This window comes from Ranitomeya imitator, chromosome 2, assembly GCF_032444005.1.
Source record: "Ranitomeya imitator isolate aRanImi1 chromosome 2, aRanImi1.pri, whole genome shotgun sequence".
NCBI lineage: Eukaryota > Metazoa > Chordata > Amphibia > Anura > Dendrobatidae > Ranitomeya > Ranitomeya imitator.
The window spans coordinates 280,111,287-280,222,499 of NC_091283.1; the positions used below are offsets into that span (position 1 = coordinate 280,111,287).

General features: G+C 44.8%; 1 protein-coding gene across 1 annotated transcript; it reads left to right on the forward strand.

Annotated features, from left to right (window-relative positions):
- Positions 1-4,188: 4,188 nt before the first annotated feature.
- LOC138663165 (zinc finger protein 665-like) lies at positions 4,189-71,847 on the forward strand. Its single transcript, XM_069749314.1, has 9 exons — positions 4,189-6,061; positions 8,030-8,209; positions 8,293-8,416; positions 8,500-8,597; positions 8,796-8,886; positions 10,315-11,379; positions 12,890-12,904; positions 30,485-30,492; positions 68,630-71,847. Exons 1-9 carry the CDS (start codon positions 5,984-5,986, stop codon positions 69,386-69,388), a joined length of 2,418 nt encoding a protein of 805 aa, XP_069605415.1. The 5' UTR covers positions 4,189-5,983; the 3' UTR covers positions 69,389-71,847.
- The last annotated feature ends 39,366 nt before the right edge of the window (positions 71,848-111,213 follow it).

Sequence of the window (111,213 nt, forward strand, 5' to 3'; positions counted from 1 at the left end):
CTGACGGCAGTCCACCTAAAAGGGTCCTCCAACCTCTAGGCAGATTTCCTGAGTCACCAGGATATACCGTACAGCCAGGAGAATGGCGCTTGAACCAGGGAATTTTCCAGATGCTGGTAGGAAGATGGGATCTGTAAGAGATTGACTTATTTGCTTCAAGCCAAAGTACACAGGTCGAAACTTATTTCTCCCTGAACCCCAGGGACAAGTCCAGAGGAGTGAATGCCTTCGGTCAGCAGTGAAACTTCAGTTAGCCTATGCGTTTCCTCCAATTCCGATGCTGGCAAAGACTCTTCGGAAGATCAGGTACCAACCATCCTAGTGGCTCCTATGTGGCCAAAAAGGAGGTGGTTCAACCTTATCATCGATCTCCAGGTTGACGGTCCAGTTCAGTTACCACTGGAGGCCGACCTCTCACAAGGACCTCTGCATCATCTGAATTCTCAAAAACTGAAATTAGCTGCTTGGTTACTGAGGCCCAGGTACTACGCGCACAGGGGCTTTCGGACAAAGTAATCGTTACCTTACAAAAGTCCAGGAAACCAGTCATCAATGCCATCTATAACAGTGTGGAAAAATTTTTCATCCTAGTGCATTCCTAATGTACCAGATCCATTTCACCCCAACATTTCACAAATATTGGACTTCTTACAGAAAGAGTTAGAATTAGGCCTCAAACCTAGTACCTTTTTGAACGTTCAGGTCTCTGTCGTGAGCTCTGTATTTGATCGGGACTTAGCCAGCCATCCTTGGATTAAAAGGTTCATGGTGTCAGCCCTTAGAATGCATCCCAGGAAACAGTCTGTTATCCCCCCATGGGATCTAAATGTGTAGTCCTAAAATGTCTAACACAACCTCCATTTGAACCTCTATCCTCCTGTATCTCTCGGCTTCTTTTGTTCAAAGCAGCCTTCCTAATCGCAAGACAAATAGAGAAATTATAGACATTGTCTATAAGCGAGCCTTAGTTTATAATCAGAGATAATTGTATAGTTTCTCATCCTGATCCATCCTTTCTGCCCAAGGTAGTGTCCGATTTCTACCATTCACAAGACATCATCCTCCCCTCATTTTGCCAGAATCCAACAAATCCAAAGGAGGAGGAATTCCATACTCTCGATGTTCGGCGTACGATTTTGCACTACCTATAGCAAACCAAATCGTGGAGAATTGATCAGAATTTGTTTGTTTATCCATCGGGTCAAAATACAGGAAAGAAGGTAGCGAAGAGTACTATCTTGAATTGGATCAAGAGGGCTATATCTGAAGCATATTTAGCCCAAAATATGACAGACCCTCCAGGGTAAGGGCCTACTCTAGAAGGTCTACCTCAGCCTCCTGGCCTGAAAGAGCAGGCCCATCCACAGAGCAGATTTGCAGGGCGCTACATGGTTTCCAATTCATACTTTTACCAGACACTATAGATTGGGCTTACTGTCCAATAGGGATTTAGTTTTTGTCCGAAAAGTCCTTCAGGCTGAGCACTATTTCCCTCACTATGTTCCTTGGATAATTCCTGGGAATCTAAAGGTAACCAGTGCTATGGTGTTGGTTGTAAGTCGCTGGCGAGTGGGAGGGTCTTTTACCCTCTTGTGCTTCCTGTCCCCAGTTAGGGTGTGGAGATAACCTCCTATGTTGTCCTGGAAGGTTACTAGAAACCGAATTACCGGTAAGACTAATTCTATATACAGTACAGACCAAACGTTTGGACACACCTTCTCATTTAAAGATTTTTTTTCTGTATTTTCATGACTATGAAAATTGTAAATTCACACTGAAGGCATCAAAACTATGAATTAACATATACTTAACAAAAAAGTGTGAAACTGAAAATATGTCTTATATTCTAGGTTCTTCAAAGTAGCCACCTTTTGCTTGGATGACTGCTTTGCACACTCTTGGCATTCTCTTGATGAGCTTCAAGAGGTAGTCAACCGGAAATGGTCTTCCAACAAGTTTGAAGGAGTTCCCAGAGATGCTTAGCACTTGTTGGCCCCTTTTGCCTTCACTCTGCGGTTCAGCTCACCCCAAACCATCTCGATTGGGTTGTGTGGAGTCCAGGTCATCTGGCATAGCACCCCATCACTCTCCTTTTTGGTCAAATAGCCCTTACATAGCCTGGAGGTGTGTTTGGGGTCATTGTCCTGTTGAAAAATAAATGATGGTTCAGCTAAAAGCAAACCGGATGGAATAGTATGCCGCTGCAAGATGCTGTGGTAGCCATGCTGGTTCAGTATGCCTTCAATTTTGAATAAATCATTAACAGTGTCACCAGCAAAGCACCCCCACACCATCACACCTCCTGCTTCATGCTTCACGGTGGGAACCAGGCATGTAGAGTCCATCCTTTCACCTTTTCTGCGTCACACAAAGACACGGTTGTTGGAACCAAATATCACAAATTTTGGACTTATCAGACCAAAGCACAGATTTTCCACTGGTCTAATGTCCATTCCTTGTGTTGCTTTAGCGTTTGTGACCATTAGCCAGTCAGGATCTGAGGTTACAAGATGGCGAAATGGGACTGAAGCAGAGCCGAAAAGAACAGAACTTGGCAGATGGTAAGTACAGTTAAGTCCATATATATTTGGACAGAGACAACATTTTTCTAATTTTGGTTGTAGACATTACCACAATGAGTTTTAAACAACACAATTCAGATGCAGTTGAAGTTCAGACTTTCAGGTTTCATTTGAGGGTATCCACATTAAAATTGGATGAAGGGTTTAGGAGTTTCAGCTCCTTAACATGTGCCACCCTGTTTTTAAAGGGACCAAAAGTAATTGGACAGATTATATAATTTTAAATAAAATGTTCATTTCTGGTACTTGGTTGAAAACCCTTTGTTGGCAATGACTGCCTGAGGTCTTGAACTCATGGACATCATCAGACGCTGTGTTTCCTCCTTTTTGATGCTCTGCCAGGCCTTCATTGCAGTGGTTTTCAGTTGCTGTTTGTTTGTGGGCCTTTCTGTCTGAAGTTTAGTCTTTAACAAGTGAAATGCATGCTCATTTGGGTTGAGATCAGGTGACTGACTTGGCCATTCAAGAATATTTCACTTCTTTGCTTTAATAAACTCATGAGTTGCTTTGGCTTTATGTTTTGGGTCATTGTCCATCTGTAGTATGAAACGACGACCAATCCGTTTGGCTGCATTTGGCTGGATCTGAACACACAGTATGTCTCTGAATACCCCAGAATTCATTCGGCTGCATCTGTCCTGTGTCACATCATCAATAAACACTAGTGACCCAGTGCCACTGGCAGCCATGCATGCCCAAGCCATCACACTGCCTCCGCCGTGTTTTACAGATGATGTGGTATGCTTTGGATCATGAGCTGTACCACACCTTCGCCATACTTTTCTCTGTCCATTATTCTGGTAGAGGTAGATCTTGGTTTCATCTGTCCAAAGAATGTTCTTCCAGAACTGTGCTGTTTTTTTTAGATGTTTTTTTAGCAAAGTCCAGTCTAGCCTTTTTATTCTTGATGCTTATGAGTGACTTGCACCGTGCAGTGAACCCTCTGTATTTACTTTCATGCAGTCTTCTCTTTATGGTAGATTTGGATATTGATACGCCTACCTCCTGGAGAGTGTTGTTCACTTGGTTGGCTGTTGTGAAGGTGTTTCTCTTCATCATGGAGATTATTCTGCGATCATCCACCACTGTTGTCTTCTGTGGGCGCCCAGGTCTTTTTGCATTGATGAGTTCACCAGTGCTTTCTTTCTTTCTCAGGATGTACCAAACTGTAGATTTTGCCACTCCTAATATTGTAGCAATTTCTCGGATGGGTTTTTTCTGTTTTCGCAGCTTAAGGATGGCTTGTTTCACCTGCATGGAGAGCTCCTTTGACCGCATGTTTACTTCACAGCAAAACTTTCCAAATGCAAGCACCACACCTCAAATCAACTCCAGGCCTTTTATCTGCTTAATTGAGAATGACATAATGAAGGGATTGTCCACACCTGTCCATGAAATAGCCTTGGAGTCAAAAGTCCAATTACTTTTGGTCCCTTTAAAAACAGGGTGGCACATGTTAAGGAGCTGAAACTCCTAAACCCTTCATCCAATTTTAATGTGGATACCCTCAAATGAAAGCTGAAATTCTGAGCTTCAACTGCATCTGAATTGTTTTGTTTAAAATTCATTGTGGTAATGTCTATAACCAAAATTAGAAAAATGTTGTCTCTGTCCAAATATATATGGACCTAACTGTATATTACTTGGGGCATGGAACAGATATTAGAGATACCACGTCGGTGGTGATCTGTGTTAATTTTTAACTCTTGTGATTTCAGATTAAGGCCACATGCACACATTGAGTATTTGGTGAGTTTTTTACCCCAGTATTTGTAAGCCAAATCCAGGAGTGGAACTGTCAGAGCAAAAGCATAATAGAAACATTTGCACAACGTTTGCATTTTTCATCCACTCCTGGTTTTGGCTTACAAATACTGGGGTAAACAACTCACCAAATACTGAATGTGTGCATGTGGCCTTAGGAAGCTCCTCACCAGATTATTGCTCTATACAATCAGCATCATCACATACAGGGCCGGCTCCAGGTTTTTGAGGGCCCCGGGCGAACGAGTCTCAGTGGGCCCCCCCTTTAACACATACCACAATTCATGATCGCATATAAACACAGCTATGTAGTATATAACACACAGCCCACGCAGACGCAGTATATAACACACATCCGGTGAGTCTGTGACGCAGTATATAACACACAGCCCACGCAGACGCAGTATATAACGCACAGCCGGTGAGTCTGTGACGCAGTATATAACACACAGCCCACACAGTATATAACGCACAGCCCACGCAGGATATAACGCACAGCCCGTGAGTCTGTGACGCAGTATATAACACACAGCCCACACAGTATATAACGCACAGCCCACGCAGGATATAGCGCACAGCCCACGCAGTATATAGCGCACAGCCTGTGAGTCTACACTGTCAGCGAACCATGATGTATATGTGCACAGATGTGACTTTCAGACTTTCAGTTCACGATTTAAATCTGTTACAAAAAAAAACAAACATGAAAGCTGCAGACTGTACGAGTATCACAGGTGGCTGAATACATTAGATTCACTGCTTAGCCATAACTTCCACCACTGACTCAGTAGTTATAGCGCTTACTCCCCCCCCCCCCTTTCCCCCGCAAAGTGCAGCCTTGGGAGTTGGGAGTGGACGGACCCTCACCCTCTTTTAACCTCACCGAAGATGATTCACTGACACTGACAGACTCACACAGAGACAGTACTCACTGCTTCGCCGGCCCCCTCGTTGTGGACACAGCAGGAGAGGGTGCACCGTCCTCACTGTAGGCTGCAGCTGCTGCTCGTCCTCTTCTCCTCCTGCTTGGCGCTGCTAGTCCCGATCTGTCCTCTCCTGTGCTGGATCATCTGGACTCGGATGGTGGACGCAGCCTGGAGGCTGGACGGATAGATTCTGGACCAGTGCCTGGAATGGGAAGGCTTCAGGCGGCGTGGTCCAACTCCGAACCGCAGCTCTCTCTCTTTCTGTCCTCTCTGCCCGCCGACCAGATGTAAGGAGAGATGACCCAGCGTCACGACCCGGAAGTGTCTTCTCTCTTCTGTATCCATGGTGAGGGCCGGGCGGCGGTGAGTATTGCTGCTATTGCAGCTGCGCAGCGCCAGGCGCCAGCGAAATGGCCTCAGAGACACAGCTGACTGTGCCCCCTGCAGCCAAGGCGCCGCCGGGGGACGTGTGGATGTAGTGAGTGACGCGCGCTGGCGGCTGACATGTACTACCAAATGGGGCCCCCCCGTCTTGCCAGGGCCCCGGCATTTGCCCGGGTGCGCCGGGTGCTGACACCGGCCCTGATCACATACATTATATTTTCATGGTATTTTGTGTGATTTTACATCGACTCATCTTCTTTCGATTTAGGTTTCTATTGAATTGTTTTAATTGATATCTTCAACAAAATTTACCTTGACCCGTCAAGGATGCATAGAGAGAGGGACAAGATGGCGGAGAGGAAAATACACCTCACCCTAGAGATCCTCTTTCGGCTTACTGGAGAGGTGAGAGAATCTGATGACGTCACATTACATTATTCTTATCTATGGGAATAACAAGAAGTTCTGAAAAGTTTGTGAACCCCTTAGAATTTTCTAAGTTTTTATTATTTATTTTTAGAGCACCATTCATTTCATGGTGCTGTGCATAAGAAAGTGTTACATACAAGTATAAAATACGGTGAACAAACAAAGAAGGACAGACTGGTGCAGAAAGGAGAGGGCCCTGCCATTGTGGGTTTATAGTCTATAAGGTTAATGGGAGAAAGTAGGGTAGGGGGTTACGGCAGCTTTGGTGGTGAGGTGGCAAAGGGTCATTGCAGGCTCTAAGCTAACTTGAAGAGATGCGTTTTCAGGTTCTGTCTGGTTCCAAGTTTGGCAGATAATCAAATATGTTGAGGAACAAAATTCCAGAAGCGGTGGACACTTGGGAGATATACCGTACTGTAAGCTATTGGGTGAGGAACGTATGAGTGTGGAGGAGAAAAGGGGGTCTTGGGAGGACCTTAGGTTGCGTGTTGGAAGACATTGTGAGATTGGTTAAAAGATATATGGAGGAGAAAGATTATGGGTGGCTTTATAGGTCAATGTTAGTAGTTTGAACTGGATATGTTGAGGAATTGGGAGTTAGTGAAGGGATTTGCAGAGGGGATAAGCAAAGGAATAGCATAGAGAGAAGTGGAATATCTGAAACTACATCAGATTTTCACTAAAAGTAGGTAAAGAACCAAATAAAATAAATGAGTCAAAAATATTAAACTTTGTTATTTTTTATTCAGTAAAATTATCCAATATCACATCTATGAGTGGCAAAAGTACCGTATGTAAATATTTGCTTTCAGTGGATGGTGTAAACCTCTTGTGCAGCAATAACTGCATCTAAAGGTTTCCAATAATTGTTGATTTAGTCTTGAATATCAGATGGAGGAATTTTAGCCCATTTCTCCCTACAAAACAGCTACATCTCTATTATGTTGGTGTTTTCTCCCATAAAAGGCTCACTTCAGGCCCTTCCACAATATTTCTATAGGATTAATGTCAGGACTCTGACTTCCCCATTCCAAAACGTTACCTTTTTTGTCTTCTTTTACCATTCTTTTATTATAAAGCAATTTGTGGCTTTGGGTCATTGTCTTGCTATAAGCAATGTTCTCTTGAGATTCAGCTCATGTACAGATATCTTGACATATTTCTTTAGTATTTGCTGATAACATTCTGAAATGATTGTCCCATCAATGATGGCAGCAAAACAGTCCAAACGATGAAACCTCTATCACCACCCTGCTTCACAGATGGTATGAGGTTTTTCTGTTGTAATGCAGTGGGTTATTTTTTTAAATCCAAAGATGCCTTTTCTCATTTATACCCAAACACAAAACATTTTTCCGGTCTCCTTGTCCAGGTGATCTTTGGGAAGCTGGAGATGGGGTGCAATTACTTTTTAAAAAGTACGGTACCTTTTTCCATATAATTGTGCCATGCACACAATTGCTTTTCAGTGTCTTCTTGATGGAGGACTCATGAACATTAACATTATCTAATGTGAGAAGCCTTTAGTTGCTAGGGATCACTTTGGGTTCCTTTTGTGACCTCACAAGCTATTATACGACTTTCTCTCTGAGAGATCTTTGTTGGTCGACCACTCCTGGAGAGAGTAACAATGTTCTTATATTTCCTCCATATGTCCTGGATCTGTCTGACTGTGACTTGGTCCAGTCCAAACTCCTTAGAGATAGGTTTAGAAACCTATCCAGCCTGATCAATATAAACATTGGGTAATATTTTTAACTCATTTGTTGTTTATTTTTTTCTTGATCTACTTTTAGGATTGTGATGTAGTTGTAGGTCAGACTTATGCAGAAATATGGAAAATTCTGAAGGGTTCATCTACTTTTAAGCACCCCTGTAACTGGAGAGGTGAGGACTCTGGAAATATCTGTAGTGAGATTTATTAATGTGCCTCTCTGTAACCAGGATTACACAGTAGTGAAGAAGACCTCTAGTGAGTGCTGTCAGGACCCTGTGTCTGAGGGATTGGGAGATCCCCTGAGCCCAATCACTGGGCCTCCACCTCATCCCCTGATACATGAGGACATCAATGACCAAAAGATCCTAGAACTTCTCTACAAGATGGTTGAGCTGCTGACTGGAGAGGTGACACTGCTGGGAATGCTGGGACATTACACTGTAACGCTATGAAGTGATCGGTATGATTATGCTATCATTGTATGTGTCAGGTTCCTATAAGGTGTCAGGATGTCACCGTCTATTTCTCCATGGAGGAGTGGGAGTATTTAGAAGGACACAAAGATCTGTACAAGGATGTAATGATGGAGGTTCCCCAGCCCCTCATATCATCAGGTACTAGATAGGACTAAATACACACGGCCTATAATTATCTGTATATAAAGAATGAATTCAGTCCCTGTATGTGTTTCCTCCAGACTTACCCAGAGAGAGGAAGACACCAGAGAGATGTCCCCATCCTCTTGTTCCACAGGACTGTAAACAAGAAGATCCCAATGTTCCTCAGGATAATCAGGTAGATGGAGAGAAGGAGTCATGAGATCTCCCCTATGATGTGTAGACGACTGTGAAGGTCTTGTGCTCAGTCTTGTTTTATCTACCAGTATTATATTTTTTATGCTTGTATAATGAGAACGGTGGAGATGGCAGGATTAGAGCTGATCATAGATGTGACTTCTCCATCTGTCTGTGACTTTTACAATATTTGTTTCAGGGTGAAGATCTGACCCATATTAATACTACAAAGACACATGTGAGGGGTGATGAGTGGTGTAAAGAGAAGATTCCTACACCTAACTACCCAGGTGAGGAGAGTCATCATAGATTATATTTGCATTATATGTTGAGTTTTTCAGGGTTTGTTCATACATGGATTTTACTCACAGACAGATTTGACGTATAACATAATAAACACTTTTCACTTCTTTTTTATACTAACGTATTATGGCCTCAAAGTTTCAACGCTCAAGTAGATATAAAGCTTTTTTCGCTGCAGGAAGTCATCAGGTCATACATTTTAATGTAGTTGTGGACTTCCAGTTTACAGTGGAAGATTAAAAAGTAATGATGGACTAACCCGGGGCATACACATACATCAGGCAGATGGACATTCATAAGGCTTTTTACTGGCTTGGAACAAAATTTTACATTGGCTGTATTTGACTGCAGACTGCTTTAATCGTGGCAGCCTGCTTTAGTGTCTCTTGTTGCCACCACTGTCTTATACAGCGCTTGTATAGAGAAACATTTGAGGCCAAATAAAAATTAAAAATACGGCTGTGATGGTGTAATATGCTATGTGGGTATCATTTTTGTGTATATTTCTATCTTACTTATTTTTATGCTGTTCTCTTGTAGAATGAGTTATTTGCTAATTGATGAATGGCTGTTGCTGCCATCTGATATCAACCCCACAGCACTGTATTGTTTGCTAATATGCTAATGACGTGTTGACCTAGCATGTTGAAACAATGAGCCCCTGAGACCTTCCCCCTCCTGACCTGTGAATGAGGAGGGAGACTTAACATATCAGGGAGGTGAGACACAGATGAGTCCTGTGTGGAATGGTTATGTGAACACAGCAGATGAGAGAGAAAGAAGAGAATATGGACTATCCTATCCTCTGCTGGATTGTTGGACTTTTATCCTTTTACTGAACTGCATTCGTGTTCTAGACTATTTTATCCTTTGTGTGGTGGATTGTATATGGACCTTTCGTATTTTTGCCTAAATAAAGGTCTTGGAATTGTTTACTATACTCTAGCGCTGTTGATTGTGTGATACCGGAGAAGGACCCCGTGACAACACTTAATTAGATCATAATTGAAAACCAAAATATTAAAAAAATACAAACCAGAAAAACCATGTAAGAACGATAAAAGTATTTAGAAAAAGACAAAGGATAGGACACCTGAATAAATCCATAGCATAAAGCTTTAAGCATCTTACGTGGTTCATAATGTTTTTATTTCATGGTGCAGATTTGTGTCTGTTGCTTTAACTTCTAATTTTATTTTAATCCTCACTATATTTCATTGCACTTCTCTGCATACTTTTATTATACCGATTGTATATTAGATGTTTAATACCAAGGGTTTTGTGAACAGGTAGCTCACCTTGGTGTTACTCAGGTTGTGGTTGAGTTACACTACAATTTTTGCATTTAGAAATTGTCTAAAATATGATGCACTGTGACTGAATAATGATGATAAAATCAATTTTATTCTTGGCAGATGATGACTGTGCTACCAGGAGCTCAGAGGGACATCTAATATTTTCAGATTTGAATGCACATGATTGTGGTTTCCAGCAAGATGCATATGAAGAGTATGCCATTACTCCAGATCTACCTCCAGCCCTTCAGAGTAAAAATCAATCATCTGATCCTTTTCAACACATTCTCTCGTGTTCTGATTCATTACAGACTGTTATTGAAAATGAAAACCACAGAAGGGATGTTGATCATCAAATTCCCACAAAGGAGAAGACATTCTCATGTTCAGATTGTGGGAGATGTTTTAACATTGAAGCAGGACTTGCTAGACATCAGAGAATTCACACAGGGGAGAAACCATTTTCATGTTCAGAATGTGGGAAATGTTACGGCATTAAATCAAATCTTGTTAGACATCAAAAAAGTCACACAGGGGAGAAACCATTTTCATGTTCTGACTGTGGGAAATTTTTTAACCATAGATCAGATCTTGTTGCACATCAGAGAACTCACACAGGGGAGAAACCATTTTCATGTTCAGAGTGTGGGAAATTGTTTAGGTGGAAATCCGTTTTAGTTAGACATGTGAGAGTTCACACTGGAGAAAAGCCATATTCATGTTTAGAGTGTGGGAAGTGTTTTAACCATAAATCATATTTCCTTGCACACCAGAGAATTCATACAGGAGAGAGACCATTTTCTTGTTTAGAATGTGGGAAATGTTTTAACCATAAATCATATCTCCTTACGCATCAGAGAATTCACACTGGGGAGAAGCCATTCTCATGTTTAGAATGTGGGAAATGCTTTACAGAGAAATACCATCTTATGAGACACCAGAGAATTCACACAGGGGAAAAGCCATTTTCATGTCCAGAATGTGGGAAATGTTATAGGGTGAAATCAAAACTTGTTACACATCAGAGAACTCACACAGGTGAGAAACCATTTTCATGTTCAGAATGTGGGAAATGTTTTATAGATAAATCAAGTCTCGTTGCACATCAGACAAGTCACGCAGGGAAGAAGCCATTCTTGTGTTCCGAATGTGGAAAATGTTATTCTCGGAAATCACATCTTCTTCATCATTTAAAAATGCACTTGGGGATATAGCAATATCCTTTTTTTTTTTAACTTATATTGTTTTTGGCAAATTGTAAAAAAATCAAGTCCCATTAAACTCGCACGTTTAGAAGAGAAAAAGAAACCGATTTTCAGAGATGAGCAAATGTCTTATTCGTCCAAATCATCCAAATAACTACTTCCAGACTGAATATATTTGTCACAAATTGAATGTACTTGAAACCCTTCAACTGCCCCGAAAAGAGGTGAATGACACTGTGAAATCTTCCGTTTTGTAATTTCATCTACCTGTATTCTGCGTATTATGTCTCTATGACTGAGCTCAATGTCCAATCTCCTATGCAATCCACCACACAATGGTAGCAGCATTTGCTTGTGCTTTTTTAGTGGCTACAATCATTGACCTCTTCCCCACGTGCCTCCTGAATGGTTATACTATAAGTTGCGATGCTGAAGTGTTAGGAGGAAGTCCGCCAGGTTGTCAGAATCAAATCTAGAATTATTTGGATTTGTAGACTTCAATGAATTAAACCAGCTTAGAATGGTTGCTTCGACAATTGCCTGGGTGTAAGGGTACCGTCACACTGAAACGACGCTGCAGCGATACGACAACGATGTCGATCGCTGCAGCGTCGCTGTGTGGTCGCTGGAGAGCTGTTACACAGACAGCTCTCCAGCGACCAACGATCCCGAAGTCCCCGGTAACCAGGGTAAACATCGGGTTACTAAGCGCAGGGCCGCGCTTAGTAATCCGATGTTTACCCTGGTTACCATCGTAAAAGTAAAAAAAAAAAACAGTACATACTTACCTACCGCTGTCTGTCCCTGGCGCTCTGCTTCCTGCACTGACTGTGAGCACAGCGGCTGGAAAGCAGAGCTTTCCGGCTGGCTGGCGCTGACACAGGATGCAGGAGGAGTGCAGAGAAGCAGAGCGCCAGGGACAAACAGCAGAAGGTAAGGCTAGGGTCACATTGCGTTAGTGCAATCCGTTTAGCGCTAGCAGATTGCGCTAACGCAATGTTTTTACCGGGCCGCGTTCCGGGGTCGCGGTAACGTCCCCGCTCTCGCAGATCCCCGATCTGCAAGAGCGGGGAACGGACCGCGGGCGCGCCTCGGACGCTGCTTGCACCACAAAACACCGGCGCGTCGCTAGCGCATGCCGAACATGCGTTAATTTCGCCATGCAACGCTGTCCGTTAGCTCGTTCCCATTAACACAATGGGAACCTAGCCTAAGTATGTAGTGTTTGTTTTTTTTACGTTTACGCTGGTAACCAGGGTAAACATCGGGTTACTAAGCGCGGCCCTGCGCTTAGTAACCCGATGTTTACCCTGGTTACCAGTGAAGACATCGCTGAATCGGCGTCACACACGTCGATTCAGCGATGTCAGCGGGAGATCCAGCGGCGAAAGAAAGTTTCAAACGATCTGCTACGACGTACGATTCTCAGCGGGGTCCCTGATCGCAGGAGCGTGTCAGACACAGCGAGATCGTAAGGATATCGCTGGAACGTCACGAATCGTGCCGTCATAGCGATCAAAATGCCACTGTGTGACGGTACCCTAAGAGAAAGGCATGGGACAATGCTTTGAAAATAAAAGCTATATTTCAAGTACAAATGAAAAATAAGGGGTCAGCAATCTGATCTAAAATGGCTAAGAAATCATACTAAGTACAAGTAATCGCCAAAGCCTTTTTTGAAGCCATTGACTACAGTATGGTAAAGAAGTTTTTTCTACTCTGGAGATTGATTTTTCTTTCCCAGACAGAGGGAATTACCCCAGTTTAATGAGTGAGTTTTGCATGGAACAGTTTTTACCATATTCATTTATGGCCGATTTATGTACTTGTAAAAGTTAATAATGTACCCCCTTAGAAGTCTATTGTCGAGCCTAAATAAAATGTATTTCTTTTAGTCTTTACTAATAAGATCCTCCATGCACCTCATTAGTTTTGTGATTCTTCTTTGTACTTTTTCTAACTCCAGTACATGCTTCCATGAAATGGTGCCCAGAAATGAACTGTATATTCCAGATGATACCGCACATACGCTTTGTAAAGCAGTAGTATGACATTGCTGTGTCCATGCCTCTTTATTTGACAGTATCCTGCTGGCTTTAGAAGCAGCTGATTGACATTACATGCTGTTATTAAGTCTATGATCTACAAGTTCACCCAGATCCTTCTCTGCAAATGACTCTCCTAGTTTGGATCCCCAAGAACATATTCCTGCAGATTATTATTGGGGCAATGTTAAAACATGGTTCCTACCTTTAATGTGGTTTTTACATGGGATTTTTTGTAGCTTATTTTTACCAAAATCCTCCTCAAAATTATATAAAACAATTCTTATTAATTTCTATTTGAAAGACATTATTACTAGGAGAATTTCTGAGCTTTTTTGTCCTCAAGTTTTGAAAAATGCATCTTGGGGGAAAAAAAGTGTATGTCACTTCTCTTCTTTGAAGCGGAACTCTCCTAAGTATTCACTGTCAAAAAGGTTGCAAAAATTCTATGAGGAGGACAGTTCCAGACCTTGACCAGGGAAATGCAGTGTATATTATCTATATTGACGTTTCAATGGCATTTCATATGGTGCCATACAAAAGGTTGGTACAAGTGATGAGCGCAAGTGTTTGCGTAGGGTGCTCGGGTATGCCCTTAGTATCGCGGGTGCTTGTGTGACCTGTTCGAGTCCCAGCGCCAGTATGTTTCACGGCTGTTGTACAGTCTAGCAAACTCAAGTATCGAGCACTGGTTGGTACACTGAGAGTAATAGTGCTCGGGTAAAATATGTGTAACTGGGTTAACAACTGGCTCAGTGACTGAAAAAAGAGGGTAGAACACACTCAGATTGTGTAACCATGGGTTACCACAGGGGTAAGTAATGGGCCCTCTTTTTAATATATTTCTTAATGATCTTGCAGGGAGTGTACAGAGTAGAATTGCAATATTTGCAGATGATACTAGACAATACAAGGTAATCAACATAGAGGAGGATAATTTAATGTTACCGAGGGGTTTAAATAAGCTGGAGGCTTGAGCTGAGAAATGGCAATTGGAGTTTAATGTAGATAAATGTATAGTCATGATCTTGGGCAGAGGAAATAAAATATAAATGGGTAAAACTGTCATTAAAAAGACTTGGGTATATGAGTGGATGGCAAACTCAACTTTAGTGACCAGTGTCAAGCAGCTGCTGGAAGGGCAAATAAAATAATTTGATGCATGAAAAGAGGCATAGATTCTGAAGCTGAGAACCTAGTTTTGCCTCTATACAAATGAGTCAGAATACTGTGAACTGTTTTGATTCCTAGGATATAAGAAGGATCTAGCTGAATTTGAGTAGGTGGAGAAAAAAGCAACCAAGGTTATTATGGGAAAAAAACCAACTGAATAGTCCAAGATCATGAAAAAGTATAAAATTTTATTCATGAGTAAAAGTATTACAGGACAAAAAGGGGGGATGGGACACGTGTTGTGAAGAAGGGGGGCACAGTAGGAACAATTGCAGTAATACTGGTATATTTGATGTCATGTTTATTGGTGTAGAACAGAATATGAGGGATGTCACATCATACAATTCTTGCCATGGTGCCAATAAAAAAAATGTATCATGCAGAATAACCTGTAATATTACCAATACAATACAATATGATGCCAAGGTATGTATATGAAATGTATCAATATGCATCAGTGTCAGTGTGCATTATATGAACTTAGAAGCATTATAGAGAACCTGGGACATAATACTGTGTAAAGGTTCCTGGAGATTGCACGTCCACCCCGACGCGCGTTTCGGTCCTACCTTTAACAGGGGCCTGTCAGGATATTCTTCATGATATTTTGTTTTGTATTGTATTGGTACCATGGCAAGAATTCTTGTATGATTTAACATCCCTCTTATATCCTGTTCTATGTCAGTAAAAATCATATACAATATACTTATATTGTAATTGTTCCTATTGCGTGCCCCTTCTTCACAGGGTGTCATAGCACGTATATTTGTGTCCCATCCCCCCTTTGTTCTGTAATATTTTTACTCCTGAATAAAATGTTATACGTTTTTACTATCTTGGACTATTCTTTTTTGTTTATGCGTCTCATGACGAGTTGTCCTGTCAAGTCCGTATTCATAATAGCATATTGTGATATTACCTTGATCTACTTGCATTGCACTTAACATGCTTTCGTTTTCTATGGGTTACCTTCGAAGTTAAGGGAATGGGTGGACTACAATGCAAAGATAGGTTATTTAACTTGGGGTCATTCAGTTTGAGAAAACGATGGCTAAGGGGTGAGCTTATTACAATGTATAAATATATGAGGGGACAGTATGTTATGACCTGGTGGTCAGGACAATAATGGACCTGGTGGTTAAGAGCACACGGAATGACCTGATAGTTACTGATAATAAAGGACGAGCTCTGGGACGTGGGAACTCTGCTGACCGCAATCCCTAATCCTATCAAACACACTAGAAATAGCCGTGGATTGCGCCTAACGCTCCCTATGCAACTTGGCACAGCCTAAGGAACTAGCTAGCCCTGAAGATAGAAAAATAAAGCCTACCTTGCCTCAGAGAAAATCCCCAAAGGAAAAGGCAGCCCCCCACATGTAATGACTGTGAGTAAAGATGAAAATACAAACACAGAGATGAAATAGATTTAGCAAAGTGAGGCCCGACTTACTGAAAAGACTGAGGATAGGAAAGGTAACTTTGCGGTCAGCACAAAAACCTACAAAAAGACCATGCAGAGGGCGCAAAAAAGACCCTCCGCACCGACTCACAGTGCGGAGGCGCTCCCTCTGCGTCCCAGAGCTTCCAGCAAGCAAGACAACAATAAAAATAGCAAGCTGGACAGAAAAATAGCAAACCAAAGAAATACAAGCTGGAACTTAGCTTCTGCTGGGAAGACAGGTCACAAGAACGATCCAGGAGTAAACTGGACCAATACTGGAACATTGACAGGTGGCGTGGAGCAAAGATCTAAGTGGAGTTAAATAGAGCAGCCAGCTAACGAATTAACCTCGTCACCTGTGGAAGGAAACTCAGAAACACCCACCAGAGGAAGTCCATGGACAGAACCAGCCGAAGTACCATTCATGACCACAGGAGGGAGCCCGACAACAGAATTCACAACAGTACCCCCCCTTCCCTTGAGGAGGGGTCACCGAACCCTCACCAGAGCCCCCAGGCCGACCAGGATGAGCCAAATGAAAGGCACGAACCAGATAGGCAGCATGAACGTCAGAGGCAAAAACCCAGGAATTATCTTCCTGACCATAACCCTTCCACTTGACCAGGTACTGGAGTTTCCGTCTCGAAACACGAGAATCCAAAATCTTCTCCACCACATACTCCAACTCCCCCTCAACCAACACCGGGGCAGGAGGATCAACGGATGGAACCAGAGGCGCCACGTATCTCCGCAATAACGACCTATGGAACACATTATGGATGGCAAAAGAAGCAGGAAGGGCCAAACGAAATGACACAGGATTGATAACCTCAGAAATCTTATACAGACCAATGAAACGAGGCTTAAACTTAGGAGAGGAAACCTTCATAGGAACATAACGAGACGACAACCAAACCAAATCCCCAACACGTAGTCGGGGACCCACACAGCGCTGGCGGTTAGCGAAACGTTGAGCCTTCTCCTGGGACAATGTCAAATTGTCCACCACATGAGTCCAAATCTGCTGCAACCTATCCACCACAGTATCTACACCAGGACAGTCCGAAGACTCAACCTGCCCTGAAGAGAAACGAGGATGGAAACCAGAATTGCAGAAAAACGGCGAAACCAAAGTAGCCGAGCTGGCCCGATTATTAAGGGCGAACTCAGCCAATGGCAAAAAGGACACCCAATCATCCTGATCAGCAGAAACAAAGCATCTCAGATATGTTTCCAAAGTTTGATTAATTCGTTCGGTTTGGCCATTTGTCTGAGGATGGAAAGCCGAGGAAAAAGACAAATCAATACCCATCCTTGCACAAAAGGTTCGCCAAAACCTCGAAACAAACTGGGAACCTCTGTCAGAAACGATGTTCTCCGGGATACCATGTAAACGAACCACATGCTGGAAAAATAATGGCACCAAATCAGAGGAGGAAGGCAATTTAGACAAAGGTACCAAATGGACCATCTTAGAAAAGCGATCACAAACCACCCAAATGACCGACATCTTTTGAGAGACGGGGAGATACGAAATAAAATCCATAGAAATATGCGTCCAGGGCCTCTTCGGGACCGGCAAGGGCAAAAGCAACCCACTGGCACGAGAACAGCAGGGCTTAGCCCGAGCACAAGTCCCACAGGACTGCACAAAAGAACGCACATCCCGTGACAAAGACGGCCACCAAAAGGATCTAGCCACCAAATCTCTGGTACCAAAGATTCCAGGATGCCCAGCCAACACTGAACAATGAATCTCAGAGATAACTCTACTAGTCCATCTATCAGGGACAAACAGTTTCTCCGCTGGGCAACGGTCAGGTCTATCAGCCTGAAATTTTTGCAGCACCCGCCGCAAATCAGGGGAGATGGCAGACAAAATTACCCCCTCTTTGAGAATACCCGCCGGCTCAGGAACACCCGGAGAGTCAGGCACAAAACTCCTTGACAGGGCATCAGCCTTCACATTCTTAGGGCCTGGAAGGTACGAAACCACAAAATCAAAACGGGAGAAAAATAACGACCATCGAGCCTGTCTCGGATTCAACCGTTTGGCAGACTCAAGATAAGTCAAATTCTTGTGATCTGTCAAGACCACCACGCGATGCTTGGCTCCTTCAAGCCAATGACGCCACTCCTCGAATGCCCACTTCATGGCCAACAACTCACGATTACCAACATCATAATTACGCTCAGCAGGCGAAAACTTTCTAGAAAAGAAAGCACATGGCTTCATCACCGAGCCATCAGAACTTCTTTGCGACAAAACAGCCCCTGCTCCAATCTCAGAAGCATCAACCTCAACCTGAAACGGGAGCGAAACATCTGGCTGGCACAACACAGGGGCAGAAGAAAAACGACGCTTCAACTCCTGAAAAGCCTCTACAGCTGCAGAAGACCAATTGACCACATCAGCACCCTTCTTGGTCAAATCAGTCAACGGTTTAGCAACAGTAGAAAAATTAGCGATGAAGCGCCGATAAAAATTAGCAAAGCCCAGGAACTTTTGCAGGCTCTTCACAGATGTCGGCTGAGTCCAATCGTAAATGGCCTGGACTTTAACAGGGTCCATCTCGATAGTAGAAGGGGAAAAAATGAACCCCAAAAATGAAACCTTCTGAACTCCAAAGAGACACTTTGACCCCTTCACAAACAAGGAATTCGCACGAATGACCTGGAACACCATTCTGACCTGCTTCACATGAGACTCCCAATCATCCGAAAAGAACAAAATATCATCCAAATACACAATCAGGAATTTATCCAGGTACTCTCGGAAGATGTCATGCATAAAGGACTGAAATACTGATGGAGCATTGGAAAGCCCGAATGGCATAACCAGGTACTCAAAATGGCCCTCGGGCGTATTAAATGCTGTTTTCCATTCATCGCCTTGTTTAATACGTACAAGATTATACGCACCATGAAGATCTATCTTGGTGAACCAACTAGCCCCTTTAATACGAGCAAACAAATCAGACAGCAACGGCAAAGGATACTGAAATTTGACTGTAATTTTATTAAGAAGGTGGTAATCAATACAAGGTCTCAAAGAACCATCCTTCTTGGCCACAAAAAAGAACCCTGCTCCTAACGGTGATGACGACGGGCGAATATGGCCTTTCTCCAAGGATTTCTTTATATAACTCCGCATAGCGGCGTGTTCTGGCACAGATAAATTGAACAATCGGCCCTTAGGAAACTTACTACCAGGAATCAAATTAATTGCACAATCGCAATCCCTATGAGGAGGTAGGGCACTGGCTTTGGGCTCATCAAATACATCCCGATAATCCGACAAAAACTCTGGAACTTCAGAAGGAGTGGAAGTGTACCCCCTGGCAACCCCAGCTGGACACAGACATAGATTTCCAGTCCAATACTGGATTATGAACCTGTAGCCATGGCAACCCCAAAACGACCACATCATGCAGATTATGCAACACCAAAAAGCGAATATCCTCCTGATGTGCAGGAGCCATGCACATGGTCAATTGGGTCCAGTACTGAGGCTTATTCTTGGCCAAAGGCGTAGCATCAATTCCTCTCAATGGAATAGGATACTGCAAGGGCTCCAAGAAAAAACCACAGCGCCTAGCATACTCCAAGTCCATCAAATTCAGGGCAGCGCCTGAATCCACAAATGCCATAACAGAATAGGATGACAAAGAGCAAATCAGAGTAACAGACAATAGAAATTTAGACTGTACCGTACCAATGGTGGCAGACCTAGCGAACCGCTTAGTGCACTTAGGACAATCGGAGATAGCATGAGTGGATTCACCACAGTAAAAACATAGCCCATTCCGACGTCTGTGTTCTTGCCGTTCAGCTCTGGTCAAAGTCCTATCACGTTGCATAGGCTCAGGCCCATGCTCAGATAGTACCGCCAAATGGTGCACAGCTTTACGCTCACGCAAGCGTCGATCGATCTGAATGGCCAAGGACATAGACTCATTCAGACCAGCAGGCATGGGAAATCCCACCATGACATCCTTAAGGGCTTCAGAGAGACCCTTTCTGAAGATTGCTGCCAGGGCACATTCATTCCACTGAGTGAGCACAGACCACTTTCTAAACTTCTGACAATATATCTCCGCTTCATCCTGACCCTGACACAGAGCCAGCAAGATTTTCTCTGCCTGATCCACTGAATTAGGTTCGTCATAAAGCAATCCAAGCTCCAGGAAAAATGCATCAACATCACGCAATGCCGGATCTCCTGGCGCAAGGGAAAATGCCCAGTCTTGAGGGTCACCACGTAACAAAGAAATAATGATCTTTAATTGTTGAACAGGGTCACCTGAGGAGCGAGGTTTCAAGGCAGGAAACAATTTACAATTATTTTTGAAATTCAAGAACTTAGATCTATCACCAAAAAACAAATCAGGAAATGGAATCCTAGGCTCAGACATCGGATTCTGAACCACAAAATCTTGAATGTTTTGTACCCTTGTAGTGAGATTATCCATCTAAGAGGACAGACCTTGAATGTCCATGTTTACACTTGTGTCCTGAACCACCCAGAGGTAAAGGGGAAAAGAGAGACAAAACACACTGCAAAGAAAAAAAATGGTCTCAGAACTTCTCTTATCCCTCTATTGAGATGCATTAGTACTTCAGGCCACCTGTACTGTTATTTCAAAAAACCTGATCTGCACATCCAAACATAGACACAGTGTGAACAGGTGCTGAACCCAGAGTCGCCAACTCGTATATATTTAAGTAAATAGGGCAGCACACTGCAGCGCCAAAACATGCAAACTTGAAAACACAAAATTTGAACTGCATTACTGCACTGAAAATATGAAAAATGAGAGCTTTTAGCGCATAAAAATGGCCAATTTTATGTGTACCTCGTAGCCACGATAAGGCATCTCTCTTATACGAGGCCCTACGCTTGACCTACCTCTCTGAGAATAAACGTCTCCATCTGAATGGGTACATGTGAAACCTCTCCTTGGACTCAAATTCTCTCTCACTGTGGAGGGGTATTGGACCTATTATAATTAAAACACCTGAAGCTAGGAGGCGGGGAGTGCACGATCAGAAGGCTAGAGAATACATTTCAAAAAACCTGATCTGCACATCCAAACATAGACACAGTGTGAACAGGTGCTGAACCCAGAGTCGCCAACTCGTATATATTTAAGTAAATAGGGCAGCACACTGCAGCGCCAAAACATGCAAACTTGAAAACACAAAATTTGAACTGCATTACTGCACTGAAAATATGAAAAATGAGAGCTTTTAGCGCATAAAAATGGCCAATTTTATGTGTACCTCGTAGCCACGATAAGGCATCTCTCTTATACGAGGCCCTACGCTTGACCTACCTCTCTGAGAATAAACGTCTCCATCTGAATGGGTACATGTGAAACCTCTCCTTGGACTCAAATTCTCTCTCACTGTGGAGGGGTATTGGACCTATTATAATTAAAACACCTGAAGCTAGGAGGCGGGGAGTGCACGATCAGAAGGCTAGAGAATACATTTCAAAAAACCTGATCTGCACATCCAAACATAGACACAGTGTGAACAGGTGCTGAACCCAGAGTCGCCAACTCGTATATATTTAAGTAAATAGGGCAGCACACTGCAGCGCCAAAACATGCAAACTTGAAAACACAAAATTTGAACTGCATTACTGCACTGAAAATATGAAAAATGAGAGCTTTTAGCGCATAAAAATGGCCAATTTTATGTGTACCTCGTAGCCACGATAAGGCATCTCTCTTATACGAGGCCCTACGCTTGACCTACCTCTCTGAGAATAAACGTCTCCATCTGAATGGGTACATGTGAAACCTCTCCTTGGACTCAAATTCTCTCTCACTGTGGAGGGGTATTGGACCTATTATAATTAAAACACCTGAAGCTAGGAGGCGGGGAGTGCACGATCAGAAGGCTAGAGAATACATTTCAAAAACCTGACCTGCACATCCAAACATAGACACAGTGTGAACAGGTGCTGAACCCAGAGTCGCCAACTCGTATATATTTAAGTAAATAGGGCAGCACACTGCAGCGCCAAAACATTAAATTAAATATATACGAGTTGGCGACTCTGGGTTCAGCACCTGTTCACACTGTGTCTATGTTTGGATGTGCAGATCAGGTTTTTTTAAATGTATTCTCTAGCCTTCTGATCGTGCACTCCCCGCCTCCTAGCTTCAGGTGTTTTAATTATAATAGGTCCAATACCCCTCCACAGTGAGAGAGAATTTGAGTCCAAGGAGAGGTTTCACATGTACCCATTCAGATGGAGACGTTTATTCTCAGAGAGGTAGGTCAAGCGTAGGGCCTCGTATAAGAGAGATGCCTTATCGTGGCTACGAGGTACACATAAAATTGGCCATTTTTATGCGCTAAAAGCTCTCATTTTTCATATTTTCAGTGCAGTAATGCAGTTCAAATTTTGTGTTTTCAAGTTTGCATGTTTTGGCGCTGCAGTGTGCTGCCCTATTTACTTAAATATATACGAGTTGGCGACTCTGGGTTCAGCACCTGTTCACACTGTGTCTATGTTTGGATGTGCAGATCAGGTTTTTTGAAATGTATTCTCTAGCCTTCTGATCGTGCACTCCCCGCCTCCTAGCTTCAGGTGTTTTAATTATAATAGGTCCAATACCCCTCCACAGTGAGAGAGAATTTGAGTCCAAGGAGAGGTTTCACATGTACCCATTCAGATGGAGACGTTTATTCTCAGAGAGGTAGGTCAAGCGTAGGGCCTCGTATAAGAGAGATGCCTTATCGTGGCTACGAGGTACACATAAAATTGGCCATTTTTATGCGCTAAAAGCTCTCATTTTTCATATTTTCAGTGCAGTAATGCAGTTCAAATTTTGTGTTTTCAAGTTTGCATGTTTTGGCGCTGCAGTGTGCTGCCCTATTTACTTAAATATATACGAGTTGGCGACTCTGGGTTCAGCACCTGTTCACACTGTGTCTATGTTTGGATGTGCAGATCAGGTTTTTTGAAATGTATTCTCTAGCCTTCTGATCGTGCACTCCCCGCCTCCTAGCTTCAGGTGTTTTAATTATAATAGGTCCAATACCCCTCCACAGTGAGAGAGAATTTGAGTCCAAGGAGAGGTTTCACATGTACCCATTCAGATGGAGACGTTTATTCTCAGAGAGGTAGGTCAAGCGTAGGGCCTCGTATAAGAGAGATGCCTTATCGTGGCTACGAGGTACACATAAAATTGGCCATTTTTATGCGCTAAAAGCTCTCATTTTTCATATTTTCAGTGCAGTAATGCAGTTCAAATTTTGTGTTTTCAAGTTTGCATGTTTTGGCGCTGCAGTGTGCTGCCCTATTTACTTAAATATATACGAGTTGGCGACTCTGGGTTCAGCACCTGTTCACACTGTGTCTATGTTTGGATGTGCAGATCAGGTTTTTTGAAATGTATTCTCTAGCCTTCTGATCGTGCACTCCCCGCCTCCTAGCTTCAGGTGTTTTAATTATAATAGGTCCAATACCCCTCCACAGTGAGAGAGAATTTGAGTCCAAGGAGAGGTTTCACATGTACCCATTCAGATGGAGACGTTTATTCTCAGAGAGGTAGGTCAAGCGTAGCGCCTCGTATAAGAGAGATGCCTTATCGTGGCTACGAGGTACACATAAAATTGGCCATTTTTATGCGCTAAAAGCTCTCATTTTTCATATTTTCAGTGCAGTAATGCAGTTCAAATTTTGTGTTTTCAAGTTTGCATGTTTTGGCGCTGCAGTGTGCTGCCCTATTTACTTAAATATATACGAGTTGGCGACTCTGGGTTCAGCACCTGTTCACACTGTGTCTATGTTTGGATGTGCAGATCAGGTTTTTTGAAATGCATTCTCTAGCCCAGAGGTCCCCAACTCCAGTCCTCAAGGCCCACCAACAGGTCATGTTTTCAGGATTTCCTTTGCATTGCACAGGTGATGCAATTATTACCTGGGCAAAACTAAGGAAATCCTGAAAACATGACATGTTGGTGGGCCTTGAGGACTGGAGTTGGGGACCTCTGCTCTAGCCTTCTGATCGTGCACTCCCCGCCTCCTAGCTTCAGGTGTTTTAATTATAATAGGTCCAATACCCCTCCACAGTGAGAGAGAATTTGAGTCCAAGGAGAGGTTTCACATGTACCCATTCAGATGGAGACGTTTATTCTCAGAGAGGTAGGTCAAGCGTAGGGCCTCGTATAAGAGAGATGCCTTATCGTGGCTACGAGGTACACATAAAATTGGCCATTTTTATGCGCTAAAAGCTCTCATTTTTCATATTTTCAGTGCAGTAATGCAGTTCAAATTTTGTGTTTTCAAGTTTGCATGTTTTGGCGCTGCAGTGTGCTGCCCTATTTACTTAAATATATACGAGTTGGCGACTCTGGGTTCAGCACCTGTTCACACTGTGTCTATGTTTGGATGTGCAGATCAGGTTTTTTGAAATGTATTCTCTAGCCTTCTGATCGTGCACTCCCCGCCTCCTAGCTTCAGGTGTTTTAATTATAATAGGTCCAATACCCCTCCACAGTGAGAGAGAATTTGAGTCCAAGGAGAGGTTTCACATGTACCCATTCAGATGGAGACGTTTATTCTCAGAGAGGTAGGTCAAGCGTAGGGCCTCGTATGAGAGAGATGCCTTATCGTGGCTACGAGGTACACATAAAATTGGCCATTTTTATGCGCTAAAAGCTCTCATTTTTCATATTTTCAGTGCAGTAATGCAGTTCAAATTTTGTGTTTTCAAGTTTGCATGTTTTGGCGCTGCAGTGTGCTGCCCTATTTACTTAAATATATACGAGTTGGCGACTCTGGGTTCAGCACCTGTTCACACTGTGTCTATGTTTGGATGTGCAGATCAGGTTTTTTGAAATGTATTCTCTAGCCTTCTGATCGTGCACTCCCCGCCTCCTAGCTTCAGGTGTTTTAATTATAATAGGTCCAATACCCCTCCACAGTGAGAGAGAATTTGAGTCCAAGGAGAGGTTTCACATGTACCCATTCAGATGGAGACGTTTATTCTCAGAGAGGTAGGTCAAGCGTAGGGCCTCGTATAAGAGAGATGCCTTATCGTGGCTACGAGGTACACATAAAATTGGCCATTTTTATGCGCTAAAAGCTCTCATTTTTCATATTTTCAGTGCAGTAATGCAGTTCAAATTTTGTGTTTTCAAGTTTGCATGTTTTGGCGCTGCAGTGTGCTGCCCTATTTACTTAAATATATACGAGTTGGCGACTCTGGGTTCAGCACCTGTTCACACTGTGTCTATGTTTGGATGTGCAGATCAGGTTTTTTGAAATGTATTCTCTAGCCTTCTGATCGTGCACTCCCCGCCTCCTAGCTTCAGGTGTTTTAATTATAATAGGTCCAATACCCCTCCACAGTGAGAGAGAATTTGAGTCCAAGGAGAGGTTTCACATGTACCCATTCAGATGGAGACGTTTATTCTCAGAGAGGTAGGTCAAGCGTAGGGCCTCGTATAAGAGAGATGCCTTATCGTGGCTACGAGGTACACATAAAATTGGCCATTTTTATGCGCTAAAAGCTCTCATTTTTCATATTTTCAGTGCAGTAATGCAGTTCAAATTTTGTGTTTTCAAGTTTGCATGTTTTGGCGCTGCAGTGTGCTGCCCTATTTACTTAAATTAAACCTGTACTGTTATGACCTGGTGGTCAGGACAATAATGGACCTGGTGGTTAAGAGCACACGGCATGACCTGATAGTTACTGATAATAAAGGACGAGCTCTGGGACGTGGGAACTCTGCTGACCGCAATCCCTAATCCTATCAAACACACTAGAAATAGCCGTGGATTGCGCCTAACGCTCCCTATGCAACTCGGCACAGCCTAAGGAACTAGCTAGCCCTGAAGATAGAAAAATAAAGCCTACCTTGCCTCAGAGAAATTCCCCAAAGGAAAAGGCAGCCCCCCACATATAATGACTGTGAGTAAATTATGTTTTTACACCTATGATTGAGATGGCCGACGGGGTATTCTCTACGTCTAGAAGAGAGCAAGTTTAATCATAATCACAGATGTAGATTCTTTCCTATGAGAACAGTGAGACTCTGGATTCTTTACTGTAAGAGCAGTGAGACTATGGAACTCTCTGCCACAAGATTTTGTAGTGGTTCATTCAATACTAAATTTTAAAAAAGGCCTTGATGCCTTTCTTGCAAAATATTATATTACAGATTCTCTGATGGGGTGTTGATCCAGGGAACTATTCTAATTGTTTGTAGAATTTTTCCCCTAATATGGAGCTAGTAGTATATGCCCCATGAAGTTTTTGCCTTCATCTGGATTAGCATGTTAGGCTACAAGTTAAACTCGATGGATTTAAGTCTACCTTCAACCTTAAAAACTGTGAAACGAGCGAGGAAATTTTTGCATAAATGATTGAAAGGCTAAATGGCTGTAAAATATGATTTTATTTTTAAATCAATAAAATATATGAAAAAAACTAAAACTTTTTAGGAAAAAAAAATCCCAAAATTATCCAAAAAGGATGGATTTCTGGAGTGTCTAAAAACTAATAATGTTTTTGAAATACTCAAAAACATGTGAACCAAGCCTAAGAATTAGATAAATGTTTCTAGAAACATTGCAATTTGTAATAAATCCGATCTAGCTTACCAATAAAGGATGACCAGAACTCTCCATTTATCTAGGCCAGTGTTCCCCAAGTCCGGTCCTCAAGAGACACCAACAGTGTTGTGAATTCAGCTTTTGGGCTCCCTCCGGTGGTTGTAGAGGGTAATGCAGTTGTGCCTGGACTGCAGGATTGGACAGGTGTATCTACTAATTGCAAAACTGACTGGGGTATATAGCTTTGCAGGACTCTTTAGTCCCTGCCAGTTGTCCATTGTTTTTGGAGGATTCAGTTCCCTGCTGATCTTTCCAGTTTGCTGTGCTTTTCTACAAAGATAAGTCCTGGCTTTGTTTTTGCTGTCCACCTGCTGTGGACCTTATAGTTCTGTGCATATTCATGTTCTTGTCTTGTCCAGCTTTGTCTGTGAAGGATTTTTTGCAGCCAAACTGTGTCTCTGGAGATGCAGATATACCCTCCATGTCTTTAGTCAGATGTGGCGATCTGTATTTTCTGTGGTGGATATTTTCTAGTGTTTTAATACTGACCGCATAGTACTCTGTTCTATTCTTTCTTTTTAGCTAGTATGGCCTCCTATGCTAAAATCTGATTTCATATCTGCGTATGTTATTTCCCTCTCCTCTCACCGTCAATAATTGTGGGGGGCTATCTATCCTTTGGGGATTTTCTCTGAGGCAAGATAGGTTTCCTGTTTCTGCCTTTAGGGGAAGTTAGTTCTGAGGCTGTGCTGAGGGGTCTAGGGAGTGTTAGGTACCCCCCACGGCTACTTCTAGTTGCGCTGCTAGGTTCAGGGTTTGCGGTCAGTACAGGGACCACCTTCTCCAGAGTCTGTCTCATGCTGCTCCTAGGCCACCAGATCATAACACAACAGGTCATGTTTTCAGGATTTCCTTAGTATTGCCCAGGTGATGGAATTATTGCCTGTGCAGGTGATGCAATTATCACCTGTGCAATACTAAGGAAATCCTGAAAACATGACCTGTTGGTGGCTCTTGAGGACTGGACTTGGGGAACACTGATCTAGGCCAATATGATAGGAAAATGCTCGAGCGCTCGTTACGCAAATCAAGCAGGTCGGACAGGCTTGACTTGAATAATGAGTATAATGGAAGTCAATGGGAAACTTGAGCATTTTTCCAGAAGACACTCCCAAGAGGTCTGGAGGGGGCAGGAAAATTGGATGGAAACCGCACTCAAATGGAATGGAAACAGTATAGGAAAGACGCCGGGAGAAAGCTCTGATTCCCAGGTCCCTGCTGGGAACAATGTTGTCAGAGTATTATGCCACTTTTAAAGAGAAAATGTCCAGAGTCTGTTACCTTGGGATGTAGAAATAGCATACTAATAAACGAAAGAAACAGGTGGGTGCCGTGTACTAAAAGAGAAGATCCCTTTTAAGTCTTACTTCAATGGTGCAATACTAAAAAGGCACAAGATTAAGGTTGCGCCATGGTGACCACACTTTCACAAAATGCAGATGTGCCTGCGACGGCCAACTTGAGAGCTCCTCGAGCCTATAAATTGTTCAACCCTTGGTTTCCACAGCTGTAGTATAGGGGGAATCTTATCGTTCCACAAAGTGAGGATTGAAATTCTAGCGGAAGCTAATAGATGCCTGAGAAGGGTTAGCTTAATTTTAGGGATTTGTTCTAGAAAGATGTAAAAGACAAATTTTTTGGGAAGTGGTAATTGTGTTTTATGGATATTATATTAGTTATTTTCTATAGCCAATATGGTTTCATTATTCGGCAAGTCCACCACATCTGAAAGAATGTGCCCAGATCTGAAGAACATCTCCAGCAGTGGGGATCAAATTCTTTCTTAAGTTTATGAATCAGTCATCCAACTCAGACCAAATATAGATGACTGAGTACTGAAGAGATCCATTAATGAATAATTTTTATTGAAATAAAATATTTATAAAGCATTTAAAAAAAAAAAAAGCAGAATGTCCAACAGGGGACGCTAGTGTGACCAAACTAGGTAGGAGAGCGAGGTACAGAGCTGCAAACGCTATCCAGGCACTAATAGAGTACGTAGAGTCCAATTCAAAGGCTGGGTGGGTGCTCTATCTGCTGGCAAGCACAGCAAAATTAGAAAGGAAAAAGGAAGTGAAGGCACTCCAACCCAGAAATAAAAGGGTTCGAGTGCCTTCACTTCCTTTTTCCTTTCTAATTTTTGCTGTGACCAAACTAGTATGTGCAATCAAAATGCTAGAGAATATATAAGAAGGGATTTTGAAAATGTTCAGGTACTGTGCCCCCTCCCCTACAAAATTTAGACACAGGGTGTAATACACATGATATCAAGCATTTGAGATCAGAAATCCAATATATGCCAGGATGATGTAAATAGGCATCAAGCAAAGTGGAGGTATAACGTTAATGCTAATCCCAAAATAGCAGAAAGGTCCTATAGTTCCTATGTAGCATTCAAATAAGAATGAATCAAAATTGAAATCAATGTCAGACCAACATTTGAATGGTTGTATGCAATAGGAACAGGGAAAAATACTACCTATTCAAACTCACGAGACCTCCTCTAAAAGCTGACATCCCTATAATGATGAAAGATATCTGTGTAAAATGATGTAGACAACTGCCCTGGTATAAACATGGTCACCACTTTCATCCCCTCACCCCAACACGCGTTGTGCCTAGTAGGGGCAAAGTGGCTTCTTGCCAGAACGTTATAACCAAGTTCCTCCATTCGTATACATTTTGAAGAGAGCATTGGAGCCAGATGTATTTTATTTGCTTTTAAGGGCAAAAATGGTCTGTCTAAATCTGGACAAAAAAAAGTAATTTATTTCGTTCTTGTAAAGAAATAATTTGTTTATACAAAATTGCCACAGTTTTGTTCCGTGGATTTAGTTGAGCCATTAAAATTTCAAATTTGTTTAGTTGTCTCCTGTTATGCTGTGCTATCAGGCAACACAGTGTGCAGTAATCAGCGCACATACAGTGATATGGCAATAACCCAAAAACAATAGAACAAGCTCTGAGACGTGGAATCTCTGCAGACTGCAATACCTGAACCTATCCTCACACAACTAAAAGCAGCAGTGGATTGCGCCTAACACTACCTATGCAACTCGGCACTGCCTGAGGAGCTGACTAGCCTGAAGATAGAAATACAAGCCTGACTTGCCTCAGAGAAATCCCCCAAAGGAATAGGCAGCCCCCCACATATAATGACTGTTAGCAAGATGAAAAGACAAAACGTAGGAATGAAATAGATTCAGCAAAGTGAGGCCTGATATTCTAGACAGAGTGAGGATAGCAAAGAGAACTATGCAGTCTACAAAAAACCCTAAAGCAGAACCACGCAAAGGGGGGCAAAAAGACCCACCGTGCCGAACTAACGGCACGGCGGTGCACCCTTTGCGTCTCAGAGCTTCCAGCAAAAGAGAATAGCACAGCTGGACAGAAAAAACGGAAACAAAAACAAAGTAACACTTATCTAGCAGAGCAGCAGGCCACAGGAAAGATGCAGTAGCTCAGATCCAACACTGGAACATTGACAAGGAGCAAGGAAGACAGACTCAGGTGGAGTTAAATAGCAAGGCAGCCAACGAGCTCACCAAAACACCTGAGGGAGGAAGCCCAGAGGCTGCAATACCACTTGTGACCACAGGAGTGAATTCAGCCACAGAATTCACAACAGTACCCCCCCCTTGAGGAGGGGTCACTGAACCCTCACCAGAACCCCCAGGCCGACCAGGATGAGCCACATGAAAGGCACGAACAAGATCTGGGGCATGGACATCAGAGGCAAAAACCCAGGAATTATCCTCCTGAGCATAACCCTTCCATTTGACCAGATACTGGAGTTTCCGTCTAGAGACACGAGAATCCAAAATTTTCTCCACAATATACTCCAATTCCCCCTCCACCAAAACAGGGGCAGGAGGCTCCACAGATGGAACCATAGGTGCCACGTATCTTCTCAACAACGACCTATGGAATACATTATGTATGGAAAAGGAGTCTGGGAGGGTCAGACGAAAAGACACCGGATTGAGAATCTCAGAAATCCTATACGGACCAATAAAACGAGGTTTAAATTTAGGAGAAGAAACCTTCATAGGAATATGACGAGAAGATAACCAAACCAGATCCCCAACACGAAGTCGGGGACCCACACGGCGTCTACGATTAGCGAAAAGCTGAGCCTTCTCCTGGGACAAGGTCAAATTGTCCACTACCTGAGTCCAGATCTGCTGCAACCTGTCCACCACAGAATCCACACCAGGACAGTCCGAAGACTCAACCTGTCCTGAAGAGAAACGAGGATGGAACCCAGAATTGCAGAAAAATGGAGAGACCAAGGTAGCCGAGCTGGCCCGATTATTAAGGGCGAACTCAGCCAACGGCAAAAATGACACCCAATCATCCTGGTCAGCAGAAACAAAACATCTCAGATATGTTTCCAAGGTCTGATTGGTTCGTTCGGTCTGGCCATTAGTCTGAGGATGGAAGGCCGAGGAAAAGGATAGGTCAATGCCCATCCTACCACAAAAGGCTCGCCAGAACCTCGAGACAAACTGGGAACCTCTGTCAGAAACAATATTCTCAGGAATGCCATGCAAACGAACCACATGCTGGAAGAACAAAGGCACCAAATCAGAGGAGGAAGGCAATTTAACCAAGGGCACCAGATGGACCATTTTAGAAAAGCGATCACAGACCACCCAAATGACCGACATCTTTTGAGAAACGGGAAGGTCAGAAATGAAATCCATCGAAATATGTGTCCAAGGCCTCTTCGGGACCGGCAAGGGCAAAAGCAACCCACTGGCACGTGAACAGCAGGGCTTAGCCCTAGCACAAATCCCACAGGACTGCACAAAAGCACGCACATCCCGTGACAGAGATGGCCACCAGAAGGATCTAGCCACTAACTCTCTGGTACCAAAGATTCCTGGATGACCAGCCAGCACCGAACAATGAAGTTCAGAGATAACTTTACTAGTCCACCTATCAGGGACGAACAGTTTCTCGGCCGGACAACGATCAGGTTTATTAGCCTGAAATTTCTGCAACACTCTCCGCAAATCAGGAGAGATGGCAGACACAATGACTCCTTCCTTGAGGATACTCGCCGGCTCAGATAACCCCGGAGAGTCGGGCACAAAACTCCTAGACAGAGCATCCGCCTTCACATTTTTAGAGCCCGGAAGGTACGAAATCACAAAATCAAAACGAGCAAAAAATAACGACCAACGGGCCTGTCTAGGATTCAAGCGCTTGGCAGACTCGAGATAAGTAAGATTCTTATGATCAGTCAATACCACCACGCGATGCTTAGCTCCCTCAAGCCAATGACGCCACTCCTCGAATGCCCACTTCATGGCCAGCAACTCTCGGTTGCCCACATCATAATTACGCTCAGCAGCAGAAAATTTCCTGGAAAAGAAAGCACATGGTTTCAACACTGAGCAACCAGAACCTCTCTGTGACAAAACCGCCCCTGCTCCAATCTCAGAAGCATCAACCTCGACCTGGAACGGAAGAGAAACATCTGGTTGACACAACACAGGGGCACAGCAAAAACGACGCTTCAACTCCTGAAAAGCTTCCACGGCAGCAGAAGACCAATTAACCAAATCAGCACCCTTCTTGGTCAAATCGGTCAATGGTCTGGCAATGCTAGAAAAATTACAGATGAAGCGACGATAAAAATTAGCAAAGCCCAGGAATTTCTGCAGACTTTTCAGAGATGTCGGCTGAGTCCAATCCTGGATGGCCTGGACCTTAACCGGATCCATCTCGATAGTAGAAGGGGAAAAGATGAACCCCAAAAATGAAACTTTCTGCACACCGAAGAGACACTTTGATCCCTTCACGAACAAGGAATTAGCACGCAATACCTGGAAAACCATTCTGACTTGCTTCACATGAGACTCCCAATCATCAGAGAAGATCAAAATGTCATCAAAGTAAACAATCAGGAATTTATCCAGATACTCACGGAAAATGTCATGCATAAAAGACTGAAAAACAGATGGAGCATTGGCAAGTCCGAACGGCATCACCAGATACTCAAAATGACCCTCGGGCGTATTAAATGCCGTTTTCCATTCATCTCCCTGCCTGATTCTCACCAGATTATACGCACCACGAAGATCAATCTTAGTAAACCAACTAGCCCCCTTAATCCGAGCAAACAAGTCAGATATCAATGGCAAGGGATACTGAAACTTAACAGTGATCTTATTAAGAAGGCGGTAATCAATACACGGTCTTAGCGAACCATCCTTTTTGGCTACAAAAAAGAACCCTGCTCCCAATGGTGATGACGATGGGCGAATATGTCCCTTCTCCAGGGAGTCTTTCACATAACTGCGCATAGCGGTGTGTTCAGGCACGGACAAATTAAATAAACGACCCTTAGGGAATTTACTACCAGGAATCAAATTGATAGCACAATCACAATTCCTATGCGGAGGTAGGGCATCAGACTTGGGCTCTTCAAATACATCCTGAAAGTCAGACAAGAACTCTGGGATGTCAGAAGGAATGGATGACGAAATAGACAAAAATGGAACATCACCATGTACTCCCTGACAACCCCAGCTGGTTACCGACATAGAGTTCCAATCTAATACTGGATTATGGGTTTGTAGCCATGGCAACCCCAACACGACCACATCATGCAGATTATGCAGTACCAGAAAGCGAATAACTTCCTGATGTGCAGGAGCCATGCACATGGTCAGCTGGGCCCAGTACTGAGGTTTATTCTTGGCCAAAGGTGTAGCATCAATTCCTCTCAACGGAATAGGACACCGCAAAGGCTCCAAGAAAAATCCACAACGTTTAGCATAATCCAAATCCATCAGATTCAGGGCAGCGCCTGAATCCACAAACGCCATGACAGAATACGATGACAAAGAGCATATCAAGGTAATGGACAGAAGGAATTTGGACTGTACAGTACCAATGACGGCAGAGCTATCGAACCGCCTAGTGCGCTTAGGACAATTAGAAATAGCATGAGTGGAATCACCACAGTAGAAACACAGCCTGTTCAGACGTCTGTGTTCTTGCCGTTCAACTTTAGTCATAGTCCTGTCGCACTGCATAGGCTCAGGTTTACTCTCAGACAATACGGCCAGATGGTGCACAGATTTACGCTCGCGCAAGCGACGACCGATCTGAATGGCCAAGGACATAGACTCATTCAAACCAGCAGGCATAGGAAATCCCACCATGACATCCTTAAGAGCTTCAGAGAGACCCTTTCTGAACCAAGCCGCCAGTGCAGATTCATTCCACAGAGTGAGTACTGACCACTTCCTAAATTTCTGACAATATACTTCTACATCATCCTGACCCTGGCATAAAGCCAGCAAATTTTTCTCAGCCTGATCCACTGAATTAGGCTCATCGTAAAGCAATCCAAGCGCCTGGAAAAACGCATCAACATTACTCAATGCAGGGTCTCCTGGCGCAAGAGAAAACGCCCAGTCCTGTGGGTCGCCGCGCAAAAAAGAAATAATAATCAAAACCTGTTGAATAGGATTACCAGAAGAATGAGGTTTCAAGGCCAGAAATAGCTTACAATTATTTTTGAAGCTCAGGAACTTAGTTCTGTCACCAAAAAACAAATCAGGAATAGGAATTCTTGGTTCTAGCATAGATTTCTGATCAATTGTATCTTGAATCTTTTGTACATTTATAACGAGATTATCCATTGAGGAGCACAGACCCTGAATATCCATGTCCACAGCTGTGTCCTGAAGCACTCTAATGTCTAGGGGAAAAAAAAAAAAAAAACTGAAGACAGAGCTGAGGAAAAAAAAATGATGTCAGGACTTCTTTTTTTCCTCTATTGAGAATCATTGGTTTGGGCTCCTTGTACTGTTATGCTGTGCTATCAGGCAACACAGTGTGCAGTAATCAGCGCACATACAGTGATATGGCAATAACCCAAAAACAATAGAACAAGCTCTGAGACGTGGAATCTCTGCAGACTGCAATACCTGAACCTATCCTCACACAACTAAAAGCAGCAGTGGATTGCGCCTAACACTACCTATGCAACTCGGCACTGCCTGAGGAGCTGACTAGCCTGAAGATAGAAATACAAGCCTGACTTGCCTCAGAGAAATCCCCCAAAGGAATAGGCAGCCCCCCACATATAATGACTGTTAGCAAGATGAAAAGACAAAACGTAGGAATGAAATAGATTCAGCAAAGTGAGGCCCGATATTCTAGACAGAGCGAGGATAGCAAAGAGAACTATGCAGTCTACAAAAAACCCTAAAGCAGAACCACGCAAAGGGGGGCAAAAAGACCCACCGTGCCGAACTAACGGCACGGCGGTGCACCCTTTGCGTCTCAGAGCTTCCAGCAAAAGAGAATAGCACAGCTGGACAGAAAAAACGGAAACAAAAACAAAGTAACACTTATCTAGCAGAGCAGCAGGCCACAGGAAAGATGCAGTAACTCAGATCCAACACTGGAACATTGACAAGGAGCAAGGAAGACAGACTCAGGTGGAGTTAAATAGCAAGGCAGCCAACGAGCTCACCAAAACACCTGAGGGAGGAAGCCCAGAGGCTGCAATACCACTTGTGACCACAGGAGTGAATTCAGCCACAGAATTCACAACAGTCTCCCAAATTTCGGGTCTTTTGCGATATGTTAGAATACATTTCTGAAAATGGAGTAGGTTTAATGCTGTGATATTTAATAACTCCTCCAAATCTTCTTTGGAGGGAATTAAACCCCTTTCCAACAAATTGTAAAGGGATCTTTAAAAAGGGGAGCAGCACTTCGTAATATGAGGCAAAGACCAAGTCTTGTAAGTTGTAGTGATGAGCGAGTGTACTTGTTGCTCGGGTTTTCCCCGAGCACGCTCGGGTGACCTCCGAGTATTTATGACTGCTCGGAGATTTAGTTTTCATCACGGCAGTTGAATGATTTACAGCTATTAGCCAGGCTGAGTACATGTTGGGATTGCCTGGTTGCTAGGGAATCCCCAAATGTAATCAAGCTGTCTGGTAGCTGTAAATCATTCAGCTGCCGTGATGAAAACTACATCTCCGAGCAGTCACCCGGTCATGCTCAGGAAAACCCAAGCAACGAGTACACTAGCTCATCACTAGTAAGTTGTTGTTGCAAATGTGTTTTTAATATGTGATGGTCTGTATCCATTAGAGGGTGGGAAGACGAGCTGTCGGAGGGGAAATTTAAGGTTGTCTTTCATTTGAATCCAAGTTTTATGTGGAAAGCGCTTAACCCAGTCTAATATTTTCTGGTGGTGTATAGCCTGTTGGAAAACATTAGGAGAAGAGAAGTCTATTCCCAATTTGTTGTGGGGGAGGGTAAGTATATGTTGAGCTATTCTGGGTTTCTTAGGACCCCATAGAAAGGGCAATGCATAGGGAGTGCTGGTAGCAAATATGTTATTTTGGGCCAAATAATACTCTTCAGTAAGTATTTCCTGCCAAACCAAGAGACATATGGAATATTCCAAGTCCACGTAAGTTTGTCAATACTAGAGAGCCGAGGAGGAAAATTATGCTTATATAGTTCTCCTAGAGATGTTAACTCCTAAGGACAGGATAAAAGGAGACAACCAATAAGACGAGGAGTTGATGGACGATTGTTTTTTTTAATATTGCTTGGGAGATTGATATTTAGAACCTTTGATTTATTCAGATTAGCTTTAAAATTAGAGAGGGACCCGAATTATTCCAATATCTCCAGAATCTCAGGGATCGCAGACAAGGGATTAGATGTAAGTACCAACAAGTCATCCGCGTACACAGTAACTTTATGTTCTCCCCCTCCACATTTGATACTCTATCCTCCCATCCAGTCTCAGTTTCTGCAGTAGAGTTTTCATTGCTAGCACTAAGAGGAGAGTCGAGAGGGGGCACCCTTGTCTGGTACCATTGTTGATAACAAAGGAGAGAGATATGTAATCGTTCTCTAGTACACTCGCAGCAGTATAACTTTACATGGAGAAGACTGCATCTATAAACCCATTAGGAATGCTAAACGCAGTCAGTACCTCCCTCATGTACAGCCAATCCATGCGGTCGATGGTTTTCTCTGCGTCCATCCCACCAGAGGCGTGGATGACTCACAGGCCTGATGAATAATTTGAATAACTCTGTAAATATTATCTTTTCTGTTATGACCTGGTGGTCAGGACAATAATGGACCTGGTGGTTAAGAGCACACGGAATGACCTGATAGTTACTGATAATAAAGGACTAGCTCTGGGACGTGGGAACTCTGCTGACCGCAATCCCTAATCCTATCACACACACTAGAAATAGCCGTGGATTGCTCCTAACGCTCCCTATGCAACTCGGCACAGCCTAAAGATCTAGCTAGCCCTGAAGATAGAAAAATAAAGCCTACCTTGCCTCAGAGAAATTCCCCAAAGGAAAAGGCAGCCCCCCACATATAATGACTGTGAGTAAAGATGAAAATACAAACACAGAGATGAAATAGATTTAGCAAAGTGAGGCCCGACTTACTGAACAGACTGAGGATAGGAAACGTTGCTTTGCGGTCAGCACAAAAACCTACAAAAAGACCACGCAGAGGGCGCAAAAAGACCCTCCGCACCGACTCACGGTGCGGAGGCGCTCCCTCTGCGTCCCAGAGCTTCCAGCAAGCAAGACAACAATAAAAATAGCAAGCTGGACAGAAAAATAGCAAACCAAAGAAAATACAAGCAGGAACTTAGCTTCTGCTGGGAAGACAGGTCACAAGAACGATCCAGGAGTGAACTAGACCAATACTGGAACATTGACAGGTGGCATGGAGCAAAGATCTAAGTGGAGTTAAATAGAGCAGCCAGCTAACGAATTAACCTCGTCACCTGTGGAAGGAAACTCAGAAACACCCACCAGAGGAAGTCCATGGACAGAACCAGCCGAAGTACCATTCATGACCACAGGAGGGAGCCCGACAACAGAATTCACAACAGTACCCCCCCCCCTTGAGGAGGGGTCACCGAACCCTCACCAGAGCCCCCAGGCCGACCAGGATGAGCCAAATGAAAGGCACGAACCAGATCGGCAGCATGAACATCAGAGGCAAAAACCCAGGAATTATCTTCCTGACCATAACCCTTCCACTTGACCAGGTACTGGAGTTTCCGTCTCGAAACACGAGAATCCAAAATCTTCTCCACCACATACTCCAACTCCCCCTCAACCAACACCGGGGCAGGAGGATCAACGGATGGAACCACAGGCGCCACGTATCTCCGCAATAACGACCTATGGAACACATTATGGATGGCAAAAGAAGCAGGAAGGGCCAAACGAAATGACACAGGATTGATAACCTCAGAAATCTTATACGGACCAATGAAACGAGGCTTAAACTTAGGAGAGGAAACCTTCATAGGAACATAACGAGACGACAACCAAACCAAATCCCCAACACGAAGTCGGGGACCCACACAGCGCCAGCGGTTAGCGAAACGTTGAGCCTTCTCTTGGGACAATGTCAAATTATCCACCACATGAGTCCAAATCTGCTGCAACCTATCCACCACAGTATCTACGCCAGGACAGTCCGAAGACTCAACCTGCCCTGAAGAGAAACGAGGATGGAAACCAGAATTGCAGAAAAACGGCGAAACCAAAGTAGCCGAGCTGGCCCGATTATTAAGGGCGAACTCAGCCAATGGCAAAAAGGACACCCAATCATCCTGATCAGCAGAAACAAAGCATCTCAGATATGTTTCCAAAGTTTGATTAGTTTGTTCGGTTTGGCCATTTGTCTGAGGATGGAAAGCCGAGGAAAAAGACAAATCAATGCCCATCCTAGCACAAAAGGATCGCCAAAACCTCAAAACAAACTGGGAACCTCTGTCAGAAACGATATTCTCCGGGATACCATGTAAACGAACCACATGCTGGAAAAATAATGGCACCAAATCAGAGGAGGAAGGCAATTTAGACAAAGGTACCAAATGGACCATCTTAGAAAAGCGATCACAACCACCCAAATGACCGACATCTTTTGAGAGACGGGGAGATCCGAAATAAAATCCATAGAAATATGCGTCCAGGGCCTCTTCGGGACCGGCAAGGGCAAAAGCAACCCACTGGCACGAGAACAGCAGTGCTTAGCCCGAGCACAAGTCCCACAGGACTGCACAAAAGAACGCACATCCCGTGACAAAGACGGCCAACAAAAGGATCTAGCCACCAAATCTCTGGTACCAAAGATTCCAGGATGCCCAGCCAACACTGAACAATGAATCTCAGAGATAACTCTACTAGTCCATCTATCAGGGACAAACAGTTTCTCCGCTGGGCAACGGTCAGGTCTATCAGCCTGAAATTTTTGCAGCACCCGCCGCAAATCAGGGGAGATGGCAGACAAAATTACCCCCTCTTTGAGAATACCCGCCGGCTCAGGAACACCCGGAGAGTCAGGCACAAAACTCCTTGACAGGGCATCAGCCTTCACATTCTTAGAGCCCGGAAGGTGCGAAACCACAAAATCAAAACGGGAGAAAAATAATGACCATCGAGCCTGTCTCAGATTCAACCGTTTGGCAGACTCAAGATAAGTCAAATTCTTGTGATCTGTCAAGACCACCACGCGATGCTTGGCTTCTTCAAGCCAATGACGCCACTCCTCGAATGTCCACTTCATGGCCAACAACTCTCGATTACCAACATCATAATTACGCTCAGCAGGCGAAAACTTTCTAGAAAAGAAAGCACATGGCTTCATCACCGAGCCATCAGAACTTCTTTGCGACAAAACAGCCCCTGCTCCAATCTCAGAAGCATCAACCTCAACCTGAAACAGGAGCGAAACATCTGGCTGGCACAACACAGGGGCAGAAGAAAAACGACGCTTCAACTCCTGAAAAGCTTCCACAGCCGCAGAGGACCAATTGACCACATCAGCACCCTTCTTGGTCAAATCAGTCAACGGTTTAGCAACACTAGAAAAATTAGCGATGAAGCGCCGATAAAAATTAGCAAAGCCCAGGAACTTTTGCAGGCTCTTCACAGATGTCGGCTGAGTCCAATCGTAAATGGTGGCCTGGACTTTAACAGGGTCCATCTCGATAGTAGAAGGGGAAAAAATGAACCCCAAAAATGAAACCTTCTGAACTCCAAAGAGACACTTTGACCCCTTCACAAACAAGGAATTCGCACGAAGGACCTGGAACACCATTCTGACCTGCTTCACATGAGACTCCCAATCATCCGAAAAGACCAAAATATCATCCAAATACACAATCAGGAATTTATCCAGGTACTCTCGGAAGATGTCATGCATAAAGGACTGAAATACTGATGGAGCATTGGAAAGCCTGAATGACATAACCAGGTACTCAAAATGGCCCCCAGACTGAGGATAGGAAAGGTTGCTTTGCGGTCAGCACAAAAACCTACAAAAAGACCACGCAGAGGGCACAAAAAGACCCTCCGCACCGACTCACGGTGCGGAGGCGCTCCCTCTGCGTCCCAGAGCTTCCAGCAAGCAAGACAACAATAAAAATAGCAAGCTGGACAGAAAAATAGCAAACCAAAGAAAATACAAGCAGGAACTTAGCTTCTGCTGGGAAGACAGGTCACAAGAACGATCCAGGAGTAAACTAGACCAATACTGGAACATTGACAGGTGGCATGGAGCAAAGATCTAAGTGGAGTTAAATATAGCAGCCAGCTAATGAATTAACCTCGTCACCTGTGGAAGGAAACTCAGAAACACCCACCAGAGGAAGTCCATGGACAGAACCAGCCGAAGTACCATTCATGACCACAGGAGGGAGCCCGACAACAGAATTCACAACACTTTTCCCTCCCTGTGTGGGACAAAACCGACTTGTTATCGATAATAGAAGGCAGAACCTCTCGCAATCTATTGGCTATAATTTTTGCAAATAATTTAAGGTCTGTATTCAAAAGTTAGATCGGTCTGTAACTACTACACAAAGTAAGATCCCTGCTCTCTTTTGGGATCATTGAGATTTGAGCGGCTGACTTCTGTTTATGTAGGTGCTTTCCATTTAGAGCATTGATAAAATGTTTGGATAAATATGGGTGTAGGACAGAGCTACAAGCCTCATCGTAGTAAATGGAGAACCCATCAGGGCCTGTTGATTTTTTTTTTTGGAGAAGGAATCCATGATCTCTTTCTCCGTAAGAGGGGCACTAAAGGAAACTGACTGTACTTGGGTAGAGGTATGTTTTTCAGAAAGGTTCTTATTCTTTGGTATGAATTATGTGGGGCTGAATAATGATTAAAATCTTTAGCAGATGGGTTAGTAAGTCTCCAAATGTCTATTAAAGGGACTCTGTCACCTGAATTTGGCGGGCTCTCTGTCCGGTCCGATGGGCGGTGTTTTCTCTCATTCACCCCTTCCTTTCCCGCTGGTCGCAATATTATCTTGAATATGAGTCTGTTTCCTCCGTAGTTCACACGTGCGCAATCACTTGCATATCCTTCTTACTCCAACAGAGTTCATATTTATCTGGGTGTTGCCTCACAGGCACCATGGTTATTTGCTTCAGACAAGTTGTGGGGATGCCCTCATTTTGTCTTCAAATATAGGATTCAATCCTTCAATTGACCACATACAGGCTTCTGGGTTTTACCTACTATTATCTGATATATATGTATATAGGTTGCTGTGTCTTGTATTATAACATATTGATGCAATTTTCTTGCCTGTAGTAGTCTTTTATGGGCCCAGACTTACAGTGTTATATATAGAGGAGTATATTTGATTACACCTGATGGGGAAGGGTGTTTTGGTGTTATGTTTTTAATTGGTTTTATGTGATATATGTGTCCTTGCATGTTTACAATAAAATGTTGATATTTCCTTCATCTTGTAGCAGGTGTGCACACATTTATGCATTGGCTTTTCTCCTTTTTTTGATATTAAAGGGACTCTGTCACCTGAATTTGGCGGGCTCTCTGTCCGGTCCGATGGGCGATGTTTTCTCTCCTTTCATTCACCCCTTCCTTTCCCGCTGGTCGCAATATTATCTTGAATATGAGTCTGTTTCCTCCGTAGTTCACACGTGCGCAATGCAATCTTGCCTTCGCATGCGCAGTATGCTTTGCCCAACTGCGGGCAAAGCGAAAAAGCATTAGTGCGCATGCATCACTGCACTATGTCCCGGAACACAGCTAAATACTTCCGGGACTTAGTGCGGCTGCGCATGCGCACTAATGCTTTTCGGCTTTGCCCGCAGTTGGGCAAAGCATACTACGCAAGCGCAAGGCAAGATTGCATTTTGCACGTGTGAACTACGGAGGAAACAGACTCATTCAAGATAATATTGCGGCCAGCGGGAAAGGAAGGGGTGAATGAAAGGAGAGAAAACACCGCCCATCGGACCGGACAGAGAGCCCGCCACATTCAGGTGACAGAGTCCCTTTAACATTAAGTTGTGAAGTTTAGATCTAAATCTAGCTAGAGCTTTTTTTGCAATATTAACGATTTCCCTGATGATGTATCCAGAGGCGGCTCCACAGCCGTGGTAAAATCTCCTCCATGAAACAATATACCTGCTGCGAAATCTTGTAGAACAGTAGATTGAGTGCTTTTCTATCTGGTTATTATTAGCTGCATATAAATTGTCTATTGTTATGGGCGTAGGGCCAAGAAGCTCCTTGATGAAAATAATTCTCCCTTTATCATCCGTCAATTGATCAAGGAAGGTGAAAGCGGGTTTAATTATTTATGCCTATACTCCTCTAGAGTAACCTAATTGCGATGGACTGTGAAAGCAGTTAGAAAAATGTAATTTTGATATTGAGGTTATGTGATTTTTCCTGAAACGTGTCTCCTGTAATAAAAGGATATCTACTCTTTCCTTTTTAAAGTATTTGATAATCTGACCTATTTTGGTTTTAGAGTTAAGCCCTCTTACATTGTACGAAGTTATTTTAAAATTAGCGATACTTTAAAATTAGGAGCTTGGTGCAGGCCATGGGCCCAGGATTTGCCCCTTTTGTGTATTGGCAAGGGTTCCCCAGACCTTGGTAGAGAAGGAGGGGACTCAGAACTCAGCTGGCAAGTGAGCATCAGATGAAGAAGTCTGGAGGCACCATCCAGTAGGACATGGACAGATTTTTAAACATTAAAGGTAGGGAGAAGAGTAAGAGACAGGCAACGAGAAAAAAAAGACAAATGTAAATTAAAAATATACATTAGACATGTCAAAATATACAGTGTTTCTATTAGGTCGGGGCACCACCAATGTCCCACGCGGCGGTAGAAATCAGATATATGTATTCACAAAATCAAAGAACAATGGAACTTTGCTAATTAACTTTAGAATATAACGACAGCAAAGAAAAGTACTCTGCAATATCATGGTAGGAACTACTAGTTTAAAGGAACTTGTGTAGAAAACTTAGCGAAGGACCAAATCTCCTTGAAATATGGGAGAGAGAAAACCCATCCATCTGCAAGAACATCAATCAGGAATCAGACGTTTGGGTACCAAGGCAAACAGGATCATGGGGTGCATTAAAAGAGGTCTGGATACACATGATAAGAACATTATACTGCCTCTTTACAAATCCCTGGTTAGACCGCACCTGTACTGGGTACACTTTTGGGCACCGGTGCTCAGGAAGGATACAATGTAACTAGAGCAAGTACAAAGGAGGGCCACAAAATTAATAAAGGGGTTGGGGGAACTACAATACCCAGAGAGATTAGCAAAATTAGTATTATTTAGTCTAGAAAAACACGACTGAGAGGCGATCTAATAACCATGTATAAGTATATAAGGGGACAATACAAATATCTCTCCAAGGATCTGATTATACCAAGGAAGGTGACTGTCACAAGGGGGCATTCTCTGCGTCTGGAGGAGAAGTTTTTCCACCAACATAGAAGAGTATTCTTTACTGTTAGGGCAGTGAGAATCTGGAATTCCTTGCCTGAGGAGGTGGTGATGGCGAACTCAGTCGAGGGGGTTCAAGAGAGGCCTGGATGTCTTCCTGGAGTAACAATATTGTATCTTACAGTTTTTAGGTGCCATGATCCAGTCCTGGTTTTGAGTCCTGTCTGCACTTTTCCCAAGCTTATCATGTCAAGACTCAAGAGTTAACTTTGCCTCATTCTGGGTTCAGGTTTGCTATTTAGCTCTGCTGCATCCTGCAGGTGGCGTCCGTTATAGTTTCTGCCTACAGCGTGTGTAGATGACTGCGTACCCTGATTCGTCCTGCTGCTTTGCTGACCATACCCTTATCTGTTTATTCCCCTCTTCCCGTCCTTACTCTGTGTTCCCCATTCGTGTTTGGATTCCCTAGTACTTGACCTGGCTTGGATTCTGACCTGCTGTTTTGTTTCTTGTCTTTGGCATATCTGCTCCTGACTGGTATTGACCCATTTGGCTTGTTTCTGACTCTGTGCTTGGTTATTCCTTTGGTACTGCGCTACAGACTAATATCGACCTGGATTGTTTTACCATTCCGCTGCCACCTGGTGGTGGCCTAGCTGCTGCTCTGCAGGTCTGCTCCTGCTGTGTGCAGTCCTCCCTCCACTCTATTGCCATCTAGTGGAGCTGCATCTACCTGCATAGCAGCAGCGTGACATTAGGTTCTTTAGAAGGACATAGATCTGGGGATTTATTCTGACAGAATATAGGCTGAACTAGATGGACAAATATCTTTTTTCAGCCTTGCTAACCATGAGTTTTCCCAATTTTTTCCTTTGCTTAGCTGAGCAGCTAGTAGGGGTGGATTCCCCCGCTGAGGGTGGAAGTATCGGAAGGTGCTGTACTATACCCCAATTGTCGATGTGGAGGTCCAAGAGGTTCATAAGAGCTAATGCTTTGTTGAGGTTCTCCTTCAAGTGAATAATCTTTCTCTTCCCATTGATCGTGAAGGAGATGCCGAATGGGAACATCCAAGTATAAAAGATCTTCTTACTTCGCAGGACCTCCATTAGTGGCTTTAAGATTCTCCTCTTTGTAGGGTCTGAGGAGAAATATTCTTGTATATGGAGATTTGAGCACCTTCATAGGTTATGTGTTCCATCTTTCTAGACTTCCTTAAAATATCCTCCTTGACTTTAAAGTTCAGAAGACGACAAATTACGTCTCTTGGAAGATCAGGACCTTTTTTTGGTCGCTGATCACCCGCTGTCATCGCTGGATCGGCGTGTGTGACGCCGATCCAGCGATGTGTTCACTTGTAACCAGGGTAAACATCGGGTTAATAAGTGCAGGGCCGCGCTTAGTAACCCGATATTTACCCTGGTTACCATTGTAAAAGTAAAAAAAAAAAACAGTACATATTCACATTCCGATGTCTGTCACGTCCCCCGCCGTTAGCTTCCCGCACTGACTGTGTCAGCGGCGGCTGTAATACAGAGCACAGCAGTGACGTCACCACTGTGCTCTGCCTTACGGCCAGCGGTGACAGTAAGTGCAGGGAAGCTGACGGCGGGGGACGTGACAGACATCGGAATGTGAGTATGTACTTTTTTTTTTTTTTTTACTTTTACAATGGTAACCAGGGTAAATATCGGGTTACTAAGCGCGGCCCTGCGCTTAGTAACCCAATGTTTACCCTGGTTACAAGTGAACACATCGCTAGATCGGCGTCACGCACGCCGATCCAGCGATGACAGCGGGTGATCAGCGACCAAAAAAAGGTCCTGATCATTCCCCAGCGACCAACGATCTCCCAGCAGGGGCCTGATCGTTGGTCGCTGTCACACATAACGAGATCGTTAGCGGGATCGTTGCTACGTCACAAAAAGCGTGACGTTGCAACGATATCGTTAAAGAAATCGTTATGTGTAAAGGTACCTTTAGGCGTAGTCATGTCAGCAGTTCTAATCAAAGGTCAGAATGACATAGCAAAGCTGGACATGTCTTGAACATGTCTTGTTAGAGAAAGAAATATATATGTATATATGTGAATTAAAGAATATATCAAGGTGGTTCCTGATTTCCCCATCAGTTTCATGGGACCAGAATTCCAGAAGACACCTTGAGTACCTATTCCTCCATGTGCAAGGTGCAGAGGTGTTCATTGACTTTGTATAATAGGCTCGCCCACGACTACCACCCTGTGCCACCTTGTAGCTTCCTGGCTCTATGTTCCACATGGAAGACGAAATCCTAGTGGCTAGAAACCATTGGGTAATGCAAGCATTTTTCCACTTTTTCATCCACCTGAGTAGGGCCCTAGCAGATAGTATTGTAATGTGTCCACTGCCTACTTTATGGCTAAGCATTCCTTTTCTACGATGGAATAATTCCTCTAACATGCCGACAACATCCTACTCAGTTATCACCTGAGAAAGGACTACTCCAGAACCAACTTCTGAGGCGTTATTCTGGAGTACAAACTCTTTTTTAAAGAGCACCACCGTAGAGTAATTCTCAATGACCTTCTGGAATGTGTCCGGGGCTCCCTGTAAACCAAACAGCACCCAGACATTTTGGACTCATCCGTCAGGCATAGAGAAAGTAGTGTTCTCCTAGGCTTCTTTTGACATGCTGATTTGCCAATAATCCTTCTTTAAATCCAAGGTGGTTATATACCTTGCCGGCCCAAGTCTCTTTTTTCAGGTCATTGACACACCGCATGAGCTGTGCATCGAACGTGGGGACTTCATTCAGAGATTCGGCATATGCTTTTCTTCCTTGTAAATCAGCTCTAGCCGGCCCTCGGGAATTCGTTAGGGCTTCAAGTTCACCCGCACATGGGATTCCGTTAGAACCTCGTGTTCCATGACCTTTGTATACCCTGGAAAATCTGGAAACAGGTTCATGTTCTGCTGCAGCAACTCCCGACACTGCTGTTTTTCAACCGTCAACAGTGTCTTCGCTACTGTGACTTCTTCAACATCTGCTTCTGGCTTGACCAGTAAACATGGAGTTTTAATGGGCTCCATGTCATGCCATGGCTTGATAAGTTTGACGTGGTACACGTGGTACGATTTTCGTATTCCTGGTCAGTGAATCTTGTAGTTCACTTCACCAAGCTTCTCCACCACCTCTTAGGGGCCTTGCCATTTGGCCAAGGACTTACCTCCACTGTGGGAATTAGTACGAGGGCTCGGTCCCCAGATCTGAACTTCTGAACCCTGGCTGACCAGTTGTAGACACTATATTGAGCCTCTAGAGATGTCCTTTTACGATGGGCATCACCTTCACAATCCTCTTCTGCATCTGAGTGTGGTGCTCGATGAAGCTCGGCTGGGAGGGTGATTTTGGCTTCCCAGGTTTCCTTTGCTATATCAAGGAGAGCCTGCGGATGTTAGCCATACAGAAGTACAAACAAAGAAACTCCAGTAGAGCTTTGTGGAACCTCCTGGATAGAACGTAAGAGATGAGGCAGGAGACGGTCCCAGTCTCGACCGTCCTTCTCTATGACCATCTTAAGCATACTCTTCAATGTTTTATTGAACCTTTCCACCAGGCCCTCCATCTGAGGATGGTACATGGACGTCTTCAGTTGTGTAATTTGCAGGGCCTTACAGTTACCTCATCACCTTACTCATAAAGAGTGTTCCTTGGTCGGTCAGGATCTCCCTCTATAATCCTGTCCATTGAAAAAGGTCTATCAACTTGCGGACTATACTTTTCGCAAAGAAGTTTCTCAGGGGAATTGCTTCAGGGTACTGCATATTCATGGATGACCAATATATATTGATGCCCACTAGCATATTTGACCAGGGGACATACCAAGTCCAGGACAATTTGCTCAAATGGCACTTGTATCATCATACAATGTTAATGGTACAAGGGGACTTCGAAAGTGAGAGGAGGGGGCAGATACCTGGCAGATGGGACAGGACCTGCAAAAGAACAGTCACATAACCCGTTCTTGAGTTTTGTCCACGCCCAGATGACCACCTAAGATATTTGAATGGGCCATATCATCCACACACGGCTCCACTTCGTCCACACAATGCTCCTCTCCTTACACATCGTATACACACATCGCTCTGCTCCGTACACCTTGTACACACGCGGCTCCGCTCTGTACACCTCATACACACACGGCTCTGCTACATCCACACTGTAAACCCCTCCTGACCCCACACAGAAACTTCCCTCATCCAGCACCATGACAACCAGCACAGCAGAGTCCTGCATACACTGAGGCCCCTGATCATGTGACCCCTGACTCCTCCCCTCCTGTGACCTCATCACAGGTCCTGTGCACACAGAGCAGCCAATATGTGGAGTGCAGCTCTGCAGGTGGAGGTCGGTGCTGGAGGCTCCATTATACTCTATGTGGAGTGCGGCTCTGCGGGTGGAGGTCGGTGCTGGAGGCTCCATTATTCTCTGTGGAGTGCGGCTCTGCGGGTGGAGGTCGGTGGTGGAGGCTCCATTATTCTCTGTGGAGTGCGGCTCTGCGGGTGGATGTCGGTGCTGGAGGCTCCATTATTCTCTATGTGGAGTGCGGCTCTGCGGGTGGAGGTCGGTGCTGGAGGCTCCATTATTCTCTGTGGAGTGCGGCTCTGCGGGTGGAGGTCGGTGCTGGAGACTCCATTATTCTCTATGTGGAGTGCGGCTCTGCGGGTGGAGGTCGGTGCTGGAGGCTCCATTATTCTCTGTGGAGTGCGGCTCTGCGGGTGGAGGTCGGTGCTGGAGGCTCCATTATTCTCTGTGGAGTGCGGCTCTGCGGGTGGAGGTCGGTGGTGGAGGCTCCATTATTCTCTGTGGAGTGCGGCTCTGCGGGTGGATGTCGGTGCTGGAGGCTCCATTATTCTCTATGTGGAGTGCGGCTCTGCGGGTGGAGGTCGGTGCTGGAGACTCCATTATTCTCTATGTGGAGTGCGGCTCTGCGGGTGGAGGTCGGTGCTGGAGGCTCCATTATTCTCTATGTGGAGTGCGGCTCTGCGGGTGGATGTCGGTGCTGGAGGCTCCATTATTCTCTATCTGGAGTGCTGCTCTGTGGGTGGAGGTCGGTGGTGGAGGCTCCATTATTCTCTATGTGGAGTGCGGCTCTGAGGGTGGAGGTCGGTGCTGGAGGCCCCATTATTCTCTGTGGAGTGGAGGTCGGTGGTGGAGGCAGCTGACAGTCTGCGTGATTTCAGTAGTAACGTCCCATTAATAAAGTAGAACCAAAGAGAAGCCGCAGAATCACTGGAAAGAGCAAATCCGTGACCGCTCTGTTCCGGCAGACTTCGGCACATACAGGACGTTCTGTTTCTTGGACGTGTTCACTTGAAAGAGCGAATTTAGTCCTCAAATCACCTTCTAGTAGGATAAGAGAATATCCCTAAATAATCTAATATGTCCGTGTTCACACCACGAGAGCAGCATTCAGGCCAAACCTCCTCCAGTCCTCAGACTGGAGCTCAATAATGGCCACAAGAAAAAGACACTACTCACTAGTAGAGGTGAATGAATTTTTCAAAATTCGGTTCCATTTATGATCGGTGTCGTATATTGTTTTTGCAATATTCACCGAACACAGCTGGAAGTCATTGGAGTAGAAATTACCGCATATGTTCGGAATATATTCACTCAACTCTACTCACTAGTGTCTTTTTCCAGCGTCATACAGGATCAGATCCACAGATTACGGCTTCTACCGGAATAACGGCTCCAGTCATTATTTATCATGTTCCATCATCTTCTCATTCAGATCTCTACAATATCGGATCCTCTCAGTGAAGATCTTCTATAGAAGAGAATTTTCCTGATTTACCCATCAAGGATGGATATGGACAGAGACAAGATGGCGGAGAGGATATTATACCTCACCCTAGAGATCCTCTTCCGGCTTACTGGAGAGGTGAGAGATTCTGATGACGTCACATTACATCATTCTTATCTATAGGAATAACAGATGGACAGAACTGGAGAGGTGAGGACTCTGGAAATGTCTGTAGTGAGATTTATTAATGTGTCTCTCCATAACCAGGATTACACAGTAGTGAAGAAGTCCTCTAGTGATCGCTGTCAGGACCCTGTGTCTGAGGGATGGGGAAGACCCCTGAGCCCAATCATGGGGCCTCCACCTCACCCCCTGATACATGTGGACGTCAATGACCAGAAGATCCTAGAACTCACCTACACGATGATTGAGCTGCTGACTGGAGAGGTGACACTGCTGGGAATGCTGGGACATTATACAGTAACTCTATGAAGGAATCGGGGGGATGACGGTATCATTGTATGTATCAGGTTCCTATAAGGTGTCAGGATGTTGCTGTCTATTTCTCCATGGAGGAGTGGGAGTATTTAGAAGAACACAAAGATGTGTACAAGGACGTCATGATAGAGGTTCCCCAGCCCCTCACATCACCAGGTAATAGACAGGACTAAATACACACGGCCTATAATTATCTGTATGTAAAGAATGAATTCAGTCCCTGTATGTGTTTCCTCCAGATCTATCCAGTAAGAGGACAACACCAGAGAGATGTCCCCGTCCTCTTCTTCCACAGGACTGTAAACAGGAAGATCCCAATGTTCCTCAGGATTATCAGGTAGATGGAGAGAAGGTGTCATGAGATCTCCCCTATGATGTGTAGACGGCTGTGAAGGTCTTGTCCTCAGTCTTGTTTTATCCCCCAGTATTATATGTTTTATACTTGTGTAATGAGAACGGTGGAGATGGCAGGATTAGAGCTGATCATAGATGTGACTTCTCCATTTGTCTGTGACTTTTACAATATTTGTTTTAGGGTGAAGATCTGACCCATATTAATACTACAGAGACATATGTGAGGGGTGATGAGTGGTGTAAAGAGGAGATTCCTACATATGGCTACCCAGGTGAGTAGTAACCACTAAATGCAGAGAAGTCACAGATTCTACTGTTATTGTATGTTGAATTTCTAGTGGTCGTTCAGGTCCTGGAAGAACAGTAAAGTAAGAAGCCAAACCGTTTTGAGGTCAACAAGAAATACAGTTATGCTCAAAACATTATATACCCCAGCAGAATTTTTGCTTTCTTGGCCTTTTTTTAAGAGAATACCCCATTTCTTAATACCGTGTGTTGCCCCTCTAACATCAATGACAGCTTGAAGTCTTTTGTGGATGTGAATGAGGTTCTTTATTTTCTCAGATGGTAAAGCTGTTCTGCTGTAGCCAAGGACAGGTCGACTTGGCCTTGTGTTTTGGATCATTGTCATGTTGGAACGTCCAAGTACGTCCCATGCGCAACTTCCGGGCTGATGATTGCAAATTTGCCTCCAGTATTTGCTGATAACATGCTGCATTCATCTGTCCTTCAACTTTGACCAAGTTTCCTGTGCCTTTGTAGCTCAAACATCCCGAAAACATCAGTAGGGTTTGTTGACCTCTCTCCAAATGTAACGTTTATGGTTGTGGCCAGAAAGTTCAATTTTGGTCTCATCACTCCAAATTACCTTGTTCAAGAAGTTTTGAGGCTTGTCTCTGAGTTATTTTGCGTATTTTAGGCGAGATACTTTGTGGCAATTGCACAGTAATCGCTTATTTATGGCGCCTCGACCATGTTGCCCATTTTTCTTCAGGTATCTCCTTATTGTGCATCTTGAAACAGCCACACCACTAGTTTTCAGATAGTTCAGTATTTCAGCTGATGTGTTTTGTGGGTTTTTCTTTTCATCCCGAACAATTTTCCTGGCAGTTGTGGACGACACTTTTTTTTTTGGTCTACCTAACCGTGGTTTTGTTTTTAGAGCCCCTGATTTTCTATTTGTTAATCATAGTTTGAATGCTGCTGACTGACATTATCAATTCCTTGGATATCTTTTTGTATCCCTTTCCTGTTTTATACAGTTCAACTACCTTTTTCTCGTAGATGCGCTGACAATTCTTTTGCTTTCCCATAACTCACAAACTTCAGTGGCTGGATGAAAGATGCAAGAGTCTGTTTGGATCCCAGAAACTCACTCAGCTTATATGCACACACACTGATTACAAGCAAACAGGTCACAGGTGAGGATGTTATCTTAAGTAGCCATTCAAACCCATTTGTGTCAACCTCTGTGCATGTTATCAGGCCAAAATCACCAGGGTATGTGAACTTTTGATCAGGGTCATTTGGATGTTTTGGGTTGTCATTATGATTTAAAGAGAGAAAACACAGTAGTTTTGACAATAAATGGCTTCAGCCAACTACCAACCATGAGTGGAGAAAACACCAAAACTTTATCATTCATATTCTCTGAAAAAAAGGACAAGAAAGCAAAAATTTTGCCAGGGTATGTAAACTTTTGAGGACAACTGTATGTTTATGTGTCTATATACACAAAGCAGTATCACTTTATATATAACGTGTATACAGCATTTGCAGTATTATTACTATTTATTTATATAGCACCATTAATTCCATAGTGCTGCACATGGAAAAAAAAGGGGTTACATACAGAGTTATAGATATCATTTACCGTAAACAAATTTACAATGACAGACTGGTACAGAGGGGAGAGGACCCTGTCCTTTCGGACTTGCATTCTACAAGATAATGGGGAAGGGACAGAAGGTCAGCACGGGGCAGCACGGTGGCGCAGTGGTTAGCACAGCAGCCTTGCAGCGCTGGAGTCCTGGGTTCAAACCCCACCAAGGACAACATCTGCAAAGAGTTTGTATGTTCTCTCCGTGTTTGCGTGGGTTTCCTCCGGGTACTCCGGTTTCCTCCCACATTCCAAAGACATACTGATAGGGAGTTTAGAATGTGAGCCCCAACGGGGACAGTGATGATAATCTGTGCAACTTGTAAAGCGCTGCGGAATATGTTAGCGCTATATAAAAATAAAAAAGAAGAAGAAAAGAAGGTCGGGGGTGCGGCAGCTCGGATGGTTGGTGAGGGGGCAGCTCTGGTGGTGGTGAGGCGGCAGCTCGGGTGTTTGTGGGGCAGCCGAATGGTTATTGTAGGCTTTCCTGAAGAAATGGGTTTTCATGTCCCGTCTGAAGGATCCAAGTATGGTAGATAACCGGACGTGTTGAGGCATGGAATTCCAGAGGATGTGGGATATTCGGGAGAAATCTTGGAGGCGGTTGTGTGAGGAACAAGTAAGTGTGGAGGAGAGTAGGAGGTAATCTTCGATCCTCCCAAGACGTGAGGGAAGACAGTGGGAGTTTAGTTCAGAGATATAGGGAGGGGACAGGTTGTGGATGGCTTTGTAGATCAGTGTTAGTAGTTTGAACTGGATTCGTTGGGAATTGGGAGCCAGTGGAGGGATTTTCAGAGGGGAGAAGCAGGGGAGTAGCGAGGAGAGAGGTGGATTAGCCGGGCAGCAGAGTTGAGGACAGACTTGAGTGGTGCCAGTATCACCTATGTAATGTACTGTATATAGACTGCTGTATATACGTTATGTAGGTGATACTGATATATATATATATATATATATATATATATATATATTATACACACACACACACACACACACACACACACACACACACACACACACACACACACACACACACCTATATAATTTATATACATCATATAGGCGATACTGGTGTGTGTGTGTGTCTGTTATATGGGTGACACTGCTGTGTATAGTCCCAGTATATATAATATATTTATTATAGATCGATATATCAGTTTCCCCTATATCATGTGTATACAAGCAGTCCCAGTATCGACTATATATTGTGTGTATATACAGTAGTTTCAATGTGATCTATATTCAGAAGTCGTGGTGCCTCCTATGTTATCCTATGTACATCAGCCTCAGTGTCTCCTATGTGATGTATGCATCATAATATAGTATAATGCTGTCTTAATTATATTGAAGAGTTTTGTGTGTGTGTGTGTGTATATATAGTGTATACAACCCCTGGCAAAAATGTTGGAATCGCCGGCTTTGGAGGATGTTCATTCAGTTGTTTAATTTTGTAGAAAAAAGCAGATCACAGACATGGCACAAAACTAAAGTCATTTCAGATGGCAACTTTCTGGCTTTAAGAAACACTAAAAGAAATCAAGAACAAAAAATGTGGTAGTCAGTAATGGTTACTTTTTTTTTAACCAAGCATAGGGGAAAAATTATGGAATCATGAAAAACAAACAAAAAACACTCCAAAACATCACTTATTTTGTTGCTTGTTTGTTATAACAGCTTGCAGTCTCTGAGGTATGGAATTAACCAGTGTCAAGCATTACTCTTCATCAATCTGGCTCCAACTTTCTCTGATTGCTGTTGCCAGATCAGCTTTGCAGGTTGGAGCCTTGTCATGGACCATTTTCTTCAACTTCCACCAAAGATTTTCAATTCGATTGAGATCCGGACTATTTGCAGGCCATGACATTTGGCCTTATGTGTCTTTTTTTTCAAGGAATGTTTTTGCTCTATGGCAGGATGCATTTGGAGCACCCCCAAGGGCTAGGGGATACTCGGTACCGGGCCCTTCGGTTCTCGGTAGGGATGTCACGGTGGCTGACCCGGTCCGTGGCCCTAGGGGACATCCGTTGATAGATTGGGGGAAAGGTCTTTAAAGAGATTCTGCTTAGGGGTCCGCTGGGGTGATGTTATGGCAGCTAGATGGTATACCTTCCCACAGGTGAAGTATGTCCCCAGGGCTTCCCAGAGTGTAGATAGTGGATGTTGTAAGGCGCAGTGAATAACCAGGACACAAGGTTGCAGTCTCTTTACCTTTACTGAAGGCTTCAACATCCACAGTCCAGGGTAGGGACCACAGGGTAGGCAGAGTCCGGCCGGTCTGAAGGCAAATCCAGAGTCCTCTTATCCAGGTGGAAGTCAGTAGCCTTCCTCTAGCGCCTGAGTGTTGTAGTACCTCCCTGCTGAGCTCCTCGGTGAGGTCCTCACAACTATCGTAGGTGTTAAGTGTCTTTCTCTCTGTCCCCCTGACGGATAGGACAAACCCGTATGACTGATGGCCTGAGACTTTTTATAGGGACCCCAGAGACTCCTCGGCCCCTCACGTTGCCACCGTGCCTCCTGGGTGTAAGGTCGGGCAGCTAACGTGGAATTAACTGTCCTGCCAGTCTCTGAAGTAAAGCATAGAGTTCCTTACTCCCTCTGTGTGCGGGCTACCGGTTACTGCGCTTCAGAAGGAGGCAGCCTGCTTCTAGCTGGTCTCCCCCTGATATTCCTCTCCTTTTGCTATGACTTCGTTTCTCACTCACTGCAACACAATTCCTTTCAATGTCTCTTACTTTGGATGCCTCGTTCTCCCACAGACCTTCCGTCTGCTCTCCTCTCCTCCTTCTAACGTTCTGTCTAGACTACCAGTTTTACCTAATTGTGAGGAGTGCCCTAATAGATAGAAGCATGGCTCCCCCTGGCGGCCTGGAGTGTGAAGTGTGTGTTGTGGTTGTGATACCTGGACAGAAGATCTCCTTCATTGCCCTCAGACGTAACATCACTCCCCCTGGTGGAAAAATAAAATTACTGCAACAATCAGGACTCTGGGGCGCCGCACATTATCTTGAAAAATGATTTCATCACCCCCAAACATCCTTTCAATTGATAGGATAAGAAAAGTGTCCAAAATATCAACATAAACTTGTGCATTTATTGAAGATGTAATGACAGCCATCTCCTCAGTGTCTTTACCTGACATGCATACCCATATCATCAATGACTGTGGAAATTTGCATGTTCTCTTCAGGCAGTCATCTTCACAAATCTCTTTGGAACAGCACCAAACAAAAGTTCCAGCATCATCACCTTGCCCAATGCAGATTCGCGATTCATCACTGAATATGACTTTCATCCAGTCATCCACAGTCCACGATTGCTTTTCCTTAGCCCATTGTAACCTTGTTTTTTTCTGTTTAGGTGTTAATGATGGCTTTCGTTTAGCTTTTCTGTATGTAAATCCCATTTCCTTTAGGCGTTTTCTTACAGTTTGGTCACAGACATTGACTCCAGTTTCCACCCATTCGTTACTCATTTGTTTTGTTGTGCATTTCCTGTTTTGGAGCATATTGCTTAAAATACCAGTATGTTTGAGTTTAACAACCTTCCCATGTTGTTTCTATTTGGTCCAGATTTTAGACACAGCTGACTGATGATTTACCCTCTTTTAAGAGTTTGATAATCCTCTCCTTTGTTTCAATTGACATCTCTCGTGTTGGAGCCATGATTCATGTCAGTCCGCTTGGTGCAACAGCTCTCCAAGGTGTGATCACTCCTTTTTAGATGCAGACTGACGATCAGATCTAATTTGATGCAGGTGTTTTTTGGGTATGAAAATTTACAGAGTGATTCCATAATTTTTCCCCTATGCTTGGTTACAAAAAGTAACCATTACTGATTACCACATTTTTTGTTCTAGATTTTCTTTTAGTGTTTCTTAAAGCCAGAAAGTTGCCATTTGAAATGATTTTAGTTTTGGGCCATGTCTGTGATCTGCTTTTTTTTTCTACAAAATTAAACAACTGAATGAACATCCTCAAAGGCCGGTGATTCCATAATTTTTGCCAGAGGTTGTAGTGTAGAGATGTGTATATAGTATGGAATTCACTCTATATACACTGTGAAATTTTCACTTTTTTGCTGTTGGAGTAGGACTGGCAAGAGTGAGGACCCTTGACGTGGGTTGCCAGCTTATGTATTGTGGCCATAATATTAACTAATACCTTGCTGAAGCATCCTCAGATAATCACCGATCCTCGACCAAATTTCACAGTGGGTGCAAGACACTGTGGCTTGTACGCCTCTCCAGGTCTCAGTCTAACCAATAGATGACCAGGTGTTGATCTGGGGATTAGGGTTGAGCGACCTTGACTTTTTAAGGGTCGAGCCGGGTTTCGCGAAACCCGACTATCTCAAAAGTCGAGTCGAGTGAAACCGGCCGATTATGGCGAAAAGTCGAGGATCGACCGAAACCCAATGCAAAGCCAATGGGAATTTTTTTTTTTTTCTCTCTCTCTCTCTCTCTAATGGCGCCAAGCGCGTCATACGAAACGCGACTTTGGCGCGAAAGTCGCGTACCGCATGGCCGACCCCACACAGGGATCGGGTCGGGTTTCATGAAACCCGACTTTGCCAAAAGTCGGCGACTTTTGAAAATGAATGATCCGTTTCACTCAACCCTACTGGGGATGCTTCAGCAAGGCTGGAATTGGGCAGGTTAATCTTTGCAAAGGACGTAAGAATCAAGCCGAATACAAGGCTATCCTAGTTGTATATTGTGGAGCTGTGTATACTTCTCCTGCCCTGTATAAATGGGGTCATTCTCTTCTCAGTATCTTATATATATATATACACACACACACACACACACACACACACACACACACACACACACACACACACACACACACACACACACACACACACACACACACACTGCACAGTACCGCTCCTCCTGTCCTGTATTTATATACTGCACAGTATCGCTCCTCCTGTCCTGTGTATATATATATACACTGCACAGTACCGCTCCTCCTGTCCTGTGTATATATACACTGCACAGTACCGCTCCTCCTCCTATATATAAACTGCACAGACTCACCTAGGTTTTAGAGGAGGAAATTAGGGAAAAAAAACTGAAAAAAGTTAGCAAAAAATGTGGTCACTTTGTGGTCACTTCTATACTTAATGTCCCCTATCCTGGTATGCATGAAAAGATTTTTAATAAAAAACGATTACTCTTACCTTCCTCCGTTCCCTAGCAGTGTACTCGCATGGCAGGGATGTCATGTGCTGCTCACAAGCTGAGCACAGCTGCCGGAATACTCACCGGGACTGTGCGCACATAGAGCAGTGAGTATTCATTGCTCTGTAGTAGCGCGCAGTGTCAGCCACCGGCTTCCTGCTGCTGCCGGCGGTCACTTGTGTCGATACTTTAGAGAAATGAATATTCAGGACGCGCTCAGAAGTTTATTAGACCCACTGGAGTGCCTTGTGGTCATAGTAGGTTGCCTGGGAGTCACAAGGCAAAGTAAAAGTACCGTATATACTCGAGTATAAGTCGACCCGAGTATAAGCCGACCCCCCTAATTTTGCCACAAAAAACTGGGAAAACTTATTGACTCGAGTATAAGCCTAGGGTGGAAATGCAGCATTTACCGGTGAATTTCAAAAATAAAAATAGATCATTATTTCCCCATTGCTGTGCCATATAGTGCTCTGCACCGTTCATATTTCCCCATAGGTGTGAACCATATAGTGCTCTGCACCGTTCATTGTGCCCCCTAGCTGTGCCATATACGGTGCTCTGCACCGTTCATTGTGCCCCATAGATGTGCCATATACGGTGCTCTGCACCGTTCACTGTGCCCCATAGCTGTGCCATATACGGTGCTCTGCACCGTTCACTGTGCCCCATAGCTGTGCTGTGCCATATACGGTGCTCTGCACCGTTCACTGTGCCCCATAGCTGTGCCATATACGGTGCTCTGCACCGTTCACTGTGCCCCATAGCTGTGCCATATACGGTGCTCTGCACCGTTCACTGTGCCCCATACATAGCTGTGCTGTGCCATATACGGTGCTCTGCACCGTTCACTGTGCCCCATAGCTGTGCTGTGCCATATACGGTGCTCTGCACCGTTCACTGTGCCCCATAGCTGTGCTGTGCCATATACGGTGCTCTGCACCGTTCACTGTGCCCCATAGCTGTGCTGTGCCATATACGGTGCTCTGCACCGTTCACTGTGCCCCATAGCTGTGCTGTGCCATATACGGTGCTCTGCACCGTTCACTGTGCCCCATAGCTGTGCTGTGCCATATACGGTGCTCTGCACCGTTCACTGTGCCCCATAGATGTTCCACATAAATTTGTGCCGCCGCTGCCGCAATAAAGAAAAAAAACCACATACTCGCCTCCCTTGATTGCAGCTCCCGGCGTCTCGTTCCGGCGCCTCCATCTTCCCGGCGTCTCTGCTCTGACTGATCAGGCAGAGGGCGCCGCGCACACTATATGCGTCATCGCGCCCTCTGCCTGAACAGTCAGAGAGCAGAGACGCCGGGAAGATGGAGGCGCCGGCCGGGAAGATGGATCGGCGCCCGGCGGCTGGAACGAGGACAGGTGAATATGACATACTCACCTAGTCCTGGCGATCCTCGCGCTGTCCCCTCCTGTCTTCGGTGCCGCAGCTTCTTTCTCTATCAGCGGTCACCGGCACCGCTGATTAGAGAAATGAATAAGCGGCTCCGCCCCTATGGGAGGTGGAGCCGCTTATTCATTTCTGTAATGAGCGGTCCCACGTGACCGCTGAAGAGAGGAAGAAACTGCAGCGCCGAAGCCCGTGGGACGGCAGGGACAGCGCGAGGATCGCTGGGACTAGGTAAGTATACCTCAGCGCCCTCTCCCCCTCACCCGCCGACCCCACCGCTACCGTGACTCGAGTATAAGCCGAGGGGGGCACTTTCAGCCCAAAAATTTGGGCTGAAAATCTCGGCTTATACTCGAGTATATACGGTAAGTGTGGACCTGGACAAGCTATTTGACCAAGTCATTGTTCAGGAAAACCTGTTATGGGCTTTTATTTTTGGGATGAACTGCAGGAAGGTATTGATGCTGGCCGGTTCCTCCAGGCCCAGTCTTATAAGTGACCCATGGACACAGATGTCACTTTAGAAAAAACCTGCAGGAAGGGTTTGGGTATGTCAGTTTGGAGTGTGCAACTAGCGGAGCAAGATGGCTCTGCAGAAGCTCAGCCTGTGTGAGTTAACACAGAGCCAGCAGAGCAAACTCCTGGCACCCCGCAGTGTTATGCGGTGGTGCCGTCGCCCTCAGCAACCGGACTCCCAGTGACTAAATTGTTTCCTGTGCTGTACTCTGTGTGTGTGGACATTAAAAACACGTTTGCTATGAACTTTTCCTGTGGTCACTGTCTGTCACACTGAACCAGCCCCGCTGCACTACAATATATACAAACAAACAAGGAAAAAACCATAATCGCTCCTACTCACCTTTTCCCCGCTCCTCTGCAGCGCGTAGTCTGTGTTAAATATTTAAGTAAAATAGCGCCGGTGATCGCACCATGTGCAGGTGCTGAGTCCAGCCCAAAACTCCTCCAGCCTCACCGGAGCTCGCGGTAAGTCCTCACATATTCAGTCAACACCTACGTGTACCGCAATCACCGGCGCTACACTCCTCCTCCATCCTCGTCACCTCTGTTAACCCTGGATGCGTCCTCTGATTCTAACCACAGAAGGCGTTTTTCTCAGTATTTTTTTTTTTTTATTCCAATACACACAAAGTAAACAATTTCAATTGTGCCGACAATTTCGTCCATGACTGTATATAGAGAAATGTGAGACAATATAGAGATTAAAAATACACTTTATTAGATCGCAATTGAAAACAGATAAAAATACAAAAAGCCATTTAAGAAAGATAAATGTAATCACAAAAAGACAATGGAATGGGGCATCTGGATGAGCAGTGGATATGTCCTCAGCATGCAGCCTTATGGATCTTTCACACATCTTGATATTTCCAGTACTGGAAAAACCAGAATCGGAGATATCGTGTCCATTTGTATGTGTTTAATACATGTAACAACCATGTGCCACATCAGTCTCATAAGTACAGGCGCCTGGTAATCAGCGGTACTGTAAACGATGATCCCCGGCACCAGACATTGAAGACGGCTCACATCATTGACCCCTGCTCTGCCTGCGATCAGCACTAGCACGAGACAATGTTGAGGGATGTTTTGAGCCCCCGCTTAAAAATAAAATAAAAAAATCACATTATACTAACCTTAAGGGCTCAGATTCCCTCACAGAGGAGTATAACAAGTGCAATCCGATAAAAAGTCGGACTGCACTCTGACCAATGTTAATCTATGAGTATTCTATGGTTGTCCTCGTATCTCGGACGAGACTCGCCAATGCAAGTCAATTGGTGTGACAATTTATTGACCAGCAGACGGAAAGCGGACATCTGGGGGCAGATATTTATAGCCTGGGAAGGTGGTAATACACATGGAGCTTGCCAGGATATTAATGTCAGCTCACAGCTGTATACCTAGTCTTTACTGGTTATTAAAATAGGGGCCCCCTCCAAAAAAAATGACAAAAGGTCCTCCTTTAATTAATAACCAGCAAAGGCTAGGCAGAGAGCTGAGGGGTGATATTAATAGCCTACGAAGGGACCATGGACATTGACCCTATTCCAGACTAAAAACCTCAGCTCTCAGCCGCCCCAGAAATAGCGCATATATAAGATGCACCAATTATGGCATTTAGCCTCGCTCTTCCTACTTGCCCTGGTGCGGTGGCAAGTGGGGTGATAGTTGGGGGGGGGGGGGATTGATGTCACCTTTGTATTGTCAGGTGACATCAAGCCCAAAGATTAGTAATAGAGAGGCGTCTTTAAGACGTCCCCATTACTAACCATATAGTCAAATTGTATAAAAAAAACACACAGAATAAAGTCTTCAATTGGAAAAATGACAGACTCCTTTAATGAATCTAAATTAAACTATACTCACGTCATCTCCCAGTACATTGAAGCCAATGTCTCCTGTAACAGAATTTAAAATAATAATAAACAACAATATTCCTCAACTGTCCGCCGAAAAGATAATTATCCATTTGTCCCACAATAGGTCAAATATAAAGGTGCCATCAACCCCCCCCAACAATCAACCCACTTGACACCGCACCAGGGCAAGTGAGAAAAGCGAGGTTAAGTGCCAGATTTGGTGCATTCTGTGGATGGCTGATAGCTGATCTTTTTAGTCTAGGATGGGCCCAATATACATGGGGAGGTACCCCATTGCAATAACCAGTCAAGGCTAAGTTTACAACTGAGAGCTGTTATTAATAGCCTGGGAAGCTCCTTGGATATTACCCCCTTCCCAGGCTATAAACATCTGCCCCCAGCCATTTGCTTTCCTTCTGGTTATGAAAAATTAAGCCCATGCCATTTTTTTTTTCCGAAAAATAATCGTTTAATTAAATACATGTACAGTAAGCTGCACACACTGTACTAATTATGTGTGTGAATGACTTTATATCTGTCTATTCTATGTGAATATACCGTTTGTATCTATTCTGTCATTCTGTCGCCTCATGCTGTGATTTTATTGTACACAGAAGATGAATTGCTGGATAGATATATATATATTTGTATTTCTATAGCGCCAACATATTCCGCAGCACTTTAGATTTTAGAGGGGAGTTGTACAGACAATAGACCTTACAGCATAACAATGAACACCATAGATCAAAACAGATACCAAGAGGATTGAGGGCCTTGTTCGCAAGCTTACAGTCTATGAGGAAAAAGGGGAGACACAAAGGTGGATGGTAAGAATTGCTTTCGTTGTTCGGACCAGCCATAGTGTAAGAATTGGGTGTTCATGTAATACTGCATGAACCGGTTATTGGCCTAAGTATGTAACAGTACAGACACAGAGGGCTATAAACTGCTTAAAGCATGTGAGAACATGATGCGAGGAACCTGGTTATGGTAAAATTTTTGAATGGGCAACACAGGGATAGTTAGGTTAATGCGTTGAGGTGGTAGGTCAGTCAGAATGCGTTTTTAGGGCACGCAAAAACTGTGGATTGGGGATTAATCGTATTATCCTGGGTAGTGCATTCCAAAGAATTGGCGCAGCATGTGAAAAGTCTTGGAGACGGGAGTGGGAGGTTCTGATTATTGAGGATGTTAACCTCCAGGTCATTAGCAGAACGGAGGGCACGGGTAGGGTGGTAGGCTGAGATGAGGAAGGAGATGTAGGTTGGTGCTGAGCCATGGAGTGCTTTGTGGGTGAGGGTAAAAAAGTTTGTACTGGATTCTGAAGTGGATGGGTAACCAGTGTAATGACTGCCACAAGGAGTGGTCAGAGAGATAGGAGGAAAACCAGCAGAGAACGGTGTCCTTGAGACCAATGGAGCTGAACATACTGAGGAGGAGCTGGTGATCCACAGTGTTGAATGCTGCAGAGAGATCTAAGAGAATTCGCATGGAGTAGTGACCATTAGATTTAGCTGTTAGTAAATCATTAGAGACTTTAGTGAGGGCAGTTTCAGTAGAGTGTAAAGAGCTGAAACCAGATTGTAGAGGGTCGAGAAGAGAGTTATCTGAGAGAGAGTGCACCAGGCGTTCCAGGAGTTTAGAGACGAAGGGAACAATAGAGACAGGTCTATAGTTAGCTGCACAGTTTTGGTCGAGGGATGGCTTTTTAAGTAATGGATGTATAATGGCATGCTTAAATGAGGAGGGAAAAATACTAGAAGAGAGAGAGAGAGAGGTTGAATATTTTTGTTAGGTGAGTGGTGACAGCAGTGTAAAGGGACTGGAGGAAATGTGACGGAATGGGCTCACTGGTGCAAGTGGTAGGGCGAGAAGATGCAAGGAGCCTGATTACTTCTTCTGTGACTGACTCAAAACCAGAGAGTGAGCGAGATGTACTAGGGGAGGGAGGACAGTGCATGGTATGAGTGGACTGGGAGATAATTTCCTGTCTGATAAGGTCCTTTTTTTCTTTGAAATAATTGTCCAGATCGTCAGCATGGAGATCCGTGGTTGTAGACTGCACTCTTAGGTTGAGTAGGGAATGAAAAGTGTCAGAGACATTTCGGGATATTAGATTTGAGGTGATGATGGTGTTGAAATAGGTTTGTTTGGAGAGGTGAAGGGCAGTGTTGTAGGTTTTAAACATAAACTTATAATAGATGATATCTTCTTGTAGATTGGATTTTCTCTACAGACGTTCGGCGCATCTGGAGCACTGCTGTAGGAAACGTGTTTGCAAAGTGTGCCATATTGTTCTATAAATAAATTTTATAAAAAAAAATAAATCTATAAAAAAAATTGTTCTATAAAGGAGGTGCAATTTCATCCAGGGCACTATGCAGGGTTTCATTGTAATGCTTCAGTGCAGAATCAGGACATAAGATAGGGACTAATAATCACTGCAAGTCCTTCATAAGTTTCTGTGTGTTAATGGCCGGTATGTTTCTATAAGTGTGGAAAGTGGGGGTGACCTGAGCGGGATGGCAGTTCTTCATAGCGAATGAAAGCAGGTTGTGGTCAGAGAGGGGAGTTTGTGAAATCATCCACTGAGCAATGCCGGAAGAAGGCCAAGTCGAGGGAGTTTCCGTCTTTATGCATAGCAGTATTAGTAAGCTGCGAAAGGCTGAAAGAGGAGGTTAGAGATAAAGGTGAGTAGCAGATGGGAAGAGGGGAAAAGCAATGGGGATGTTGAAATCACCCATGATGAGGGTGGAGATGTCACAGGAGAGAAAATGTGGAAGCCAGGTGGCAAAGTGATCCAGGAAATTATGGGAGGGGCCCGGAGGAATACACCGTCGCCACTCGCATGGAGAAGAGGATGTAGAGTCTGATAGCATGGACCTCAAAAGAAGGGAAGACAAGTGAGAGTACTTGAGGGATAACCTGAAAGGTACATTTTGGTGAAAGGAGCAGACCAATGCCTCCATCTGCTTTGTGGACTGATCTTGGGGTATGAGAGAAGTGTAGTCCACCATATGAGATAGCAGCAGCGGTGGTATCTGACTGCAGGATCCAGGTTTCAGTAAAAGCCAGAACGTTAAGAGAATCAGAAAGGAAGAAGTCATGGATGAAGTAGAGTTTATAACACACTGAGCGAGAATGCGAAAGGGCACAGTTAAAAGAGATAGAAGGCATTCAGGGAATAATCATGAGATTTGAGGGGTTCCTGAGTGTAGCAGTTGAGGGGTTTGACTTACTGTAACATGGGGGGCCGGGGTTGGGAGAGATATCTCCAGCGACTAGGAGACGGAGGATAGAAAGAGTGATCAGATGGATAAGTGATTTGTTAGAGCGTCTCTTGTGTTGGATGGTGGGACTGAAAGGATCTGTGCTATTTAGCATTGTGAAAAGAGCATGAGTGCTATACATATGAGAGGAAAGGACAGAGGGGTCGATAAGGATGGAGTGTGTGTGTGTATATACAGCTCTGGCAAAAGTTAAGAGACCACCACATCAAAACCCTGTCATGGGCAGCCCAATCTCCAGACCTGAACACCATTGAAAACCTCTGGAATGTAATCAAGAGGATGATGGATAGTCACAAGCCTCAAACAAAGAAGAAAAATTTTTGCCCCAGAAGCAGTGTGAAAGACTGGTGGAAAGCATGCCAAGACGCATTAACTCTGTGGTTAAAAATCATGGTTATTCCACAAAATATTGATTTCTGAATTGTTCCTCAGTTAAAACAGTATTGTTGTTTCTAAATGATTATGAACTTGTTTTATTTGCATTATTTGAGGTCTGTAAGCTATGTTGTTTTTTTTTCATTTAATTTTGACCATTTTTCTTTGTCAGAAAAAAAATACAAAATGTATTGCTTGGAAATTCAGAGACCTGTTGTCAGAAGTTTATAGAATAAAAGAACAATTTACATTTTACTCCATAATATACATATAAAGAAAAAAATCAGACAGACTGAACATTTTGCAGTGGTCTTTTAATTTTTGCCAGAGCTGTGTGTGTGTGTGTGTGTGTGTGTGTGTATATATGTATATATACACTGCTCCAAAAAATAAAGGGAACACTTAAACAACAGAATATAACTCCAAGTAAATCTAATTTCTGTGAAATAAAACTGTCCACTTAGGATGCAACACTGTTTGACAATCAATTCCACATGCTGTTGTGCAAATGGAATAGACAACAGATGGAAATTATTGGCAATTATCAAGACATACTCAATAAAGGAGTGGTTCTGCAGGTGGGACCACAAACCACATCTCAGTACCAATGCTTTCTGGTTGATGTTTTGGTCATTTTTGAATATTGGTTGTGCTTTCACACTTGTGGTAGCATGAGACGGACTCTACAACCCACACAAGTGGCTCAGATAGTGCAGCTCATCCATGATGGCACATCATTATGAGCTTTGGCAAGAAGGTTTGCTGTGTCTGTCAGCGTAGTGCCCAGAGGCTGCAGACGCTACCAGGAGACAGGCCAGTACACCAGGAGACGTGGAGGGGGCCGTAGGAGGGCAATAACCCAGCAACAGGACCGCTACCTCAGCCTTTATGCAAAGAGGAAAAGGAGGAGCACTGCCAGAGCCCTGCAAAATGACCTCCAGCACACCACAAACGTGCATGTGTCTGCACAAACGGTTAGAAACTGACTCCACGAGGATGGTCTGAGGGCCCGACGTCCACAGATGGGGGTTGTGCTCACAGCCCAACACCATGCAGGACGATTGGCATTTGCCACAGATCACCAGGATTGGCAAATTCGCCACTGATGTGACAGAGTCTGGAGATGCCGTGGAGAGCGATCTGCTGCCTGCAACATCCTTGAGCATAACCGGTTTGGCAGTGGGTCAGAAATGGTGTGGGGTGGAATTTCTTTGGAGGGCCGCCCAGCCCTCCATGTGCACACCAGAGGTAGCCTGACTGCCATTAGGTACCAAGATGAGATCCTCAGACCCTTTGTGAGACCATATGCTGGTGCAGTTAGCCCTGAGTTCCTCCTAATGCAGAACAATGCCAGACTTCATGTGGCTGGAGTGTGTCAGCAGTTCCTGCTAGATGAAGGCATTGAAGCTATGGACTGTCCCTGCCCGTTCCCCAGACCTGAATCCGATTGAACACATCTGGAACATCATGTCTCGCACCATCCACCAACGTCACGTTGCACCGCAGACTGTCCAGGAGTTGGCGGATGCTTTAGTCCAGGTCTGGGAGGAGATCCCTCAGGAGACCATCTGCCGCCTAATCAGGATCATGCTTGGGCATGGGACGTTGCAGGTAGGTCATACAGGCACGAGGAGGCCACATACACTACTGAGCATCATTTCCTTGTCTTGAGGAATTTTCACTGAACCTGGATCAGCCTGTAATTTGATTTTCCACTTTGATTTTGAGTATCATTCCAAATCCAGACCTCCATGGGATATTCATTTTGATTTACATTGATCATTTTTATGTGGTATTTTAGTGTTCCCTTTATTTTTTTGAGCAGTATATATAGTGTGTGTGTGTGTGTGTGTATTAATATTTCCTTGGAAGACTATGGGTAAATGACATAGTAATTCTCTATGTCAAAGTTCATGTTAAAATCGTATTGCAATCAAATAGCAATTACATCGCGTTCGGATGCCAGTTGTGAAAAATCGGATTTTTCTCGCATGGCACTTGCATGACACTAGTCCTACTTTTCTGGACTGAAATCGGAACTTTTTTCACGGTAATGGGTACAAGCCCTTAACACCTAATCCCCTGAAGCCATTGTCCCCTGTAGTCAAACAAAAATAAAAGACAACAATATCACCTGTCCAAAATTGAAAGAATCGAGTTACCAACACCGTAATCCATCTGTGCGATATTTGCTCATAATAATAATATAATAATCTTTATTTATATAGCGTCAACATATTCCACAGCGCTTTACAATTCAACAGTTCATATACAACAATCATAACAAAGTTAATGATAATACAATAATGAAAAGATATTGATGACCCTGCCTGTAAGAGCTTACATTCTACAATGAGGTTGGGGTGACACAAAGTACAGGGGCTTATTTACAATGATGGCCAGCCATCTTGAGGTATTGGGGGTGGATAAAGGTTGGATGAGTTATTCACCAGCCAACATTTGTAGTTCTTTTGGGTGCGATGGAGTTTGATAGAGGGTTATGAGGCAACCGCTTCCGCTAAAGAGCTGGGGAAAATGACTCCCTGCAGTGAGAGCCGGCCTATGAACTGTGCTGACCTCAGTGAGATCATCGCAGGTCACCATGAGAAATCAGTGCAACCAGTCATTCTACCCAGCTTTTCAACATGATCGGTTGCCTCAGGTCACCTCTTATGCTGATGAGCAAATGTTGCACAGATGAATTACATCGTGGGACACTTTGGATTCTTTCAGTTTTGGACAGGTGTGGGATATTGTTGTTTTTTCATTTTTGTTTCTTTACAGAGGACAAAGGCTTCAGGGGATTAGGTGTTAAGATGAGTATAATGTGATTTTTTTTATTTTATTTTATACTTAATTTTACTTTATGTAGACAGCTCATGCTGATCATAGGCAGAGAATGGTACAATGATATGAGCGGTCTTCAACACCCGGAGCCAGGGATCAGCGCCAACAGTACCGCTGATTCCAAGGCGCTGGTACCTATCACACTGATGACCCACTGATGTCATCCGTGGGTCCTCAGTGTGCATGTGTGCGAGGCGCTTTGTGGACTGTGCTGCTGCTAAAAAACAGTTATGTCAGAGTGTCTTGCCCACAGACACACGGTCCGTGGAACACACTGACGTGTACAGATCCATTCACTCGAATGGTTCTACGTGTTGATGTGTCTCCGGTACATATGAAATCTGTCACCACATACCGGAGATACTGACGTGTTAAAGAGGCCTTAAGGGGGGTACTTCCATTTTCAAGATACTATCCTAAAATATAGCAGGTTTAATAATAATAATAACAGCAAATACGTCCAACTAGAAATGTGGTATAGTTTTCCTGATTCTCTATCGCTTACCCCATGTCAAGGGCATTGCAGAAGCTTAGGTATCCATGATTATGACCACAAGCAACTAACAGTCACTATATTAGTGGTAGTAACCATGGATACCTAAGCTAATGCAATGCCCTGCACATGGGGTGACCAACATAGCGAGTCAGAAGAACTATACATATTTCTTAATACTAATATTACACCTATTGGGATAGTTGATCAGAGATGGGAATATCCCTTTAAGATTCTTGCATGTTTTTATGGTGCATACTTTTATCTGTTGGTATAGATTGTAATGTAATAAAGCTTATTTTTAATCTTCCTTTTATTGCTTCAAACTTTTCTGCGTTTGTGTATTATGTTTGTCGATTGTGCTTTAGAGGTTCAGTATCATGGGATTTGTGAACAGGTGGCTCACCACTGTCTTAGGTTATAGTATCTTTATACTTTGAGTTGTATAAAATTATGTATATAGAAATGATGTAAAATATAAGGCATTGATGTTGAAAAATAGTAAAATCAGTTTTATACTTGGCAGATGACTGTGGTGTCAAACCAGATACGTATGAAAATCATGCCATTATTCCAGCAATACCTCCAGCCCTTCAGAGCAAAAATCAATCATCGGAGCCTTTTCAATCAGTCACCTATTTGGATTCATCACAAATCACAGAGAATAAACCATTTTCCTGTTCAGAATGTGGGAAATATTTTAAACATAAATCTAAATTGCTTACACATGAGAGAATTCACACAGGAGAAAAGCCATTTTCATGTTCAGAATGTGGGAAATGTTTTAACCGTAAGTCAAATTTGCTTACACATTACAGAAGTCACACAGGTGAGAAGCCTTTTTCATGTTCAGAATGTGGGAAGTGTTTTACCAAGAAACCTGATCTTCTTAGCCATCAAAGAATTCACACAGGTGAGAAGCCATATTCATGTCCAGAATGTGGCAAATGTTTCAACCAAAAGTCAAATTTGCTGACACATTACAGAAGTCACACAGGGGAGAAGCCATATTCATGTTCAGAATGTGGGAAAAGTTTTGTCAAGAGATCAGATCTTCTTAAACATCAAAGAAGTCATACAGGAGAGAAACCATATCCATGTCCAGAATGTGGGAAATGTTTTATGCAGAGATCAGATCTTCTTAAACATCAAAGAATCCACACAGGAGAAAAGCCATATTCATGTCCAGAATGTGGGAAATGTTTCAACCAGAAAGTACATTACCTTATGCATCAGCGAACTCACACAGGGGAGAAGCTATTTTCATGTTCAGAATGTGGGAAATGTTATAACTGCAAATCAGATCTTCTTAAACATCAGATAATTCACACAGGAGAGAAGCCATATTCATGTCCAGAATGTGGGAAATGTTATAGTACGAGTTCAAAACTTGTTGCACATCAGATAACTCACACAGGGTAGAAACCATTTTTTTATGTTAAGATTGTGGGGAATGTTATTCCTGGGAATCATATCTTCATCATCTAAAAACTCACATAGAGTGTGAAGGAAATAAATAATAAGAGAAATCAATCAGGCAGTAGAGTTACATTTAGATGACAAAAGGGTGAAACTGGATATACCAGTATTGTAAGCATAAAGGGGCTTTTGCTGGAGGTAGGTTTCAATCCTGGAACCTGAGCTCCTGTATTCTCAGCTTAGAGGGGGGGTCAGCAAATGGTCTGTACTAGAAAGAATATCTCCTATTGTCTGTGGGAAGAGACAGGTATTTGAAAGGGCAGAACTTGGCTCATTGTTCATTTGTAGACAGCATAGTTTAACCCCTTTCCTACTTGCGCTGTATATATGCTGCGCCACAGGAGCTGTGTTCCCACAAACCGCCATATAGATATGGCGCTGTGATCAGCTAAATCAGCGATCTGTCATTATACAGTTGATGTCCCATCCTGGAACAATGTAAAAGAGTTAAAAAAAAAAAAAAGTTAATAAATTGTAAAAAAAAAATGTTTAAATCACAAATTTAAAATAAACATGTGAGCACCGTAAAAACAAAAAACCCAAGGCAATAAACTATGCTTTATCATCATATTGCTGAACAAAAAGTGGAAAAATACACGATAAAAAACCCAATCTACATAAAAATTGTACAGCTGAAAGCATCATCTTGTCTTGCAAAGAACAAGCCACCATACGGGTCTGTCAGCGTAAAAATAAAAAAGTTATAGCTCTCATAATAAAGCAATTCTTTTTTGTATAAAATAGCTTTTATTGTGTGAAAGCACTAAAACATAAAAAAATATAAATGAGATATCGCTGTTATCGTACTGAGCAAAGAATGAAACTGCCTTATCAATTTTACTACATGTGAAACTGCATAAAAAGAATATAATAATAATATACAAATTACTTGTTTTTCATTCATTCTACCTCCCAAACATCGGAATAAAAAACGATAAACAAAAGTCGTGTCTGAAATTTATAGCAGTAAACGTCAACTTGTCTTGCAAAAGCCAAGCCCTCACATGACTCTGTCATCAAAGCTATGGAACAATTATAGCTCTCAAAATATGGCAATGCAGTTTTTGTAATAAAAAGCGTCTCTCAGTGTGTGACAGCAGACAAACATAAAAAATAAATAAATCTGGTGTGATGACACAGCATTTTATCTTAACCCCTTAACGACCGCCGATACGCCTTTTAACGGCGTCAGTTAAGGGTACTTAAACCACAGCGCTGTTAATTAACGGTGCTGTGGAAAAAGTGAATAGCGCCCCCCAGAGTCGAATTTTCTCTGGGGTCTCAGTTGCCGGGGGTAGCTGAGACCCCAGAGAACATGATTCGGGGTTTTTTTTACCGACCCCCGAGTTGCGATCGCCGGTAATTAACCGTTTACCGGCGATCGCAAAAAAACAAAACGCGATTTCCCTTTTAATTTCTCTGTCCTCCGATGTGATCGTACATCAGAGGACAGAGAAATGGGGTCCCCGATAGCCCCCCGATACTCACCTGTCTCCCTGGGTGCTCCTCGTGGCTCCTGATGGGCGCCGCCATCTTTTTCCGGCAAAAAAATGGCAGGCGCATGTGCAGTGCGCCCGCCGGCACCCGGAGGATCTTTGGGGTCTCGGCTGCCGGGGGTAGCCGAGACCCCAAAGAACATGATCGGGGTCGGTTTTTACCGACCTCTGTTTTGGAATCGCCGGTAATTAACTGTTTACCGGCGGTCGCAAAAAAAAGCGATCTGTCATTCTCTGTCCTCTGATGTGATCGCACATCAGAGGACAGAAATAGGGGGATTCGGGGACCCTATCATACTTACCGGTGTCCCTGGGTCCTCCTGCATCCCCTCCTGCCCGCCGGCTTCTTCATCGGGAAAGAAAATGGCGCGCGCATGCAGTGCGCCCGTCATCTGCTGGCTGGCAGGAAAGAGGAGTTGGGGCTAAAGTTAGGGTTGGGGCTAAATTTAGGGCTAGGGTTAGGCTTCTTTCACACTTGCGTCGGCCCGACGTACCGACGCACGTTGTGAAAATTTTGCACAACGTGGGCAGCGGATGCAATTTTTCAACACATCCGCTGCCCAGTCTGTGTCCTGGGGAGGAGGGGGCAGAGTTACGGCCACGCATGCGCGGAAATGGCGGACGCAGTGTACAAAAAAAAGGTTACATTGAACTTTTTTTGTGATGACGGTCTGCCAAAACACAACGAATCCAGTGCACGATGGACGCGACGTGTGGCCATCCGTCGGCAATACAAGTCTATGGGTAAAAAAGGTATCCTGCGGGCACATTTGCAGGATCCGTTTTTTGTCCAAAACGACGGATTGCGACGGATGCCACGACGCAAGTGTGAAAGTAGCCTTAGGGTTGGGGCTAAAGTTAGGGTTAAATTTAGGGTTAGGGATGGGGCTAAATTTAGGGTTGGGGCTGAAATTAGGGTTGGGGCTAAAGTAAGGGTTAGGGTTGGGGCTAAAGTTAGGGCTAGGGTTGGGGCTAAAGTTAGGGCTAGGGTTGCGGCTAAAGTTAGGGTTAGAGTTGGGATTAGGATTAGGGTTGGTATTAGGGTTAGGGTTGGCATTAGGGTTACGTTTGGGATTAGGGTTAGGGTTGGGATTAGGGGTGTATTGGGATTACGGTTAGGTTTGAGGTTAGGGTTGAGATTAGGATTAGGGGTGTGTTGGATTTAGGGTTTTGATTAGGGTTATTGTTAGGGTTGAGATTAGGGTTTTGGGGTTAGGGTTGTGATTAGGATTATGGATCGGGTTGGTACTAGGGTTAGGGGTGTGTTGGGGTTAGGGTTGGAGTTAGAATTGCGGGGTTTCCACTGTTTAGGTACATCAGGGGGTCTCCAAACACGACAGCCAATTTTGCGCTCAAAAAGTCAAATGGTGCTCCCTCCCTTCTGAGCTCTGCCGTGCGCCCAAACAGTGGTTTACCCCCACATATGGGGTACCAGCATACTCAGGACAAATTGGACAACAACTTTTGGGGTCCAATTTCTCTTGTTACCCTTGTAAAAATAAAAACTTGAGGGCTAAAAAATCTTTTTCTGTGGAAAAACAAAATATTTTTTATTTTCACGACTCTGCAGTATAAACTTCTGTGAAGCACTTGGGCATTCAAAGCTCTCACCACATCTAGATAAGTTCCATGGGGGGTCTAGTTTCCAAAATGAGGTCACTTGTGGGGGGTTTCTACTATTTAGGCACATCAGGGGCTCTCCAAACGCGACATGGCGTCCGATCTCAATTCCAGCCAATTCTACATTGAAAAAGTAAAACAGCACTCCTTCTCTTCCAAGCTCTGCCGTGCGCCCAAACAGTGGTTTACCTCCACATATGGGGTATCGACATACTCAGGAGAAATTGCACAACAACTTTTGTGGTCTAATTTCTCCTGTTATCCTTGTGAAAATAAAAATTTTGGGGCAAAAAGATAATTTTTGTAGAAAAAATGTGATTTTTTTATTTTCACGGCTCTACGTTATAAACTTCTGTGAAGCACTTGGGGGTTCAAAGTGCTCACCACACATCTAGATTAGTTCCTTAAGGGGTCTAGTTTCCAAAATGGTGTCATTTGTGGGGGGTTTCCACTGTTTAGGCACATCAGGGCCTCTCTAAACGTGACATGGCATCCAATCTCAATTCCAACCAATTCTGCATTGAAAAAGTCAAACGGCGCTCCTTCACTTCCAAGTTCTGCGGTGCGCCCAAACAGTGGTTTACCTCCACATATGGGGTATCGGCGTATTTAGGAGAAATTGCACAACAAAATTTATGGTTAAATTTCTGTTTTTACACTTGTGAAAATAAAAAAAATGGTTCTGAAGTAAAATGTTTGTTTGCAGAAAAAAGTTAAATGTTCATTTTTTTCCTTCCACATTGTTTCAGTTCCTGTGAAGCACGTAAAGGGTTAATAAACTTCTTGAATGTGGTTTTGAGCACCTTGAGGGGTGCAGTTTTTAGAATGGTGTCACACTTGGGTATTTGCTATCATATAGACCCCTCAAAATGACTTCAAATGTGATGTGGTCCCTAAAAAAAAAAATGGTGTTGTAAAAATGAGAAATTGCTGGTCAACTTTTAACCCTTATACCTCCCTAACAAAAAAAAAAATTTGTTTCCAAAATTGTGCTGATGTGAAGTAGACATGTGGGAAATGTTATTTATTAACTATTTTTCGTGACATATCTCTCTGATTTAAGGGCATAAAAATACAAAGTTTGAAAATTGCAAAATTTAAAAAAATTTCGCCATGTTTCCGTTTTTTTTCATAAATAATCGCAAGTAATATCGAAGAAATGTTACCACTGACATGAAGTACAATATGTCACGAAAAAACATTCTCAGAATCAGCGGGATCCGTTCAAGCGTTCCAGAGTTATAACCTCATAAAGTGACAGTGGTCAGAATTGTAAAAATTGGCTCGGTCATTAAGTACCAAATTGGCTCTGCCACTAAGGAGTTAATTATCCACACATCTATTTCCTGTAAGCCAGGAGCAAAATACTTTTATTAGTGATGAGCGAATATACTCGTTACTCGAGATTTCCCGAGCACGCTCGAGCGTCTTCCAAATATTTTTTAGTGCTTGGAGATTTAGTTTTCATCATCTCAGCTGAATGATTTTCATCTGTTAGCCAGCATAAGTACATGTGGGGGTTGCTTCGTTGCTAGTGAATCCCCACATGTAATCAAGCTGGCTAAGAGATGTAAATCATTCAGCTTCGGCGATGAAAACTAAATCTCCGAGAATTAAAAATAATACTCTTAAGACCCCCGAGCGTGCTCGGGAAATCTCGAGTAACTAGTATATTCGCTCAACGCTAACTATTATCTATATGTTGAGTTTTGCATTTATGCGTTTGTTCTTCAGTTGGTCAAGAACCATACAATGTTGTCATTTTAGTCTTAAGCGTTGATTTTTGATCATTTTGAATAGCTTTTTGCCTCTTATATCCACACCTACAACTTACAGTGGGTATGGAAAGTATTCAGAACCCTTTAAATGTTTCACTCTTTTTCATTGCAGCCATTTGGTAAATCCAAAAAAGTTCTTTTTTTTTTCCCTTCACCATGACAGCGCCGCACGTGAGAGATGGCATCCGCCCCCAGGAACAGGAAACCTGTAGCAGAGATATAAGAATGGGGCGGCCCCTCTCTCCTCAGTTTGGTTTCCTGTTCCTGCAGGTGGACGCCTGTCGCAGAGCTCCTACCTCCGGAGGGATACCCCCTCTGATGAGTCCGGTCCGGAGGCCGAGGTCCGCGGGGAAGCCAGCCGTACTCGGCGGCATCGCGTGCGGTGCTGTCCGGTGTCGGGCTGCTGGGTCCGCGCCATCCCTTTCCTCGCTGGACTCCCCGGCGACCGCTCTGCAAGAGGCCGGTCCGGGGTTGCGGGGGCGTGTCCCTCACTGACGCTGGCACCCAAGTGAGGGATGACGACTTCCGGTCGCAGGAAGTGACGTCACACGCCGAGGGAGCCGGTGTGCTGGACACTTCCGGGCGGAAGCTGATCCAGTGGCGCGCACACCGCTCCTCTATAAAATACGGCAACAAAGAGGAGTCGCTGGTCCTGCTCTTCAGACGGAGATGACCGAACCAGCGGTAGATCCGGAGCTGCTGATGCCTGCGCCTAAAAATGTCGGAAGACACTCAAGCTGCAGGGGTACCCAGGGTCCTGGAGGGGTGAGTGCCTTTGTAAGGCAAGCTACGCACACACTGATACCTGTACACTGTGTTTTGTAGGAAGGGAAAGCCACCTCCAAGCAAAAGAATAGGGTCTGTCCACTATGTAAAGAAAAACTCCCTAGGCTATACAACAAAAAGATCTGCCAGCCCTGTATTGACAGAACAGTTGCGGAGGAATCTTCTTCCCTATTACAAAACATTAAAACAATCATACGGGAGGAAGTTAAATCTACAGTTAAAGAACAGTTGAGACATCACACAAAGGAGACCCCCCCTCCCCCAACAAGTGAACAAGGGTCGGATGTAGATTCAGGGGATGAGCCGGGAGCCTTAACCCCCTCTGATGCCTCAGATTTAGACTCCTCAGATGAGGAGTATGGCCGCCCATGCTTTCAGTCGGAGGACATTGGAAAGCTGCTCAAACTTGTCAGAACGACTATGGGAGTAGAGACCCCTAGAGAACCACGGACAATCCAAGACACCATGTTTAGCAACTTGGAGGAGAAGAAGCGAAAGTTTTTCCCCTTCCATGATAACATAATTAAATTAATAAAACGTGAGTGGAAAAAGCCTAATAAAAAGATGTCTGTCCCTCAGGCATTAAAACGCAAATACCCCTTTGATGAGGAGGTCTGTGAGAAGTGGGATAAGGCGCCTAAGTTAGATGCAGCCATCGCCAGCACTTCTAAGGGGGTTGCGTTACCATTTGAAGACATGGGAGCCCTAAGGGACCCCCTCGACAAAAAAGCAGATGCTTTTCTAAAGTCGGCTTGGGAAGCAGCGACATGGTCATTTAAACCCGGGGTTGCTGCCACTTGCACGGCACGTGCTATGGTCAAGTGGTTAGAGGAGTTAAGTGACCAAATCAAAAACAAATGCCCAAGAGAGAGGCTTCTGGAAGCATTGCCCTCTCTGCAAGGCGCCGCAAGATTCCTAGCAGACGCCTCGATAGATTCAGTTAGAAGTGCCGCACGCGTGTGTGCCTTATCTAATTCAGGAAGGAGAACATTATGGCTGAAAAATTGGACGGCTGACTTCCAATCAAAGGTCAAACTCTGCGGAGTACCCTGTGAAGGGCAATACCTTTTTGGCAAATCTCTAGACGAGATCCTTGAGAAAGCGTCGGACAAAAAGAAGCGGTTTCCACCCCCTTCCTTTCCCAGGCGCCGATGGGATACCTCTCGTTCGTCCTTTCGTGGTGGATATAGAGGGACCCGCGGCCGATCAGATGACAGGTCTAGTCGAGGCAGACCCTGGAGAGAGCGAAAGGAAAGGGGATTCCTTTTCAACAAACCTCCCCCCAAGCCTGATCCCAAAAATCAGTGACGCCAGCATTCCGGTGGGGGGAAGACTCCGGCGGTTTGTCCATCACTGGGCAGCACTGCCGGCTTCTCATTGGATAACAAATTTGTTGTCAGAAGGTCTAAAGTTCAAATTCTCCAACCTCCCACCAAATCGTGTAAAAATGACCCAGGTGGGGGGAAAAAATCAGGCCATATTAGAAAGAGAAATTTATCTCCTCATGCAAAAAGAAGTGTTAGTAGAAGTACCCCATCAAGAGATAGGGAAAGGGTTCTACAGCACTTTATTTCTAACACCAAAACCAGACGGCTCGCTGAGGGTAATATTCAACCTAAAAGCCCTAAACCATTACATTCAAATAGACAAGTTCAAGATGGAGACTTTAAAGACCGCAGTAAAAGTACTCGACCCAAACTGTTACATGGTGGTGATCGATCTTACAGACGCTTACTACCATGTGCCAATCGCCGTCCAACACCAACAATACCTAAGATTGGTGGTAAATCTGGGAAAAACCCCCGTCCATCTACAATATCAATGTCTTCCTTTTGGGGTAGCCATTGCGCCCCGTATATTCACAAAAATTATTTCCGAAGTAGCATCTTTTGTCAGGAAAGAAGACATAATGTTGGTACCCTATTTGGACGATTTTTTGATAATAGCAAAAAACAAAGAAAGTTGCAAAAGTGCGGCCGCAAGGGTGCTGGAGGTACTGACCAATTTAGGATGGATGATAAACCTGAAAAAATCAAGGCTTGTCCCAACTCAAACCCAAGAATTCCTCGGAATTGTGTTAGATTCAGTCAAGCAGGAGTGTGTCCTCCCACAGAGGAAAGTTCAATCTATCCAACAGAGGGTAGAGTCATTCCAATTACAACAGACTATCTCTCTGAGAAACGCAATGTCACTCCTAGGGGTCCTAACGGCAACGATTCCAGCAACACGATGGGCACAAAGCCACACACGGGAGTTACAATGGCAGATACTAGCCGAACAAGAAAAAAATCCATACAATCTGAATCGGAAGATTCTTCTGTCACCAGAAGTTCAAAACTCACTAGAGTGGTGGCTGAAAACAGAAAATCTAACCAACGCAGTGCCATGGTCAGTACGAGATCCAGTAGTCATTACTACCGATGCGAGTCCGTGGGGTTGGGGGGCACATTTGGGAGATCAGGTCCTACAGGGTCAATGGGGAAGCCCAATGACAACAGCGTCCTCCAATCTAAAAGAATTGTCTGCGGTGAGACTAGCACTTCTTCATATAGGGGAAAGAATTCTGGGAAGACATGTGGTAGTGTTATCCGACAACAACACAACAATAGCTTATATAAACCGCCAAGGGGGCACAAGATCAACATCCCTTATGGCAGAGGCCAAAGAACTTTTTATATGGGCCGAAAACAACCTTCTTTCGCTAACCGGAACATACTTGAAAGGATCAGAGAATCAAGTAGCCGACTACTTAAGCCGTCACACGTTACATCAGGGGGAGTGGTCCCTGAACCAGCAAGTATTTGGGAAAATATGTGCCAGCTGGGGCGTTCCAGACGTAGACCTGTTCGCCACAAAACAAAATCGGAAGGTGAAGAGGTTCTATTCTCTGAACCCAAGAGAGCACCCGGAGACGGTAGACGCGTTCCTGTATCGGTGGAACTTCCATCTAGCATACGCATTCCCCCCAATACCATTAATCCCGGCAGTCCTCAGGAAAATTCGGGAGGACAAAGCACGAGTGATCCTCATAGCTCCCTTTTGGCCGAAGAGAGCGTGGTTCACGTGGCTCAGGCGCATGTCTATCTCGGACCCGTGGATCTTTCCGGATGCTCCGGATCTCCTATACCAAGGGCCAGTTCAACATCCCCAAGTTCACAGATTGCATCTCACCGCCTGGAACTTGAAAGGGGACTTCTGTTAGCAAAAGGATTCTCAAGCCCTTTGGTGACCACATTGCTTGCTAGCAGGAAAAAGGTCACCTCAGACAAATACCAAAAAATCTGGCAAAAATTCCTAGATTTTTCGGGACGACAGTTGTCTGACTCTGGTCAACAGGTCCCAGTAAAAGAAATTCTTGAATTTCTCCAAAAAGGGTTGGAAAAAGGTCTGTCTACTAACACCTTAAAGGTGCAGGTCTCTGCCCTTGGTGCACTGTTCGATCAAAAACTTGCTGACCACCCTTGGATCTATAGGTTCATTCGAGCCTCCTTTACTTCCAGACCCTCAAAATTAATACCTAAGATAGCTCCCTGGGATTTGAATTTAGTTTTAAAGGCTCTTACCGTTTCCCCCTTTGAACCTCTGGATTCTATATCAATAAAATCCTTGACTCTAAAAACGGTTCTCCTAGTTGCCTTAACGTCTGCCCGCCGTACTTGTGAGTTACAAGCTATGTCGGTGAACCCTCCTTACACTACTTTCCATGATGACAAAGTAGTTATTAAAACCGACCCTGCCTTTCTTCCGAAGGTCAATTCTAAATTTCATAGAGACCAGGAAATTATTCTGCCCTCTTTTTGTTCCCAACCAAAATCCCAGGGAGAGAAGACCTTCCATTGTCTCGATGTCAGACGCTGCCTCCTTCAATACTTAGAGGCCACAAATTCCTGGCGTCAGTCATCGGCCCTTTTTGTCACCTATCAGGGGACAAACAGGGGAAAAAAGGCCTCAAAGGCAACTATTGCACGGTGGTTGCGTACGGCTATTTCACTTTCGTATTCTTTTTCTGGTCAAGTTCCCCCACAGGGTGTTACGGCTCACTCCATGCGTGCTATCGCCACTTCTTGGGCGGAAAGGGCTAACGCCTCGATAGAACAGATTTGTAAAGCGGCAGTATGGTCATCACCCTCTACCTTCTTCCGACACTATAGGTTAGACTTAGGTCAATCAGACTTGTCTTTTGGGAGAAAGGTGTTGTCTGCTGTCGTCCCACCCTAGGAATCTTCTATTTTTTCCTCTCACGTGCGGCGCTGTCATGGTGAAGGGAAAAATGATAATTACTTACGGGTAATTTGATTTTCCGGAACCATGACAGCGCCGCATTAATTCCCGCCCTATCTTGGTGATGGTTGTGTGATTCACAAAAAAAAAAAAAAAACTTATTGTATATGGATAAATGTATATGTACAAAGCATGTGTGTACACAAGAGCTAACGAAATGGCTATACAAATGTAAATATGATACATAACTGTGTACTAACAAAGCGGTCATCTTCCATACTCTGCAAACAAACTGAGGAGAGAGGGGCCGCCCCATTCTTATATCTCTGCTACAGGTTTCCTGTTCCTGGGGGCGGATGCCATCTCTCACGTGCGGCGCTGTCATGGTTCCGGAAAATCAAATTACCCGTAAGTAATTATCATTTTCTCATTAATGTACACTCTGCACCCCATCTTGACTGAGACCAACAGAAATATAGAAATTTTTGCGTATTTATTGAAAAAAGAAAAATATCACATGGTCATAAGTATTCAGACCTTTTGCTCAGACACTCATATTTAAGTCACATGCTGTCCATTTCCTTGTGATCCTCCGTGAGATGGTTCTACTCCATCATTGGAGTCCAGCTGTGTTTATTTAAACTGATAGGACTTGATTTGGAAAGGCACACAACTTTCTATATAAGGCCTCACAGGTCAAAGTGCATGTCAGACCAAATCAGAATCATGAGGCCAAAGGAACTGGCCAAGGAGATCAGAGACAGAAACTGGGGAAACTGCATTAACACCCAATGACCTGAAAGGAAAAAAGTTTTAATCCGAGGGAAACCAGATATGCCACAAATCCAAAAATGGATCGTGACACGTAGGAGATTCAGGGACAGCCACCGAGGAGCGTGCTGCTAATCTCGTGTTATTTGTAGGGTGCCAACCTCCGCTGACAGGCAGTTTCAATCAGGCTAAAGTGTTGGGGTCAATTAGTCAGCACAGTTGTCTGTATGTTGATTGTGTCTATTTCATGGTTTTAAAGTGATCAATAAAAGGTTAAGTTTTATCTGTAATATCATTGGGATATAAGGTTATTTTTGTTGTTTTTCTTGCTTTTCTTTTTACCTTATTTGAAAAATTTTCTTCAGAGGTAAAGAAGAACCCCAAGTTCACTGGTGCTAAGCTCCAGAGATGCAGTAGAGAGATGGGAGAAAATTCCACAAAGTCAACTATTACTGCAGCCCTCCACCAGTTGGGCCTTTATGGCAGAGTGGCCTGACGGAAGCCCCTCCTCAGTGTAAGACATATGAAAGCCCACATAGTTTGCTAAAAAACATGAAGGACTGAGAAATAAGATTATCTGGTCTGATGAGACAAAGAAAGACCTTTTTGGTGATAATTCTAAGTGGTATGTGTGGAGTAAACCAGGCACTGTTCATCACGTGGCCAATACAATCCCAACAGTGAAACATGGTGGTGGCAGCATCATGCTATGGGGGTGTTTTTCAGCTTCAGGGACAGGACAACTGGTTGCCAATGAAGGAAACATGAATGCGGCCAAGTACAGAGATATCCTGGATGAAAACTTCTTCCAGAGAGCACTGGCTTTCAGACTTGGCCGAAGGTTCATCTTCCAACAAGACAATGACCCTAAGTACACAGCTAAAATAACAATGTAGTGGCTTCAGAACAACTCTGTGACCATTCTTGACTGGCCCAGCCAGAGCCCTGACCTAAACCCAATTGAGCATCTCTGGAGAGACCTGAAAATGGCTGTCCATCAACATTCACCATCCAACCTGATGGAACTGGAGAGGATCTGCAAGGAAGAATGGCAGAGAATCCCCAAATCCAGGTGTGAAAAACTTGTTGCATCATTCCCAAAAAGACTCATGGCTGTACTAGCTCAAAAGGGTGCTTCTACTCAATACCGAGCAAAGGGTCTGAATATTATCACCTCCAAAAAAAAAAAACCCTCTAAAATATACTTCTTATTAATATAGTTAAAATGTTCACTAGGGTGAATATAGTGGCTCTCAAATATACATAAAAAAGTAAAATGACTACTATTTTGCAGCAAGGGGACTAGTCTCACCCTAGTGGGCCCTAACAGAGGCCCTACCTATCTGCGGAGATTGGCACCCTAGTTGTTGATGATGTGGCACCCCTGCTCAATGTCAGTGTCCCTAGAGTCCCTATAATACCCTAAAAGACATACCAAAAAAGGGGACACTCAGAAAAATGCACACACAAAAGACCAAAAGAAACCCCTTTTTCAGTCAAGATGGGGTGCAGAGTGTACATTAATACGAAAAAAAAAGTGTATTTCTTTGAATTTACGAAATGGCTGCAATAAAACAGAGTGAAAAATTTAAAGGGGTCTGAATATTTTCCATACCCACTGTATTGTCTGTTATCTTTAGAAGACAGTGATGTAGGGTAATTGAACAATGGATTAACTATGCAAATAAATTAAGTAGTCGAGCAATGCAAATTAACCTCATCACAACTTCCTCTGGATACTGGCTTGAAGGACAACAATTGTGAGCTTTATAAGTGGAATATGCCTCTTAACAGTATGCATCCAGACAGCCAAGACATCCAGAGCCAAGAGATCCAAAGAACCAGAGACTCTTTAGAAAACCCCAGCCAGGAACACTCTACAGGATAGCTCCCAGATCATGACTCCATCATGAGGGAAACAGATTTGACATTTTACAGGATGCCAACTTAAGTGACCACGGCCCCCATGGAAAATGCTGTAAGATCCGATGTTCATCCTGAACCACCAATGATTGTAAATGTGTTTAAAAGGGGACGGCCTGTTGAGGGCAAAAAAGACAGGAGTTTATTAAAGCTTTCCTGTGCTTTTGCATTTGGGGACGCTGCACCAGTAGCTATGGCACAGACGTCTAAGGGTACCGTCACACTCAGCAACTTTCCAACGATCACGACCAGCGATACGACCTAGCCGTGATCGTTGGAAAGTCCTTGTGGTCGCTGGAGAGCTGTCACACAGACAGCTCTCCAGCGACCAACGATGCCGAAGTCCCCGGGTAACCAGGGTAAACATCGGGTTACTAAGCGCAGGGCTGCACTTAGTAACCCGATGTTTACCCTGGTTACCATTGTAAATGTAAAAAAAAAAACATTCTTACATTCCGGTGTCTGTCACGTTCCCTGGCGTCCGCTTCCCTGCACTCCTGCATCCTGTGTAAGCGCCGGCCGCAAAGCAGAGCGGTGACGTCACCGCTGTGCTCTGCTTTACGGCCGGATGGCGCTGACACAGGAAGCAGGAGGAGTGCAGGGAAGCGGACGCCGGGGGACGTGACAGGCACCGGAATGTGAGTGTGTGGGTTTTTTTTTTTATTCAGTCGCCATGACAGCACAACGAGAGAGGGGATCCGCCCTTCAGGGACAGGAAACCTCAGACATAAAAAGGGCGGCACCTCACTCCCCCGCCAGTTGGTTTCCTGTCCCTGACAGTGGAACCTCTTCAGGCAGACCTTTTTTGAAGAAGGTTGAAGAAAGAAGTCTTCCCACTCCTGACAGGCCGGATCAGGTAGCGGGGGTCCCCTGCCTCGGCCTAGTCAGGAGGCCGGTAGCACCACACGGCAGGGGGACTGTTAGTGTCGGTGAGAGCAGGAGGAAGCAACCCCAAGGGGTTAGCTTCTAGGTGTCACATTACCTTGTGAGTATACGCCGCCGTGTCTACGTGGCCTCTGGGGTCTGTCCACTCCTGCCTTGGTGGTCCGTCTTGGCCGGAGGACGCTGCCGTCCTCTGTTCGGCGCGTCTGCCCTCGGCGCCGCGGCTGTGACCGGAAGGGGCGTGTCCGGATGACGCAGCGAGCGGCGGTGGCGCGGCCGCGCATGCGCGGTAGCGTTCTTTCGCCGGCTAATGGCGGCGCCCAGGGGCAGGGGGAGGATACTGGCCGCAGGGAGTTCGGCGCTCAGCGTGGGGCACGGCGTGCAGTGGCCAGAGCCTATCGGTAGTTAATACCGATCGTTGACACCTGGAGGAAGCCCTGCTGACCCCCATCCGGGGGTGGTACCCAGGGGGATGTATTTAAGAGCTGCACAGATGCCCATCCTGGTTCCTGTCCATTTCCTAATGGAGTCACCGGAGGGAACTCCGCAGCTGTGCGGTGAACAGCAGCAGCCTTTGGAGCAGCCACAAACAGGAAAGTCTCAGAGAAGCTCCCAGCGGCGTTCCAGTGGCAGTAGTCGTGCTGGTGGAGCTAAAGCTGCTCAGAGGCCCACCAAATCCTCGGGCCGTAGGAATTCTCCGGCCAAAGAGGACCCCCCGATCACGGTACCGTTTACTTCAAGGATGGGTAAGTGAGCTACGTGAAAGTACACTTTCTGATTGGTGTCCCTCCTTGTATTCCCTCTCTCCTTATTTAGGGGAAAAAATGTGCTTCCAAAGCTAAACATAGGGAGTGTGCCGTTTGTACAGAGCCTCTCCCTGATGGGCATAAAAAGAAGCTGTGCAGATCCTGCATACAGCACTTAATCGAAGAGGAGGCCCCTGACCTGACGTCTACCCTTAGGGACATGGTCAGACAGGAGATCAGGGACTCCTTAAAATCCAGTTCTCATAAGAAACAATCCAAGAAGAGAATACTAGGTTCATCCCCTGTATCAGAGATGGATTCCGATAATGTGAGCTCGGATTCTCATCCATCATCTTCATCTTCAGAGGACGTAGAGTCTAGCCGAACATGTCTATCATTAGATAGGATTAATCATCTGGTGAAAGCTGTCAACAACACCATGGGGATTGAAGAGACTCAGCCAGAATGCTCCATTCAGGACATTATGTTCAGGGGCATAGACCGTAAATCCCGAAGGGTTTTTCCTGTGGTGGAGAAAATCAAGTCTCTGATTATGAAGGAGTGGAAGAAGCCCGAAAGAAAGGGGTCACTTCCGCCAGCATTTAAGAGAAGATACCCGTTCGGGGAAGAAGCTTCAGCTTCTTGGGACAAAGTCCCGAAGTTAGACGCAGCAGTGGCCAAAGCATGCAAAAACTCTTCTCTTCCATTTGAAGATTTAGGTAACTTAAAGGACCCGCTCGATAGAAAGGCTGATGTGTTCCTTAAAGGAGCTTGGGAGACTTCTGCGGGATCCCTGAGACCGGCAGTGGCGGCTACTTGCACAGCTCGGTCCTTGATGGTGTGGCTAGGCCACCTGGAAGATCAACTTAAGGATAAAGTGCCTAGAAGTGAAATCCTATCATCTATGCCCATGATCCAAGATGCTGCAGCCTTCCTTTCGGATGCATCAGCGGATTCGGTCAGGCTGGCCGCAAGATCTTCAGCCTTATCCAACGCAGCCCGCAGAGCACTTTGGATTAAATGTTGGCCAGGTGATTTACAAGCTAGGTCAAGGCTATGCGGCATCCCCTGTGAAGGAGTTCATCTGTTCGGTCCGGTACTTGATGAGCTGCTTGAGAAGGCGGGCGACTCTAAGAAGCGGTTCCCTCTATTAAGAAAACCTTTTTATAGGCGTGACTACAGCAGGGGATGGTCTTATCGCCGCAGATCTGATAGAGAACCAAATAGAGATTCATCCAAATATTACAGCAGCAGCAGAAGAAGAGGTAGGGGGTATATGTTTAACACCCCTCGGGACTCGAAGAAAACTCAATGACTAGCGGTCCAGGTGGGCGGTAGGCTTTTAGCTTTCTACCCAGCCTGGTTGAGGATCACCAACAGTCCATGGATACTCAGTATCATTAAAGAGGGATTAAAGTTCCAGTTTCATCAGATCCCTCAGGACAAATTTAAACTAACTCCTATCCGTTCTTCTCCTGCAGAACAGTTGGCGTTGGAGTCAGAAGTTCGGGATCTCAGACAAAAGGGGGTTCTTATTCGGGTACCCACGGAAGAGCGAGGTAGGGGGTTCTATTCCCCGTTATTCTTGGTAAAGAAGCCAGATGGGTCATACCGTACCATTATTAATCTGAGAGGCCTGAATGAATTCTTGCTAATCCCATCCTTCAAAATGGAATCTGTGAAAACGGCAATAAAGCTTCTTTTTCACAAGTGCTTCATGGTGGTCTTAGATCTAAAAGACGCCTATTACCATGTTCCGATACATGCAGATCACCAGCGTTTTCTCAGGGTGGCGATTTCTCTTGCCGGCACAGTGGAGCACTTCCAATATCAGGCACTCCCCTTTGGTGTTGCAGTCGCACCCCGGGTCTTTACTAAGGTTATGGTAGAGGTTATGGCACACCTTCATGAGCAAAACATACTGATAATTCCTTACTTGGATGACTTACTGATCGTGGGGCATTCAGAGTTACACTGTAAAGAGCAGTTAGAGAAAGTGATGGTAGCACTTCGTAACTTAGGTTGGATTGTCAATCTTAAAAAATCGCGTCTTCAACCCTCCACAGCACAGCAGTTTTTGGGTCTTATTGTAGATTCAGCTCAGCAGGAATGTCGCCTGCCAGACTCAAAAGTTGATGCTATCCACCGGCTGGCCTCTAGAGCAATTAAAAATCCCGTAGTCTCCTTAAGAAGTGCTATGTCTCTTTTGGGGTCACTTACTTCTTGTTTTCCGGCGGTGATGTGGGCACAGTTTCACTCTAGGTCTCTTCAGTGGGATGTTCTACGTAATTTTCGGCGACTAGGCGCCAACCTAGATAAGAAATTCTCTCTATCCGTAGAGGCCACGGTTTCACTAAGGTGGTGGACGCACATCCCTAATCTGCGTAAAGGGGTACCTTGGTCATATCATATATCACGAGTAATAACAACTGATGCTAGTCCCACGGGGTGGGGAGCACATTGGGAAAATAATTACGTTCAGGGTCTATGGTCCCGATCTGAGCAGGACTCGTCTTCCAATCTGAAAGAATTGATGGCGGTGAAACGCGCCTTGGATAGGTTTCTTGTACCTCTACAGGGTAGACATGTTAGAATACTCTCGGACAACCAGGTGACAGTTGCTTATGTGAACCGCCAAGGAGGCACACGGTCTACGTCATTAATGAACGTTACAAATCGTATTTTTCAGATGGCCGAAAATCACCTACTCTCCCTTACGGCCCTTCATATAAAGGGGAAACTAAATACCATGGCCGATTACTTAAGCCGCAACGAGCTCAAACAAGGGGATTGGTCTCTAAAACCGGCTGTCTTCAATCAGATCGTACGGTTGTGGGGATGTCCAGAAATAGATCTGTTTGCCAGTCGAGGAAACAAGAAGCTCCATCAATTCTGTTCCCTAGACCCAGGAGACAACCCGTACGCAATCGACGCTCTTCTGATCTCCTGGAACTTCAGTCTCGCCTATGCGTTTCCCCCTCTGAATCTAATTCCTTTAGTTCTGAGGAAGATTCGGGAAGACAAAGCCCGAGTTATATTAATAGCTCCATTCTGGCCCAGAAGGTCTTGGTTCCCATGGTTAAGAAGCATGTCCATTTCCCAACCATGGATTCTCCCAGAAATTCCAGACCTCCTCTCCCAGGGTCCAGTTTTGCATCCACGAGTAGCCAACTTACATCTGACAGCGTGGAACTTGAGAGGTCACTTCTGAAAAAAAAGGGATTCTCTCAGAACCTTATAAATACGCTGCTTAAGAGTAGGAAAGCCTCCACGACTAGCATTTATGTTAGGATATGGAGGAAGTTCCTATCAAGCTCAGGAGCACAGATCGATCAGAAACCTAATATTGCTCAGATCCTAGAATTTCTACAGAAGGGCCTAGATTTAGGCTTAGCCACCAGCACCCTTAGAGTTCAGGTTTCGGCTCTAGGGGCACTATATAATTCCAACATAGCTAGTAATCACTGGATAACAAGGTTTTTCAAAGCGGTCACCAGATCCAGGCCGGTTATTAAACAGAGAATAGTTCCATGGGACCTAAATCTTGTGCTCTCGGCTCTAACACAAGCTCCGTTCGAGCCCATTGACTCTGTCCCGATCAAGATTCTGTCTGTCAAAACAGCCCTCTTAGTTGCCCTCACATCGGCAAGAAGGGTTAGTGATCTGCAAGCATTGTCCAGGCAGCGTCCGTATATGCAAATTACGGAAGATAGAGTGGTGATGAGGCCTGACCCTCTTTATCTTCCAAAGGTCGCGTCAAAATTTCATAGGTCCCAGGAGGTAATCTTGCCTTCATTTTGTCCTAATCCCTCTAACAATAAAGAACAGAGATTTCATTGTTTGGACGTGCGTAGATGCCTTCTCAGATATATTGCAGTAACAGACGCCTGGAAAAAAGATCATTCCTTATTTTTATCCTACCAGGGAGTTAGGAAGGGGCTTAGGGTATCAAAGAATACGCTAGCCAGATGGATTAGGGAGGCCATATTTCTTGCTTATACCGCAGGTGGCGTGGAAATTCCAGAAGGCATAAAGGCACACTCCACTCGTGCGGTAGCCACATCTTGGGCTGAGAGGGCAGAAGTGTCGATTGAAGACATCTGTAAGGCGGCCACATGGTCTTCTCCATCCACCTTTCTTAGACACTATAGGTTAGATCTAGGTGGCTCCTCCGACCTCACGTTTGGGAGAAGGGTGCTGGAGGCGGTTATCCCTCCCTAGTCACTTTTTTCACTTCTCTGAAAGTCTCTCGTTGTGCTGTCATGGCGACTGAATAAATACGTACGCTACTCACCTGGTAGCAGTGTTTTTTCAGGAGCCATGACAGCACCCTTATATTCCCTACCCTCTTTGTTTATGGGTTCAACACTTCCTTTAGTTAATTCCTAAGTTTAGTCACTGGGTGAATTGTACCATATATTAATATTGTCTATGTGCTACTAACCTAGAAGGTACTTTCATACTCTGTAAACCAACTGGCGGGGGAGTGAGGTGCCGCCCTTTTTATGTCTGAGGTTTCCTGTCCCTGAAGGGCGGATCCCCTCTCTCGTTGTGCTGTCATGGCTCCTGAAAAAACACTGCTACCAGGTGAGTAGCGTACGTATTTTACATTTACAATTGTAACCAGGGTAAACATCGGGTTACTAAGTGCGGCTCTGCGCTTAGTAACCCGATATTTACCCTGGTTACCAGTGAACACATCGCTGGATCGGCATCACACGTGATCCAGTGACGAAATAAAGTTCTGGACTTTCAGCGACGACCAACGATGTCACAGCAGGATCCTGATCGCTGCTGCGTGTCAAACACGATATCGCTATCCAGGACGCTGCAACGTCACGGATCGCTATCGTTATCGTTGTAATGTTGTTCAGTGTGACGGTACCTTAAGAAAGCTGGCAAGTCTTCGAGGAAGTCCAGAAACTGCGCCATCTGTTCTCTTAGGCTAACAGAATAACTATGTGAGGTATGCACCCTTAAAGTTATCAAAGGCGAACAGGCTTCCCTTTTAGCTGAGATGCGCACCATGGTCAGAGAGGAGGTTCACGCCTCCATCTCAGGTCTCCTGCCTGCCCTATCACTCCAACAAGGATCCTGCCCTAAGTGACCGAGGTGGGAGTTAGAGCAATCTTCAGATGAAGATGTCCAGTGACTAAGCTCAGACCTTGAAGAAGAGGGTGAGATTACCTTGGAACCTCGTGAGTTAAGATGAAAAGACAAACGTAGAGATGAAATAGATTCAGCAAAGTGAGGCCCGACTTTCTTAACAGAGCGAGGATAGGAAAGATAACTGTTGTGAATTCTGTGGCAGAGCTCCCTCCTGTGGTCACAAGTGGTACTTCGGCTGATTCTCTCTGGGAGCTTCCGTTTGTGGAGGAAACTGGTACTGCTGCTTCTGAGTTTCCTCCCTCAGGTGATCTGGTGAGGTCGTTAGGTGCTTCTCTACTTAACCCCACCTAATGCTTTGATTCATGCTTCCTGTCAATGTTCCAGTGTTGGACTTGTGTTTCTCTGGATCATTCCTGTGGCCTGCTGCTCTGCATAGCTAAGTGCTTTTTGCTATTTGTTGCTATTTTTTCTGTCCAGCTTGTCTATTTGTTTTGCTGGAAGCTCTGGGACGCAAAGGGTGCACCTCCGTGCCGTTAGTTCGGTACGGAGGGTCTTTTTGCCCCTTTGCGTGGTTTTCTTTAGGGTTTTGTGTAGACCGCAAAGTTATCTTTCCTATCCTCGTTCTGTCTAGAATATCGGGCCTCACTTTGCTGAATCTATTTCATCCCTACGTTTGTCTTTTCATCTTACTCACAGTCATTATATGTGGGGGGCTGCCTTTTCCTTTGGGGTATTTCTCTGAGGCAAGGTAGGCTTATTTTTTCTATCTTCAGGCTAGTTAGTTTCTCAGGCTGTGCCGAGTTGCATAGGGAGCGTTAGGCGCAATCCACGGCTGCCTCTAGTTGTGTTTGGAGAGGATTAGGGATTGCGGTCTGCAGAGTTCCCACGTCTCAGAGCTCGTTCTATTATTTTGGGTTATTGTCTGATCACTGTATGTGCTCTGACCTCCATGTCCATTGTGATACTGAATTGACTTTCATAACAGATAACTTTGCGGTCTACACAAAACCCTAAAGAAAACCACGCAAAGGGGGCAAAAAGACCCTCCGTACCGAACTAACGGCACGGAGGTACACCCTTTGCGTCCCAGAGCTTCCAGCAACAAATTAGACAAGCTGGACAGAAAAAAATAGCAAACAAATAGCAAAGAAGAACTTAGCTATGCAGAGCAGCAGGCCACAGGAATGATCCAGGGAAAAACAAGTCCAACACTGGAACATTGACAGGAAGCCAGGATCAAAGCATTAGGTGGAGTTAAGTAGAGAAGCACCTAACGACCTCACCAGATCACCTGAGGGAAGAAACTCAGAAGCTGCAGTACCACTTTCCTCCACAAACGGAAGCTCCCAGAGAGAATCAGCCGAAGTACCACTTGTGACCACAGGAGGGAGCTCTGCCACAGAATTCACAACAGTACCCCCTCCTTGAGGAGGGGTCACCGAACCCTCACCAGAGCCCCCAGGCCGACCAGGATGAGCCACATGAAAGGCACGAACAAGATCGGGAGCATGGACATCAGAGGCAAAAACCCAGGAATTATCTTCCTGAGCATAACCCTTCCATTTAACCAGATACTGGAGTTTCCGTCTTGAAACTCGAGAATCCAAAATCTTCTCCACAATATACTCCAATTCCCCCTCCACCAAAACCGGGGCAGGAGGGTCAACAGATGGAACCATAGGTGCCACGTATCTCCGCAACAATGACCTATGGAATACGTTATGTATGGAAAAAGAATCTGGGAGGGTCAGATGAAAAGACACAGGATTAAGAACCTCAGAAATCCTATACGGACCAATGAAACGAGGTTTAAACTTAGGAGAGGAAACCTTCATAGGAATATGACGAGAAGATAACCAAACCAGATCCCCAACACGAAGTCGGGGACCCACACGGCGTCTGCGATTAGCGAAACGTTGAGCCTTCTCCTGGGACAAGGTCAAATTGTCCACTACATGAGTCCAAATCTGCTGCAACCTGTCCACCACAGTATCCACACCAGGACAGTCCGAAGACTCAACCTGTCCTGAAGAGAAACGAGGATGGAACCCAGAATTGCAGAAAAATGGCGAAACCAAGGTAGCCGAGCTGGCCCGATTATTAAGGGCGAACTCAGCCAAAGGCAAAAAGGACACCCAGTCATCCTGATCGGCAGAAACAAAGCATCTCAGATATGTTTCCAAGGTCTGATTGGTTCGTTCGGTCTGGCCATTAGTCTGAGGATGGAAAGCCGAGGAAAAAGACAAGTCAATGCCCATCCTATCACAAAAAGCTCGCCAAAACCTCGAAACAAACTGGGAACCTCTGTCAGAAACGATATTCTCTGGAATGCCATGTAAACGAACCACATGCTGGAAGAACAATGGCACCAAATCAGAGGAGGAAGGCAATTTAGACAAGGGTACCAGATGGACCATCTTAGAAAAGCGATCACAGACCACCCAAATGACTGACATCTTTTGAGAAACGGGAAGATCTGAAATAAAATCCATAGATATGTGTCCAAGGCCTCTTCGGGACCGGCAAGGGTAAAAGCAACCCACTGGCACGAGAACAGCAGGGCTTAGCCCGAGCACAAATCCCACAGGACTGCACAAATGCACGCACATCCCGCGACAGAGACGGCCACCAAAAGGATCTAGCCACTAACTCTCTGGTACCAAAGATTCCAGGATGACCAGCCAACACCGAACAATGAACCTCAGAGATAACTTTATTGGTCCACCTATCAGGGACAAACAGTCTCTCCGCTGGACAACGATCAGGTTTATTAGCCTGAAATTTTTGCAGCACCCGCCGCAAATCAGGGGAGATGGCAGACACAATTACTCCTTCCTTGAGGATACCCGCCGGCTCAGACAAACCCAGAGAGTCGGGCACAAAACTCCTAGACAGAGCATCCACCTTCACATTTTTAGAGCCCGGAAGGTACGAAATCACAAAGTCAAAACGGGCAAAAAACAGCGACCAACGAGCCTGTCTAGGATTCAACCGCTTAGCAGACTCGAGATAAGTCAAGTTCTTATGATCAGTCAATACCACCACGCGATGCTTAGCTCCTTCAAGCCAATGACGCCACTCCTCGAATGCCCACTTCATGGCCAGCAACTCTCGGTTGCCCACATCATAATTTCGCTCAGCAGGCGAAAACTTCCTGGAAAAAAAAGCGCATGGTTTCATCACTGAGCAATCAGAACCTCTCTGCGACAAAACAGCCCCTGCTCCAATCTCAGAAGCATCAACCTCGACCTGGAACGGAAGAGAAACATCTGGTTAACACAACACAGGGGCAGAAGAAAAACGACGCTTCAACTCTTGAAAAGCTTCCACAGCAGCAGAAGACCAATTGACCAAATCAGCACCCTTCTTGGTCAAATCGGTCAATGGTTTGGCAATACTAAAAAAATTGCAGATGAAGCGACGATAAAAATTAGCAAAGCCCAGGAACTTTTGCAGACTTTTCAGAGATGTCGGCTGAGTCCAATCATGGATGGCTTGGACCTTAACAGGATCCATCTCGATAGTAGAAGGGGAAAAGATGAACCCCAAAAATGAAACCTTCTGCACACCAAAGAGACACTTTGATCCCTTCACAAACAGAATTAGCACGCAGGACCTGAAAAACCGTTCTGACCTGCTTCACATGAGACTCCCAATCATCCGAGAAGATCAAAATGTCATCCAAGTACACAATCAGGAATTTATCCAGGTACTCTCGGAAGATGTCATGCATAAAGGACTGAAACACTGATGGAGCATTGGCAAGTCCGAATGGCATCACTAGATACTCAAAATGACCCTCGGGCGTATTAAATGCAGTTTTCCATTCATCGCCTCGCCTGATTCGCACCAGATTATACGCACCACGAAGATCTATCTTGGTGAACCAACTAGCCCCCTTAATCCGAGCAAACAAATCAGACAACAATGGCAAGGGGTACTGAAATTTAACCGTGATCTTATTTAGAAGGCGGTAATCTATACAAGGTCTCAGCGAACCATCCTTCTTGGCTACAAAAAAGAACCCTGCTCCTAATGGTGACGATGACGGGCGAATATGCCCCTTCTCCAGGGATTCCTTCACATAACTGCGCATAGCGGCGTGCTCAGGCACGGATAAATTAAACAGTCGACCTTTTGGGAATTTACTACCAGGAATCAAATTGATAGCGCAATCACAATCCCTATGCGGAGGTAGGGTATCGGACTTGGGCTCATCAAATACATCCCGGTAATCAGACAAGAACTCTGGAACCTCAGAAGGGGTGGATGACGAAATTGACAGAAATGGAACATCACCATGTACCCCCTGACAACCCCAGCTGGACACTGACATGGATTTCCAATCTAATACTGGATTATGGGCTTGTAGCCATGGCAACCCCAACACGACCACATCATGCAGATTATGCAACACCAGAAAGCGAATAACCTCCTGATGTGCAGGAGCCATGCACATGGTCAGCTGGGTCCAGTATTGAGGCTTATTCTTGGCCAAAGGCGTAGCATCAATTCCTCTCAATGGAATAGGACACTGCAAGGGCTCCAAGAGAAACCCACAACGCTTAGCATACTCCAAGTCCATCAAATTCAAGGCAGCGCCTGAATCCACAAATGCCATGACAGAATACGATGACAAAGAGCAGATCAAGGTAACGGACAGAAGAAATTTTGACTGTACCGTACCAATGGTGGCAGACCTAGCGAACCGCTTAGTGCGCTTAGGACAATCAGAGATAGCATGAGTGGAATCGCCACAGTAGAAACACAGCCCATTTAGATGTCTGTGTTCTTGCCGTTCAACTCTGGTCAAAGTCCTATCGCACTGCATAGGCTCAGGTTTAAGCTCAGGTAATACCGCCAAATGGTGCACAGATTTACGCTCACGCAAGCGTCGACCGATCTGAATGGCCAAAGACATAGACTCATTCAAACCAGCAGGCATAGGAAATCCCACCATGACATCCTTAAGGGCTTCAGAGAGACCCTTTCTGAACATAGCTGCCAGCGCAGATTCATTCCATTGAGTGAGCACGGACCACTTTCTAAATTTCTGACAATATACCTCTATCTCATCCTGACCCTGACAAAGAGCCAGCAAATTTTTTTCTGCCTGATCCACTGAATTAGGTTCATCGTACAGCAATCCGAGCGCCAGGAAAAACGCATCGATATTACTTAATGCAGGATCTCCTGGCGCAAGAGAAAATGCCCAGTCCTGAGGGTCGCCGCGCAAAAAAGAAATAATAATCAAAACCTGTTGAACTGGATCACCAGAGGAGCGAGGTTTCAAGGCCAGAAATAGTTTACAATTATTTTTGAAACTCAGAAACTTAGTTCTATCTCCAAAAAACAAATCAGGAATAGGAATTCTTGGTTCTAACATAGATTTCTGATCAATAGTGTCTTGAATCTTTTGTACTCTTGCCGAGAGCTGATCCACAAATGAAGACAGACTTCTAATGTCCATCGCTACACCTGTGTATTGAACCACCCAAATGTCTAGGGGAAAAAAAAGGCAAAACACAGTGCAAAGAAAAAAAAATGGTCTCGAACTTATTTTTTCCCTCTATTGAGAATCATTAGTACTTTTGGCTTCCTGTACTGTTATGAGAGACAATTCAGTACCACAAAGGACATAGCGGTCAGAGCACATACAGTGATCTGACAATAACCCAAAATCATAGAACGAGCTCTGAGATGTGGGAACTCTGCAGACCGCAATCCCTAATCCTCTCCAAACAACACTAGAGGCAGCCGTGGATTGCGCCTAACTCTGCCTATGCAACTCGGCACAGCCTGAGAAACTAACTAGCCTGAAGATGGAAAATAAGCCTACCTTGCCTCAGAGAAATACCCCAAAGGAAAAGGCAGCCCCCCACATATAATGACTGTGAGTTAAGATGAAAAGACAAACGTAGAGATGAAATAGATTCAGCAAAGTGAGGCCCGACTTTCTTAACAGAGCGAGGATAGGAAAGATAACTTTGCGGTCTACACAAAACCCTAAAGAAAACCACGCAAAGGGGGCAAAAAGACCCTCCGTACCGAACTAACGGCACGGAGGTACACCCTTTGCGTCCCAGAGCTTCCAGCAACAAATTAGACAAGCTGGACAGAAAAAAATAGCAAACAAATAGCAAAGAAGAACTTAGCTATGCAGAGCAGCAGGCCACAGGAATGATCCAGGGAAAAACAAGTCCAACACTGGAACATTGACAGGAAGCCAGGATCAAAGCATTAGGTGGAGTTAAGTAGAGAAGCACCTAATGACCTCACCAGATCACCTGAGGGAAGAAACTCAGAAGCCGCAGTACCACTTTCCTCCACAAACGGAAGCTCCCAGAGAGAATCAGCCGAAGTACCACTTGTGACCACAGGAGGGAGCTCTGCCACAGAATTCATAACATTTGTCTACCAGTTGAACCAAAGGATATAAGGACTTGAGATAAAATTCCTAAAATTGATGTTCCAGTGGCCAGAGTATCAAGGAAGACTTCAATTCCTTTTGAAGATTCTTCTAGCCTCAGAGAGCGAGCCCATGGACAGGAAAGCCGATGAACTCCTTAAAAGGGCTTGGAAGGCTTCTGCTGCAGTTATGAAAACTAATGTAGCTGCCGCATCGGTTGCTAGATCCATGCATTTATGGATCGATCAACTGGAAGACCAGTTAAGGGGGAAAGCTCCTAGAAGTGATATCTTGCAAGATCTCCCCCTTTTGAAACTCGCAACCAGGTTTTTTGCAGATGCTTCAGCCGAGTCGGTGCGGTTTGCGGCCAGAAATAATTCTTTGTCTAATGTGACTCGTAGAGCCATATGGATGAAGACCTGGTCTACCAGTCATTAAATAAATTGTGTGCCATACTCTTCTCAGGTCTGAAGGTATTTGGACCAGTCCTAGATAATATTCTAGAGAACACTACCGACAATAAAAAAGGTTTTCCTGAGGAAAAGTCAAAAAAACCTTATCCCTTTCAGAGATCCCATCCTTCCCAGAGGCAGGAATATCAGGGAACAGGAAAATCGGGAAGTTGAAAAAACCCAAAAGGGGGAAAAGTAGAGACCCTCTATCTCACCCTGGACCAAGTTTTAGGAGCAGGAGACAATGACGCTATAGCTGTGGGGGGTCCCCTCAGGGAGTTTTCATATTCGTGGGAACTCCTCTCTCAAAATCAGTGGGTCCTGAACACCATATCCCAGGGGTATACCCTCAAGTTTGCTGGTCCTCCCCTGCAGGGTTCGTGATCATAGATTCCCGTTCCAGGGCCTTCATCTCTCCTATATGGACAGGCGTAAAAGATCTGTTAAAGTTAAAAGAGGCGATCCTGGTCCCTCAACCAGAGGTGGGGCAGGGCCATTATTCCACCCTTTTCACGATAAAAAAGCCATCAGGGGAGAGTTGCACCATTATAAATTTGAAACCGCTAAATCGGTGGATCCAGTACAAAAGATTCAGAATGGAGTCCCTAAAGACCACCATTCCTCTGATAGATCAAAATGCTGTAATGTGCACGATAGACCTAAAAAGGGTGTACTATCATGTCCCCATTCACCTTCACTCTGAAAAATTTTTTCGGTTTGAGCTAAAAATAAAAGACACATGCTACCACTTTCAGTTCCGGGCTCTTCCTTTCCGTCTAGCATCAGCACCTCGGGTTTTTATGAAGCTGGTTGCAGAGATTGTGGCCTACTTAAGACAAAGAGATGTAATCATCGTCCCATATTTAGACGATTGCCTCCTAGTGTCTCGTTCAACTTCCGAACTAGAAAAACAGCTCACCCTGGTGATCTCTACATTAGAAGATCTGGGTTGGATCCTGAACAGAGAGAAATCAGACTTGCTACCCGGGACCAGGACGAAATTTCTGAGGGTTATCCTAGATTCCAGGAAAAGAATCTCTCTATTGCCGGAAGAGAAGAAGGAAGCAGTAAGGAACAAAATCTACCAACTTCTTCAAAATCGAGTATCCATAAGAAGCACAATTAAGGTCCTGGGTACATCTACAGCATGCGTATCGTGCGTAAATTGGGGTCAGTTCCACAACAGGGGGCTGTAGAGGGCGATCCTTTCAAGATGGAACAGGCAGCAGACCTCTTTGGACAAAGAGATTCGTCTTTCTCCAGCACTAAAGGTACCTTCACACTAAACGATATCGCTAGCAATCCATGACGTTGCAGCGTCCTCGCTTAGCACAGCGGCCGGAAAGCAGAGCGGTGACGTCACCGCTCTGCTTTCCGGCTGCCCGGCGCTCACAGCCAGAGCAGAGAAGCACAGCGCCGGGGACAGACAGCGGTAGGTAAGTATGTAGCGTTTGTTTTTTTTACTTTTAGGATGGTAACCAGGGTAAACATCGGGTTACTAAGCGCGGCCCTGCGCTTAGTAACCCGATGTTTACCCTGGTTACCGGCATCGTTGGTCGCTGGAGAGCGGTCTGTGTGACAGCTCTCCAGCGACCAAACAGCGACGCTGCAGCGATCCGGATCGTTGTCTGGATCGCTGCAGCGTCGTTTAGTGTGAAGGTACCTTAAAGTCATTACTGAAATAGTGGACCAGTTACAGGAACATGAGTCAGGGAGTTCCCTGGATCCTATCACCATACATGACTATCATCACAGACGCCAGCAAGGAAGGATGGGGAGCCCATCTGGAAGGAAGATACCTTCAGGGAACTTGGTCGTGAAACATCAGTTCCAATCCTCAAACTACAGAGAATTACGCACAGTATGGGAGACGTTAAAAAAAGTAAACATAAGGATGAATGACCTCGGGAGAACAAAACATCCAACACCGCGGAGACACCATCACGTTTTTCTCAATGCAGTGATCCAGAACACTGCTCCCATCCCTCATGGGAAATATGCAAATGCATGTAGAAAAGCCGCGGAGACACCATCACGTGTTTCTCAACGCAAGCAATAAATAGCCAGGTCTTTCACTGGGAAGGAACAACCACGGGAAAGGCAGCATCCAAAAAGGAAAACCACCTATGCCAAAACATGGTATCCATTCACAGACAGCTGTTTCGGGGTATTTGCCCCTCATCAGTGTGGAGTAGGAAACTGGCTATTAGGAGCAGTGCCTAGTGAAAGGACTATGTTTTGGCATAGGTGGTTTTCCTTTTTGGATGCTGCCCTTCCCGTGGTTGTTCCTTCCCGGTGAAAGACCTGGCTATTTATTGCTTGTGTTGAGAAACATGTGATGGTGTCTCAGCGGCTTTTCTACATGCATTTGCATATTTCCCATGAGGGATGGGAGCAGTGTTCTGGATCACTGCGTTGAGAAACATGTGATGGTGTCTCCGCGGTGTTGGATGTTTTGATCTCCCCAAGGTCATTCTTCCTTATGTTTATAGTCCTTTCACTAGGCACTGCTCTTAATAGCCAGTTTCCTACTCCACACTGATGAGGGGCAAATACCCCGAAACAGCTGTCTGTGGATGGATACCATGTTTTGGCATAGGTGGTTTTCCTTTTTGGATGCTGCCCTTCCCGTGGTTGTTCCTTCCCGGTGAAAGACCTGGCTATTTATTGCTTGCGTTGAGAAACACGTGATGGTGTCTCCGGGGCTTTTCCACATGCAGTTAAAAAAAAGTCACTCATGTTTACAAAACTGACACATAAAGATCATGTTGGACAATATAACCGCAGTGTCATTTGTTCGCCACCAGGGAGGCCCAAGACATGGGTCTCTTCAAGATCTGGCCACACAAATCTTCACCTGGGCAGAGAACGTCTGCTCTATATTAGCGGAAGGTTCCAAGAACACAGTAGCCGATTACTTGAGCAGACAAAAGGTTTGAGCCACCAAATAGAAGCTGAAGAAAGATATTCAACTACGTGTGTCATCGATGGGGAACTCCTTGGCTGGATCACTTTGCAACAATGAAGAACGCCAAGCTGCAGAATTTCTACTCCATTAATCCAGCAGACCGCCCGAAAGGAATCGATGCTTTGAATCAGAGATGAGAGGGGGATCTTCTATACGCTTTTCCCCCCCATCACCTTTATTGTTATGACCTGGTGGTTAAGAGGCCACACTGATATGACCTGGTGGCTAAAACGCAACATGGGACGAGCTCTGAGAAGGTGGTATCTTTACTGACCGCAGTCCCTAATCCTAGCAGCGCAACTAGAAATAGCCGTGGGATGTTCCTGACACTCCCTAGACACCTCTTCACAGCCTAAGAAATAACTACCCCTAAAGAAGGAAATGGAAAGCTATCTTGCCTCAGAGAAACCCCCAAAAGGAAAGACAGCCCCCCACAAGTATTGACTGTGAATGGAGAGGGAAATGACGTACAAAGAAATGAAATCAGAATTCAGCAAAGGAGGCCAATACTAAACTTGATAGACAGAGAGAAAAGGATACTGTGAGGTCAGTATAAAAAACTACAAAATCCACGCAGAGTTTACAAAAATTAACTCCACACCGACTCACGGTGTGGAGGGGCAAATCTGCTTTCCCAGAGCTTCCAGCTAGCCTGAATAAGACATAGTGACAAGCTGGACAAAAAGAGACATATTTGCAAAACAATATAGTCCAACAAAATGGACAAACAAAACTAGCAAAAAAATTATCTTTTGCAGACAAGGACTGGCCATATGAGTAATCCAAGGAGAGAACCAAATCCAACCAAGAACATTGACAGCAGGCAAGAACTAAAGCCCAGAGCAGGTTTAAATAACAAACCCAGGCAAGGCGATTAGTGAAGGCAGCTGCTACAGCTACCTAAATGAGCAGCAGTTCCACTCGAAACCACCAGAGGGAGCCCAAGGGCAGAACTCACAAAAATACCATCAGGCAACTTAGGCAACGGCACCAAATGGACCATCTTAGAAAACCGGTCACAAACCACCCAGATGACAGACATCTTCTGGGAAACAGGAAGATCAGAAATAAAATCCATGGAAACGAACGCACATCCCGCGACAAGGAAGGCCACCAAAAGGACCTAGCCACCAAATCTCTAGTACCGAAAATCCCAGGGTGACCAGCCAACACCGAACAATGAACCTCAGAAATTACCCTACTAGTCCATCTATCAGGAACAAACAATTTCCTCACAGGACAGCGGTCAGGTTTATCAACCTGAAACTCCTGAAGTACCCGCCGCAAATCAGGGGAGATGGCAGAAAGAATCACCCCCTCCTTGAGGATCCCAGCCGGCTCAAGAACTCCCGGAGAATCATGCAAAAAAATCCTAGAAAGGGCATCAGCCTTCACATTCTTAGATCCCGGAATATACGAGACCACAAAATCAAAACGTGAGAAAAACAGAGACCACCGAGCCTGTCTAGGATTCAACCGCTTAGCAGATTCGGGGTAAATCAGATTCTTGTGATCAGTCAAGACCACCACGCGATGCTTGGCTCCCTCAAGCCAATGTCGCCACTCCTCAAATGCCCACTTCATAGCCAACAACTCCCGATTGCCGACATCATAATTACGCTCAGCAGGCGAAAACTTTCTGGAGAAGAAAGCACATGGTTTCATCAAAGAGCCATTAGAATTTCTCTGAGACAAAACGGCCCCTGCCGCAATCTCAGAAGCATCAACCTCAACCTGAAAAGGGAGAGAAACATCTGGCTGACGCAACACAGGGGCAGAAGTAAAACGACGTTTAAGCTCCTGAAAGGCCTCAACAGCCGCAGAGGACCAATTCACCACATCAGCGCCCTTCCTCGTCAAATCAGTCAGAGGCTTCACCACACTAGAAAAATTAGCAATAAAGCTGCGATAAAAATTGGCAAAGTCCAAAAATTTCTGAAGGCTCTTTACAGATGTAGGTTGAGTCCAATCATGAATGGCCTGGACTTTAACAGGGTCCATTTCAATAGCCGAGGGGGAAAAAATGAAACCCAAAAAAGAAACCTTCTGAACTCCAAAGAGGCACTTAGACCCCTTCACAAACAACGCATTAGCACGAAGGACCTGAAATACCATCCTAACCTGCTTCACATGAGACTCCCAATCATAGGAGAAAACCAAAATATCATCCAAATACACAATCATGAATTTATCCAGATAATTCCGGAAGATATCATGCATAAAGGACTGAAATACCGATGGAGCATTAGAGAGCCCGAATGGCATCACAAGATATTCAAAATGGCCTTCGGGCGTATTAAATGCTGTTTTCCATTCATCACCTTGTTTAATTTGACAGTGATCTTATTGAGAAGGCGATAATCTATACAGGGTCTCAAGGAGCCATCCTTCTTGGCAACAAAAAAAAATCCCGCTCCCAACGGTGACGAAGACGGGCGAATATGCCCCTTCTCCAAGGACTCCTTTACATAACTCCGCATAGCGGCATGCTCTGGCACAGATTGAAAAGTCGGCCCTTAGGGAACTTACAGCCAGGAATCAAATTAATGGCACAATCGCAGTCCCTATGAGGGGGCAGGGAACTGGACTTGGGCTCATCAAATACATCCTGGAAATCCGACAAAAACTCAGGAACTTCAGAAGAAGGGGATGAGGAAATGAACATCAAAGGAATATCACTATGTATCCCCTGACAACCCCAACCAGTTACAGACATAGATCTCCAATCCAGCACTGGGTTATGTACCTGTAACCATGGAAAACCCAGCACAACAACATCATGCAAATTATGCAACACCAAAAAGCGAATATTTTCCTGATGTGCTGGAGCCATGTACATGGTTAACTGAGTCCAGTACTGAGGTTTATTCTTGGCCAATGGCGTAGCATCAATCCCCCTTAAGGGAATAGGACTCTGCAAAGGCTCCAAGGAAAAACCACAGCGCTTGGCAAATTCTAAATCCATTAAGTTCAGGGCAGCGCCAGAATCCACAAACGCCATAACAGAAAAGGATGACAATGAGCAAATCAGGGTAACAGACAAGAGAAATTTAGGCTGTACAGTACTAATGGTAACAGACCCAGGAACCCTCCTAGTATGCTTAGGGCAATCAGAAATAGCATGAGCAGAATCGCCACAGTAAAAACACAGGCCATTCTGACGTCTGAATTTCTGCCTTTCTGCTCTAGTCAAAATCCTATCACATTGCATAGGCTCAGGACTTTGCTCAGAGGACACTGCCATATGGTGCACCACCTTGCGCTCACGCAAGCGCCAATCAATCTGAATGGCTAGAGACATAGATTCGCTCAAACCGGTAGGCGTAGGAAAGCCCACCATAACATCTTTAAGGGTTTCAGAAAGACCTTTTCTGAAAATAGCAGCCAGAGCCTCTTCATTCCATTTAGTGAGCACAGACCATTTTCTAAATTTCTGGCAGTATAACTCTGCCGCTTCCTGACCTTGACACAAGGCCAACAGTGTTTTCTCAGCATGCTCTACAGAGTTAGGTTTGTCATACAATAATCCGAGCGCTTGAAAAAATGCATCTACATTCAATAATGCCGGATCCCCTGTTTCAAGAGCAAAAGCCCAGTCTTGAGGATCACCACGCAGTAAAGATATGATGATTTTTACTTTCTGAATGGGATCACCAGAAGAACGGGGTTTCAAAGCAAAAAACAATTTGCAGCTATTTTTAAAGTTCAAAAACTTGAATCTGTCCCCAAAAAACAAATCAGGAGTAGGAATTCTAGGCTCTAGAGCCGGAGTCTGGACAATATAATCTTGGATACTCTGGACTCTTGCAGCAAGTTGATCCACACGAGAAAACAAACCCTGAACCTCCATACCAGAGCATATATCTAGCACCACCCAGATATCAAGAGGAAAAAAAAGACAGAACAGAGCATAGAAAAAAAAATGGTTCAGAACTCTTTTTTTTTTCCTTCTTTTGAGATGCATTTAATTCATTTTCGGCCTGCTGTACTGTTATGACCTGGTGGTTAAGAGGCCACACTGATATGACCTGGTGGCTAAAACGCAACATGGGACGAGCTCTGAGAAGGTGGTATCTTTACTGACCGCAGTCCCTAATCCTAGCAGCGCAACTAGAAATAGCTGTGGGATGTTCCTGACACTCCCTAGACATCTCTTCACAGCCTAAGAAATAACTACCCCTAAAGAAGGAAATAGAAAGCTATCTTGCCTCAGAGAAACCCCCAAAAGGAAAGACAGCCCCCCACAAATATTGACTGTGAATGGAGAGGGAAATGACGTACAAAGAAATGAAATCAGAATTCAGCAAAGGAGGCCAATACTAAACTTGATAGACAGAGAGAAAAGGATACTGTGCGGTCAGTATAAAAAACTACAAAATCCACGCAGAGTTTACAAAAATGAACTCTACACCGACTCACGGTGTGGAGGTGCAAATCTGCTTTCCCAGAGCTTCCAGCTAGCCTGAATAAGACATAGTGACAAGCTGGACAAAAAGAGACATATTTGCAAAGCAATATAGTCCAACAAAATGGACAAACAAAACTAGCAAAAAACTTATCTTTTGCAGACAAGGACTGGCCATATGAGAAATCCAAGGAGAGAACCAGATCCAACCAAGAACATTGACAGCAGGCAAGAACTAAAGCCCAGAGCAGGTTTAAATAACAAACCCAGGCAAGGCGATTAGTGAAGGCAGCTGCTACAGCTACCTAAATGAGCAGCAGTTCCACTCGAAACCACCAGAGGGAGCCCAAGGGCAGAACTCACAAAAATACCATCAGCAACCACAGGAGGGAGCTCCAGAACGGAATTCACAACACTTTATATCAAGAGTTCTCTGAAAGATTCAGGAGGAAGGAGCATGGGTGATGCTAGTGGTACCATTTTGGCCGAAATTAAGCTGGTTTCCCTTGCTAAGGAAGATGGCTCAGGAGGACGCACTCCATTTACCAGCTGCGGAGGATCTTCTTTCTTAGGGACCAGTTCTGCACCCAAATCCAGAGAATGTGCAGTTGTCAGCATGGATCCTGAGAAGGAGATCTTAAGATCCAGAAGTATCTCTGACTAGGTGATCTCCACGATTCAGGCCAGTCGTAAACCAGTTACGTGCGCGATCTACAGTAAGGTTTGAAAGAAGTTCTGCTTGGAATGTGGTAGCCCCTCTATACACCCATCCCAACCAAACATCCCTAAGATCCTTGATTTTCTCTAGGCAGGATTTAAAGAAGTTGTCCACTACTATAAAGTTTTTTTTTTTTTTCATAAATCTTGCTATTATGTGCCACTGAAAACATCTACTGTGTTTATTTTAGCAATATTAGCTGTTATCATGCTGTAGCAGCACATCTTCAGTGCTGGATTCAGCTCTTATGAGGTTAATCGACAACTTCCTTATTGTGCCCTAATACTACAAGTTCCATGATGCTTTGCACTGCCACTAAGCCCGAACCTAGCACACCCACTCCAAAAACACACCCACACCCCTCCCTCCTCTCTCTCCTCTCTCTTCAAAAAGATGTGTGGTGTCATTTCTGTCCAACTCCTCTTTTACATTTGTCCAACCCACACTCCATTACACACAGATAGCTAGGTAGATAGATATTAGATAGATAAATAGATAATAGATAAATAGATAGATAGATAGATATTAGATAGATAGATAATAGATAGATATTAGATAGATAGATAGATAGAATTAGATAGATATGGGATAGATGGATACATACAGATATATCTATATATCTATTTCCATAGATATGTCCATATCCATGTTTCTAAACCCCTTCACCCCTGGAGCTTTTTTCGTTTATCGCTCCCCTTCTTTCCAGAGCCATAATGTTTCGGTCACTATGGCCATGTGAGGGCTTATCTTTTGCAGGACAAGTTCTACTTTTGAACGACACCATTGGTTTTACCATATCGTGTAGTAGAAAATGTGAAAAAAATTCAAAGTGCGATGAAATTGCAAAAAAAGTGCAATCCCACAGTTGTTTTTTGCTTGGCTTTTTGCTAGGTTCACTAAATGCTAAGACTGTGTGCACACGTTGTGGATTTGATTGCAGATCCGCAGCGTTTTTTGCCGTACGGAATTGCATTAAATCCACAGTGTTGTGCACAACCAATGTAAGTCTATGGGAGCCGCAGACTTGTTGTGCACATGCTGCGGAAAAGGCAGCACCGAAACGCAGCTTTTTTTTTTCTCTGCAGCATGTCACTTCTTTTGTGCTGAACTGCAGCGTTTCTGCACCCTTAGGCCGGGATCACACTACAGTGAGATACGGCCGAGTCTCGCATGTTAAAACCAAGCTCTGGCACCGGCACTCTGGAGCGGAGCGTGCGGCCGCATAGCAATACATGGAGCCGCACGCTCCGCTCCGGAGTGCCGGTGCCAGAGCTTGGTTTTAACCTGCGAGACTCGGCCGTATCTCGCTGTAGTGTGACTCCGGCCTTACACTTTCATTGAGATGTAACAAATATCTGCAGTTTTGCTGCGGATGAGGGTCCGAGAAACCCTGCAGTTCAGGAGGAGGGAAGTGTGTGGGCGGTGACCAGGGCCGGACTGGCCATCAGGCACTTCTGGCAAATGCTAGAAGGGCCGATGCCAGTAGTGGGCCGCTGCACTCTTTCCTCCCGCCAGTGCCGCCGCCGCATTCAACTATACCAGCGTCTATGACGCCAGTATAGTTCAATGCAATGATGGAGGAGAGAGCGTCCGCTGACGCTCCCTCTCCCATCATTCTCCGCTCTGCCTCTGACACTGCGGGTGCGTGATGACGTCATATCATCGCACACCTGCTGTGTCCCGGGCAGACTGCAGCCGCCGAGACAGGAGCAGCGCGGGCAAGAGGAAAGGTGAGGAGAGTGTGGAGCCATTATCGGGGGGATGAGATGTGGGTTGTGCTGTATATACCACTGTGTGGGCTGTGCTGTGTATGTACCACTGTGTGGGCTGTGCTGTGTATGTACCACTGTGTGGGCTGTGCTGTGTATGTACCACTGTGTGGGCTGTGCTGTGTATATACCACTGTGTGGGCTGTGCTGTGTGTATACCACAGTGTGGGCTGTGCTGTGTATATACCACTGTGTGGGCTGTGCTGTGTATATACCACTGTGTGGGCTGTGCTGTGTATATACCACTGTGTGGGCTGTGCTGTGTATACCACTCCGCGGGCTGTGCTGTATATACTACTATGCGTGTTGTGCTGTATATACTACGACCCGGGCTGTGCTGTATACTACTACACGGGCTGTGCTGTATACTACTACGCGGGCTGTGCTGTATACTACTATGCGGGCTGTGCTGTATACTACTACGCGGGCTGTGCTATATTATGTGGGCTGTGCTATATACTATGCAAGTTGTGCTATATTATATGCGGGCTTTGATATATACTATGGGAGGTACAGTTAGGGCCAGAAATATTTGGACAGTGACACAAGTTTTGTTATTTTAGCTGTTTACAAAAACATGTTCAGAAATACAATTATATATATAATATAGGCTGAAAGTGCACACTCCCAGCTGCAATATGATAGTTTCCACATCCAAATCGGAGAAAGGGTTTAGGAATCATAGCTCTGTAATGCATAGCGTCCTCATTTTCAAGGGACCAAAAGTAATTGGACAATGGACTCTAAGGGCTGCAATTAACTCTGAAGGCGTCTCCCTCGTTAACCTGTAATCAATGAAGTAGTTAAAAGGTCAGGGGTGGATTCCAGGTGTGTGGTTTTGCATTTGGAAGCTGTTGCTGTGAGCAGACAACATGCGGTCAAAGGAACTCTCAATTGAGGTGAAGCAGAACATCCTGAGGCTGAAAAAAAAGAAAAAATCCATCAGAGAGATAGCAGACATGCTTGGAGTAGCAAAATCAACAGTTGGGTACATTCTGAGAAAAAAGGAATTGACTGGTGAGCTTGGGAACTCAAAAAGGCCTGGGCGTCCACGGATGACAACAGTGGTGGATGATCGCCGCATACTTAATTTGGTGAAGAAGAACCCGTTCACAACATCAACTGAAGTCCAGAACACTCTCAGTGAAGTAGGTGTATCTGTCTCTAAGTCAACAGTAAAGAGAAAACTCCATGACAGTAAATACAAAGGGTTCACATCTAGATGCAAACCATTCATCAATAACAAAAATAGACAGGCCAGAGTTAAATTTGTAGAAAAACACCTCAAGAAGCCAGCTCAGTTCTGGAAAAGTATTCTATGGACAGATAAGACAAAGATCAACCTGTACCAGAATGATGGGAAGAAAAAAGTTTGGAGAAGAAAGGGAACGGCACATGATCCAAGGCGCACCACATCCTCTGTAAAACATGGTGGAGGCAACGTGATGGCATGGGCATGCATGGCTTTCAATGGCACTGGGTCACTTGTGTTTATTGATGACATAAGAGCAGACAAGAGTAGCCGGATGAATTCTGAAGTGTCTCGGGATATACTTTCAGCCCAGATTCAGCCAAATGCTGCAAAGTTGATTGGACGGCGCTTCATAGTACAGATGGACAATGACCCCAAGCATACAGCCAAAGCTACCCAGGAGTTCATGAGTGCCAAAAAGTGGAACATTCTGCAATGGCCAAGTCAATCTCCAGATCTAAACCCAATTGAGCATGCATTTCACTTGCTCAAATCCAGACTTAAGACGGAAAGACCCACAAACAAGCAAGACCTGAAGGCTGCGGCTGTAAAGGCCTGGCAAAGCATTAAGAAGGAGGAAACCCGGCGTTTGGTGATGTCCATGGGTTCCAGACTTAAGGCAGTGATTGCCTCCAAAGGATTTGCAACAAAATATTGAAAATAAAAATATTTTGTTTGGGTTATGTTTATTTGTCCAATTACTTTTGACCTCCTAAAATGTGGAGTGTTTGTAAAGAAATGTGTACAATTCCTACATTTTCTATCAGATATTTTTGTTCAACCCTTCAAATTAAACGTTACAATCTGCACTTGAATTCTGTTGTAGAGGTTTCATTTCAAATCCAATGTGGTGGCATGCAGAGCCCAACTCGTGAAAATTGTGTCACTGTCCAAATGTTTCTGGCCCTAACTGTATATTATATTCTATGGGGGAGGCCGTGTTATATACTATGTGGCTGTGTTATATACTATTGCGGGAGTATATTCTATTCTATGGGGGAGGCTGTCTTATATACTATGGGGGGTATATTATATTCTATGGGGGAGGCTGTCTGATATACTATGGGGGGCTGCATTATATTCTATGGGGGCTACATTATACTCTGGGGTGGCTGCATTATACTCAGCAAATTCAGATGTAAGGCTACTTTCACACTTTCCGTCCGGTGGAAACAGCTTTTTTGACGGATCCTGCAAAAACGGATTAAACGTGTGGCCACCAGGCGCAATCCGGCGCTAATACAACTCTATGAGAAAAAACAGATCTGGCGGAAAAAAAAAACATCCGGTGGAATAAAATGGATCCGGCGGAAAAAAACGGATCCGGTTGAAAAAAACGGATCTGGCGGAAAAAAACGATCCGGTGCAAATAAACGGATCCTGCAAATGTGCTCGCAGGATGCGTTTTACCCATAGACTTGTATTAGCGACGGATCGTGATGGATGGCCAGACATCGCCTCCGTCGTGCTACGGATCCGTCGTGTTTTGGCGGACCGTCGGCACAAAAAAACGTTCAATTGAAAAAATTTTGGGCCGGCTCGCCCGCCATTTTCTACCGCGCATTTGCGGCAGAAACTCCGCCCCCTCCTCCCCGCACTTCAGAATGGGCAGCGGATGCGTTGAAAAACTGCATCCGCTGCCCACGTCGTGCACAAATTTCACAACATGCGTCGGTACGTCGGCCCGACGCATAGCGATGGACCCGTACTGACACAAGAGTGAAAGAGGCCTTAATGAGCGATGAATTTAAAAAGAAAAAAAAAAAAAGCGGAAAGAAAACGGCATGGGCTCCCGCGCAATTTTCTGCGCCAGAGGGGGAAAGCCGACGGCCGGGGCCAATATCTGTAGCCTGCTATGAATATCAGCCCGCAGCTGTCTGCGTAGCCTTTACTGGCTATTAAAAGAGGGGGACCCCCCCAAAAAAAAATGACGTGGGGTCCCCCTATATTTTATAGCCAGAAAGGCTACGCAGACAGCTGCAGGCTGATATTCATAGCCTAGAGAGGGGCCATGGATATTGCCCCCCCCCCCCCCCGGCTACAAATACCAGTCCGCAGCCGCCCCAGAAATGGCGCATCTGTAAGATGCGCCAATTCCGGCACTTAGCCCCTCTCTTCCCACTCCCGTGTAGCGGTGGGATATGGGGTAATAAGGGGTTAATGTCACCTTGCTATTGTAAGGTGACATTAAGCCGGGTTAATAACGGAGAGGCGTCAATAAGACGCCTATCCATTACTAATCCAATAGTAAGAAAGGGTTAATAAAACACACACACAATTGGAAAAAAGTATTTTAATATTCTTCATTTAACCATACTTACCATACTTCAGCGCCTGCAAAAAAAAGTAAAATAATAAACCGTATAATACTACCTTTCCGCCGTAGTCCAATTAATAACGAGTGTCCCACGACGATCTCCCCTATAGAACAGTGACATCGGGTGATGTCACTGCTCTATAGGACCCTCAGTGACACATTGACAGGAGACAATGGCTCCTGCAGTGCATCACTGAGGTTACTCTAGTTCACTGGTCTCACTTTATGGCAATTGCTGCGTGGGAAAATGTCTCACCCAGCAATGCCAATAGTGAGACTAGGGACTATTTTCTCACAGGGGCGTAGGAATACCTTGTGAGGAATACATGATGGAAGGATACCTTCCATCATTGTGTTCCTGGAGCCCCTGGAGAGTGGTCGCATCAACTGATGCTCCTGCTCTCCACGGGAGATCGTCGTGGGACACTCGTTTTAATTGGATTTCTGCGGACAGGGAGTATAGTGTTTGTTTATTATTTTAATATTTTTTACAGGTGACAATGGCTTCGGGGAACAAAGTGACAAGTGATGGTGAGTATGTACTCTGTTATATGTACTGTATGTCTGTAGTATGTTTGTATGTACTGTATGTCGCATGTCGTTGCATGGTGCATGTCGTTGCATGGTGCATGTCGTTGCATGGTGCATGTCGTCGCATGTCGTCGCATGGTGCATGTCGTCGCATGGTGCATGTCGTCGCATGGTGCATGTCGCATGTTGTCGCATGGTGCATGCAGCATGTCGCCGCATGGTGCATGTCACATGGTGCATGTCGTCGGATGGTGCATGTTGCATGTCGTCGCATGGTGCATGTTGCATGTCGTCGCATGGTGCATGTCGCCGCATGGTGCATGTCGTATGTTGCCGCATGTAGCATGGTGCATGTCGTCGCATGGTGCATGTCGTCGCATGGTGCATGTAGCATGGTGCATGTCGTCGCATGGTGCATGTCGCATGTCGCCACATGGTGCATGTCACATGGTGCATGTCGTCGCATGGTGCATGTCGTCGCATGTAGCATGTCGTCGCATGGTGCATGTCGCATGTTGTCACATGGTGCATGTCGTCGCATTGTGCATGCAGCATGTCGCCGCATGGTGCATGTCACATGGTGCATGTCGTCGCATGGTGCATGTCGTCGCATGCAGCATGTTGTCGCATGCAGCATGTTGCATGTCGTCGCATGGTGCATGTCGCCGCACGGTGCATGTTGCATGTTGCCGCATGGTGCATGTAACATGGTACATGTCGTCGCATGCAGAATGTCGTCGCATGGTGCATGTCACATGGTGCATGCAGCATGTCGTCGCATGGTGCATGTCGCATGTTGTCGCATGGTGCATGCAGCATGTCGCCGTATGGTGCATGTCGTCGCATGGTGCATGTCGCCGCATGGTGCATGCATGTAGTCGCATGGTGCATGTCGCCGCATGGTGCATGCATGTCGTCGCATGGTGCATGTCGTCGCATGGTGTGTGTTGTATGTATGTACTGTGTATGTTTTTTTTTTTTTTACATTCAACACATTAGCCGGATGATGGGACTACTACTGTCCCATCTGTTATGGCTGGCAATCAGGCAACACAGCGTGCAGTAATCAGCGCACATACAGAGATCTGGCAATAACCAAAAACAATAGGACGAGCTCTGAGACGTGGAATCTCTGTAGACTGCAGTACCTGAACTATCCTCACACAACTATAAGCAGCAGTGGATTGCGCCTAACAACTACCTATGCAACTCGGCACTGCCTGAGGAGCTGACTAGCCTGAAGATAGAAATACAAGCCTGACTTACCTCAGAGAAATACCCCAAAGGAATAGGCAGCCCCCCACATATAATGACTGTTAGCAAGATGAAAAGACAAACGTAGGAATGAAATAGATTCAGCAAAGTGAGGCCCGATATTCTAGACAGAGCGACGATAGCAAAGAGAACTATGCAGTCTACAAAAAACCCTAAAACGAAAACCACGCAAAGGGGCAAAAAGACCCACCGTGCCGAACTAACAGCACGGCGGAGCACCCCTTTGCTTCTCAGAGCTTCCAGCAAAAGATAATAGCAAGCTGGACAGAAAAAACAGAAAACAAACTAGAAGCACTTATCTAGCAGAGCAGCAGGCCCAAGGAAAGATGCAGTAGCTCAG

Bases quoted from the DNA above. Each gene is read 5' to 3' on its own strand.
- LOC138663165 (XM_069749314.1), top strand. From the start codon at position 5,984: ATGCATAGAGAGAGGGACAAGATGGCGGAGAGGAAAATACACCTCACC. The intron at 6,062-8,029 runs GTGAGAGAATCT...CTCTGTAACCAG, and splicing joins TCTTTCGGCTTACTGGAGAG to GATTACACAGTAGTGAAGAA. The intron at 8,417-8,499 runs GTACTAGATAGG...TGTTTCCTCCAG, and splicing joins CCAGCCCCTCATATCATCAG to ACTTACCCAGAGAGAGGAAG.